The sequence below is a fragment of the Mobula birostris genome, chromosome 14 (assembly GCF_030028105.1).
Source record: "Mobula birostris isolate sMobBir1 chromosome 14, sMobBir1.hap1, whole genome shotgun sequence".
NCBI classification, from domain to species: domain Eukaryota; kingdom Metazoa; phylum Chordata; class Chondrichthyes; order Myliobatiformes; family Myliobatidae; genus Mobula; species Mobula birostris.
In genome coordinates, this window is record NC_092383.1 from 9,755,585 (window position 1) to 9,899,763 (window position 144,179).

General features: G+C 44.0%; 3 protein-coding genes across 14 annotated transcripts in view; 1 reads left to right on the forward strand and 2 right to left on the reverse strand.

Annotated features, from left to right (window-relative positions):
- Window positions 1-13,752: 13,752 nt before the first annotated feature.
- Window positions 13,753-69,439, forward strand: LOC140209694 (kelch-like protein 25). 6 transcript variants are annotated; one of them, XM_072278075.1, is made up of 5 exons: window positions 13,753-13,845; window positions 42,453-44,294; window positions 47,247-47,351; window positions 47,449-47,496; window positions 69,352-69,439. In XM_072278075.1, the coding sequence occupies exon 2, from the start codon at window positions 42,487-42,489 to the stop codon at window positions 44,278-44,280; it is 1,794 nt and encodes a 597-aa protein (XP_072134176.1). In that variant the 5' UTR covers window positions 13,753-13,845; window positions 42,453-42,486; the 3' UTR covers window positions 44,281-44,294; window positions 47,247-47,351; window positions 47,449-47,496; window positions 69,352-69,439. The 6 variants fall into 6 exon arrangements, with proteins under 6 accessions (XP_072134176.1, XP_072134178.1, XP_072134177.1 ...); XM_072278077.1 differs by lacking the exon at window positions 69,352-69,439 and adding an exon at window positions 50,277-50,365; XM_072278078.1 differs by lacking the exon at window positions 13,753-13,845 and adding an exon at window positions 13,980-14,008.
- Window positions 69,440-88,586: 19,147 nt separating this feature from the next.
- On the reverse strand, window positions 88,587-96,391 carry asb8 (ankyrin repeat and SOCS box containing 8). 3 transcript variants are annotated; one of them, XM_072277687.1, is made up of 5 exons: window positions 96,016-96,389; window positions 94,955-95,084; window positions 91,683-91,870; window positions 91,029-91,133; window positions 88,587-90,100 (listed from the first exon to the last, which is right to left on the reverse strand). In XM_072277687.1, the coding sequence occupies exons 3-5, from the start codon at window positions 91,794-91,796 to the stop codon at window positions 89,516-89,518; spliced, it is 804 nt and encodes a 267-aa protein (XP_072133788.1). In that variant the 5' UTR covers window positions 91,797-91,870; window positions 94,955-95,084; window positions 96,016-96,389; the 3' UTR covers window positions 88,587-89,515. The 3 variants fall into 3 exon arrangements, with proteins under 3 accessions (XP_072133788.1, XP_072133787.1, XP_072133790.1); XM_072277686.1 differs by lacking the exon at window positions 94,955-95,084; XM_072277689.1 differs by lacking the exons at window positions 91,683-91,870; window positions 94,955-95,084 and having other exon boundaries at window positions 96,016-96,391.
- A 14,675-nt stretch (window positions 96,392-111,066) lies between these two features.
- The window catches only part of akap13 (A-kinase anchoring protein 13), a 561,754-nt gene continuing 528,641 nt past the window's right edge, over window positions 111,067-144,179 (reverse strand). For all 5 annotated transcript variants that reach the window (XM_072278084.1, XM_072278087.1, XM_072278081.1 and 2 more), the window contains 7 exons: window positions 136,546-136,707; window positions 130,825-130,895; window positions 127,962-128,003; window positions 123,839-123,889; window positions 120,982-121,446; window positions 118,327-118,660; window positions 111,067-116,297 (listed from right to left, as the gene is read on the reverse strand). In XM_072278084.1, the coding sequence (XP_072134185.1) occupies window positions 116,194-116,297; window positions 118,327-118,660; window positions 120,982-121,446; window positions 123,839-123,889; window positions 127,962-128,003; window positions 130,825-130,895; window positions 136,546-136,707 (1,229 nt within the window). In that variant the 3' untranslated portion in view covers window positions 111,067-116,193. The remainder of the gene's footprint in view (window positions 116,298-118,326; window positions 118,661-120,981; window positions 121,447-123,838; window positions 123,890-127,961; window positions 128,004-130,824; window positions 130,896-136,545; window positions 136,708-144,179) is intronic.

The window sequence follows — 144,179 nt, forward strand, 5'->3', positions numbered from 1 at the left end:
TAAGATCAAGGGTTTGATCGTGGACTTCAGAAAGGAGAAGACAAGGGAACCCATACCAGTGCTCATCAGGGGATCAGCTGTGGAATGAGTGAGCAGTTTCAAGTTCATGGGTGTCAACATCTCTTAGGTTCTATCTTGTGTCCATGATATTGATGCAATTACGAAGAAGACACAACAGCAGCTATACTTAATTAGGAGTTTGAGGAGAATTGGTATGTCACTATGGACACTTGCAAACTTCTACTAATGTATCATGGAGAGAATTCTAACTGGTTGCATCACCATCTGGTATGTAGGGGCCATGGCACAGGATTGGAAAAAGCTGCAGAAAGTTGTAAACTCAGCCAGCCCCACCATGAACACTTGCCTCTCTAGCAGCCAGGACATCTTGTAAGGGTGATGCCTTAAGAAGGCAACATCCATTAAGGATCCCCATCACTCAGGACATGCCCTCTTCTCATTGCTACTGTCAAAGAAGTGGTATAGGAACCCAAAGGTACACTCAACATTTCAGGAACAGATATGTTCCAAGTCATTTAACCTGCCTAGTCCCATTGGCGTGCATCCAGACCTTAGCCCTCTATACTGCTATCTGTAAGCAGCCTGTATCTCCCACCCCCGTGTCTGCAGGGTGCCCTCCAGATACTCTGGTTTGCTCCCACAGCCCAAAGATGCACTGGTTGGTAGGTTAACTGCTCTTTGTAAATTGTCCCGTGATTAAATCGAGGGTTGCAGGCAGCGCGGCTCGAATGGTACTACAATGTACAGCAGCCGCAAAACAACAAATCACCTCTCTTCCTCCTTCATTCAAAAGTGAAAAGCCCTAGCTCACTCAGCCTATCCTCATAAGACATGCTGTCCAACCCAATCAGCATGCTGGTCGATCTCCTCTGTACCCCTCTAAAGCCTTCACATCCTTCCTATAATGAGGCAACCAGAACTGACCACAAGAAGAGAACCCTTATTCCCAGAACAATTCAATGACAAGGTAATCCAGTTTATAAGCACTTGGAGGAAACTTGTGGAGTCACAGTGAGAACGTGCAAACTCCAAACAGACAGCAACGGAGAAGAATTGTTTTTATATGTTGTACTTTTTTTCTTTTTTTTAATGCTGCACTGGATCAGAAATAACCATTATTCTGTTCTCCTTTACACATATGTACTGAAGAATGGCAATAAACAATCTTGAACCTTGAATGGGAGGAACAATGCCATTGTTGTGCAGCAGGTGCCAGTATTTGACAAAGAGGCAGTTACGGCGGGAAATTATCTAATCTTGTTCCAGCCTTTCCATTAACGGACACAGACACAAATCAGTACATCTCCTTGTGGTCCCCACATTGCAATTTCTGTAGCTCCTGGCTGCATTGGATCCATTGAACCAGAGCCCTTAATTTAGGCAAAGCTGGAAACCAGGATGTCCACGTGTTTATTGTCATGTGCAAAGTACAGTGAGTTACAGAACCTGGTTTATTATCACTGTCATATGTAATGAAATTTGTTGTTTTCTGTCAGCATTACACAGCAATATAATAATAGAAATACTATAAATTACAATATGAAATGTATGCAAAAATAGCAAAAAGGTGAGATAGTGTTCATGTGTTCATGGATGGTATTGTATCATTTCTTAATGCATGCATTACTAAATGACAATAAAAGGGGACTGCATTTCTTCATAATCATCGTTCAGAAATCTGAAAGTGGAGGGGAAAAACTTCCTAAAACATTGAGTGTGTGCCTTCAGGCTCCTATACCTCCTCCCTGATGTCAGTAATGAGAAGAAGGCATGGACTGGGTGGTGAGGGTTCTTAATGATGGATGCTGCCTTCTTGAGACATCATATTTTGAAGATATCCTTGGTATTGGAAAGGGTAGGGCCCATGATGAAGCTGGCTAAGATTGCAACCTTCTGCAGCTTTTACCGATCCTGTGCGGTGGCCCCTGTTGGTACCTGTTGGTGATGTAAGCAGTCAGAACGCTCTCCACAGTACATCTGTAGAAATCTGCTGGAATCTTTGCTGACATACCAAATCTCCTCAAACTCCCAATAAGGTGTAGCCACTCGCATGCCTTCTTCATAATTCCATCAATCTATTATTCATTCTTTGGGTCTTTATTCTTTGGAACGTAGAAGGTTGAGGGGGGACTTGATAGAGGTATTTAAAATTATGAGGGGGATATATAGAGTTGACGTGGATAGGCTTTTTCCATTGAGAGTGGGGGCGATTCAAACAACAGGACATGAGTTGAGAGTTAAAGGGCAAAAGTTTAGGGGTAACATGAGGGGGAACTTCCTTATTCAGAGAGTGGTAGCTGTGTGGAACGAGCTTCTAGCAGAAGTGGTTGTGGCAGGTTCGATGTTGTCGTTTAAAGTTAAATTGGACCGCTGTATGGACAGGAAAGGAATGGAGGGTTATGGGCTGAGTGCAGATCAGTGGGACCAGGTGAGAGTAAGAGTTCGGCACGGACTAGAAGGGCCGAGATGGCCTGTTTCCGCGCTGTAATTGTTATATGGTTATATGGTTATTGGGCCCAGGATAGATCCTTAGAGGCTTTGATGCCCAGAAAGAAGGTACAATGAAAAATATGCTTACAGCATCATCACAGGCTAGTAGGTCCAAACAACACATGGAAGTTTTAAGATTCAAGATTGTTTACTGTCGTTTCCAGTACACAAACGTAAAGGAGAATGAAGTAATTGTTACTCAGGATCCAATGGAGCACAAAAAAATAAGAAAAGTAAAGCAGTAATAAAAAACAATAAATATATAAGATAGCTTACATACATACATTGATTGTATGCCCATAAAGTGACGCTAGGCACAGGAATGTCTGTACATATGGTGACTCTGACAGGAGCTGATAAAGTGGCAGTGGTGGTTGGGAGTGTGGTGGAGTTAGTAAGTGAGTGGAGGTGTTGATCAGTCTTACTGATTGGGGAAAGTAACCATTTTTGAGTCTGATGCTCCTGGCATGGATGCTACCTAGCCTCCTCCCTGATGGGAGTGGGACAAATAGTTCATGAGCAGGGTTGGTGGAATTCTTTATGATAGTGCTGGTCTTTTTCTGGCACCTTTCTCTATATATGTCCTTGATGGTAGGTAGGCCATTGGCAGTGATACCTTGGGCAGTTTTGACCTCCCTTTTTAGAGCCTTCCTATCCTTCACAGTGCAGTTTCCATACCATACAGTGGTGCAGCATGTTAGGATGCTCTCTACTACACATCGTCTGAAGGTTGTGAGTTTTGAAGTGCATAGTCCAGCTCTCTTTGGCCTCCTCAGAAAGCAGAGGCATTGGTGAGCTTGGCTGATTGTGTAGGACGTGGTCAGGGACCGTGAGAGTTTGTGTGTGATGTGCTCTGGGACTATGGGAAGTTGTGTGCGATGTGCACTCCAAGGAGTTTGAAACTGCTTGCTGTTTCCATTGCCATGCTGCTGACATAAAGAGGAGTGTGAATGCTGCCAGTTCTCCTGAAGTCAATAACCTTTGTTGGTTGATATTGAGGAAGAGTTTATTTTCTTCTTAAGATAAATATACATAAAATGTACCAGGCAATCAAAACAAAACTGTGCAAAACAAGATATTCTTTCAAAAAACTCCAATTAGAGCTGCCCCTTTAAAAAAAACATCAACATCATTAAATGTCCCAAAGTACATCACAGAAAATTTATTAGATAAATCTATGTGTAGAGCTGGGGTTCCCAACTTTTTTTTATGCCAGAGATTCCTATGATTAACTGTGGAGTCCATGGACCCCAGGTTGGGACCTTCTGTTTTCAGTGTCAGTTTTAAGCCTAATCCCTTGACTGCCATGTTTGGTGTTGTTGAGGATAGTGCTACAAAACTGAAGCCATCTAATTATTTGCGGGTATTGGCCTTTACGTCTCTTATGGCCAGGAGGGAGATCTTGCTCAAGTGGAAGGAGGCCGCCCCGCCCCCTCATGTTGAATGGCTATCTGACGTTATGTTATGCCTTGATCTAGAGAAGATTCGTTGTTCAATTTCTGATTCTAAACATAGTTTTCTAATGTTATGGGGAACCTTTCTGAGTTATTTTCATAATCTTTGAACTGTTATTAAAGTATGGATCTGAGCCATTATTATTATAATATTATATGGTAAGGTATTTTTTTTCTTGTCTTTTTTTTACCAACCAGCTCATTTTGGTAGTGGGGGTAGATATTTTTAATAAAATATAATTATTTTATTTTATTTCATTTCATAATTCAATCTTTTTTTTCTACATGATTGATTTGGAATATGGGATACTGTGATTATATTACTGTGATTTAAATGTAATATAATTTGTATTACTTACTTGTATCCCTATGAATTTTGTATTTGTATTCATGCAATTTATATAATATTAATAAAAATATTGAGAGAGAAGAGGGAACACCTGTAAGTACGGAGACAGTAGATCAGAAGGATGAGGCGGAACATGAAAGGAGGAAATAAACGTTACGGGGCAGGAGATAAAGAGAGGGAATTTTTGAGCTATAAGGCTTGGCACAGAGTTGCAGCGAGATAAAGCACAAAAATGGGCCATCTGGACCTTCAGCAGCACGATGTACTATTAATATGATTCAGATTTATTTACTGCATGCAGTGAAAGGAGCATTTGCGCTAACAACCTCTACAACTTAGGGTTGTGCTGGGGGTAGCCTGCAAGTGATGTCACATACTCTGACACCAATATAGCATGGCCACAATGTTCGGCAGCCCAGCACAGAACACAGCAAGCAGCAAAACAACAACAGCAAATCTAGACCTTTTAAAATCATATTAATTACCTTTTTTTATTTTTTACCCCACTCGTATCAAATCCCCTTGATTCACCTGCATATTAATGACAATTTAACTAGCAACTAAACTACCAACCCTCATGCCTTTGTGTATTGGGAGGAAACAGGGTCACTAACAAGGAATCAACACGGTCACGGTTATTTGACACTTTCTCTGCAACATTGGCATCGTCCCACTTCTCCAAAAGAAGTTGCAAACTCTACACAGAGAACACAGTGATATTTACCAATTTGTCTGTCTATTTAGCTATGTGTCTATATCTATCTAACTATCTACCTATCCCTTGCTCAACTTGGAAAGAAGAGGAATAAAAACAGAAAGTATTGTATTAAATATGCACTGCAGATGAATAATCAAGGACATAAGGCTCAATAATGAAAGTATTGTGAGATTGCCTTTGTATTTTCATTGGTTCCACTTGCTGTTCTTTTCTCTAGTGAAGCCACCAAACGAGGGGTTCCAAGTGCACAGGGGTATTCATAACAATTACCCCTATTCTCATTGATGGACTCTTCAACTGAGGAAGGTGGGATAACAGCCAATCACCACTGAGCTGGTTCAGAAGAATGGGTTTCCTCCAGGTGCTCTGGTCTCCTTCATTCCAAAGTCATACGGGATAGTAGGTTAATTCATCACAGGAGTGTATTTGGGGTGGTACAGTCTTGTTGGGCTGCATCTCTAAACAAATAAATAAATAGACAGAAGGATAAGAACTAATTAAGTAAATAAATAAATGGATGCGCATATAGATAGAGGGATAGGTAAATACATAAGTGCGTAGATATGGTACTGTGGTAAAGTTTTAGGCATATATACTGTATATAGCTAGGGCACCTAAGACCTTTGCACAGTAATTTTAAACATTTGACTGTACTACGGTGGCAGAAAAAAAAACAAATTTCATGACATACGTGAGTGATGATAAACCTGATTCTGAATGGGTCCTTATGGTGGACTGAGAGTGGGAAGTGTGCAGGGAGAGGGGAACCATGGTTGGGAAAAGGGAAAGGGAGAGGGGAGGGAGTGGGAAGCACCAGAGAGACATTCTGTCATGATCAATAAACCAATTGTTTGGAGCAAAATGATCTTGCCTGGTGTCTCATGGCTGGGTGTGTCTGCACCTGCGCCACCCTTGGCAATCCTTCTCTGCCACCCGTCCTACACCCCTCCTGTGGCACTCCACCCTCGCCATTCCCAACATCCTTTGCTGCTGCAGGATTTACAAACTCGCACTTTCCTCCTTGTTGACAAATACAGTACCGTGCAAAATCTTATATATATGAGCCTAAGACTTCTGAACAGTACTGTAGATGGGTAAAAAGATTGATGGATAGAATGATAGATGGACATACATACAGACAAACAGATAGATAAAAATAAATATCAGCTTTATTTGTCACACATACATCAAAACATACAGTGAAATGCATTGTTTGCATCAAATCAGTGAGGATTGTGCTGCACCATACTTCCTGCCCAACATATCATACTCACACCTCACTAACGTCAGAAAAACAAAACAATTTCTCAGAACACAAAAAACTGTAAAATACTAGAAATCTGAGTTTGGGGTTTGTTGCATTTGCAGTGTGGGTGAACATTTACAGCTGAAACAAGGCAAACGCAGAAAGCATACACTCCTGGCCTTTTGTATCGAAAAGTTCTTTGTTAACAATTGCCAAAGGCTGCAGACATTTAGTCTTGGTTTTAAGAACATATGTCATTTAGTCTTGAATCTATTCAATCATCTTGCTTTGATGCTTGGTTTCACCAAAGGTTTCTATGAAACTCCAACAGAATAAATCCATGGACTGCTTCTGCGCACTGCACCCTCTGGCTCCAGGTAGGAGTGCTAACGAGGAATGGATTGTATAAACGCTCACTCACTTTTGTTCTTGAAGCTTCTGAGACCCATGAGAGTGCTGCATTGTAATGACTCTACTCTTAATAAATTACTGTGGTTCTAAAGTACTGTCCCTTCCTAGCTGGGCTTAAGTAGACTATTCGGAAATTTATAAAATGTGAAACTAGGAATGGATAGACTTTTATGACTCATTAGTAAATGCTGCCCAGCCCATCTTAGATTGTGTTGGTGGTGGTTAATGCAAATGACACCATCACAATGTTTCAATATATGAGGGGTGATTGTTAAGTTTGTGGCCTAAGGTAGAAGGAGATGAGTTATACGGCTCTCGTTACATGCACATGCAGTTCAACTCCTTGAATGATCATGCAGAAAGCTTGAAGTTAATAACTCATTGGGGTGATTGATGAGTTCGTGGCCTAAGGTAGAAGGAGATGAGTTGAGTTATTAACTTCAAACTTTCTGCATAATCACGCAAAGCGTTGAACTGCATGTGCATGTAACGAGAGCTGTATAACTCATCTCCTTCTACCTTAGGCCAGGAACTTATCAATCACCACTTTCTGGAGGTCCAAGATCCGTATGCTCCACGAACGCTGGACTAAGTGTGTAAATGTAGGAGGGGACTATGTTGAAAAATAAATGTGCTAGGTTTTCTAAAATTGATGCCTTTTACCTTAGGCCATGAACTTATCAATCACCCCTCACATGTGTGGTAAATAAGTGCTTTTGAATCAGAATCTGAATCCTTCAGTTAGTTAGTTTTGATGGCTAATACAAGGAGGGTCATAATTGCTTCGGTGTTTGGAGGAAAGTATATGGCTGATGTCAGAGGTAGGTTTTTTACACAGAGTGGTGGGTGCATGGAACGCGCTGCCAGGAGTGGTGGTAGAGGCAGCTACATTAGGGGCACTTAATAAAATCTTAGATAAGTACATGGATGATAGAAAAATGGAGGGCTATATGGGAGGGAAGGGTTAATGGAGGTTTAAAGGTCAGCACAACATTGTGAGCCAAAGGGCGTGTACAATGCTCTCATGTTTTATGTTCCATGTTCTTTCCCAAAACATACTTTGGAGTTTAATTTAACAAAGGTAATAACAGCTTAATGGGTTAATGTGGCCCTGGGGGTAAACTCCTTGCCTTTGGGAAAACCCAGTATATTCTGGATTCAAATCTCACTCCAGAGACTTGAGCATAGATAATACAGGCTGACACTGGTGCAGTACCGAAAGAGTGGTGCAATGTCAGAGAAATTAAATTAACGGCACACAGACTCCAGAAAAAGAGATCATCAACCTGGAACAGAAGACTCAGACGGAGGACAAAGTTCAAAGTAAATTTATTATTAGCATACATGCACTTCTGTGCAAAATTCTTAGGCACATATATAGGGTGCCCAAGACTTTTACACAGTACGGTGTTTGTCAACACATGGAGCAGAGAGTGAGGTTGTAAATCTGGTGGGAGCAAAGTATGTTGGGAATGGTGAGGGTGGGGTGCTGTGGGAGAGGTGTGGGACAGGTGGCAGAGAAGGAGTGCCAGAGCTGGGGGTGGGGGGAGGGATGCGTGGGTGCAGACACACCCAGCCCTGAGACACCAGGCAAAGTCACTTGATTCCAAACAATTAATTTTTGAATTGAATTGAATTGGCTTTATTTCTTACATCCTTCACATACATGAGGAGTAAAAAATCTTTACGTTACGTCTCCGTCTAAATGTGGAATGTGCAATCATAGTAATTTATAACAAATAGAACCATCAAAGTAACATAGAAATACACTCAAATCAGTGTGAGTTAATCAGTCTGATGGCCCGGTGGAAGAAGCTGTCCCAGAGCACGTTGGCCCTGGCTTTTATGCTGCGGTACTGTTTCCCGGATGGTAGCAGCTGGAATAGATTGTGGTTGGGGTGACTCAGGTCCTCAATGATCCTTCAAGCCCTTTTTTCACACCTGTCTTTGTATATGTCCTGAATCATGGGAAGTTCACAACTACGGATTTATTGATCATTACAGAATGTCTCTCTGATGCTTCTCACTCCCTCCCTTTTTCCCAGTCATGATTCCCCTCTCCCTGCCCCTTTCCCACTCTCAGTCCACAATAGAGACACATATCAGAATCAGGTTTATCATCACTCACATATATCATGAAATCTGTTTTTTTTTGCGGCAGCAGTACAGTGCAATGCATAAAATTACCACGGTACTGTGCAAAAGTCTTAGCCACCCTAGCTATATATATGTGCCTAACACTTTTGCACAGGACTGTATGTATCACCATATACTACCCTGAGATTTCACTTTCTTGTGGGCATTTAGAGTAGGAGAGAGAAATGCAATGGAATCAATGAAAAGACTGACAAACAACCAATGTGCAGAAGACAAACAGTGCAAATACAAAATAAATAAGTAATACCAGGAACATAGGTGTAGAGTCCATGGAAGTGAGTCCATTCTCACTGTCACTCTGCCAGTTATGCCATTGTCAGTTGAAAAAGTCACTCAGTTTAATCCCACCTTCCATTGTTAGATCCATAGCCCTACAAGTCATGATAATTCATCTACTGTACACCTAAAAACTGCTTACATGTGTTGAAGGTTGCTGCCTGTGCCACCCTTTTCGTAAGTTTCAGGTTCAACCTCTGGATGAAAGTTCTTCTCACCTCCACCAGCTCTGCTTTCTCTACCTCCCCCCCCCACCCCCCGCCAATCCTTCTACAATTCCTGTAAGTCTCCGTCTTCTGGATTTTGACCCCTGGGGCCATAGATTTCTGTCACCACAACTAGAACCTGGTTTGCTGATTACATTCTGTTTCATTACAGATTTCCAACAACAAAAAAGTATTTTGCTTTTGGTTCAAGATATAAAGGTTTGATAGAAGCAATCCCAAATCCTGGTGTTTTATTTGGGAGACGCGAGATCCCAACCTTAAATTTAAAAAAAACAGAAAATGTTGTAAAGATACAGAAGTGCGGGCAGTAGCTGTAGGTAGAGAATTAGAATTCAAAATTAATTGTCATTCAGCCATACAACTCTGCGAATACATGGCTCCTCCATAGAGAGAGTTAAGGGCACCAAGTTCCTGGGAGTTCAAATCATAGATGACCATCTGTCTGTCCTTCCATCGGGGACATTTATGAGGAACGCTGCATACGCAGCGATTATCAACGATCCCACTCATCCATCCAGCATCCTCTTCATCAGGCAGAAGACTCAAATCCATCAAAACAAGAATGGTCGGGATGGGAAACAGTTTCTTCCATCAGGCCATCCCTGCCACATCGCATTCAAAGTGTCACTGGTTAATCTGTTCTGTATCTTACAATAGTTAACTTATGTGCTTTAGTTTGTTTATTTATGTGTAATCCATCTGCAGATTTCATCCTTATTTTCATAAGTTATTGTGTGTTATGTGTACTATTGTGCTTTACATCCTGGTTTGGAGAAACGTTTCGTATGACAGTGTACATGTATATAGTTAAATGACAATAAATGATTTGACTTGAAAAACTTCGTTATTCACACTTTTTCTGGTAAATGATCGCTGTGAACAGTGGCCTGTTGCTTCCCCGTCTGAGTTAAGCAGAATTGCCTGTATATCTGACATTTTTGAGGTGTGACTGGAGTCTTGCTAAGGCAGATCGTCTGCAGAATGTCCTGGCTGGAGCTGCTGGAGTGGACGTGGAGACGAGGCGTGGAACAATCTGAGGTTTGATCGATTTAAGAGCCAAGCTGAATTGGAAAGGTCAAGTACCGGCCTTAGCCCAACGGCGAGGAATGACCCAAGTTTTGAATGATTTGAGGGCCAGGCCAGATTGACATGGCCAGGGTGTTGTGGTCAGAGGCAAGAGATGGGCTGGTTCGACTCGCTGCTCCACAGGGCTTTTTGGGATGGATGCGGGTCAGGGAATTTTGTTGATAGGATAAGACTAGGATTGCCATAGTGATCAGCTGTTGATGAAGCTCTCTGACTGATACGTTAATGAGAGTGGTAAATAGATAAAAAAGAGAAAGAGAGAGAGAGAGAGAGAAACAAACCTGGAACATGTAAAAATTATGAAAAATAGAGTTGCAAGAAATGCCCAACAGGTCAGTCTGTGTTAGTGGAATGAGAAACATAAAGTCAAAGCTGCAAACGTATGACCCTAAATCAGACACAAAATGCTGGAAAAGCTCAGCAGGTCAGGCAGCATCTATGGAGAGGAATAAACAGTCGAGGTTTTGAGCCGAGGGCCTGATGAGGGGTCTTGGCCCACGACGTTGACTGTTTATTCCGTATGTTGCCTGGCCTGCTGAATTCTACTGTTCATTTTTAAACATTAAAAACATTAAACTAATTCAGAGAAAGACACGGGAGTTCATAATGTGGGTCTAACTTCGTGTTTACTTAGAGCAAGGCACGCACGTATCACATGGTTGCTGTGGTGACGTACGTAATTCACGCATTTACACATAGAACCAGGAATGAATTATTGAAATGAACAAGGAAGATTAATCAAACAATGTATTTACAAGATTACTCAAATATTACTGAAATATCAAATACACAAGTTCCTCCAGCATTTTGTGTGTGCTACTTAAGCTTTTTAGCACCTACAGAATCTCTTGCATTCGTGATCTTCATCAGAACTGTGTTGTTCTAATTCAAGCAGAGAAAGTGAGTTAACTGAAGTTGTTGAATTCAGTATTGAGTCCAGGAATTGCTGCAATGTGCCCAGGTGAAAGGTGAGACACGCTAGCATATTGGTTAGCCCAATTACTTTACAGAGCCAGCTATCACTGATAGGGGTTCAACGTTCAACGTACAATGCTGCTGTCGGTAAGGAGTTCATGCATTCTACCTGTGACTGTGTGGGCTTCCTCCGGCTGCTCCAGTTTCCTCCCATGTTTCAAAGTTGCACAGGTCTAAATGTTCCAGGGTTGAGTGAAGAGCCATTGACTACAGGTTGGCATTCAATACTATGATTCCTGCAAAGCTAATCAATAAGATTCCAGACCTTAGCTTCAATACCTCCTTATGCAATTGAATTCTCAATTTCCTCACTTCCAGACCCCAATCAGTTTGGATCGACAACATTTCCTCCACAATCACCATTAGCACAGGTGCACCACAGGGCTGTGTGCTTAGCCCCCTGTCTCTACTTGCTTTATACTTATGACTGTGAGACTAAGTACAGCTCCAATACTATTTTTTCATACCACTGTTATAAGCTGAATCAAAGATGGTGACAAATCAGCATATAGGAGGGAGGCTGACTGGTTGCAGAACAACACCAGCCTCTCACTCAATGTCAGCAAGACCAAAGAGCTGATTATTGACTACAGAAGGAGAAAACCAAAGTCCATGAGCCAGTCTTCACCAGGGAATGAGAGGTGAAGAGAATCACCAACTTTAAATTCCTCAGCGTTATCATTTCAGAGGATCTGTCCTGGGTCCAGCACATAACAGCCACTACAAAGAATTTCTTCTCATTTCTTAAAAGTTTGCAAAGATTCAGCATATCATCTAAAGCTTTAACAAACTTCTGTAGGTACACTGTTGCGTATACTGACTAAATGTATTATGGCCTGGTGTGGAAATGCCCTTGAACAGAAAAGCCTACAAAAAGTCATGGATCCACCATTGAACACATCTACAACGCTGCAGGAAAGCAGCGTTCATCGTTAAGGACTCCCACCATCCAGGCCACACTCTTTTATCGCTGATGCCAAGAGGAAGAGGGTATATGAGCCTCAGGTCCCACAACAGCAGGTTCAAGAACAGTTACTGTAATTCCTTTCAGCCATCAGACTCCGGAACCAGAGGGGATAAGTTCATTCAATTTCATCACCCCAGCACTGAACTGAATCTATGGACTTACTTTCGAGGATTCTACAACTCATAGAACCATAGAAACTACAGCACAGAAACAGGCCCTTTGGCCCTTCTTGGCTGTGCCGAACCATTTTCTGCCTAGTCCCACTGACCTGCACACGGACCATATCCCTCCATACACCTCCCATCCATGTATCTGTCCAATTTATTCTTAAATGTTAAAAAAGAACCCACATTTACCACCTCGTCTGGCAGCTCATTCCATACTCCCACCACTCTCTGTGTGAAGAAGCCCCCCCTAATGTTCCCTTTAAACTTTTCCCCCCTCACCCTTAACCCATGTCCTCTGGTTTTTTTCTCCCCTTGCCTCAGTGGAAAAAGCCTGCTTGCATTCATGTTCTCAGTATTTATTGCTTATTTTTTTTTCTTTTTGTTTTTGCACGTTTGTTGTTTCTCTGTATGGATTCTCATAATTCTATTGTATTTCTTTGTATTTACTGTGGATACCTGCAAGAAAATAAATTTCAGCGTAATATATGGTGACATATATGCACTTTGATAATAAATTTACTTTGAACTTGGAGTGTGTGTCTTCAGGCTCCAGTATCTGCTCCCTGATGGTAGCATTGACAAGAGGTCATGTTCCGGATGGTGAGGGTCCTTAACGATGGATGCTGCCTTCTCGAGGCATCGTCTTTTGAAGTTGCCCTCGGAAGTGGGGAGGCTTGTGCCCTTGAAGAAGCTGGTTGAGTCTCTGCAACTTCCAGCAGTTCTGAGCACTGGAGCCTCCACTCCAGGGGGTAATGCAACCAGTCAGAATGTTGCCCACAGTACTGCACATCTGTAAAATTTGCTGGAGTCTTTTGTGACATGCCAAATCTCCTCAAACTCCTAATAAGTACAGCCATGCGCCTTCTTCTCGATTGTATCAATGTGATAGATACCCGAAAGAATTAGGTGCTTGCAACTGTAGATGAAAAGGTATTTAATTGGGTGACCATAATGAAGGGATTGTGTAGCTAATGCACAAATCGTCTCATTATTTCAGCTAAGATTTAAAAACTCGGCGGTTGGGTGTGTTTTCCACGACGCCGCCAAACGCCCGCCCACTCCAACCCTCATTGGACGACGTTCCTTTCTATGTCTGCTGCGACGATTGGTCTATCTTGAAATCAATCAACATTAGGAAGCCATCTCCTCCTGGTTAGAGCCTTTGTTGACAGCTGAATCCCCGCCTCCCTGGCAGTTTCAGAGGACCCCAGATTGTATCCAGTGAATGTTGCAAAGAGTCATTTGATGGGAATCCTCTTTTAAATCTCAACACCTACGAGAAATGACCATCTCACCAAACTGTAAGTTGCACTTCAAAAGCAAAAAGTATGTTTAAAGATGGCGAGTTCTTACAAAAAATTGATTGCAAAACGTTTTTTTTTTCCCCGGCGCTTGCAAGAGTAAAAGCCTTGTCAGTTATTTCTTGCTGGAAACTATATCGCTAGACGCCCCGACATCACAACCGTGAGTTCAGGGTCATTGTTTTTATCCAGGCGATCAGAGAAGCAGGTTCTCCGAACCTATCTGTGGGATTTTGGGGGAACGTTCATCTGGGCTTTTCTATGTGAATGATTGAGTTTGACCCTTCGAGTTTCGCTGGTGTGTGGCACTTTTTCATAATACTGATTATTTTAATTGGTTTCTATATTTTATGTATTTGATATGAAGAAATTGCAGCCGCTGTAGAAAAAGTGTTTGCATTTTTTGAGGAGTAAGGCCCGCGACGTTATAAAGACATTGAGTGTTTATATATATAGAGAAAGCACCATACACAAAATGCTGGTGGAACTCAGCAGGTCAGACAGCATCTGGAAATGAATAAACTGTCGACGTTTCGAGCCGAGATCCTTCGTCAGCACATCTTGTGGTTATTATACAATTGTGCTCCAAGTAATCTACATGTACTGAATTCTTTACCCCCGTCAAAGGAGTACAATCTGTACTCCTGTCGGAGGGGAGAGCGGTGTGTTACTGGAAGGATCGATGCAGTATTGTTCTACACACGCTGTTTGCTATCTCCGCCGTTGAACTCAGCGTTCCTTCGCAGAAAGCGGAAATCATCCAAGGGTCTTGCCCCTGGTCGATGCGGGAACCTGAAGATGGGGTCTTTCAGTTAAGATCTTGAATTAATTGCTGAAAGACTGTGGTAAAATTCCCAAAATGAAGAAAGCGGCGTTTGACTGAGCTGTGGGAAAGGCAGTCTACAATCGTGTCATGTGAGGCAACATTTCCTCACCTTGCTGCCTCTTGTATTAATAGCCGTGGCTTCACGGGGAAAAATATAATGAAAGCATTTTGAGAATGGTGTAATCCCACGAGGATGCAACAATTGATTAGTACAGAAAATTGACTTTTTAAAATTTAATTTAGTCATTACCTTTAAATAATGAAAACTCACAAGCTATAGGGGACAGTTAATGATATATTTAAAAAAAAATCAATGTGACGATTAAGGATTATGGAGATTTGTGGCACAGCAGGAGCCCACTCAATTTACCCTGTGCAAAAAATATATATATAATGAGACTATTTACATCTGTAGCTGTTAAGATCAGGTCCTGATGCTTCCCAAGAGGATGTTTCCTATAGTGGGTGAGTCTAGGACCAGAGGGTACAGCCTCAGAATAGAGAGATGTCCATTTAGAACGGAGATGAGAAATTTCTTTAGCCAGAGGGTAGTGAGTGAATCTGTGGAATTCGTTGCCACAAATGGCTGTGGCGGCCAAGTCATTGGGTGTATTTAAACCAGGGGTTGATAGGTTTTTAGGCATCAAAGGTTACTAGGAGAAGGCAGGAGAATGGGTTTGAGAGCAATAATAAATCAACCATGATGGAATGGTGGAGTAGACTCGATGGGCCAAGTGCCTAATTCTGCTGCTAAGCTCTCATGGGCTTCTTTCAGTGGAATTCAATGGGACCAGGCAGCATGGATCAGATGGACCAAAGAGCCTGCTTCTGTGCTGTAGTCTTCTATGACACCTCATCATCATTATGTACCATGTTCTATGGTGTAGGCAATCGTCGTTTCCCCATGACCGTGATTGTTCTCAGCAAATTTTTCTACAGAACGGTCTGCCATTGCCTTCTCCTGGGCAGGGTCTTTACAAGACAGGTGACCGCAGCCATTCAATACTCTTCAGATATTGTCTGCCTGGGTGTCAACGGTTGCATAACCAGGACTTGTGATATGCACCAGCTGCCCATACGACCATCCACCACCTGCTTACAGGCCTTCACAAGGAAGGGGGGGGGTGCTAAGCATGTGCTACACCTTGCCCAAGGGGGGGTTTTCAAGGGAAGGAGCACCTTACATCTCCTTTGGTAAAGACACATCTCCATGCACCACCCAATGACTTCTAAAGTGACAGCAGTTTCCATCACCATTGGCTTGTCATGAACTTTCTATTCTTTGGATGCAACATTTTCTCTTCTGCTCTTTATTCACATTTACCATGCATCTATGTCCTGTAGTTATAGACCTCTCCTATGGGAAAGAAAATTTTCCAGTGCACCCGGAACTGGTCCTCAATTTTACATATCATGTCTAAACCTCTGCCCACCTCCTTGTACTAGAGTCTGCGAGTCTGCTGGGAAGGTCAAAGCAGACCTCTGTTCTCTGGAGGCCATGCTGGGGTTGTAGGATTGTGTGTGTACACATGGTGGAAGGGAGGAATGGGGCTTGTTTTTGAGGTGGTTGTTTGTTGCTTGTTGTGTTCTGCCGAACATTGTGGACATGCTATATTGGCGCCAGATTGTGTGGCGACACTTGCGGGCTGCCCTCAGCTCACCCTCAGATGTGTTGATTGTTAACACAATTGTACACATGATGAATAAACTTGAATCTTGGATCATAGAGTCATGGAGTCATAGAGCACTACAGCACAGAAACAGGCCCTTTGGCCCATCTATTCCATGACAAACTGTTACTTTGCCTAATTACAATAAACAGTACCTGGACCAAAGCCCTTCATAAACCATGTAGTTATCCAAACTTCTCTTAAATATTGCAGTCCAACCCACATCCACCACTTCCAGTGGCAGCTCCATCAACACTTTCAACACCCTCTGAGTGAATTAGTTTCCCATCAGGTTCTCTTTAAATATCTTACCTTTCACCCTTAACCTATGGCCTTTAGTTCTTGTCTTACCAAAACCTCATTTGGAATATACTGCTTACATTTACCCTATCTATAGTTTTGTGTACCTCTATCAAAGTTGTCCGCATTCTCCTATGTTCCTGGGAATAAAGGTCTAGCCTATTCAACCTTTCCCTATACCCTCAACTAAACAATCTCAGTCGGGCCAATCTCACCTCATAACATTCTCCAAATGCGCAACATACTTGTAAATTTTCTATTCCATCTATAGCGCTGTGATAAGGACTACTCTCAGGATTCTTGATGTAGAATTGATAATGAGTATTCCCTGTAGTTCAAGCATAATGTCCCTGGTCTTATATTTCTGTAACACATTGGGTGTGAGTGTTCATACTTGTGGATTTTATATAAACTAGTCTAACGAGAAGAAACTACCATCCAGGTAATGTTTCAAATGATATCTCTTTTCACTGAAGTTAGTTCTCTTCTGTAAAGTGCCATAGGGGGTGGGGTGCCATTAAAACACCATTGAATTGGTGCCGGCTGGTGGCGCAACAACATCGGCGCCAGACCCAGGAGCAGAGGTTCCCGGGTTCGAAACCAGTCGGGTCTGCTCCCGAGTACACTTTCCATCCGTGCCGGGTTGAGTGTCGAGATCGCAACTTGACCTCGTAAAATAAAGGGAAAATACTGCGAAAATGTCTGTGTGAGGAGTGGCGCGCCACACAGTCTCTCTCTCGCTCCGCGCTTTATAAAAAGCCATGAAAAAGACATCATCACAGACACACGCACGCATACGCAGACACACACGCACAGACATGCACGCACACGCACAGACTTGCACGCACACAGGCACACGCCAAAAAAAAACGATCGAATTGAATTGACTTTATTTCTTACATCCTTCACATACATGGGGAATAAAACTCTTCATGTTACATCTCCATCTAAATGTGTAATGTGCAATCATAGTCATTTATAATAAATAGAACAGTCAACGTTCAGCAGTCAACAATAAATAGAGTACACTTAAATCAGCGTGAGTTCATCAGTCTGATGGCCTGGAAGAAGCTGTCCTGGAGCCCTCACCACGTCACATGTGCTTTTCGTTGTGAACCTTGACTCAATCTTCTCTCTATATTGTTGTTTTGCAGATGTGATAGGTTTGCGCAGATCATAGCTGCTTTTCTTGAGCTCTAGTTGACCACCAGTGATGTGAGCTCTATGTTGAGCGTTAAGTGCTGCTCACATGGAACTATTGATCCAGGGTTTCTGGTTCGGGAAGATGCTGTCTGACTTCTGGGGGACAACTTCGTCGATGCACTTCCAGATGAAGCACGTGACTCCGTCAGTGAACTTGGAGACATCCTCATCAAGGAAGACATTCCAGTTGACGTCATCAAAGCAGTTCTGCAGAATGGAGGTCGATTGGTCGGACCAACAGTTAACTATGGCGGCCTCTTGTTTCGGCTTCTGCTTGTACGTCGGCAGAAGCAGAATCGAAGAGTGATCTGATTTTCCAAAAGCTGGGTGAAGGAGAGCTTTGTAAGCATTGTGGAAGGGAGTGTGGGAGTGGTCAAGTGTGTTATCTCCATGAGCGCTCACCTGGATGTGCTGACAAAACTTCGGAGAGAATTTCATCAGCGACACTCGATTAAAGTCACTGGCGACAATGAAGGCAGCCTCTGGGTGTGCAGCCTCCAGGGTGCTGATGATCTCGTGCAGTTCCTTGAGAGCCAGGTCAGTATCAGCCTGCGGCAGAATGTACACAGCTGTGATGATAACAGCCGTGAACTCCCTAGGCAGCCGGTAGGGTCTGCACAGCAACACCAGAAATTCCAGATCTGGGGGACAAAAGGATTTGAGTGCATGCTCATTCTGGGAGTCACACCAAGCATTGTTGACCATGAAGCATACCCCTCCTCCTTTACTCTTCCCAGTGAGGTTTTTTGATCCGTCTGCCTGGAACAGGGAGAACCCAGAGGGCTCAATGGTGTGATCCAGTATCTCCTCTGTCAGCCAGGTCTCCACAAAGCACAAAACGTTGCGTTCCTTTGTTTCCTGCTGATAGGAGATTCTAGCTCTCAGTTCACAAAGCTTGTTATCCAGGGACTGAATATTAGCCAGGAGTATGCTAGGGAGTGGTGGTTGATTTGTACGCTGTCTCGGCCTCACCAAGACGCCAGCCCTTACCATCTTACCAACTTAAACATTTATTCCCCTAGACTGTTAATCTGATCAGCCATTCCAGTTACATCCCCTGTATCTATTAGCTGTGGGTGGTGGGGTGGAGATACGTCTTTACCAAAGCAGGTGTAAGGAGCTCCTTCCCTCCGCTAGTCAGCAGGTCACCCTTGGGCAAGGTGTAGAACTTGCTTAGCCCCCGCCCCACCCGATCAGGATCATGTGAAACCATGGGAACAGATGGTATGAGCAGCTGGTGCATATCACAAGTCCTGGTTATGCAAGCACTGATGCCAAGCAGACAGACTCTGAAGAGTATTGATAATGGCTGGGATCACCCATCCTGTAAAGACACTGCCCAGAAGAAGGCAATGGCAAACCAGTTCTGTAGATAAATTTGCCAAGAACAATCATGGTCATGACTGTGATTGCCCACGTCATATGACACATGATGATGATGATGATGATGATCTGTTAACCCAGTCACCGGATCGCACTCTAAACACTTTAAACCACACTTTAGAGTGCTTTTCATATTGTAAATACATTTTATTTTATCTAGAGATAGAGCGTGGAGTAGGCCCTTCCACCTCAGCAATGGCGACAACCGCGAATTAACCTAATCACGGGACAATATACAATGACCAATTAACGCACCTGTTACGTTTGGACTGTGGGAGGAAACCGGAACACCTGGAGAAAACTGACGGGGAGGGCGTACAGAGACTCCTTACAGACGGTGCCAGAATTGAGCTCTGAACTCCAAGACACCGAGCTGTAATAGTGTCACGTTAACCACTATGTTACCATGGCACCCATGCTAGAATTTGTGCATGCTCATTTTATTCCATATCTGTACTTTAACCTCCAACATTATTTTATAATTGTTCTTTGTTGCCTGTTGCATCCTGACCAACACCACAGCAAATTTCTAATACATTGAATAAAGTTGATCCTAGATCCTTGAACATCAATTTCTCCAACTTCTGATAATCCCGCCCCACTTCTCTCTTCTTCCATTTCTCTTCACCTGCCTATCACCTCCATCTAGTTCCCCTTCTCCTTCCCCTTCTGCCATGGTCCACTGTCCTCTCCTATCAGATTCCTTCTTCAGCTCTTTACATTTCCCACCTATCACCTCCCAGCTTCCCACTTCATCCCCCTCCTCCACCCACCTACCTTTCGCCTCACCTGGTTTCACCTATCACCTTCTAGCTTGTGCTCCTTTTCCTCCCCCACCTTCTTATTCTGGCTTCTTCCTCCGCCCCCCCCCCCTTTCCAGTCCCGATGAAGGGTCTCAGCCTGAAATGTCAACTGTTTATTCCTTCCCATAGATGTTGCCTGACCTGCTGAGCTCCTCTAGCATTTTGTATGTGTTACTCTGGATTTCCAACACCTGCAGAAACCCTTGTGTATATGATCCTTGATCCTTCAGGAACATTTCCACAATAAGTTTAGAAGAATGAAGGGAGACCTCATGGAAACATTTTGAATGTTGAAAGGCATGGACAGAGTGGATGTGGCAAAGTTGTTTCCCATGATGGGGGAGTCTAGTACGAGAGGGCATGACTTAAGGATTGAAGGACGCCCATTCAGAACAGAAATGCGAAGAAATTTTTTTAGCCAGAGGGTGGTGAATCTATGGAATTTGTTGCCTCGGGCGGCAGTGGAGGCCAAGTCATTGGGTGTATTTAAGGCAGAGGTTGATAGGTATCTGAGTAGCCAGGGCATCAAAGGTTATGGTGAGAAGGCGGGGGGGTGGGACTAAATGGGAGAATGGATCAGCTCATGATAAAATAGCGGAGCAGACTCGATGGGCCGAATAGCCGACTTCTGCTCCTTTGTCTTATGGTCTTATGGTCTAATAGCAAAGGCAACTGACAGTAGGGTTGGACATCTGAGAACGTCACACTTTAAAACAGCCTGTTTAGTTTAGTTGAGTCAGTACAGAAATCCCTGGAATGAATATTAAGCCATAAACCACAAAGGGTTTGGAAATATTTGTGCTGTTCATTCCTTTGCTCAGGAGATATGAACACCACTAGCAAGCCAGCACCATCACTAATTGACCTCCAATGTAAAGTCAATTACATTGGTAGATCTAAAATTCAAAGTAAATTTATTAATCAAAGAGAAGAGGTTTACCTGCTTTAGAGGGCATGTGCTATCATGAGAGGCTGGACAAACTTGGGTTGTTTTCTCTGGAGTGGTGGAGGCCGAGGGGAGATCTGATAGAGGTTTATAAGATTATGAGAGGCTCAGATCGGGATTATCTTTTTCCTAGGAAAAAAATACTTCATGACCTTAGGAGGCCACAGAGAATTACAAATAATTACTTTAAAGTTTCGCTAGTAATGTAGAATATACAACTGTTAATATATTTTTATATGTTAAGGAAATGCTGGAAATAGCCAGCAGTTGAAGCAACTTAACTTTTCAAACTTGATGAGAGGTTATTGATTAAGCATATTTCTCTTTTAGTTTTCCAGCATATTTTTTTATACACAGTAGCTAATTTGCTCAAAGTAAGGTTCCACAGACATTTTATTGAAAAAAATCAGCATCTTTCTTTCCTCATGACCATGGACAACGTTACTGTCTTCACCTACACCAACAAACAGGATAGGCAGTCATTTATGTGAGTGTTGCTCCTTGTTCTACACAGCTTTGATACTGTGTGGTTTAAAATACAAGAACCATCAGAAACTGAATAATGAAGGGCAGAAAATGTGATCTGCTTAACCCTACAGTTTCAAATCAGTTAAGCACTATTGATCACTAGCATTTTAGTCTAATACTAGAGGACACACATTGAAGGTGAGAGGGGATAGGTTCAAGGGGGATATGGGGGTAAGTTTTTTACTCAGAGAGTGGTAGATGCCTGGAATGTGCTGCCTGGTACGGTGGTAGATGCAAATACATTGGAAACTTTTAAGAGACGATTATATAGGCACATGAATGTGAGGAAGATGGAGGGATATGGACATTATGTCGGTAGGAAGGATTAGTTTTTTAGGGTTTTTTTGATTTACTTTTTAGCTGGTTCAACACAACTTTGTGGGCCCAAGGGCCTGTTCTTGTGCTGTACTGTTCTATGTTCTATGTATACGTCACCATACACTAACCTGAGATTTCCTTATAGGAATTAGCTACAAATAAACACAATACAATCAATATAAAGTACAAAAAGTCGGGCAAACACCAATGTACATAAGATCAAGTGTGCAGTTATAAAAATAATAATAATAAATAAGTAATATTGGGTCAATAGAATCCTCGAGAGTGGATCTTTAGGTTGTAGTATCAGTTCAGTTTTGGGGCAAGTGAACTTATGTAAGGTTACCCCCTCTGGTTCAAGACCCTCATGACTGAGGGGAAATAACTGTTCCTGAACCTGGTGCTGTGGGACCTGAGGCTCCTTTGCCCCCTTCCTATGGCAGCAGCAAAAAGAGAGCATGACCCGGATAGTGAGGGTCCTCGATGGTGGATTGTGACAGCGCTGCTCGTAGTTGTTCCTTGTAGAAAGGCACAAATAGCTGAGATGTAGAAAGAATGAGAAACTTCCAGTATTGGAAGACACCTAGTAAGTGGATGCATTTCAAAAGCAATCCAGTAGATTCACTGCTGCCAGAATCGTGACTTGACTTTTTTTCTTACATCTTTCATATACGTGAGGAGTAAAAATCTTTACGTCTCCGTCTAAATGTGCAACTTCTAGTAATTTGTAATAAATAGCATGTACAACAGGATAGTCATTATAACATAGAAATACAGTTATGTCAGCATGAATTAAGCAGTCTGTTGGCCTGGTGGAAGAAGCTGTCCTGGAGCCTGTTGATCTTGGCGTTTATGCTGTGGTACCGTTTTTCCAGATGGTAGCAGCCTGGAACAGTTTGTTGTTGGGGGTGACTCGGGTCCCCAATGATCTTTCGGGCCCTTTTTACATACCTGTCTTTGTAAATGTCCTGAATAGTGGGAAGTTCACATCTACAGATGTGCTGGGCTGTCCACACCACTCTCTGCAGAGTCATACGATTGAAGGAAGTACAGTTCCCATACCAGGCAGTGATGCAGCCAGTCAGGATGCTCACAGTTGTGCCCCTATAGAAAGTTCTTAGGATCTGGGGGCCCACACCAAACTTCTACCATCTAAAGTGAAAGAGGTGCTGTTGTGCTTTTTTCACCACACAGCTGGTACGTACAGACCCTGTGTGATCGTCGATGATGTATATTCCGAGGAACTTAAAGCTGTTCACCCTCTCAACCCCAGATCCATTGATGTCAATAGGGGTTAACCTGTCTCCATTCCTCCTGTAGTCCACAACCAGCTCCTTTGATTTTGTGACATTGAGGGAGAGGTTGTTTTTTAACACCACTGTGTCAGAGAGATGATGTCTTCTCTGTAGGCTGCCTCATTATTATTTGAGATAAATCTGAATCCAGATCTATTTAATTAATTACATTTAAACATCCCCCAGCTGTTGGAGTATGATTCATTGAATAATAAAAATTAACTTTATTTGTCACACGTGCATTGAAACATACAGTGAAATGCTTCATTTTGCATCAACGAACAGCACAGTCCAAGGATTACGCTGGGGCAACCCACAGGTGTTGGCACACTTTCAGTGCATACATAGCATACCCGCAGCTTACTACCCTAACCATATGAATTTGGAATGTGGGAGGAAACCCAAGCAGCCAGACGAAACCCAAGTAGTCCCGGGGAGAACGTTCAAATGCGGCGGAAATCGAACCCTAATCAGCGATCACTGGCACTGTAAAGTGACTGCGCCAACCGCTAGGCTATCACGCTGCCCAAAGCAGTAACTGTGGATCAGTCCAATAGCCTGATACATGTTTGTCCAGTAACCTAACCACAGTGGAGGCTAAAGGCTGATTTATACTTCTGCGTCAAATCGATGCCGTAGGTACGGCGTAGCCGCGAACCCTACGCAGTGCCTACGCGGATCCCTACACCGTAGCCTGACACGCACCTCTCCCAAAATGTAACTACGTGTCGTGGCAACGCACACTGCAACAACTGTGATTGGTCCGCTTGGTAGCATCACATTTCCTCCTACGCTGCAATAGCTTCCCATTGTGCGACTGAAAGGCAGGGAAGGAACTCTGGCTGCAGTGCTTTCCATAAAGCTTTACAGGCCTCCGAAATTATGGAGGACACATTTCGCTTTTACCAAAAAAGATGCTCGCCTTAAACTTGTTTACCCCAAGAAAGACTACCATGACCATGAAGCCTTCCACAGGCAGGTGTGTGCGCATGCGTGATGTGCCCGAATTGCAGAGCGACGCAGACACACCAACGCACAAGTGTAAATGCTCACAACACACGTAGGCCACTTGTGCAGGTTACGGCGTCGAGTTGACGCAGAAGAATAAATCAGCCTTAAGAGGTCACCCTAAGGAGGTTTCTGTGTGGTCTGATTCTATGACAACTGCTAATTGTGGATGCGTTTATCTGAGCTTTAAATAAGTGGGACCTCTGTGACTGAAATCAAAGTTAAGCCACCTGCTACAGACAGGTAGAACTATCCTGGGACAAGAGAAAAGCAGCACCTCATTACACATCTTTTGGCTATATCTATTGGGTCCATGTTGCTCAACTTAACCCTTAATGTGCAAACTCATGTATAACAATCTTGCAGAGATGATATTTTAATTTTATTTCTTTTCACAGCCCAAACCAACCTAAAAAATATATTATTTTTTTGTTTTTGGAGTGGGAGCTTTCTATGAGTAATTGCACCAAACTCAAAATTTGATTGTTGGTTATGTGCCATGTTGTATGACATGGGTGATCATGCTCTTTCCATGACCATGATTGTTCTCGACAATTTTTTCTGCAGAAGTGCTTGGCCATTGCGTTCTTCTGGGCAGAGTCTTTACAAGACAAGTGCCCCCAGCCATTACCAATACTGTTCAGAGATTGCCTGCCTGGCGTCAGTGGTCACATAACCAGGACTAAACAGGGGGCTAAACAGGTGCAACATCTTGCCCAAGGGTGACCTGCAGCCTAGTGGAGGGGGAGGAGCACTTTACAACTCCTTTGGTAGTGATGTATCTGCACCCACCACCCCAAAAATCAAAATAAGTTTATTATTAAAGTACATACTTTGTAGTATATGTCATCATATACTACATCGAGATTCATTTCCTTGCAGGCATTTACAGGAAAATAAAGAAATGGAATAGAATTATAAAATACTAGACAGAAATAAAGATTGACAAGCAACCAATGTGCAAAAGTTAAATTGTGCAAATCAAAAAAGGATGAATAACACTGAGATCATGAGTTGTAGAGCCCTGGTTGTAGAATCAGTTCAGAGTCGAGGTGAGTGAAATTATCCACACCAGTTCAGGAACCTGATGGTCGTAGGGTAATAACTGTTCCTGAACCTGGTGTTGTGGGATCTGTGGCTTCGGCACCTCCTGCCAGATTGGAGTAACGAGAAGAGAGCATGGTGAGGGTCCTTGATGTTGGATGATGCTTTCTTGTGGTAGCTGTTCATGTAGAGGGAGTGGGGAGGGCTTGGTCTGTAATGGACAGGGCTGTATTCACCATTTTCTGTAGACTTTTCCGTTCCTGGGCATTGACGTTTCCATACCAAGCTGTGATGCAACCAGTTAAGATACCCTCCACTGTCTAACTATAGAATCTTCACGAAGTTTTATGTGACATGGCGAATCTATGCAAATTTTTTTAAAACACAGATAAACAGAGAATAGAACGATGACAACATGAGCAAACTGTGAACAGGTTAGAATTGACACTTACCATTAGAATACTGATGCCAGAAACAAGCAATCAGCCTTTGTAACAGTGGTTCGAACTCTCTATGACAGGTAGATTGCAGTGGTCCCCTGTCATAGCTATTATGTCACACATCAAGGCAAATTCTAATCTGCCTAATAAATAGGAACTCCTGATAGCCCGTCATACCTATTGGTTGCCAGAGGTATTTTATATGGATTGCAAAGGTCCATTTGGAAGCCCAAGGTTGGCTGGCAGGTCCTGAGGTCAAGGGGCCCATGGTCAGCAAGTCCTAGGCTTGAAGTGAGTCTGGAGGTCAAAGATCAGAGGTTGGCGAGTCCAGAGATTGAAGCCCGAGGTTGACGAGTCTGGAAGTTAAAGTCAGAAGCCCGATGTCTGCAACCAGTTTTCGGGAAGTTGGAAGCCTGGAGGCAACCTGTCCTGAGATTAGAGACCTATCTGTGTGTGTGGGTTTTGCAGATGTTACTTGTTGTGCTGTGCCTGTGTGATGTTCTGCAGAACATTAGGGTTGGCACTGGAATACGAGGTGACACTTGAGGGCTGCTTGAGCTCATCCTCGGGTTGTATTGGCTGTTAATGCAAACAGTGCATTTTACTGTATGTTTTGATGTACATAAATAAATCTAAAACTAATATCTTTGGAGACTATTCCATTCATTGTAAACTCCAACGAATGTGGCTTCAAGAATTAACTTGGCACTGAAAACTGACTTTTACACGGTGCCTTTCAAGCAATTCAGAGTCAAGTAACTACTCCTTGAAGGGTGGTCAGTGTTATCATAATGTCCAATTTGTGCACAGCAGGCTACCACAAACAATGTTATGAAACTGATCAGATAATCTGTTTTTTTTATTAGAATTATATGTTGGCTAAGCAAGCAGAAGGAACTACGTATCTCCTTCAGAATAGCGCCCTGAAATAATTTACAGTCAACTGAGAGGGTAGATGCTGCCTGGATTTAATGTCTCACCCAAAGGATAGCCCCTCTGTGTGGTATTTCTCTACCATGCTGGAGTGTTTGCAAGTTTGCAAGTGTTCAGCCTTTTGATTTGTCAACTGTGTTGTATTGAACAGATTAGAGTCTCAAATTACTTGCCGAAGGCACCATTAATTTTGGTATCATGAAGACTTGGCAGGGTTTTCATATGGGTGGGAGACGGCGTTTTGTATGCTAGTTCAGGTTAATTGCGCTGAGGTCAGAGTAATCGGCAAGTCTGGAGTCTGAGGTCCCATCATTGACGAGTCCAACGGGTGATACCGAATCTTTGGATTGCTACACTGGGTTATTTCTTACTCCATTTCTCGGTTTTCTCAGTGGTGACTTCAGCATCGATGACAGGTTAGATGTAACAACCTCTGCACTATTTCGCTGCTGTTCAACTACGGCCTCTTCATCACCTCCTGTTTGAATTGCTGCTACATTTAGAACCAGAACTGGAAATCGCCCTCTCTAAACCTCATCCCTTTTAAAGACGTTCTTTAAAACTCAGCTCTTTGACCAAGTATTTGCTTTATATTTTGTTATGTGCTTCATTATCCCATATTAATGCCTTGGTGAAATGATTTGAGTCATCTTACCATGTTAAGTGGAAGTTGTTGTTACTTGGCATGTTCAGCTGGATAAGGATGCCAACTAAGGACCAAGCAGAATGATAGTTTGGCGCAGACTAGATAGGGCGAAGGGCCTGTTTCTGTGCTGTGGAGTCTATTAGCAGCTGAGCCAATGGGGAAGGGGAGTTTTTAGTGCACAATGCAGTAGTTCCCTGCAGGAAGCATCTGGCATTATCATAAATGGCTTTTAAGGCTGTGTTGGATTAGATACAGAGGGTACATTTATTCTCCAGTACCTTGGTAATGTTACCAAGAAAAAGAGTCTGCAAACACAGAGGAGCGTCGTTTTGATGAAATGGTTTAATTCCAACGAGTTCATGCCAACATATTGCACTAAGTATAGCCATAGCCCTAGGCCAACTGTTTCACTGGCCTATATTCAGGGCTGGAGCCGCGCTACAGGACTGGACCAATATAAAAGCCATATCAATGAATAATATCTGATTCATAACTTATAAGGTTTAAAAACATCCCAGAGATCACAGTGGGTTGGTAAGTTTGCAAATCACACCAAGGTTAGTGGTGCTCTGGATTAGCATGTAAGGTTGTTGTAAATTGCAATGGGAATATTGATAGGATGCAGAGCTGGGCCAAGAAGTGGCAGATGGAGTTCAATTCAGATGTATTTTGGAAGGTCGAACTTGAGGGCAGACTACAGTGTTAATGGCAGGATTTTTAGCAATGTGGAGGGACAGAGGGACCTTGTGGCCCAAGTCCATAGATTCTTCAAAGTTGCCAAGTCGACTTGGTAAGAGCGGTCAATTTTTGTTCGGTATGGTGCTGAGTTCTAGAATTGGGCTGACATACATTCAAAGGATGTCCAAAGAGTCCAATCTCAGATAAGCATTACAAGTTCTACTCCAGAGTGTTAGGTGTGGAATAGCACCACCTGAACATGGTCTCTTTGAAACTAGTTTAGTGTCCAGAAATTGGGCACCCTACATACTGTACCCGCTTTTGTCCATGACCACAGTTTGAATTTACTTTAATTGAGATCTGTAACTTTATTTCTTAAATAGTGGTGTGACTCAGACAGGATGGTGGTGATTGTACAATTAGCTTATTGTCCTAGGACAGTAGACAGAGAGAGGGGGATATGCCATCAATCATTTTGTTGCTGAGAGCACTGATATAGGCAAGGACAAACATGAGTCCAGTCACAAGAACTCAACAAGATTGACTAGGTAGTTGTCACCCTTCAGAACTTTACCTCTTCCACCTATCACCTCTCAGCATCTTATTTACTCCTTCCTCTCCGGGTGCTCCTCCTTCTTCCCTTTCTCACATGGTCTACTCTTCTCTCTTATCTCCTCAAGTCCTTTGGCTTTCCCACCCACCTGGCTTTTCATATCACCTTCTAGCTAGTACTCCTTCTCTTGTTATTCTGGTGTCTTGCCCCCTTCATTTCCAGTCCTGATGAAGAGTCTCGGCTCGAAATGTCAACTGTTCATTCATTTCCATGGATGCTGCCTGTCCTGCTGAGTTCCTCTGGCATTTTGTGTGTGTTGCTCTGGATTTCCAGCACCTGCAGAATCTCTTGTGTTTATAGTTGTTCCTTGTTCGGAACTCCATTGTGACACAAATTTAACTTTTTACTCACTTGTGTTATGTTTCTAGGTGCCATGGTAACGTAATGATTAGCGCTACACTATTACAGCCCAGGGCGTTGGGGTTCAGAGTTCAGTCCGAGCGTCATCTGTTAGGAGTCTCTGTACGTACTCCCTGTGGAATGCGTGGGTTTTCCCCAGGTGCTCTGGTTTTCTCCCACAGTCCAAAGATGTACCGGATAGATCAATTGGACATTGCAAGTTGTCCCGTGATGAGGTTAGGGCTAAATTGGGTTTGTCAGGGGTTGCTGGGTGGTGTGGCTCGAAGGGCAGGAAGGGCCTATTCCACAATGTATCGCTAAATAGATATATATATTCTGACACATAAGATTTGTGACCTATAATAGTAGAAGTTCGCCCAGCCCGTATTTACGAACAAGCACAGGGGAGGCCAGTGTATAGATCTGCTGGCTGCTACAGGGCGGCGGCCATTTTCTACCCCGTGGGGACTTAGTTTTGCGGCCACATTTCCAAATTGGAGGATTGTCTGTGTGTGTAAGTGGTTGCGTGGGGAGGGTGGAAGGGGTCTTTGCTTTGTTGTTGTTGTTGTTGCTTGTGTTTTTATGCAGAACATTGTAGATATACTATGTTGGTGCCAGTGTGAGTGGCGACATTTGCTGGCTGCCCCAAGCACGTCGTTGGGTGTGTTGGTGTTAACGCAAACGATGCACTTCACTGTGTGGTTTGATATACATGTGAAAAGTAAATGAGAAGAAGTGGACGATTAGAGGGGATGGGGGAGGGGAGTTTGTCCACCAGAAGGAGAAATCAACATTCATGCCATCAGGTTGGAGGGTACGCAGACGGAATATAAGGTGTTGCTCCTCCACCTTGAGCTTTTAGAGGTTTGAACTTCACTGTGAATAGTGGCTTGACAATGTTGCCAGAGGCAGATATCACAACTGAATCCAATCCTTTTTGTATTTGCTCGTTTGTCCGCTCTCATCATGAAAGAGGCTACGCCAGGCCCACTAGACTCACAGTTACTTCCCCAAAATTTCCACCAGGCTGATCAACACCTCTACCCATTAACCCAACCCACCACCGCTACATCCACATCAGCTGCTCCTCTCCATGGCCCCTCAGCAGCCTTCATCCCTTCCCCCATGCACAGCCACATTACACTTACACTCCACCCCTCATACCTACACTGACACAGTCGCTGTCCTACTGTGTTTTCATCTGCCCTCTGAGAAGAGTTCTTCTGGACAAGTGTCGCTTTATTATTTCCTATCACAGTGGTTCCCAACCTGGGGTCCACAAACCCTCGGTTAATGGTAGGGGTTCATGGCATAAAAAAGGTTGGGAACATCTGCCTGTCAGAGTCAGCTTATGTTCAGATACTCCTGCACCTAGTGTCACTTTACGTACAGACAATCAGTCTATGTGTAAAAGCTAACCTCAGGTACATAAACCACACTCAACAGTTACTTGTACATTGTGTTTTATAGAATTGCTGTATATATTTATATTTATTGTATGTTTTTAAATGTGTGCTTTATGCTTATAGTGTTTTTTAATGCTGTATTGGATCTGGATTAGCACTCATTTCATTCTCCTTTACACTCTGTACCAAAGAACAACATTAAGCAACCTTGCAACACACATAAAAGTTGCTGGTGAACGCAGCAGGCCAGGCAGCATCTCTAGGAAGAGGTGCAGTCGACGTTTCGGGCCAAGACCCTTTGAGCTAGTAAGAGATCTCTTGAGTTAGTCCTGATGAAGGGTCTCGGCCCGAAATGTCAACTGTACCTCTTCCTATAGATGCTGCCTGGCCTGCTGCATTCACCAGCAACTTTGATGTGTGTTACTTGAAATTCCAGCATCTGCAGATTTCCTCATGTTAAGCAACCTTGACTCTCTTTGCACTTTCTGGTAACCCATTGCAACAAATCAGGCCAGTGTGTTTTTTTTACCCTCCTGTGTTCTGGGGCCAAGTCTGGCACATGTGCTGCTGCCCTGATCAAAATCAACTAATCAGCAGGAATAATCAAAAGAAAACTGCAGATACAGGACATTAAAAATGAAAACAGAAAAGACTCGAAATATTCAGCACTGTCAGACCACATCTGTGAGAAGAGAAATAGAGTTAACATTTCAGGTTGCCTGAGCCCAGCAGAGATATTTTATGGCTTATGAAGTACATCAGGCAACACTTTTACATAAGGAACGGGAGTGGGAATCTTGCAGTGTTTTATGACTTCACATTCATTTCTCATTTAGCTTCAGCATTTGCTCTATTTTACAACTTCCACCTTGCACCCTCCAAGAATGATTTCAGCAAAATGGATTTTGAAAAATAAACATAAAGACGAGAAAATCTGCCGATGCTGGGAATCCTAGCAACGCGTGCAAAATGCTGGAGGAACTCAGCAGGCTAGGCAACATCTATGGAAAAAAGTAAACAGTTGACGCTTCGGGCCGAGACCCTTCATCAAGACCCATGAAGAGGACTCATCAGCTGTTTACACTTTTCTGTAGATGCTGCCTGGCCTGCTGAGTTCCTCCAGCATTTTGTGTGTGTTGCTTATAATAAAAAAGTAACCCTGTTTATGATTTATTTTGACCTAAAAGGAATAGAAGTTCAAAGTAAATTTATTATCAAAGTCACCATATACAACCCTGAGATTCATTTTCCTGCAGGCATACTCAATAAATCCATGATAAAATAATTACCATAACAGAATCAATGAAAGACCTCCCAACTTGGGTGTTCAGAGTGCAGAAAACAACAAACTGTCAAAATAATAAAGAAAGAATAATAATAAATAAGCAGTAAATATTGAGATCATAAGATGAAGAGTCCTTGAAAGTGAGTCCATAGGTTGTGGGAACATTTCACTGATGGGGCAAGTGAAGTTATCCTCTTTGGTTCACAAGCCTGATGGTTGACGGGTAGTAACTGTTCCTGAACCTTGTAGTGCGAGTCCTGAGACTCCTGTATCTTTTCTGACGACAGCATCAGGAAACGAGCATGAACTGGGTGGTGGAGGGGATATGTGGAGATATATAAATCTCAAGGCCAGATCCCCGCCATAGTGACTGCCACGTTTACATAAGTGCCTCCAGCATGTCTTGAAATATGAATGTACACTTGATGAAAGTCATTAAAGGGGAGGCACTAATAATAATAATAATAAAATAATTTGACATTATGAGTTGTAGAGTCCTTGAACATGAGTCTATAGGTTGTGGAATCAGTTGAGTGTTGAGGTGAGTGAAGTTATCCACGCCGGTTCAGGAGCCTGATGGTTGAAGGGTAATAACTATTCCTGAACCTGGTGGAGTGAGACCTAAGAGTCAAGTACCTCCCAACACTTTTTCACCCTGTGAGAGGCCAGGTTCCGGAATTCACTGCCCAAGCCAAAAACCCCTCATCACATTGCAAGAGTACCTGCATGAGCAGTTTTTGTAGTTACACGTGAAGTTACTTAATTTCAGGATGTATATTTGTATACACTTCTCTGACATTAAATATATCTTTGAAACTTTGAAACAAGAGACGTGGTGGAATCGTCTGAATTGCACAAGGCGGCCTCAGTGGGCCAGGTGGGTGCACAGCAGCCTCCTATGCCTTAAATTTAAGTAGGATTCCAGAGTTGGCAAATAAATTGTTACTACTGGTTTAACTTGTGCTGATTATACTTGGTTTGCTGTCATAAACTCCACTGTAATTAACATTCTGTGGTGGTACTTGTGTGGCATGGAAATATATTGCATTTACCAGTGTTTTGACTTGTCTCTCTGCCTGCCATCACTTCAGTAACATGTTGATGCTGGAACAAATACCTAAAATCATTTATCTAGATTAAATTCTTGCTGATAGTTATCTAAAGTAGATGGCAGTCAGTAAGCATTTACATTAATATGACTAGAAACTCAAAATGACCAATAAGTGCAGATACAGTTTTGCAAGACTGAGGATAAACTAAATAATTGGCTGCAATGCCTGGTCTGGAATAAAGAGGTCTAGTGGAGTTTTGGGCCAGGAGCTTCCTATGTTTTCCTGGTGTATTTAAAAAATAAGAATTCCTTTGTCTTTAAATTTGACAGTTTTTCTGGGTCAGGCTTGGGTCTGCTGTCTATACGATTTAGTTTATAATGTACAAGTTACAGAAAATTAACTTCTTATTAAACCAGGATGCTGCCTGGTTTAGAGTGCATATGCTATCATGAGAGGCTAGATAAACTTGGGTTGTTTCCTCTGGAGTGCCGAAGGCTGGGGCGAGATCTGACAGAGGTTTAGAAGATTATGAAAGACAGAGATAAAGTAGACAGGGAGTATCTGTTTTCCAGGGCTGAAGTGTCTAATACCAAAGGGCCATGCATTGAAGGTGAGACGGGGTAAGTTCAAAGGGGATGTGAGGGGTAAGTTTTTAACTGAAAGAGTGGTGGTTGCCTGGAATGCGCTGCCTGATATGGTGGTAGAGGCTTTTAAGAGACATTTGGATAGGCAGTTGGATGCATTTGAGGCTTTTATGAGACATTTGGATAGGCAGTTGGATGTAAGGAAGGTGGAGGAAATTAGAGATTGTGTAGGTAGGAGGGTTAGTGTTTGGGTGTTTTTTGAGGTTCAGCACAACATTTTGGGCTGAAGGGCCTCTTCCTGTGCTGTACTGTATTATTATTGTGCAGTAATTGGTGCATCAGTGCATGACAAGCATTTGGCAGTGAAATGTAAATTCCACTGAGCATTAGCTTAGCAATTTGTAACTCAAGGGCTTAATTTCTCAGGTTGTACGCTGTACTGAGCTCAGTGCATCTACTGCCACACTATTGTTCAATCCCTGATGTGGTGTTAAAGTGAATTGATCTTTCTAGATCATTTTGGCAATCCTTGGCCTTGTAGCTGAGAAGGGAGGACAAATTCAGGGAGGATTCTTGCATTTCTTATTGGCATTGAAAAAAGTGAGAGTATTAATCTACGTATTTTGTACAGCTGTGCAGCCAAACCATTACTCTGAGCAGGAAATTTTTACGTGGCCTGAAAATTGCACAGCACTTTAAATGCTTTGTTTGTAATATGCATACTATTAATATTTAGGATGAAAACTGAAAAATTGTATACTTTTGATTTTATTTATGAATTGAAGGGTATAATGAAATACATAACAAAGAAAATCTTTCACTTTTCACAATTTTGTACTAGCTATGTCCATTCCAGCTGTGCAGCAACAAAGGCTATGTGCACGGGAGCATTTCTGTCATTGCATGACCACATATCCGTGCAGCTTAGAGGGAACAGTGATATGAATATCAGGAGTCGCAGAATTCGTCTCTTGTAGCCAAATCTAATTGAAAGGGTGGGCAGTTAAGAATAATCAGAGAAATTCCATTTGTTTTAACAATCCTCCTCAATTTTCTTTGCTACTTTGAACTAATTTGTTTTCTTTCTTTCCCAGTTTTTATGATCTCAGACCAAAACATTAACTCTGTTTATCTTTCTGTGGGTCCCACCTGACCTGCTGAGTATTTCCAGCTTTTTAAGATTCCAGGTGTCTGGTACTTTCAGTTTTTATTTTCCATGATAGCAATGGTTTCAGATAATGAAAAATTGCTGAACTCGATTTATAAACACAAGAGATTCTGCAGATGCTGCAAATCCGGAGATGCTGAAGGAACTCAGCAGGTCAGGCAGCACCTATGGAAAAGAATGAATAGTTGACATTTAATAAGTTGACAGAATAAGCAGCACCTCTACTTCTTTAGAAGTTTAAGAAGATTCAACATGATATCAAAAACTCTGACAAACTTCTATAGATGTGTAATGGAGAGTATATAGGCGGGCTGCATCACAGCCGGTATGGAAACAGGAATGTATTTGAATGGAAAATTCTACAAAAAGTAGTGGACACAGCACAGTCTATCATGGGTAGAGCCCTCCTAACTATTCAGTACATCTACACAGAGCGTTGTCGCAGGGAAGCAGCATCCATCATCAGGGACCCCTACCATCCAGGTCAAGCTCTCCTCACACTGCTGCCATCAGGAAGAAGGTACGACAGCCTGAGGACTCTCACCACCAGGTTCAGGAACAGTTATTGCCCCTCATCCATAAGAGGAAAACTTAACTTGCTTCATAAGTGATCTGTTCCTCCAACCAATGGACTCACTTTCAAGGAGTGTTCGTCTCATGTTCTCAATATTTACTGCTTATTTATCATTATTATTATTTATTTCTTTTTGTATTTGCACAGTGTGATGTCTTTTGCACACTAGTTGAAACCCAAATGGGTGCAGTCTTTCATTGATTCCATTATGGTTATTATTTTACTATTGAGTATGACCACAAGAAAATGAATCTCAGGGTTGTATATGGTGACATATATGCACTTCGATAATAAATTTACTTTGAACTTTGACATTTCGAGCCAAGACCCTTCATCAGGACTCAATGGGTTTAATCAACTAGATTTAAAATGATTTTTAAAAATTACACAGGCAAAACATTCAAGTAAGAAATTAAAACTTCACAAAAAATATATAAATCCTGCGTCGGTAGTTTGTACAAATCATTCACGATAGGTCACCCTAATAGGATGGCCATACACACACCTGCCCTCTCTGGCGCATAGCTGGGGGCAGACGTGAAGGGCATTCAGCACCCAGCTCGGGAGGTTGGGAGGTGAGATATGCATCCATCTGTCTAACCTCCAGGCCATTTCCAACTGAAATGGGCAGGTGTGGAAGCCACGATCAAACTCACTGAAGTGCTGCAGTCGGCTGGCAGTTCTCCACCGTATTGCAGCTTGTCGAACGGTACCATCTGGCTCAGTTTGTGTTATCATCCCGCTCTATCCAGCCGTGTCACAGCTGTGTGCATCAGTTACCCACCTCTGCTCCTTTAATATTTTGGATTTCTTAATGTCTTGTGTTAAGTCCAACACAGCTACTGGGGCATAGGCTGCCGACAGCATCTAACAGAAGTCCTCTGTCCTTGGTCAGTCTTCCAAGTTCCCGCAGGTGTAGTGCGTCTTCTGGGTGAAGATAATAAGAGGAATAGATAGAGTGGACAGCCAGCACCTCTTCCCCAGGGCACCACTGCTCAATACAAGAGGACATGACCTTAAGGTAAGGGGTGGGAAGTTCAAGGGGGATATTAGTGGAAGGTTTTTTACTCAGAGAGTGATTGGTGCGTGGAATGCACTGCCTGAGTCAGTGGTGGAGGCAGATACACTAGTGAAGTTTAAGAGACTGCTAGACAGGTATATGGAGGAATTTAAGGTGGGGGGTTATATGGGAGGCAGGGTTTGAGGGTCAACACAACATTGTGGGCCGAAGGGCCTGTAATGCGCTGTACTGTTCTATGTTCCTCTCCCAGGGATGAGGTGTTCAGAGCATCTATTGACGTTTCTGTAGCTCTGAGCTTTTATCGGATGGGGTTGCTAGCCCCATGCTCAAACCTCTTTTTGCAGCCGGGCTTGGGACTGTCCATGGTGAAGTAATGTCTTTATGTACCATAAATATTTTATTCTTTGTAGTTGAAGGAATGACAGCATTACTTTGTTGCCGGGTCACTTAAACAGAATTGCAGGACGGAAGAGTATAGACTACGACTGTAATCTATCATATTTATCTTTCATAATGGGGAATTTCTCGGTCTTCTTTTATGATTGCTTTGCCATTGCAAACTTTGTCAGATTGCATGTTTTTCCAGCACTTAAAATACATGCTTCCAATAATTGAATTCTGGCTTTTTGCCATTTGCACATTTTTGATGTAACCTAGATTCTGAAATCTGCCTAGCCTTGTCTTGGCAGAAGGCTGCTGGGTGGTGATTATACATTTAAGTACTAAATAAAATAATGCTTACCTTATTATATGACAGATAAAATGAGCACTTACAAAGTGTTTAATATCTTTGGGTTTCAACAAGATATTTATTTTGTTAGAAGCTTAGTTATTCTTGATATTATGGACGTTAAGGCTCAGTACACTGCAGGAATGTGCTTGTAAAGATATGATATTCTTTGAAACTAGTGAAACTACGTCTGTGAGATGCCAATTTTGTGCATTCTGTGCTGCTCCAAAGAGCGCTATATGAGGTCATTCTTACCCTCGGCCATTAGGCTCCATAATGAATCAACCTGTAGCTGGGGAAGTGATGACCTCCTCATGTTAGTCTGTTTGAGGGAATTTTTTTTTATTCTTTCTTACTTCTCTAATAATGTTTGTATATCTGTGTACTTGTAATGCTCCTGTGATACTGTAATTTCTTTTGAGATCAATGAAGTATCTATCTATCTAAGTCTTTTCCTTCTATACAAAAGAAAAGGATGAACTTGTAATTTATCAACATCAGGCAAATTCTTAGCCTAACATTACTGAACCTGTACAACATATAAACAGGCTGCTTGGCCCAACACATGAATGCTGCTGTGCTCAACATGCCTATCTATACATTCCCACTTCAAGAAGCCTTTTCTCAACAAAAATACATTTATGAGTGGTCTTATGAAGAAATTACGGATTTTATGGACATTGACTTGTGGATACCTCTACATATGAATATGCTCCCATAATAGCATTAAGTTTCAAAAACTGGGAACACTTGTTTTTCCTCTCCGCTATTGGTAATTCCTTCAAATCAGAGTCTTCTATGTTTTTATTGCCATTCATTACAATAATGTGGTGATGTGGTTACCTTATCAAACGATTCTTGTTTATTGTCTGACTTATGGATGTTTGTGAAAACAGAACTGGCTTGTTACCTGGGGACAACTTGTCTATATTTATTTATTATTTATTTAGAGATATACTGCCCAGCCACCAACCTATTTAAACCTAGCCTAGCCACAGGACAATTTACAATGACCAATTAACCTACTAACCGGTACATCTTTAGAATGAGGGCGGGAGGGGTGTAACCAGAGGGGGGTGGGGTGGGAGGGAGGCAGAGAGGGAGGGAGAGAGAGAGAGGAAGGGGGAGAGAGGAAAAAGTGGGAGGGAGAGGTAGAGGGGGGAGAAGGAGAGAGATTTGAAAATAGCAAGTTTTATCACTAATAAAAGTAAGTGAGATGTAAGTGGAGTGCCTATTTTTGGAATGGCCATTGTTTGAGTGGGCCAGTGTTAGAGTGGGAGGCTTTGGCTCAACAGACTTCTGCAAGAACAGGCTTGAGCAAGCACAGGTGGAGGTTCTAAGTAGGTAAATAGTAAGTTTTTTCCCTCTTTCTTTGTCTATTAATATATACATAGCTAGTGCAATGAGAATGGGTCCAGAGTTAGTGGAATGTTTTTTGTGTGAGATACGGAAATTCTGGGAGACCTCCAGTCTCCCTGATAACTACACCTACATGAACTGCACTGAGCTTCAACTCCTTAGAGACTATGTTAGGGAACTGGAGTGTGGATCGATGAGCTTCGGGTTATACAGGAGAAAGACGAGGTGATAGATAAAAGCTACAGGGAGGTGGACACCCCTAAGTTGCATGAGGCAGGTACTTAGGTGACTGTCAGGAGAGGGAAGGGGAATAGACAGCCAGTGCAAAGTACCTGTGTTTCCTTTCCCCTCAATAATAAGTGTATCACTCTGGATTCTATTGGGGAGGATGACCTACCAGGGGAAGCTACAGCGACTGGGTCTCTGGCACTGACATTGGATCTGTGGCTCAGGAAGGAAGTGGAGAGAAGAGGGATACAGTAGTGATATGGGATCCCATAGTTAGAGGAGCAGACAGGAGGATCTGTGGATGTGAAATAGACACATGGATGGTATTTTGCCTTCTTGGTGCCAGGGTCAGGGATGTCTCAGATCATGTCCATAGCATTCTACAGGGGGTGGGTGAGCAGCCAGAAGTCATGGTACATATTGTTACCAACAACATAGGTTGGAAAAGTGTGGAGGTCCTGAAGCGAGAATACAGGGAGTTAGATAGAAAGCTGAAAAGCAGAACTTCCAGGGTAGTAATCTGATTGCTGCTTGTGCCATATGCCAGTGAGGATAAAAATGGGATGACCAGGCAGCTAAATACATGGCCGAGAAATTGGTGTAGGTGCCATGGATTCAGATTTAGAAAATAAGACCATAAGATGTAGAAGCAGGATTAGATCAATTGGCCCATTGAGTCTGCTCCGCCATTTTATCATGACTAATCCATCCTCCCTCTCAGCCCCAATCTCCTGCCTTCCCCCGTATCCCTTCATGCCCTGACCAATCAAGAATCTATCAACCACTGTCTTAAATATACATAAAGACCCCTGTACTAGTTCCCCAACCACGCATTCACCTGCCAGATCGTCCTGTTATTACCCTCACTGGCATGTGGCAAAGGCAGAAACCCTGGAGGTCCTGTTTCTCAGCATTCTACCTCCCTCCCTAAAATCACTCTTCGTGACCTCCTCAACTGACCTACCTATGTCATTGGTGCGAACATGCACCAAGACTTCTGGCTGCTCACCCTCACCCTTGAGAATGCTGTGGACATGATCTGAGACATCCCTGATCCTGGCACCAGGGAGGCAACATACCATCCGGGTGCCCGCAGAACCTTGTCTCTGATCCCCTGAGTATGGAATTTCCGATCAACACTCCAGTCTTCTTCACCTCTCTGCTGTTCTGAGCCACAGCACCAGACTCAGTGCCAGAGACCCAGTCACTGTGGCTCCCCCCAGTAGGTCGTCCTCCTCAATAGTATCTGCAGTTATACACTTAGTATTGAGGGAAGTGGCCACAGGTGTACTCTGCACTGGCTGTGCATTTCCCCTCCTTCTCCTGACAGTCATCCGGTTACCCGTCTCCTGCAAGCTAGGGATAACCACCTCCCTGTAGCTCCTGTCCTTCACCAACTGATTCTCCCGTGTGAGTCGAAGGTCATCGAGCTGCAGCTCCACTTCCTTAATATGTTCTCCCTGGAGCTGCAGCTTGGTGCACATGATGCAGATGTGTTTACCTGGGAGACTGGTGGTCTCACATCCCACACACACAACAAAACCCTACCCCTGGAGCCATTCTCATTATTCTATGCACTGATAGTTGAGGAATGAACAAATATGAACAGAGAGAGAGTAACTTACAAGACAATCTACCTCACCCAAGCCTAACGTCACCTTAGCCAGATTTCTGAATTAATAGGATCTCTTCTGGGGAAGGTATGACCTGTAAAAAAAGGAATAGAAAGAGTGCTGTGAAGCTGCACTAGACTGGTTCTAGGGAGTGGGAGTGGAAGAACTGTTGTACAAGAAGAGGTTATGTAGACCAGGGGTTCTCAACCTTTTTTGTATGTAGACTGTGATTGTACTTTTGAAGGAATGAGAGGAGATTGCAAAATTCAAAAAATTCTTAAAGAGTTTGAAAGGTTAGACGGATGGGAGATGTTAGCCCTGATTGCAACGCGCAGAGGTTTATTTTAAAAAGGGCAAGTTGTTTCAGTTTGAGATGTGGAGAACTCTCTTCACTGAGGTGGTGAACTTCTGGATTTCTCTAACCCAGCGTGCTTTGGAGGCTCCTATCATGTGTTCATAAAAAAAATCATGGACATTAAAGAGAACCGAGGGTTATGGAAGGAAGCTGGAAACTGGCACGGAGGTAGAATATCAAAAATGATCATAATGAATTGTGTAGCAATCTCAAAGGACTGGAAGGCTTATTTCTGAGATGGCATTTATATTCATCAATTTAAATATTGTTTAATTAGCTTGCTGGTGCCAGGCGGGGTTACACCTTGCAGCAAGATTTTTCTGTTAAACAAAGAATGTGAGCTCTCCTCATTTGTCAATGTATGCGAAGTTTAGAAGCTATTAGGATAGTGAAAACAACATGACAGAAATCATACAGTGGATTTGTATTCAATTCCTACCAGTCACCACCTTTGACATCACTGACCAGGTAAGAAATGCTGGGGAGTTTAATGCAAATGGAAACCATTGGATATTGAGAAGATGCAAGTTTTGGGAAATTCAGTATACATTTAATGTAATTTATGTAACATAGAACAGTACAGCACAGGAATTGGCCATTCGGCCCACAGTGTTGTGCTGAACCAGCTAAAAAGAAAATCAAAATCACCCAAACACCAATCCCTACCTACACCATGTCCGTATCTTATTAAAGGGTCTTGCCCGAAACATTGGCTGTACTCTTTTCCATAGATGCTGTCTGGCCTGCTGAGTTCCTCCTGCATTTTGTGCGTGTTGCTCGGATTTCCTGCAACTGCAGGACTTCTCGTCTTTGTGTTAACCTCCTTCCATGATAACCAATCAGGAGAGAGAGTTTAAACCCGGTGGCTCAGATTTTATCATGATTTCTCACTGCCTCTGACAAGTTAGCATCTACCTCTGTCTGCCCTGGAGAAGCAACAGTGAGCCACCTTCTTGAAATCCTCAAGGTGTAATGTAGTAAGCACACCCAAAGTGCTGCAGGAGATTAACTTCCAGCCAACTGTCCCAGTGATGGAGATGAATCAGCAATATTTTCAAGCCCACGCATTAGAATCATAGTCATAGTTATACATCATGGAACCAGGCCATTTAACTCAACTCATCCATGCTGACCGAATTATGTAATTGAGGTAGTCTAATTACTGTGGCACGTAGTCAAACCTATCGTATGATACCCATGTATCTAAGTGTCTGCCAATGTTGCGACCACATTCTCTATTGTCACTTTCCGGCATTCCGTACGCTCCATCAATCTGACTTGTCCTTGAATAAGAGCAGAACATTAGCCGCCATCCAGCCTTCCAGCACCCCCGCCCATGGCTAAAGAAAATACAGGCCCCCCCTCCCCCGCGGTTTCTTTCCTAGCTTCTCCCTTGTCTGGAATTTGCAAGTTGTGAACTCAAGTCAGCTCCATCATGGGCACTAACCTCCCCACCCATCCAGGAGATCTTCAAGGAGTGATGCCTTGAAACAGCAGCGTCCTTCAGTGAGGGCCCCCATCACCCAGGACACGCTGTCTTCTCATTGCCGCCATCGGGGAGGAGGCACACACTCTATGGTTCAGGAACAGCTTCTTCCCCTCTGTCAATCAGTGGGCAATGAACCCAGGAACACAACCTCACTACATTTTTTTTTCTCTTTTTGCCCTATTTATTTAACTTTCATATACATACTATAATTTAGAGTTTTTTTATTAATATGTATTGCAATGTGCTGCTGCCACATGACAACAAATTTCATGACATACGCCGGAGATATACCTGATTCTGATTCAATGATTTGCTGTTTAGATGGCAGCATGTTTGGATAGAGGGAAGGGGATTTTTGGATGAAGTGCTATGATCTGAAAGCTAACTATGTGCACTTTGTAGAGCAATCACATACATCAATGTTTCACAATTCTCTGAATAGAGTAAAAGGGTGTGACTTGGATAAGAAACTTTTATTCCAAGACAACTTGATTGAAGTATTAGCTGCGGTTACAAAAAAGAGATTAAACTTTTGACTCCCATCCAAGGACCATGTATAAATGTTGCTAACTCTGACTCAAACTCCTAGGATTAATTTACCCTGGTACCTATTCCTAATATTGATTAAGCTGTTAATGGCATTCCTACATGATTATTTAATAAGATAAATAAGTAAGTGTGTCTCGCATTCTTTCCCGAACACACTGCACTCTTGTTTCTATCAGAGCTAATGGACTCTTAATCTGAAAGCTGTGTTTTTTGTTTTGCAGTGTGATCCTGAGAGCCACTGTGCGAGGACCGAACATGTCGGTGAACGAACATGAGAACCGCAAGTCCCGCAGCCAGGGTCCGATGAACACACTACTGTTCCACAAAGCCTCGCACCCAGACAGCGTCCTCAGCCAGCTGGACAGCCTGCGCAGACAACGCCTCTTCACTGATGTGACCCTGCGGGCGGGCAGCCGCTCCTTCCTCTGCCACCGGGCCGTGCTGGCTGCCTGCAGCCGCTACTTCGAGGCCATGTTCAGCAGCGGCCTGCGGGAGAGCACGGCCGGCGAGGTGGACTTCCGCGACAGCATCCACCCTGAGGTGCTGGAGCTGCTGCTCGACTACGCCTACTCGTCACGGCTGGCCATCAGTGAGGAGAACGCCGAGTCGCTGCTGCAGACCGGCGACATGCTGCAGTTCCACGACGTGCGGGAAGCCGCCTCTGAGTTCCTGGAAAAGAACCTGCGGGCCGCCAACTGCCTACGACTGCTGCTGTTGTCGGACGCGCACCAGTGCCGGGGCCTCTACCAGCAGGCCTGGCGCATGTGCTTGGCCCACTTTGAGGCCTGTGCGGAGGCGGCCGACGGCGAGGACTTCTGCGGCTTGCCTGAGGCCAAGCTAGCCGAACTGCTAGCCTGCGATGAGTTGGAGGTAGATGACGAGCGGGTGGTGCACCGGGCCCTCATGAGGTGGGTGCAGCACGACGCCGAGATCCGCTGCGCCGCCTTGCCCCGGCTACTGCGCCACGTCCGGCTCGCGCTGCTGCCTTCTGGCTATCTCGAGCGGGTGGTGGCCCGCGACCAGCTGGTGGAGGGCGACGAGCAGAGCATGCGGCTGGTCGACCAGGCCCGGCGCTGCCAAAGGCTGCGGCTGCTGCCGGGTGACCAGCAGGCAGCTGCCAGCCCCTGTGCCCGCCCGCGCCGGGCCGGGCATACGCTGCTGATCCTGGGCGGCCGCACCTTCATGTGTGACAAGATCTACCAGCTGGATCAGCGTGCCCGCCGCATCGTGCCCCGGGCCGAGCTGCCCAGCCCGCGCAAGGAGTTCAGCGCCTGCGCGGTGGGGTGCAAAGTCTACGTCAGTGGAGGGCGTGGCTCCGAGAACGGTGTCTCGCGAGATGTCTGGGTCTATGACACGGCGGCCGGTGAATGGAGCAAGGCAGCACCGATGTTGGTGGCGCGCTTTGGCCATGGCTCGGCCGAGCTGCTGGGCTCACTGTACGCGGTTGGCGGTCACACCGCGGTAGTGGGTGTCTTCCCGGCCTCACCATCTGTCTCGCTCAAGCAGGTGGAGCGCTACGAGCCGACCACCAACACCTGGGCCATGGCGGCGCCGCTGCGAGACGGCGTCAGCAACGCTGCCGTGGTGAGCGCGCGGCTGCGCCTTTACGTCATCGGCGGTGCGGGCCCAAGGCGGGAGCGGGCGCCCACCGTCCAGTGCTACGACCCGGCCGACGACCGGTGGGTGGTGGCGGCCGCCTGCCCGCAGGCCTGGCGCTACACGGCCGCCGCCGTGCTCGGCAGCCAGATCTTCATCATGGGCGGTGACACGGAGTTCACGGCGGCCTCGGCCTACCGCTTTGACTGCGACACCAACCAGTGGACCCGGGTGGGCGACATGACTGCCAAGCGTATGAGCTGCCACGCCGTCGCCTCGGGCAACAAACTGTACGTGGTGGGCGGCTACTTCGGCACGCAGCGCTGCAAGAGCCTCGACTGCTATGACCCGGCCTCGGACACCTGGAGCAGTATCACCACGGTGCCGTACTCGCTGATCCCCACGGCCTTCGTCAGCACCTGGAAGCACTGTGACCTGCTGGACGCCGACTAGGAGGAGAGGCAGAGGTGAGGTCCTCCTGCGGGGAGATTGCGGATACAGGGGGTCTAGAGTAGCAGATGTACTGGAGCAACAACCAGTGTGCTGGAGGATCTCAGTGCTTCAAGCAGCATCTGTGGTAGTGGGGGGAGGGATGGAAAGGAACATTTTGGGTCCAAACTCTTCATCAGGACTGAGATGGGAGAAGCTGCCTATAAGCATGATACATGGCTATGACAGAGGGAATTGGTAAGAACTTGGCCCAAGAGTAGTGGAAACCAGATGGTCAGCGATGACAGAGGGTCTCATAGGTCTCTTGTTGAAGAGAGGATGAAAACCTCTTCACGTTTGGCATGGTTTGAAGATACTTTGTAAGTGGAATAAAAACTGGAAAATCAAAGGGTCTGTAAAGAAAGCTTTTGGCACGTATGCCTTCATAAATCAAAATACTGAGTACAGGATTTGGGACACTATGTTGAAGTTGTATAAGATGTTGGTGAAGCCTGATTTGGAGTATTGTGTGCAGTTTTGGTCACCTGCCTACAGGAAGGATGTAAATAAGGTTGAAGGAGTACGGAGAAATTTTACAAGGATGTTGCAGGATCTGGAGGACCTGAGTTATAAGGGAATATGGAAGATTTTATTCCTTAGAACGTAGAAGATTGAGAGGAGATTTGATAGTTGCATACAAAGTTATGAGGGGTATAGATAGGGCAAATGCAAGCTGTTTTTTCCCACTGAGATTAGATTGAGGTCATGGGCTAAGGGTGAAAGGTGAAAAGTTTAAGGGGAACATGAGGGGAAACTTCTTCACTCAGAGGGGTGTGAGAGAGTGGATTGAGCTGCCAGCCACAGGTGGTTATGGAGGGCCATGGCCCAGGTGCAGGTCGATGGGAGTAGGCAGTTTAGATGGTTTGGCATGGACTAGATGGGCTGAAGGGCCTATTTCTGTGCTGTACTATTCTATGACTTTGACTCTAAGCGACCCAGATGCGGATATAGAGTAGCAAACAATCTGGTGGCACGCTGACTTTGAAGAAGTTTCCTTTCTCTCGATGGGACCTGTGTGATAGCCTCCCTCCTCACTCCTCCTCTGTAGTTTGTACGGCTCTTCTGCTGATTGTTCTTACTAAAACTCGTATTAAATCAGGTATCCTTCCTCTTTACCCTCAGTCCTCTTGCAGGGTTTTGACACAAAGAGTTGGTAATATCTCGATTTGATTTGATTCCCCGCCCCTCCCCCCGCCACCCCCAGGCCAGCTCCCAAGCATGCTGCTTGACTTGCCAAGTCCCTCCAGCGGATTGTGAACTGCATGAAGGAGCAGGCAGTCAGTGAACTGCTGCACATGATCACGCCCTTGACACCCAGTGGGTGGCAGTGGAAACCAGACAGCAACATGAAATTGGAGATAATTTTATGGAAAGAAAACGATGTTTTAGTTTATTGAGACACATTAAAAGCCCTTCCAGCCGTTTAAGCCATGCTGCCCAGCAAACCCCTGATTTAACCCTCGTCCAATCACAGGACAATTTGCAATGACCAATTAACCAACCAACCGGTATGTCTTTGGACTGTGGGAGGAAACCGGAGCACCCAGAGAAACCCATGTGGTCATGAGGAGAATGTTCTTTACAGACAGCGGCGGGAATGTGTCCTTGCAAGTTGAACTACCCCCAATCAAATGATGCATTTTAGTATGAGACCTGTTATCAGGTCCCAGTCTGAAGCATTGACATTCAGTTCCCCTTAACAAATGCTGCTCAACCAATTGAGTCCCTCCAGCAGTGTTTTTGTTTGTTCCAGATTCCAGTATCTGCATCTCTTGTGTCTTCATTTAATCTGAGATCTGTACCCCTTTTGATTACAGTCAATTATTTCAATTATTTTTTAAAAATTGTGTGATTTCTGCTTTGCTCAGACTGGATAAAAGTACCTGCTTATTTTCCTTCTAATTATCATACCAATCACTGAATCTCCGTCTCCTAGTTTTAAATCTCCTTGCTGTGAAATGAGTACTTTCTGAATGTTCCACTTAGGTGTGCAATGACCTTATTCCTGAAATAAGTCTACCATCAGAATCCTCTTTCCGAAGAAAACACAAAATGGATGGTTCAACGGTGCAATCTACAACCTGAAATTCTTACTCTTTGCAAGCATCCACAAAACAGAAGAAAGCCCCCAAAAAACATTAGAACCCCAGAACCCCCCTCGCCCTCCCACACACAAGCAGCAGCAAATTATCAGCCCTCCCCCCCCCTCATTCTAACAGAATGCATCAGGGCCCCCACCACCACCCAGCAAGCCCCCAAAGAGACTATGATCCAGCGCCCATCAAAAACCACTGTTTATTCCAACAGTTCGACCTCCCACAGGCTCTGTCTCTCTCTCTCACACTAACTTTCTCTTTCAATAAGTGAATGTCAAAACATTGTAGATGCTGAGAAGACAAAGGTATTGCTGTTTTATGATAGGAAAATTTGTGAGTAATAACGCTGGTGACACTCAGCTGGACAAATGCCCTGTATGGAGCGAAAAACAGAAGTCTCAGGTCTGAGATCCTTGTTCAGAGCTGAGGAAAGAAGGAAAGCAAGTTAATTTTCAGTTGCCAAGAAATTGGGGAGGGATGAGTAGAACAAAAGAACTATCTCTGGCCACGTAAATTCTCAATCCCACTGTTCTTCTGTGATCTGTCTGTCTCTGATCTTGTGCACTATTTCAACAATACATGTTTGAGGAACAATAATCCATCTTTAAAACAACAGCGCATTCTTCTAAGTTAGACTGACAACGTACTGCCCCAAGTTGGAGAAAGATTTTTGTCCATCCCAGGTCTGTACACTTTTCTTAAACTACAAGTATATTTATTGCATGTGTTTAACTTTGCCAAGTCACAGACTTGAACAACATATTAAAGTCTGTGAAAGTTTAACTGGAGGACATCTGCAAATAGAACAGTTATGTTAACATTTCTCATGTGTAGATCACGCTTCAACTATTGGCAGCATGTCTGAGGGCAGGGTCGTTCTTCAACACACACTGAGGAACTTTATCCACTGATCCTTTGGGAAGTTACTGGTTTGACCCTGTAAGCTACTGTTGTTTTGGTCTATTTTGTTTCTAGTCTAAAAGTTTCTTTTAATGAACTATGTTCTCAGCCAAGGTCTGGAATCTTTTTTCCCCAGGTTCCACTCAACACCTCAACAGCTGCTTTGAATGGGCCAAGCTATCATGTGAGTGAGTGTTCCAGTCAAACACTGCAATAGTAAATATATCATTTTCTGATAAGACCTGAATAATGATCTACACAGCACATAACTTGCCAATAAATTTTGAGTTTCAGCAGATTCCCCTCCCTCCCCCTGCCCCCACCCCCTGCCAACCAAGGTTGACAACTGCCTGTTTCTTTTGAATTTCTTCCAGTTCCCAGAGTGAGTGTTTGAAGCACTGCCTAGTATGGCATCTAGCCAAGGAGATATGGAGTTCTGTGATTGATTCTCCAATCTTTTAACTGCTTACTCTCAACCAGGTCTGCATTCGGACAGTATTTATCATAACATTTTCTTGCTGAGGATACCCTAGAGTTGAAGATATTTGAGCTGACTCTTGAATGAACTGTGTATAAGGCATAGGAGCAAAAAGATTGATTGATCTATCTATATATTTAGGTATTTATTTATTTATTGATTGATTGGTTGAGATAGAGTGCTGAATGGGCCTTTCCGGCCCTTCAAACCATGTCTCCCAACAATCCCCTGATTTAACCCCGGGACAATTTACAATGACCAACTAACCAACCAACTGTTACGTCTTTGGATTGCGGGAGGAAACGCACGCGGTCATGGGGAGAACTTACGAACTCCTTACAGGCAGCGGTGGGAATTGAACCCGGGTACTGGTACTGTAAAGCATTTTGCCAACCACTACACTACGGTGCCACCCCAGAACGATGTGCGACTTTTGCCTTGCAGCCAAAGGAACACTTCTGAAATATTGCCTCTGCTGTGGTAGGCGAAATATGGTAGCTGAATTGTACACAACAAGCTCCCCTGTGCAGTGATGTGATCTGCTTTCAGTAATGTGTGCTAAAGGGTAAATACTAAGCAGAACCCTTGGGATAACTATTTACCCTTTTTAAAATGAGGTCTTTAATGTCAGTCTGAAATAGCAGATGTGGCCTTGGTTCCACATTTCAGCCACCTTTAATTGTGCATCACCCCCTCAGCGTCAGCCTTGATCTTGTGCCTCGTTTCTGGAATGGTAATTGAATTTGATTCAGGGTCATGTTCTGTCGTAATTCTCTTCACAGTGAAGAGGTGGGTTGCATTGTTATCTAGCTTGTGAAGCGTGAACATTTGTCTGACCCACTGAAAGACATTAAACCCTGTGGAAATATTACCTAGCAAGAAATTCGTAACTGATGGTGGAGGGGCAGGGGGGGAGGGGGGAAGCACCAAGATGTCAAAATGTCAGAGAGGGATTATGCTCTGCAATAGTTAAATAAAAGTACTTTAGAAATTAGGGAGTGAGCAGAAGATTATAGCACAACTGATTTTTCATTGGACGACCTTGTACAGGAAATTGGCTAAAATCACAAAATTCAAAGGCAGCCAAACTGGAACAGCTATTTTTTAAAGAAATGATATATGCCTTAGATAATCTTTTATAAAGAGGTAAATATTCTGATATCCTGCCTTTTTCAAGTGCAAGCTTAACTCTATGTATGTTTGCAGCTAAACAAAACGCTTCTCTGGGACCGAGATGCAAAACACGGTACATATATCACATAAGCACATAAAATAATATTAACACAATAATATTAATAAATAAAAAAAATACTGTAATGTACAAGTATTACACATGCGACATATACTTAAGTATACAACAGTATACTACTACGGGCGCTGTCTTAAATATTGTGTACTGGGTGGCAGCTGGATGTTCAGCCTGGGGGAAGAAGCTGTTACTGAGCCTCACAGTCCTTGTTCTTGTACTCTGGTACCTTCTGCCTGATGGTTGGAGGTCAAAGAGATTGTGTGACAGAAGGCAGCATTATAATATCCTTAAATTTAACATCTCTGAGGATCTATCCTGGGCCCAACATATTGATGCAGCTACATAGAAGGCACAACAGTGGCTATATTTCATTAGGAGTTTGAGGAAATCACAAATTTCTACATATGTACCATGGAGAGTATTCTGGCTGGCTGCATCACTGTCTGATATGGGGGTGGGCTACTGCACAGAATCAAAATAAGCAACAGGAGGTTGTAAACTCAGTCAGCTCCATCATGGGCACTGGCCTCCATAGTGTTCAAGACATCTTCAAGGAGCCGTGCCTCAAAAAGGCGTCCATCATTAAGGACCCCAGCACCCAGGACATACCTTGTTCTCGTTGCTTCCATCAGGAACGGAGTAATGAAGGCCGAAGGCACACACTCACCAATTCAGCTTTTTCCCCTCTGCCATCCGATTTCTGAATGGACCTTGAATCAATGAACAGTACTTCATTACTATTTTTGCACTACCTATTTAATTTAACTATTTAATATATATATTTACTGAAATTCACATTTTTTCTATTGTATTTCATTCTACTGCTGCCACAAAGACAACAGATTTCATGACATATGCCAGTGATGTTAAACCTGATTCTGTTTTTCATTTTGATATTGTGCACCTAATTGCTTTTTCTTCTGTTTTTGTAAACGTTTCATTTCCTCTTCTCGGGAAGATATGCCCGTCAGTACCACCTCATTATCCGCACTGTGATAATTGATGGTTATTACTCACCATTCACAAGCCTGTGTTTGTGGAAAGGAGTTTCTGAATGACTTTCAGAAATTGGTGCAGTGACCATTGTTTCAACCCCCAACTTGCACCCAACCTGGGGTCATTGAAACCCACTGGAGTGTTAAGAGATGCGCTCAGTAACTTTGGCACGGTGTGATGATTGAATCTGGCTTTTAGTCTGTTTTGAATGACATTGACATTAATTTGCACTCTTTTATAGTGGTGGATGTCTTGTGGATGCAGAGGCAGATGGGGCCAATTTGAAATTTGGCAGACTGGGCTGCAACTGAGATACATTTTCTTAAGGACCTGGCATCAAGCTGTTCCACAACATCCATTTCCTCTGCTTCTCATCATCTAAGGATCTTTTTTTTTAAATGGGTTCTATTGGGTTTCTTTGTTCTGCCTGTAAGGACACAAATCTCAAGGTTGTGTATAGTGTACATACTTTGATAATAAATGTATTTTGAACTTTGGTCTTGAGATCCTGAGGCTCTTGTTTATTGGAAGCCATCTGAGATGATAGTCCTACAGATTAGTGTTGCTGTTGAACTACTTCAGATTCGACTTCAGTGGTTCAAGTCTCAATTTAGAGAATCAGAGAATGTATACAATATACAACCTGAAATTCTTACTCTTTGCAGACATGCGCTAAACAGAGGAAAAACTCCAAAGAATGAATGACAGAAAAAATATTAGAACCCCCAAAGCATACCTCCCCCTCCCACACTCAAGCAGCAGCAAAAGCATAGACCCTCCCTTTTCCCCTCCCTACTTGTTACAGCAAAAGGACCAACACCACCCCTCCCACCACCATGCAAACAATAGGAAAGCCCCCAACGAGACCATGATTTACAGTCCATCCAAAACTCAGCCCAATACTTTGGTATCTCAGACAGGCTCGCTCTCACTAGTGAGGGAGAGAGATCGCTCCTGCAACAACGAGATTGGGAGACCAGCAGCTCGCTTACTTGATGAAGTTTTAACAATGTTCCTGATATAAAAAGAACGGTAGCCAGCAAGAAAGAACAACTCCATCAAACATCAGATGAGAGGCACCCTCTACATGGTCATACACCTACACCCAGCCGCCTAAAGTCAAGGAAGAGCTTCATGAACAGTGTTGTTCCATTACAATCAACCCCATCTGAAGCCCGCATCGCCTTGTGGAAAGACCGGCTCACCAGTCTCAAACAACCACCAACGATGGAAATTCCAGTGGATGAAAACCATCCCCCAGGAGGTCATTGCAACTGGGCAGCCTGGAAGTGCCTTAACAGACTTAGGACTGGTGTAGGTCGTTCAAAGGTGTCACTAAGCAAATGGGGATATACAACCAGCTCGACAACTTGTGAATGTGGAACTGAGCCACAAACTATGCAACATCTCCTGCAATGCCCATCGCTAGAGGAACCCTGTACTATTGCAGATCTTGCCGAATTCAACAACAAAGCGTAAAAATGTGTTCAGTTCTGGCTGGGCCATGTATAGACTGTCCATGGACACGATAAGAAGAAGAAGCAATGCTCTCTCTGTCCTTTTGAATGTGGGACATGATTGATCGTACAGAAAGAGGATTGATGTGGGAGTCTTTAACTTGGCTTCAGAGCAATGTGGCAAGACCCCAGTGAAAATGAGATTAGACTGGTCCTTCGATGTTTTATTTGCTTGAAATACTGGGGATGATTCGTCTGTTTTCACCGTGTATGCAATATCTCGCATCGGGAGCACTGATGAAGATTCTGCAGTGTCTTGTCATTGTCACATTCCTGCTCAACAGAGCAGCAAGGGGATTGCAACAGTAGACCCTGAGCTTGGGTTTCTCGTCACTGATAACTAGACCCAGAGCATACACACGTTTACTGCTCAACCATACTTTATTTTACTTGTGCACAAGGAGAACAGCATGACCCCTGTCATCACACTGTTCTGAAGGCTGACTGGAAAAATGTTATTTTTATACAGAAGTGGTTTATCAGTTATGGATATTGACCTTATGGTAAACTATGTATGCTTGAATTCCTTACTTGCAAGATCAATTGGCATTCAAAATCATCATCATCATTATTTGCCATGCCATATAGATGTGGGCGGTCATGGTCTTATCCATGACCATGATTGTTCTTAGCAAGTTTTTCTTCAGAAGTGGTTTGCCATTGCCGCCTTCTGGGCAGTGTCTTTACAAGATGGGTGACCCCAGCCATTATCAATACTCTCCAGAGATTGTCTGCCTGGTGTCAGAGGTTGCATAACCAGGACTTGTGATATGCACCGGCTGCTCATACGACCATCCACCTCCTGCTCCCATGGCTCCATGTGATCCTGATCGGGGGTGGGGGGGGGGTGCTCTGTGGGTGCTTCACCTTGCCCAAGGGTGACCTGCATGCTAGTGGAGGGTAGGAATGACTTACACCTCCTTTAGTAGATCTGTATCTCCACCCCATCACCTAGCCATTCATAATAGAATTGTTAAAAGTTAATAGAAAGAAGCTGACAACCGATGATACTTCATAGTTAGTAAAGCAATTGTCTCTTTGTTGGTGTGCGTGTGTGTGTTTTGTATCCTTCCGTTAATCTCGAAATGACTCCAATAACCTGTTAGGCAAAGAGAAACTATGCTCTTCAAAGACCTTTCCTCACTGGGCAGTCTACACTCTATCTGCAATCCATGCTTGGCTGAACATTATGTTAACCCTGGCCTTAAAACAGAGGTTCCCAAGCTTTTTGGTGCCATGAACCCCTACTACTGACAAAGGGATCTGTGGACCCCAGGTTAGGAATGCCTACTTTAGAGCAACTTCCACAGATTTGGCTTTGGCATGTATGTAGCCCCATTACCTGTTGTACATTACTATCCATAAGACCATAAGGTATAGGAGCCGGAGTAGGCCATTTGGCCTCTCGAGTCTGCTCCACTTTTCAATCATGGACTGATCCAATTCTTCCAGTCATCGCCACTCTCCTGCCTTCACCCCATACCCCTTGATGCCCTGGCTAAATCAAGAACCTATCTGTCTCTGCCTTAAATACACCCAATGACTTGGCCTCCTCAGCCACTCGTGGCAACAAATTCCACAGATTTACCACTCTCTGACTAAAGTAATTTCTCCGCACCTCAGTTCTAAAAGGACGTCCTTCAATCCTGAAGTCATGCCCTCTTGTCCTAGAATCCCCTACCATGGGAAATAATTTTGCCATATCTAATCTGTTCAGGCCTTTTAATATTCAAATTGTTTCTATGAGATCCCCCCCTCATTCTCTTGAACTCCAGGGAATACAGCCCAAGAATTGCCAGACGTTCCTCATATGGTAACCCTTTCATTCCTGGAATCATTCTCGTGAATCTTCTGTGAACCCTCTCCAAAGTCAGTATATCCTTTCTAAAATAAGGAGCCCAAAACTGCACATAATGCTGAAAGTGTGGTCTTACGAGTGCCTTATAGAACCTCAACATCACATCCCTGCTCTTATATTCTATACCTCTAGAAATGAATGCCAACATTGCATTTGCCTTCTTCACAACTGACTCAACCTGGAGGATAACCTTTAGGGTATCTTGCACAAGGACTCCCAAGTCCATTTGCATCTCTGCATTTTGAATTCTCTCCACATCTGAATAATAGTCTGCCCCTTTATCTCTTCCGCCAAAGTGCATGACCATACACTTTCCAACATTGTATTTCATTTGCCACTTCTTTGCCCCTTCCCCAAAACTATCTAATTCTCTCTGCAGGCTCTCCGTTTCCTCAACACTACCCACTCCTCCATCTATCTTTGTATCATTGGCAAATTTAGCCACAAATCCATTAATACCATAGTCCAAATCATTGACATACATGTAAAAAGCAGCAGTCCCAACATCGACCCCTGTGTTACTCCGCTGGTAACCATCAGCCAGCCAGAATAGGATCCTTTTATTCCCACTCTCTGTTTTCTGCTGGCCAGCCAATGCTCCACCCACACTAGTAACTTCCCTGTAATTCCATGGGCTCTTATCTTGCTAAGCAGCTTCATATGCGGCACCTTGTCAAAGGCCTTTGGAAAATCCAAGTACACCACGTCTGCTGCATCTCCTTTGTCTACCCTGCTTGTAATTTCCTCAAAGAATTGCAGTAGGTTTGTCAGGCAGGATTTTCCTTCCAGGGAACCACACTAGCTTTTGCCTATCTTGTCATGTGCCTCCAGGTACTCTGTAATCTCATCCCTAACAATTGATTCCAACAACTTCCCAACCATTGACGTCAGATTAACAGGTCTCTGGTTTCCTCCCACAGTCCAAAGACATGCTGGTTAGTGGGTTAATTGGCCATTGTAAATTGTTTTGTGAGTTGACTAGGGTTGAATAAGTGGGTTGTTCAGTGGTGCAGCTCTTTGGGCTTGTTCCGTGTTGTTTCTCTAAATTAGGAGTTCCCAACCTGGTGTCCACAGACCCCTCAGTTAATGTAAAGGCTCCATGGGACAAAAAAAGGTTTGGAAATTTCTGCTCTAAATAAATAAATAAACAAACAAACAAACAAAGCATTTGTCCAACCTGCACAAAGGGTTTAAAAGGAAAAAAAATGATGAATTATATTCCCTTTAGAGAATGACCTGCTGCCTGTAGGCTTCCAATAATACGTCATCCCAGTTAAATTGTCCTGTTGCTTCTCCAATTGGACTTCAGGATGGCTTATAGCCACTAGAAGGCTCAGTGAGTCGTCTCCTTCTCCGTTCTCCAGTCAAGTAGGTTCTCATCACCAAGGGGTTGATTGTATGCATTGTGATAGGGGAATAATGCGAGCCTGACAGGTATTGTCAGAGGGGTCACATTAAGCTGAGGAGCTCTGCATGGCTACGCTTACTCAGGCTCATGCAAAAATCCCTTGGGCCATTGAAGCTCGAGCTGGGGGCAGGGCAGGTTCATGAGCTCATCTCACACCCTGGTGGCTCAGCTGGTATTGTATGCTTCCTTTTGTGGAGATCAGCCCACATACTCGGACTGTGCTCTGGTCTGAGTCAGCTACTCTCCACTATAGTGGTAAAAATAAACTTCCTTGAAATTAGTCATGGTTTCTAATCACTGTCTAGTTCCTACTGTGCAGATGTTGTTAGAGGACAGTGCTGGATTTGTTAATAATAATTGTGCAATAGCCAGCAGTGGTCACAACTTAAAATAACGAAGGAAACGTGGAGATGCTCTGTAGGCAAGTGATTCATTCTGGTATTAAGCAGTCCAGAGGGTAATTAATGATGATTTTGACATCAGATACACACCAAACTGTTTGCATTAATCAGCATTGTAAAAGGGAATTGCTTGGGATAACTGTTATACACCGGTGGTCACTTTATTAGGTACCTCCTTCTCCTAATGAAGTGGCCACTGCGTGAATGGTCATGGTCTTCTGCTGCTGTAGCTCATCCTCTTCAATGTTTGATGTGTTGTGCATTCAGAGATGTTTTTCTGCACACCACTGTTGTAACACATAGTTGCTTGAGTGACTGTCACCTTCCTGTCAGCTGGAACCAGTCTGGCCATTCTCTTCTGACGTCACTCATTAACAAGGCATTTTCACCCACAGAACTGTCGCTCAGTGAATGTTTTTTTTAATGTTTCTCACACCATTCTCTGTAAACTCTAGATTGTTGTACGTGAAAATCCCAGGAGATCAGCAGTTTCTGGGATACTCAAACCACCCCATCTGACACCAACAATCACTTCACAGTCAAAATCACTTAAATCATTCTTCTTCCCCATTCTGATGTTGGTCTGAACAACAACTGAACCTCCATGTCTGCATGCTGTTATGCATTGGGTTGCTGCCACATGATTGGCTGATTAGATATTTGCATTATCAAGAAGGTGTACAGGTGTACCTAATAAAGTGGCCACTGAGTGTCTAAGAAGTGGATTGCATGAGATAATCTAAAAGAAACTATACCAGCTCTAAATTATTTTCTATTTTCTTTACTCACTGCAAAAGCAAAATTCTTAAGTATAAACTATAAATGGTTTGTGCATGCAGAACTTATATTTAGAAAGTTGATGTAACAGCGCTTCTTGCCTGCTAAAACTAGAAGGACATTACCCTGTCTATCATAAGAAATGAGAGACAAAATAATCTGGCCTCCTTTGTTTCAGTTCAGAATTTTTAAAAACTCTTTAAAATGTCTCATAACTCAGAAACTTTCCAAAGTCTCTCTCGCTGAGTTGGTTTGCAAGTGACTTTCCGTGTAGGCAAATTCTGCAGACACTGTTGGTAGGAATCAGAATTGGGGTTATGTCATGAAATTTGTTGTTTTGTGGCAACAGCACAGTGCAAAACATAATATTACTGTAAGTTACAGTTAAAACAAGATAGTGCAGAACTGAAATAGTGAGAGCTCAGAAATGGACTGCTCACAAGTCTGATGTGATTCCATAAATAAGAATGAATAACCTGTTTGTGGTTTTAGTTAAACAAACGGTTAGTAAGGCAAGAATGGACTATGATCTTTCATAACAATTTACATTCACCTAGCAACACAGTCATGCTGGAGGAATTCAGCAAGCCAGAGGAATAAGGTTGACATTTCAGACCGAGTTCTTTCATAAACGCTGGAAAGGAAGAGGCACAGAAGCCACAATAAGAAGGTGGTGGGGAAGGGGAGATGAAGCAATAGGTGGACAATGTCTGTCTATGGCTGCCTTTACTACCACAATGAGGCCAAATTCAGGTTGGAGAAACCACACCTCATATTCTAACTGTGTAGCCTCCAACCTGATGGTGTGAACATCAATTTCTCTAACTTCTGGTAATTACGCCCCTTTTCACTCCTTCTCTTTGTCCGCTCACAATTCTGGTTCCCCTTTCACCTGCCCATCACCACCCTGGTTCCCCTCATCCTTCCCTTTATTCCATGGTCCACTGTGCTCTCCTATTCAAATCCTTCTTCTTCAGTCCTTCCTATTCTTGCTTCTCCGCACTTTCTTTCCAGTTCCAATGAAGGGCCTGTTTATTTCTCTCCATAAATGCTGCCTGGCTTGCTGAGTTCCTTCAACATTCTGTGTATGTTGCTCAAGATTTACAGCATCCTATAGAATCTCTTGCATTTACATTTATCTAGCAGCCTCTTTTGTTCAAAATATCAAAAATGTTTAGCCTTTTACAAAAGGAGGAAGGGAAACAAAAACACAATAAATGAGGAAGGAGCTTCCGAAATTAATACCAGATGGAAGGACCAAGCGTCTGTGGTTCTGAACTTGTAAACATGTGAAATAAGGTGGAGAGGACCAGGATCCCAAGGTCAGCAGCCCATTATCTTTGCAATAAGTGGAGGAAGTCTCATTTCATGCCTTACTTGATAGATGACCTCTCAATTAGCAGGCTCTTGAACCAGAGGGGATAACTTCACTCACCCCAACACTGATCTCCTCCCAGAGCCTGTAGACTCACTTTCAAGGACTCTTCATCTCAAGTTCCCGATATTTATTATTTATTTTTTTAATCATTATTTAGTTTTTTTTCTTTTTGCATTTGATAGTTTATTGTCTTTTGTACATTGGTCATTTGCCCATCTTGTTGCGTGTGGTGTTTCATTGATTCTATTTTGTTTCTTTGTATTCACTGTGAACGCTGACAAGAAAATGAATCTCAGGGCAGTATATAGAACCATAGAAACTACAGCACAGAAACAGGTCTTTTGGCCCTTCTTGGCTGTGCCGAACCATTTTCTGCCTAGTCCAACTGGCCTGCACACGGACCATATCCCTCCATACACCTCCCGTCCATGTATCTGTCCAATTTATTCTTAAATGTTAAAAAAGAACCCGCATTTACCACCTCATCTGGCAGCTCATGCCATACTCCCACCACTCTCTGTGTGAAGAAGCCCCCCCCAATGTTCCCTTTAAACTTTTCCTCCCTCACCCTTAACCCATGTCCTCTGGGTTTTTTTCTCCCCTTTGGTGACATATTTTATTTTATAGAGATACAGCACGGAATAGGCCCTTCCGGCCTTTTGAGCTGCACTGTCCAGCAATGCCCGATTTAACCCCTAGCCTAACTGTGGGACAATTTACCAATTAAACTACCCTTCAGTAGGCCTTTGAACTGTGGGAGGAAACCAGAGCATCTGGAGGAAACCCAAGAGGAGAACATATAAGCTCCTTACAGACAGCGGTGGGACTTGAACCCAGGTCACTGGTACCGTAAAGCATTGTACTAACCACTACACTATTGTGATGCCCCAAAGTGTGTACACTTTGATAATAAATTTACTTTGAACTTTGCCTGCCCTCCCCTCACCTCCCACGAAACATAGCACCAGACTGTCAGATGTTGGTTAGGCTGCTTTTTAATCCCATTGTGACTGTTGCCATGTTACTCTAACAAGTAAACCAATTTATCACCTAGTTCCACAGAGCTTCTATTGATCTGAACTTGCACAATCCTTACACTGTCTATGTTTGTGTTGTTAAGCCGGGAAAGTTTACTGTGGTTCTATTAACAATGACATTCAGGTAGCCTTCCATTTGGTCAAAAGGCTCCTTTGTGTCTTTTAGTTACCTGTTGACTTGCTTTCCTGAAAGAACCGGAAAGGGCAGTGTTTTGAATTCTAAGCAAAGTGAAAATTAATATCCTTGAAAGGTGCAATTAGAACACCTAAGCACCTCTTAAAGAATAACTTACCTGTACTGGAAAGGAGGATTATTGGCACTTCCTCAATTCATTAATAGGGAAAGTATTTATCAAAATCTTAAAACTACAGTACTGTGCAAAAGTCTTAGGCACATACATTTACTGTAGCTGGGGTGCCTAAGACTTTTGCACAGTACTGTAGTAATTTTATGTATTGCATTGCACCACGGCCACAAAAAAAATTCATGACACGTGAGTGATGATAAACCTGATTCTGATATGGGTCTCTATTGTGGACTGAGAGTGGGAATCAGAGTTAGGTGTGATATCACCATCATATGTCGTGAGATTTGTTGACTTTGCAGCAGCAGTACATAATAATAGAAAAATACAGTGCATTACTGTGGAAAAAAAATGTGTGTATATATATATATATATATATATATGTGTATGTATGTATATATACCTAAGACTTCTGCACAGTACCATATGTACACAAGAGAAATTTCTTAATTTCTTCTATATTGCTTGTCGGTTTTATATTGATTCCCTCCATATAACATTTTTATTTAAATTATATGAAATTTCTCTGTAAAATCACTGATTTGGACTGTTGTAAGATCAAGGCACTGCACATAACCAGTAAGTAGCAAACTTGTAAGTGGTTCTCCTATGTTCCAGGCAATATTCTCTAATGACATTAAAACATTATTGATATCCTCTAACAACAGGAATTCTGCAGATACTGGAAATTCAAGCAACACACATCAAAGTTGCTGGTGAACGCAGCAGGCCAGGCAGCATCTCTCGGAAGAGGTACAGTTGACGTCTCAGGCCGAGACCCTTCGTCAGGACTAACTGAAGGAAGAGTTAGTAAGAGATTTGAAAGTGGGAGGGGGAGGGGGGATCCAGAATGATAGGAGAAGACAGGAGGGGGAGGGATGGAGCCAAGAGCTGGACAGGTGATTGGCAAAGGGGATATGAGAGGATCATGGGACAGGAGGTCCAGGGAGAAAGAAAAGGTGGGGGGGAACCCAGAGGATGGGCAAGGGGTATAGTCAGAGGGAGCCTTCTATATATTGGCGAGACACGACGCAGACTGGGAGACCGCTTTGCTGAACACCTACGCTCTGTCCGCCAGAGAAAGCAGGATCTCCCAGTGGCCACACATTTTAATTCCACATCCCATTCCCATTCTGATATGTCTATCCACAGCCTGCTCTACTGTAAAGATGAAGCCACACTCAGGTTGGAGGAACAACACCTTATATTCTGTCTGGGTAGCCTCCAACCTGATGGCATGAACACTGACTTCTCTAACTTCCGCTAATGCCCCACCTCCCCCTCGTACCCCATCCATTATTTATTTATATACACACATTCTTTCTCTCTCTCTCTCTCTCTCCTTTTTCTCCCTCTGTCCCTCTGACTATACCCCTTGCCCATCCCCTGGGTTCCCCCCCACCTTTTCTTTCTCCCCGGACCTCCTGTCCCATGATCCTCTCATATCCCCTTTGCCAATCACCTGTCCAGCTCTTGGCTCCATCCCTCCCCCTCCTGTCTTCTCCTATCATTTTGGATCTCCCCCTCCCCCTCCCACTTTCAAATCTCTTACTAACTCTTCCTTCAGTTAGTCCTGACGAAGGGTCTCGGCCTGAAACGTCGACTGTACCTCTTCCTAGAGATGCTGCCTGGCCTGCTGCATTCACCAGCAACTTTGATGTGTGTTGATATCCTCTTGCAGTATTAGGTTCAGTTGTGTGCAGGAAGTTGCTGCATTAGCCTACACTGTTTTGAATTAATTCTTTTCGTGGGAAGTGTTTTGTGCTTTTTTTTTGTCTCTAGAATTCTTGTCATACTTGGTCACAGTGAAGTTCTCAGAATTTAAAAATGACTACAGGAGGTTCATTATTAGCTTCTGTATGAGTCTAGTGCCCTTACTCTAGGGAAAAAATATGGACTCCTAATCAGACAACTAGACTCTAATTGGCAAGTTCCTCAGTTGTTTTCTCATTTGGTAAAATGAAACTTGTTAGCTTCAGCTACCCAAAATTGCTTGCACACAGCACTAAGCCTGAGAGGCTCTTAGAAGTTGAAGTGATAATGATTCTAAATCTGTCAATACACTTCCGAGATGATTCTAGGAGCTGGATGACACTGGACAACAAAGTTGTTGCTTCCTAAACACATTTGGGTGTATCTTGTGGATTTTGGGCTGCTGATCATGAAAATCGCCATGAAATTTCCCTATCACATAACATTTTTTTGAAATCACCTATATTTGTTATTTCAATTCATAATTCAGTCAGAATAACTGATGCCAAGATTAAGGAAGGCAATTTTGTTGGTCCACAAAACAAACAGGTCATCAATAACAGGCAATTTGAAGAACTTTAGGTAGGACCTGAGAAAAGCACATGGAACACATTCAAGAATATTGTTGAAAATCTTCTTGGCAACTGCAGCACACCAGACTACATATAGCTGGTAGACAACATGCATCAAGCATACAAAGCCATGAAGTGCAACATGTCACTAAAGATTAATTTTCTGCATTCCCATTTTGACTTCTTCCCTGCAAATCTTGACGTTGTCATTGATGGGTATGGTGAAACTTCTCACCAAGACATTGTGGTCATGAAGAAATTATATCAGGGCAAATGGAACCAATCAATCAATCAAACAATAATTATTGTTGGACACTTAAGTGAAAAGCATCAGCAAAACATTTTTAGCTTATTTGAACAATTACAAAGCATCAGCACTGTTACACAATGAAACACATTATATTCAATATAATTTCTTGTTTCTCCAAATTCCTACGTGATACAAGTAGTCTGAAATCATATTTGTATTTAACTTCAAGCCGTCTATCATAGACAAAACAAAATTCTGAGGAAGCAACACTTTGAAAAAAAATTGTTGTCCAGTGAAATCTGACAGTTAGGAAGATTTTAAAGTTCAAAGTGAATTAATTATCAATATATGTATATGCCTTGGGATTCACTGAACTCAAGGAATTTGCTCAAAGCAGTTGTTTCCAGACTGTAAGGAAGAAAGTTATATTTTCTGAAGAAAAAAATTAGCAGTAATAGGCAATTCAGTTTTTGATTCTGTTCTTTGATTCCACTTTCCTGCCCTTTCCCATATCTCTAAGCATCCAAAATGTATTTAATTGATGTGATATTTGCTAAAAAGTAGCCCTGAAATGTATACCTTATTGACATGTGTTGGAGGACAGAACATTTAGCGTCTAGCTTTTGAGGCAAGCAGCTTGCAAGTGGAAGCAATGGAGAGACTAGCACTCCTTAACACTTTGGGAATGCTAATAGACCATACAGGTTTCAGGATTGTTTAATCTCATTTCTAGTGCACAAGTGTAAAGAAGAACAAAATAATTGTTACTCCAGATCCAATGCAGCACAAAATAAACACAATATGATAAAGAACATAATAATAAAAACAATAAATATAATATAGCCTATATACATAGATTGATTGTATGTCCATAAAGTGATGCTAGGTACAGGAAGGTCTGTACATAAGGTGACTCTGACAGGAAATGATAAAGCGGTGCTGGTAGGGGATGTAGAAGGGTAGGTTGATGGGTGGAGGTGTTGATCAGTTTTACAGCTTGTGGAAAGAAACGTTTTTGGGTCTGGTGTTCCTGGCGTGGCTGCGACATAGCCTCCTCCCTGATGGAAGTGGGACTGACAGTCCATGAGCTGGGTGGGCGGGATCCTTCATGATATTGTTGGCTGTTTTCTGTATATATATCGTTGACGGTGAGTAAGCTGGTGCTGGTTATAATGTATAAAAAGTGATGATGCTATTGTAGTTGATTATGAGACAGCTTCAACAATCAGACATACCAAAGAATGCCAGAAGAATTCATCACAATCTCTGCAGGGAAAATTGCAGTAATTAGTGAGAGCACGTATTTGACTAAACCTGTAAATCCAAGGATGTGTGGACTTGTTAGTCTGTGACAAGGTAGAATGTGAAATTCCAGATTCAGATTGAGGGAGTCTCTTTTGAGAGAAATGGTCTTAGATCTGGCAGAGAATGTCACAGCCCCTGTCATCCAAGCCCCAGTTGGACAGTAAAATTTCATTCATGCAGCTTAGGTTGAGGCAGTGAGTGAAAGAGCAGTGACAGTTTAAACTTTGCATGATGCTATTACAGCTTGGGCTGTCAGAGTTTCAGAGATCAATCCTCGTGCCGTCTGTAAGAAGTTTGTTAGAGATGCAGTATGGACCAGGTTCTTCCGGCCCAATGAGCCACAACACCCAGCAACCCAGCAACCCACCTCTTTAACTCTAGCCTAAGCACGTGACAATTTACAATAACCAATGAGCCTATTAACCAGTGTACCTTTGGACTGTGGGAGGAAACTGGAGCACCTGGAGGAAACCCACGCACTCACAGGAAGAACATATAAACTTCCTTACAGAGGACACCAGAACTGAACTCTGAACTTGACGCCCCAAGCTGTAAGAGCATCGCACTAACCGCTATGCTAGTGTGGAAATATTGAACTTTATCCAAGAGAATACGAAACAGTTGAACACAATGGAGAGGACCAAAAACCCTTACAGAAGTAGTAAGATGAGCAGAACAGTTTCTGGTTGACAGTACTGTGATGGCAAATTTAATATCCACCTTAAAATTTTTGTAAGGAAATTTAGAAAGATTACAGATTAACAAAATACAACCTGGTTCCATGGTCAAAAAAAAAGTCAAAGTCTGTCCCATTGTGGCTCATCAGGCCGGTGCTTTTGCTGGTTTCTGTGGCGTGAAGCGACTGAGAGTATGAGACTCCCTCCTGGATAGGACGCCAGTCTATCACTAGGTTAACCCCCAGCATTTGCCGGTACCCATTTTCAGCTGGGTGGACTGGAGCAGTGTGTGGTCAAGTGCCTTGCTCAAAGACACAACACACGCTGCCTTGGTTGAGACTCGAGCCCACGACCTTCAGATCGTGAGCCCAAAGCCCTAACCACTTAGCCACGCGCCACACATGGGTTCCATGGTAGCATGACGCTATTGCAACTAGGGGCATCAGAGTTCAGAGTTCAATTCCAGCATCCTCTGTAAGCAAGTTTATATGTTCCTTCCCATGTGCGTGTGAGTTTCCTCTGGGTGCTCTGGTTTCCTCCCACAGTTCAAAGATGTACCGGTTAGGGGTTAATTGGTCATTGTAAACTGTACCGTGATTAGGTTAGGGTTAAATCGGTGTGTTACTAGGCACCGCGGGGCTTATTGGGCCAGAAGGTCCTGTTCTACGCTGCACCTATAAAATTAAGAGAAGTATGAAAAACCCTCACCACTGTAATACCATTGAGCTACGTTAGTGTAGGTACGAGGTGTGGAATGTTAGCATAAAGTGGCAGTGCATGGGGGAGGATGAAGGGGGCTGTGGAGAGAAGTGGCTAATATTGATATAGTGGTGGTGCGGGAGTGAAATCCTGGATGAGTGCAAATAAGGAAATGAACTGAGAAGGTACAAAAATCAGGAAAGACTTAACCCAGACTCAAAATTCTATGATTTTTGATGGTTCGCTCATCTTGAACTCTGTCTGCTCTTCCTTTTTCTCCTCCCGAATTATATTCAGAGTGTGAACGGAGAAAATCTCCCACTAAGAAGTCGGGTTTACTCCCCACTTCCATGACAAACATCATTACCACCTTCCGTGCCTTGCTTTCACGGGCAAATACGTGAAATCAGACGAAATATAAGTATGAGCACGAGAAAGTCTGCAGATGCTGGAAATGCAAAGCAACGCACAAAATGCTGGTGGAACTCAGCAGCTCAGGCAGCATCTATGGAAATGAATAAACAGTCAATGTTTCAGTCCAAGACCCTTCAACGGGAGCACAGCACTTTAAACTTTGGTTTTAAATTTTAAACTTATGGTTTTGTTCATTTACACTTCCTGGCAGTTGATTAATGTTGGCAGGCATTGGAACTGAACCTGACCTACCTGTCATGAACACACAGAGGGAGAGGTTATTGGATAGTGATCAAAAGAAGGAAGATGGACAACAAAGCTGCTATGTCCTTTGGCAAGCTTTTTTTAAACTGAATTTCTATATGGCATAATTAGGTAGCCCTTGTATGTGGAAACATAAAAAGGCTTTGATAAAATTTTTGAAACCTCTCAGGTAAAATGCTTTTGTTTTTTTTAAGGTGGCATGGTAGCATAGTGGTTAGCACAACACTTTACAGTACAGGCAACCTGCCGCTGCCTGTAAGGAATTTGTACGTTCTCCCCATGACTGCATGAGCTTCCTCCGGGTGTCCAAGAATGTACCACTTGGTAGGTTAATTGGTCATTGTAAATTATCCTGTGGTTTGGCTAGGATTAAATCGGGGGATTGCTGTGTGACGTGGCGTGAAGGGGAAGGGCCTACTATAAGCTGTAAATAAATAAATAGATGGATAAATCAATCAGTCAGCTGGTTCCAACAAAGATCTCTCAATTGCACTTGGATACATGAGGAATGGTTTAGTTACTTCCCTGTGACTCGTTACTGTAATGCTCTGTTTCAATTCCACCTTTGCCTTTCTGGAGTCGATTCCATTTCAGTGGTCAGTGTAAGTTTGATTAACAGGAACTCATTTTGTGACTGGTCACATTGCAGCCTTCTGAATTTTTGGTTCAGTGATTTCAGATACCAGGCACTTCCTGCAGTCCCATTATTCCTTCAATCATTCTACATCATCATTCAGCCCACAGAATCGCCACTTGTTGTTATCTGCATCCACTGCACTTCTCAATAGCACATTACTTTTCCAGGTTTTAAATGTCTGCACCCTAATGACAATAGCAAAATACATTCAGTTGCCACTTTATTAGGTACCCACTAGACCTAATAGAGTAGCCACTAAGTGTACGTACTTACTGCCTGTTACATCACTGGCAGATAGGGCAGCAATGAAGGTCCTCCATCTTCATTGCTGTTTCCATAACAATTTTTTTTGACCAGCCTGGGTAGCTAGTCCTGAGCTGAACTCCCAAATCTGCAGGACCAGTGGACCACTCTTATTCTGGCCTCTAGCCTTTGACCTGTTTGGCATGGATGACCCTACCAGGAACCAAAGCACAATGCCCTGACCTATAGCTCTCCAGATCATTGGGGCACACAAGCAAGCCTCCACACCCCACGACAAGGTTGTGGTCCTCTTGGAGGACTGAGTATACAGTACTGTGCCAAAGTAGGCACCCTAGATTTTTATATGGTTTCAGATGGCATGGCATTCACAGTACCCTGATTTCAATATCACCTGGAGAGACAGAAGCATGCCAGACAGCCAAAGTCTGCAGAAGAGCTGTGGCAAGTTCTCCAAACTCCTTGGAACAACTTACCAGTAATCTTACAAACTATATGAGAATTGATGCAGTTGTCACACCAAGTATTGATTTGATTTAGATTTACTTTTTACTGCTTTTTATAGTAATTTTTTTGATATTTAGAAACTTTTCATTATATTTCAAAGCATCTTCACTTTACAGAATGTTTAACATGTACCTATGAGTTTTGCATAGTACTGTAGTTCATAGTCTTCTGCTGTCGTAGCCCCTCCATTTCGACATGTTGTGCATTGAGAGATGCTCTTTTGTAACCACCATTGAAGCATGTGGTTATTCGAGTTACTGCAACCTTCCTGTCAGCTTGGATCAGACTGGCCATTCTCCTCTGACTTCCCTCATTAACCCGGCATTTTTGCCAACAGAACTACCACTCACTGGATTTTTTGTTTTGTTTTTCACACGATTCCCTGTAAGCTCTAAAGGCTGTTGTGTGTGAAAATCCCTGGAGATCAGAAGTTTTTGAGATACCCAAGTGATCCCATCTGACACCAACAATCATTTCATGGTCATACTCACTTAGATCACATTTCTCCCCCATTCTGATGTTTAGCCTGAATTACAACTGAACCTCTTGGCCATGTCTGCATGCTTTTATGCTGCCATGTGATTGGCTGATTAGATATTTGCATTAATGAGCATTAACAGGTGTTCCTAATGAAGTGGCCACTTAGTGTAGATATCCGAATCATAACCACACTCTAAATTTCTTTTAAACTCCCATTATCTTTCCTATTCCCAGTGAGTGCGATCCCTGTCTGGTTCACGGATCAGGTACCTGGGTCATGCAGGTTCAGGTTTCGTTCAGCATGCTCAAGCCAACTGTTCTGCAGTTCCAGTTAGCCTTGAGCTAAAGGAAGGGAGAGAATGGGTATATTTCACAAGAATACACAATAGTAGTAGGACATCGGACCCTCTCAAGTATGGAAAAGTATTTAATTGGAGAAGGGTAAATTGTGATGCTGTTAGGCAGGATCTTGGGAGTGTAAATTGGGGACAGATGTACCCACGGAAACGCACAATGGTAAGGAAGATGTTATTGATTGAGCACCACTTTGGATTCTGGGTAAGTTTGTCCCATTGACGCAGGGAAAAGATGGTAGGGTGAATGAACAATAGTTGAAAAGGGATGTGAAACTTCTAGTCAAGAGGAAGAGAGATACATACTTAAGGTTTAGGAAGCAAGGATAAGTCAGGGCTCTTCAGAGTTATGAGGTAGCCACTAATTAGCTTAAGAAGGGACTAATGAGCTGGAATGGCCACGATACGGCCCTAGTGAGTGGAATTAATGCAAAACTCAAACCTTCTACACACTTGTGAAGAACAGGAGGATGATCTGAGTGAGGATATGATCAGGGATAAAAGAGAAAATGTGCTTGTGCTTGGAGCCAAAGGAGGTAGTCGAGGTCCTTGATGAATACTTTGCTTCAGTACTTACCAGTGAGAGGGACTGACAAATGTGAGGACAGCATAGAACAGGATAATGCGCTGCATCATGTCAACATTAAGAAAGAGGACATGCTGGAACTTTTCAAAAACATTGGGATAGATAAGCCCCGGGGCCAGACAGGATATGCCCCAACTTACTATGGGAAGAGGTTGTTACTGCTTTAGCAACGATCTTTGCGTCCCCATTAACAACAGGCATAGTACCGGAAGATCGGAGGGTGGGAAAAGTTATTCCTTTATCCAGGAAAGGTAATAGGGATAATCCTGGGAATTATAGATCTTACATCAGTGGTGGGCAAACTATTGGGGAGGGTTCTTAGAGACTGGATTTATGAGCATTTGGAGAAGCGTAGCCTGATTAGGGATAGTCAGCATGGTTGTGCGAGGGGCAGTTTGAGCTTTACAAGCCTGCTTGATTTCTTCGAGGAAGTAGTAAAACATATTGATGAAGGTAGAGCAGTGGATGTGGTGTGTATAGATTTTAGTAAGGTGCTTGACAAGGTTCCCATGTTAAGCTTATTCAGAGGCTCAGAGGAATGGGAGCCAGGGAAACTTGGCTGCGTGGATTCAGAGTTGGTTTGCCTATAGAAGGCAGAGGGTGGTTGTTGATGGAGTGTATTCTGCCTGGAAGTTGGTGACCAGTGGTGTTCCGCAGGGATCCATTCTGGGACTCCTGCTCTTCAGGATTTTTATAAATGACTTGGATGAGCAAGTGGAAGGGTGGGTTAGTAAGTCTGCAGATGACACAAAAGGTTGGTGGTGTTGTGGACAGTGTCATAAGTTACAACAGGACACCAGTAAGACACAGAGCTGGGCTGAGAAGTGGCAGATGGAATTCAATCCAGGAAACTGTTAAGTGATACACTTTGGAAAGGTAAACTTGAAGGCAGAATACAGGGTGGATATCAGGATTCTTAGCAGTGTGGGTGAACAGAAGGATCTTGAGGTCCACATCATTAGATCCCCTTAAAGATTCCACACAAGTTAACAGGGGTGGTCAAGAAGGCATATGCTGTGTAGGCCTGCATTGATTGGTTCAAAGCCTGCCAGGTAATGCGGCATCTTTATAAACCTCTGGGAATACCATACTTGGAGTATTGTCTTCAGTTCTGGTCACCTCATTATAGGATAGATGCTGAAACTTTGGAGAGGGTGCAGAGGAGATTTACCAGGATGCTACCTGGATTAGAGAGCATGTCTTATGAGGACTGGTTGAGCAAGCTAAGGCTTTTCTCTTTGGAGTGAAGGGGGCTAAGAATTGACTTGATAGAGGTGTATATGTTGACAGAGGCAGAGGCAGAGTGGACAGCCGTTGCCTTTCTCTTGGGCAGAAGTGGCTAATACAACACGCCATAATTTTAAGATGATGGGAAGAAAATGTAGGGGAGATGTCAGAGGTAGCTTTTTTTTTTACATAGAAGACAGGTGGGGCGTGGGGCACTCCTCCAGATGTGATGGTAGAGGCAGATACATTAGGGGCATTTAAGAGACTGTTGGAGAGCCCCATGGATGAAAGAAAAGAGCTACGGGGGAAAGGAAGGGCTAGATTGATCTTGGAATAATTTAAAGGCTTGCATAACATCGTAGAACGAAGAACCTATATCGGGCTGTACTGTTCTATGCTCTATGTTCCACTTGCCCCATCTGACACTAGGCATTAAAATAAAGACATCTGTTCCTAATTACTGCCCGTGAATCCTTAGATGATATCTCATTAGCAATGGTTTTGAAATGTTTTGTACACATTGGTACTTTACACAATTCTGAACTTTTGTCTTTTTATAACAAGCCTTTTTTTGTTTCACTCTTGTCACAAATCAAGAAATACTATGTTTGTAATCAGTCTTTACAAAGTGGTCTTCTACTTTATCTACAGGAATCTTCACCTCGAGCTTTTGGCAGCTACTCCTCCTAAGATCTTGGACAAAGACTTCTCTTGGCCCGTGAGTCTCGCAGAGCGGAAAGCTGCCAAATCTGTGTTTCGGGCTTCTGATGAATATCAGTGTCATTGCAGCTGGGAGTTTGACAGATGTGACAGTTTGAAACATATAGGAACAGATGATGAAGATGAAAGAATCAAGTGAAGGGTGATGATTGGCATGAAATCAAGGAACCTGGCATGGCACTGGCAACTAGAGTTTGTGTACGGTTGTTCTGAAAAACTAGTTACAGAGAAAAACAGAACAGTTTCTTCATGAAACTACTCTTCATTTGCACTGAGCCACTTTTGAACGGGGCTACTAAAATTTTTTGCATTGTTTTTTTAAATTAGGAAAAGACAAGTCGATCTCCAACAGAGAGCATGGGAAGTTTTTTTTGAATATTTCAGGAAGAGAATTGTGCACAATTTTTATGAAACACTTAGTTAATATGTTGGAAATAGATTAACTGTTGAACTTCTTTTAAATAAAAATGTTTAGAATTTCATTTTCTGTGATTGCATTATTACCTTCTTACTAATCTGAAAAGTTTAAATGAGGTATCTAAGCTTTGAGCCCTCTTATTGTATGATATGAAAGAGAAGATTGGTAGCTTGGGTTGGCTACTTGTTTGTAGTGCTGACTTCTTACTTTCATGGGTCAAAGAACAACTTTTCCAGCAGCATTTTCACAAAACTAAGTACAGTACTATGCAGATGTTTAAGCACATACCCATATGTATAGCTAGGATGCTTAGACTTTTGCACGGCACTGTAGTAATTTTATGTATTGCACTGTACTGCTGCCACAAAACAAACACATTTCATGACATGCTATATATGAGTGATGATAAACATGATTCTGATATGGGTCTCTATTGTGGACTGGGAGTGGGAAGGGAGTAGGGAGAGGGGAATCATGTTTGGGAAAAGTGGGAGGAAGTGGGAAACACCAGAAACATTCTGAAATGATCAATTAACCAACTGAGTGGAATCATATCACCTTGCCTGCTGTCTTAGAACCGGGTATGTCTGCACCTGCGCCATTCTCCCGCCCCGGTACTCCTTCTCTGCCACCTGTCCCTCACCCCTTCCGCGGTGCTCCAGTCTCATCATTTCCAGTATCCTTTGTTCCCACTAGATTTGGAAACTCACTTTCCGCTTCACGTTGACAAATACAGTACTTTGCAAACGTTTTGGGCATTCTAGCTCTATATACACACATGCATAAGACTTTTGCATAGGACTGTATATTTACAGAAAACCAGCTTACCCTTCACCATCACGACTTCTACCTACCTATGACATCCCCCCTCTACCTTCCTCCAAACCTTTTACCACTTCATACACTTCTATCAAGTCACCTCTCATCCTCCTTCGCTCCAAAGAGAAAAGCCCTATCTTGCTCAACCATTCCTCATAAGGCATGTTCTCTCATCCAGACAGTATCCTGGTAAACCTCCTCCGCATTGTCTCTAAAGCTTCCACATCCTTGCTATAATGAGGTGACCAAAACTGAACACAATACTCCAAGTGTGTTCTAAGCAGTGTTTCAAAGTTCAAAGTAAATTTATTATTGAAGTACTGTATGTATATATTACCATATACTCTCCTGAGATTTGTTTTCTTGCAGGCATTCACGGCAAAACAAAGAAGTACAATATTGTCAGCAAGAATCTACACAGTTTTTGTCAGTATGTTGTTCTGGGTAACTATTCTCAACATGGTGTTCAAATTCTGTTTAAGTCACTGAGAAAGTGTAGCAGAAAAGTGCACTATTTTGCTTCCTGACATTGCTAACTTATTACCAAGGATTCAATTGCAGCCAAATAGTTTACCTTAACGATCAGGAATTCTGCTAGCTTTGAAAGAAAGAACAGACACTTTTGTTATAATTGCAGTTCATTTTCTTTCAGAACGAGAAATCACAAACATTTTTTCAGAGGACTAAGGTGCCTCATTTAATTAATGTCAATGGAGTAATTTTAACAGATTGCTTCAGAAACACTGGAAAGTAGTCAAGGCTTTTGTTATGATGAAGTAGAGATTAAAGCTGTTGCCAATCATGATTACCAAGATGTTGAGTAGGCTCTGTCTTGGCTCTCTCTTTCACTCTGCATAATGTCTTGGCTGAAACTAAGAAATTGATGTCAGCCTACCAAAAACTGCATTCATTAAGCACTGATACACACTGAGATCTTATCCATTTTCCCATGAATAAGCAGCCAACCAATGCCCTCAAAAGTTCACAAATGGCAACTGATGAAGGCTTTGAGCTGAACTACTGTTTTACCTCGATAAGAATGCATAATCTATGGATGAGCATGATTATTTCTTGGGAACCTTGTAAACTTTACTAGGAAGATAATATGGAGATCTTTAGTCAAAGTTTCTAATCGTACGTGTGCAATCTCAGCATCGGATGAGCAATCGCAAGTGGTGTCTAATAACTGACCAGTTGCGTGCTAACATTGCAGTGTCAGGTCAAGTTCTTGGGGGTGTTAATGTCTCTGGGGATCTATCCTGGGCCCAGCCATTGAAGTATGCATATCAGCGGTTATATTTCATTAGGTGTTTGAGGAGATTTGGTATATCACGGAAGACTCTAACAAACTTCTATAGATATACTGTGGAGAGCATTCTAACTGGTTGCGTCACCGTCTGTTATGGAGGGGCCATTGCACAGGTTCAGAAAAAGTTGCAAATTCATCATGGACACTAGCCTTTGCCCTCTTCTCATTGCCAATAAATATAATTGTAACTTGTAATGTTTCTTATTATTTATTGCACTGCACTGCTGCTATACAACAAAAAACTTCATGCCATACAGTGTGCCGGTGATATTAAACCTGATTCTGATTCAGATTCAGATTCTGAAGTGGTAGACCTGTGGTTTGTTTCAAAGCTTCTCGGACCTTAATAACTGAAGACTTGAGATAATTTATGGGAGGTCCTAGAGATAGTGTTAAGTATTTGAAAAGCCATTTGTTGCCAAAAATGCATTCTTGCATTCTCAAAAGCAGCTACACTACAACCTACAAACACATCAAGTATCTTTCAACTTTATGCAAGATGCTTCAATGAACTTGGACTTTGGATAAATAATTCCTTGGAGTTTTCTTATCTAACTTGTTCATTTTTGATCGGAATCCAGCCAGAATGGTTTCGTCCAATTACAGTAATTATTTCTTGGAAGTCAGAAGCTACATCATCTGCTCAATAATTATGCAGGAGCAAACTCATGCTTTCATTGAATTAAGAAGCAAAGTAAGTCGTTCAGTATTTATAATTACCCAACACGTTGTTCAGAAAAGCAAAATGACTCTCTACTTTTGATTCCTCCACTAACCCCGCCTGTGGACGATGAATTGTAAACACAAGAGATTCTGCAGATACAGAGGAACACACAGAATATGCCGGCGGAACTCATCAGGGAAAGCGGCATCTATGGTAAGGAATGAACAGTTGTTATTTCAGCTGTACACCCTTCATCAGGGCTAGAAATGAAGAGGGAAGAAGCCAGAATAAGGTGTGGGGAGGGGAAGGAGTACAAGCTAGAAGGTGATAGGTGAAGCCAGGTGAGGGACAAATGGGTGGGTGGAAGTGGGGAGGGGATGACGCAAGAATCTGGGAGATGATAGGTGGAAACTGTAAACGACTAGAAAAGAACTCTGGTAGGAGAGGAGAATGGACCTTGGAAGAAAGCAGAGGAGGGGACACAAGATGGAGGTGTGAGGCACATGAGGAGAAGAGAAGAGGTAAGAGGGGAGCCAGATTGGGGAATGGAAAAAGAGAAAAGGGGGAGGGGGGGAGAAATTGCCGAACATCAGAGATATGGATGTTCATGTCGTCAGGTTGGAGGCCACCCAGACTGACAATGAATTTCAGTTGAGTGTAGTAGTGCGATCACTCGAATGGAGTATGACATTCTCAGGAACTGTCTGTTGGTGGGTCCTCAGGTTGCTGTAGAGGCTGACTTGGGATCAATATAACCAGGACGTTAGGATGGATTCTCGTAATGGGGAATACCAATGCGCGACTTTGTTTAACGTGGAGAGGCTGCTGCGTATGCTGCCACCACACAGTCCTTGACAGATCAGGGCTAGGGTCCAGAGACATGGAGTTCAAAATGTCTGGGAACCCTTCACTGCTGCGCTCTTCCTCCCATTGTGATGTGTGATCATCTTCCACCACCACCACCACTGAGGATCTCTCTTATTGTAACATCTCCTTTGACCTTACTGCCATGGGTGACCTTCCAGGAGCTAAGCTCCAGACAACATCTCTCTTGGGATCTCTGGAACTCACTAGCCTCTCCGCCATGAGAAGGTTGCAATCTTCAGAGATTATATCTCCTCACCAAAAAAAAACAAATGTGAGAAAAGATGCAATGCTCTGTTTTTGGTCTTTGACGTCAAAACCCCACATAGTTGTGTTATTTAAACCTGAGAACTCTACATACCGTTCCACTACCAGATGGAACTAGAAACTGTGGCAGAAAGTTTGCCTTAAGGAGTTTGTATGTTCTCTTTGTGACCACGTTCATTTCCTCTGACATTACAAAGATGCACAGGTTAGTAAGTTAAAGTTAAAAGTTTGATGTAAATTTATTTTCAAAGTACATATATGTCACCCATATATAACCCTAGGATTCACTTTCTTGTGGGAAAACTCAATGAATCCATAGAATAATAACCACAATAGAATCAACGAAGGACTTCATCATTTTGGATCTCCCCCTCCCTCTCCAACTTTCAAATCCCTTACTCACTCTTCCTTCAGTTAGTCCTGACAAAGGGTCTCGGCCTGAAACGTCGACTGCACCTCTTCCTAGAGATGCTGCCCGGCCTGCTGCGTTCACCAGCAACTTTTATGTGTGTGCTTGAAATTCCAGCATCTGCAGAATTCCTGTTGTTTAAGGACTACACCAACTTGGGTGTTCAACTACCGAACAAAAGTCAAGAAACTGTGCAAATGAAAAAATAAAGAAAAATAATAATAAATAAGGAAGGAATAAATATCGAGAACATGAGGTGAAGAGTCTTTGAAAGTGAGTCCATAAGTTATGGGAACACTTTAATGATGAGGCAAATGAAGTTGAGTGAAGTAATCCCCTTTGGTTCAAGAATCTGATGGTTGAGGAGAAGTAACTGTTCCTGAAACTGGTAGTGTGAGTCCTGAGGCTCATGTTGCCTTCTTTCTGATGGCAGAAGTGAGAAGAGCACAGTAGCATAGTGGTTAGCACAATGCTTTGCAGTACCAATGACCCGGGTTCAATTCCCACCGCTGCCTGAGAGGAGTTTGTACGTTCTCCCTGTGAACACGAGTTTTCTCTTGGTTATCCACATTCCAAAGATGTTCCAGTTGGTAGGTTAATGATTAGGCTAGGATTAAATCGAGGGATCACTGGGCAGTGCGGCTCGAAGGGCCTAATCTGCACTGTACCTCAATAAAAAATAAATAAAAGACAGTATATCCAAGGTGGTGGGGTCCCTGATAATGGATGCTGCTTTCCTGTGACAGTGTTTCATGTAGACGTCCCCAATAGTGGAGAGGGCTTTACCCATGATGGTTACATAGGTGAAGTTGGGTGTTATGATCTCATTGGGCCAGAAGGGCCTGTTACCATGCTGAATCTCTAAATAAATAAAAAGGACGACTAAAATACCTGAGTGAGCTGCGATGCATTATCAGATCAGACGTAAGCAGAATTGTGGAATTGGCTCTTGCCTGAAAGCTGGATCTATTCTCCAATATCATTAAAAGAGAATTAATGGATAGCATTGCTCCTTTTCGCTCACGCTGGCCAACAACTCATATTTGAGAGGTGCATTTACAGTGTTTGGTTCCAATGAGCAGACAGAACTCCATGTTGCAAGGCCACACTCCATCAACATTCATTAACATTATCTGCTTCACGGCTCGTCCCTGGTTTAGTCTCAGTGCAGCCAAATTAACATTGTCCAGATTCAGGTCTTACCATGCAATAGCCTGTTGATTTGTGAGCCTGCAGCTGCCTGCTGTAAATATAAAATCACGCAAGTGCACTTTGAGCAAAATGACGGCAAGCCCATCTGTCCTGCAGAATTCTCATCCCATTTCATAATCCACACAGCAGGAATCTCTTTCGCTTGTGTTATATTGATTCCTGCCTTGTCCACCACAGTCACCAGTTCTCAAACACCAGGATGAAGGGTCTCGACCCGAAACATCAACTGTTTACTCTTTTCCATAGATGCTTCCTGGCATGCTGAGTTCCTCCAGCATTTTGTGTGAGTCACTAATTCTGTCAGTTTTAAGGCATTCAGACATTGTGTAGTATGAGTCATCCTTAGCAAAATAATAAATCATCTTTGGACTAGATATTCTCACCCACCCTCAGGTGTTAGAGATTACTTCCATGCCTCTGAGCCATTATTAAGGAGCTCTACGACGGATCTAGAGAACTCCCGCAGAAAGTGCACTATATGCATTGAAATCACTGAAAGGATCACTGGGATCTCCCTCTCCCTATTTGGGAGTGCTGTATACAAAGGGCCCAAAGCATATTGAGGATTCCTACCACCCATCCTACAATCTCTTTGACCCACTACCATCAGGAGCACCTCAAGTCTAGGAATGCCAGACTGGTAACATGTAGTGAGACAAATGAATACCCTGCCCTCACCAAGATCTCATCACTAGGACAGTGAGCTGTTTACTGTTTACTGTACTGTTGAGTGTTTACTGTTCACCTGTGCTGTGCACTGCATACATTTTGAATTATTTTTTTTAGATTAGATTATGAGGACATGCAATCCTCTTTTATTGTCATTTAGTAATGCATGCATTAAGAAATGATACAGTATTCCACCAGTGTGATATCACAGAAACACAGGACAGATCAAGACTGAAAAACTGACAAAAACCACATAATTATAACATATAATTACAACAGTGCAAGCAATATCATAACAAGATGAAGAACAGGCCATGAGCACGGTAAAAACTTCAAAGTCTTTCGAAAGTCCCACATCTCACGCAAACGGGAGAAGGAAGAAAACTCTCCCTGCCATACCCGACCACAGTCCGACTCTGAGTCGTCCAAAAACTTCGAGCTCCGACCAACCCTCCGACACCAAGCACCAAGCACCATCTCTGTGGAACGCTTCGACCCCAGCCCCGGTCGCCAGCAGCAGGCAAAGCTGAAGATTTTGAGGCTTTCCCTCCAGAGATTCTTGATCACACAGTAGCAGCGGCAGTGAACCAGGCATTTCAGAACGCAAACAACAGGAATTCTGCAGATGCTGGAAATTCAAGCAACACACATCAAAGTTGCTGGTGAACGCAGCAGGCCAGGCAGCATTTCTAGGAAGAGGTACAGTCAACGTCTCAGGCCGAGACCCTTCGTCAGGACTAACTGAAGGAAGAGTTAGTAAGAGATTTGCACTAACTGTTCCTTCAGTTAGTCCTGACGAAGGGTCTCGGCCTGAAACGTCGACCATTATTCTTCCTAGAGATGCTGCCTGGCCTGCTGCGTTCACCAGAAACTTTGATATGTGTTGTGGGCATTTCAGAAGTTACTCCAGATGTTCCTCTGTGCTCTCACATCTGTCTCCAACAAATCAGAATTGTGCACGGCCCCTATTTAACAAATGCAATATCATTTCACCGGAGAGGCTACACGCATAGTAATGACTTACTTTTGCTTTATGTGTTGGTGTGATATACGTCTTGTGGTTGCACATGGTCCGGAGCAAGGTGGTTTCATTTGGTTGTACATATGTGCAGTCAGATGACAATAAACTTGAATGTGAATTTGAATTTAAGTTCAGCTGACTAAACCCTGATATAAGGGATCACAACAACATTGGCTACCACGTCTATCTTCCACTGGAGCTAAGTTGCAGGAATGAGTACTAGAGGCATGACTCCTTGCCAAATGTTGAAGGTTATTTTAGCAAACATCGGTGGAATTTTTAGAATCCTTGCAGCTCTCGTGTGCTATGATGACCTTAATTACCCTTGTCAGGTAGCATTTAACCTCTAGGGCTCAGTAGTTGGTTAGAGCTTTATTGCCATTGCTGAAGACAACTAGATTGCAGTGCTGCTTCATTCAGTGCAAAACAGCACACTTGCATTTCACTTAACAAAAGTATAATGACCACATTTAAGATGATGTCTGAGTTATTTAGAATGACATCTAAGTTACAACTAAATTAAAAATAAATGACTCTAAAATTAAAAGAAACAGTGGCTGCCCCATTCAAGCGTTGCATAAGCCCATGTTATAAAATACGATGATTAAATCAAAAATAGTATCAAGAATTATGCCTGTGTATTGCACTTAGAGATTGTCCATAGTGCCTATGGACTAGGGTTGGGTGGGTGGGGGCATCGTTCAGTTGCACAACAGCCCCTGGGGAAAAGAATGTTTTTCAGTCTGGACATCCGTACAGAGATCTCCTGCTGGATGGGAGAAGATTGAAAAGGTGATTACTGGGGAGGGATGAGTCTATCCCTCTATAGACATCATGAATTCTAGATGGCTTCCATATCTGGTAGTTGTGTCCCAATGCAGTTCCGTGCAGACCTAATCACTCTCTGAAGTGCTTCTTGGTCAATCTTTACGATCGTTACCCATACTGTCATGCAGTAGGTCAGTATGCTCTCAAGTACACGTCAATAAAATTTACCAGCAGCTTTTGAAGCAGATTCTTTAAACTCCAAAGATAGTATAGGCACTGATGAAGCTTCCCTACTATCTAGGAGGTGTTGGTGGTATAGAAGTCGTTGATCACGTTAACAGTTCAAAGCCTTTTCTGGTTTTGACAGCTAATTTGTGTCTTCTGACGGCCATGCCATCTTCTTGCCGGTACCATTGGGAAGGAGGTACCCGATCGGGCTTGAAGTTCCTCACCACCAGGTTCAGCTAGTTCCCTTCACAACTAGGTCTTGAAACCACTAAGCTTCCTCGGTATAGCAACACTGACCACTTTGCATTACAATGGACTTCGTTTTCTTCTAAATACAAAGTTCAAAACTGAAAGTAAATTTGTTATCAAAGTATGTACTGTATATGTCACCATATACAACCCTGAGATTCATTTTTTGAGGCCATAATCAATAAATCCAATAACCCTAATAGGTATATGGACAGGAAAGGAATGGAGGGTTATGGGCTGAGTGCAGGTCAGTGGGACTAGGTGAGAGTAGCGTTTGGCACGGACTAGAAGGGCAGAGATGGCCTGTTTCTGTGCTGTAATTGTTATATGGTTATATAAGTCACTTATAAGTCAAGAGCATCATAACATTTTAAGTAACGTTTGGATATTAAACACACAGCACATATTTTCCTCGTATGAACGTATAAAATCATTGCAACGCACCGATATTGCTGAATCAGTGGGAGCACTGGGCTTGTTTTCCTGCAACAACACGGTCCTATTGAGGGGTGATGAGAGACAGCGATACTCAAAGGGTGGTTGGTTCCTTATGTCCATTCTATTCCGCAATTTAGTCTTCATTGCATTCATTGCAGAGATAAGTTGGAAATGGAAGCAACGTTTTCAGTGCTTCCATGGCTATCTCAGGATATTTAGCCTTGACTTTGAACCGGAATGCTGGCAGAGACGTTATGTCAAACATACTTTTCAGCCCGCCGTCATTTGCAAGCTCAAGGAGTTGATCTCCTTCTCACGCTGACATGGATGACGCGCGGGTAATGACCTCGCATGCGTTCAAGCTCAACAGTGGGCGTGACTGGAGTGAGGAAAGGTGCAGTCTTATCGCCAAATCATATCGTTTCCTCGCGGCCCGGTAGCACATGCTTTGCGGCCCGGTGATTGGGGACTGCTGGGTTATGGAGCAAGTGAAAATTGAATGAAGTTATCCGCTCAGAAACAGTTATTACCCCTCTGATGCTGCTTTCCTGTGCCAACGCCCCCTGTAGATCTGTTCAGTGGTGGGGAGGGCTTTACCCGCGACGGACTGGGCCATATCCACTACTTTTTGTAGGATTTTCCTTTCGAGGGCATTGGTGTTTTCATACCATGCTGGAAGTCTTGAGCAACAATCACAAAATGTTGGAAGAACTTAATAAGTCAGGCAGTATCAATGGAGGGGAATAAACAGTTGATATTTTGGACTGAGGCTCTTCATTAGGGCTGAAAAGAAAAGGCAGAGAACCAGAATAAGAAAGTTGGGGAGCGAATGGAGTACAAGCTGGTAGGTGATAGGTGAGACCAGGTGAGGGCAAAGGTGGGTGTGTGGGGGAGGGGGATGAAATGAAAAGCTGAGAGGTGATAGATGGAAGAGGTAAAGGGCTGAAAATTGAAGGAATCTAATAAGAGAGAGCAGTGGACCATGGAAGAAAGGGAAGGTGGGATACCAGGCGTTGGACAGGTGAGAAGAAAAGAGGTGAGAAGGTAACCAGAATGGGGAATGGAAAAAGACAGAAGAGGACAGGGGTTCTAATTTTGTTCTAATTGTGTTTTCTCTTATAAAAATTGTGTAAGTTTATGTTTTTCTTGTGATCTGATGCTACAACACTGTGCAAAAGTCTTTGGCACAATATACATAGTTAGGGTACTTCAGACTTTTGACCAATACTGTAGTAATTTTATGTATTGCACTGTACTGCTGCTGTTATAAAATAAAAACTAATTTCATGATATACGTGAGTGATGATAAACCTGATTCCGATATTTGTCTCTATTGTGAACTGGGAGAGGGAAGGGTGCAGGGAGAAGGGAATCATGGTGGGAAAAGGGAAAAGAAATACAATTCCCTGCCTGTCCTGGTGGAGTTTGATCTTGAGACTCTTTTTCACATCCAGTTCAGGGAAACTAACCACAATATTAACATGCCAGTGAGTAAGAAATTTATTTATTTATGAGATACAGTCTGGAATAGGCCCTTCTGGCCCTTCGAGCCACGTCGTCCTGCAATCCCTGATTTAATCCTTGCCTAATCACAGGATAATTTACAATGACCAATTAATCTACCAACTATGGCAGGAAACTGGAGCACCCCGGAGGAAATCCATGCAACCCTGGGGAGAAGGTACAAACTCCATACAGGCAGAGGCTGGAATTGAACCTGGGTCGCGGGTACAGTAAAGCATTGTGCTAACCACCTCGCTACCATGCTGTTTTATAGACGTTATTATGACATTCTTGTTCCTTAAGACTTCATGAATTTCAGCCTTTGTTTCCTGGTGTATATTAATCTGAAATTTAACAGAGATAGGTGCTTTGTGCCAAATGGGAAATCGCATCTACTCCCATCAGTGTACACTGTGTGCATCGACAGCAATGTACACCATTGCCACAAACTGCCATCGCTTTTCTGAAAGAACTACCAAACTGGTAATCTTCACCAACCTGGAAGACTAAGAGCAGCCGGTGCATGAGAACCATCAGGATTCTCTTCAAGTTAGTCAACCATCCTTGCCAGGATATTTTTTAGCTCCTTCATCACCTCTGGTTCAATGTTCTGGTGTTCCCAACTTATCATGCATTGTGGAAGTATTCCCAAAACGTGAATTGCAACAGTTCAAATAACAACCATTAAATAGCAAAATAGCATTTAAAATACACCCTGTCAAAGAACAACAAAGAAGAATGCACTAATAACCATTTTATTAGACGCAACTGTACACCGCTTGTTAATGCAAATATCTGATGAGCCAATCATGCGGCAGCAACTCAGTGCATAAGAGCATGCAGACATGGTCAAGAGGCTCGGTTGTAGTTCAGACCAAACATCAGAATGGAGAAGAAATGTGATCTAAGTGACTTTGACCATGGAATGATTGTAAGTGCCGGATGGGGTGTTTTGAGTATTTCAGAAAAATGCTGATCTCCTGGTATTTTCACCCACCACAATCTCCAGAGTTTACTGAGAATGGTGCAAAAAATGAAAAAAAAAACACCCAGTGAATGGCAGTTCTATGGGTGTAAGCGCCTTGCTAAAGAGAATGGCCAGATTGGTTCAAGCTGACAGGAAGCGACAGTAACTCAAGTAACAATGTATACAACAGGGACATGCAGAAGAGCATCTCTGAATGCACAACACGTCGAACCTTGAAATGGATGGGCTTCAGAAGCAGAAGACCACAAACATACACTCAGTGGCCACTTTATTAGGTACAGGAGATGACCAATAAAGTGGCCATTGAGTGTAGATGCTTTTTTTAGAGATACAGAATGGTAATGGAATCTTCCAGTCCAACAAGCCCATGCAGCCCAGTTACACCAATGTGACCAATTAACCTTCTAACCCCGTGCAATGTACGGATGAGCGTGTGCCTTCAAGAACATAATGTTCATACCCAAACCAAGAGCCATGGATGAACCAGAAGATTCATAGTCTGCTGAGGGCTATATCTGTGGCATTCAAGACCAATGATTCAGAACTATACAAAAAGTCCGGGTATGAATTATGGAAGGCTATCTTAAGACTGAGAAAACAACTCCGATTGAGGTTAGAGATGGAATCAGATGTCCGTCAGCTCTAGCAGGGTTTGCAGGCTAATACTGACTACAAAGCAAAACCTAACATCATGAATGGTTGTGATGCTTTACTCCCAGAGGAACTCAACGCGTTCTATTCATGTTTTGGAAGGGGGAACAAAACTACACCTATGCGAGTCCCTGAGGCACCTGGTGACCCTGTGACCTCTGTCTTGGAGAATGACATCAGAACATCTTTCAGAAGGATGATCTCTCAAAAGGAGTCAGGCCCCAGTGGTGAATCTGCTAGGGGAATGAAAACCTGTGCCAACCAACTGGCAGACGTGTCGAAGGGCATCTGTAGTCTCTCGCCACTATAGTCAAGGGTTCCCATCAACTTCAAAAGGGCAACAACCTGGCACCCCATCCTCATCGAGGGATCAGAAGTGGAAAGGATGAGCAGTTTCAAGTTCTTGGTTGTCAGCATCTCAGAAGATCTATCCTGGACCCAACATATTGATCCAATTACAAAGAAGGTACTACTGCAGATATGTTCCATTAGGAGTTTGATAAGGCTTGACATGTCCTCAAAGGCTCTCACAAATTTCTACAGATCTACAGTGAAGAACACTCTAACTGGTTGCATCACTGTCTGGTACGAAGTGGCCACTGCATAGGTTTGGAAAAAGCAGAAGAATGTTGCAAGTTTACCCATCTCCATCACAGGCATTCACCTCCCCAGCACCGAGGACACCTTCAAAAGGCAATGCCTCAAAAATGTGACATCAATTATTAAGGATCCCTATCATAGGACCATAAGACGTAGGAGTAGAATTAGACAATCTGGCCCGTTGAGTCCGCTCCGCCATTCAGTCATGGCTGATCCTTTTTTTCTATCACCCCCTCAACCCCATTTCCCAGCCATCTCTCCATAACCTTTGATGCCATGTCCAATCAAGAACCTATCAACCTCTTCCTTAGATGCACCCAACAACCTGACCTCCACAGCAACAAATTCCACAAATTCACCACCCTTTGGCTAAAGAAATTTCTCCCATCTCTGTTTTGAAAGGGAGCCCCTCTATTCTGAGTCTGTGCCCTCTTGTCCTAGACTCTCCCACCATGGGAAACATCCTTTCCACATCAACTCTGACTCTGCCCTCCAACATTCGAAAGGTTTCAATGAGAACCCCCCCCCCCCATCCTTCTGAATTCCAGTGAGTACAGACCCAGAGCCATCAAACATTCCTCATATGATAACTCTTTCATTCCTGGAATCATCCCTGTGAACCTCCTCTGGACCCTCTCCAATGCCAGCACATCTTTTCTAAGATGAGGGTCCCAAACCTGTTCATGATACTCAAAGCGAGGCCTTGCCAGTGCCTTATAAAGCCTCAGCAATACATCTTTGCTCTGAATCTAGATCTCCTGAAATGAATGTTAACATGGTATTTGCCTTCCTTACCACCGACTCAACCCGCAAGTTATCATCCAGGACATGCTATCTTCTCATTGCTACCAACAGGGAGGAGGGTACTCAACATTTCAGGAACAGCTTCCTCCCCTCCACTACCAGAGTTCTGAATGGATAATGAACCCATCAACACTATCTCATCTTTTTGCACTACGTATTTGCCTTAAATGTAATCTTCTTATTGTAAATTATATATTTTTTCTTATTTCTGTGTATTGCAATGTACTGCTGCTCAAACCATCCAATTTCATGACATATGCCAATGATATTAAACCTGATCCCAATTCTGTGGGAGGAAACCAGAGTACCCGGAGGAAATGCACACCGTCTCTGGGAGAATGTGGTGGGATTATATCACTATTGAGTTTGTTACATTAAACAAAGTAATTCAGAGAAATTTGAATTTATAACACAAAGACTTAGATTAGTTTTTTGTTAACCTCATAGATTTTATTTGAATCCAATATGATTCATAGTTGAACTAAATAGCACCTTTAACTGGCTACACTTGTTTCCTTTACTTCAAAGAGCCTTGAGGTGTTTGCTGCCCTGGTTATAAGAAAACATATTTAATGGGTCAAAAACTTGTTACGGCAATATCAGTCGTATACCAAAATAAATTATTTTGCAAGTCTAAAATACAGTGTACTCAGAAACCAGTCTTGCTTTATAAATGATTAATGCAGCCTGGCTTGCCAGTAATTTGCAGTGCCATCTTTTTCTTCATGTCTGTCTTGATCAAAGTAATGCCATCAGCTGAGGATAATTTATACTTTCTTATTTCATCCAATTTTCGTTCTCTTCCCATGTACTTGGGGAAGCTGGTGTAATCACTGTGGGAGTCTTCGCTTACAACAACAATGTGACCTTTGAACCGGATCACTGAAATGCCTTCAGGTTTCTTGGCACCTTTATATATCTCTCTCTCTGATGCTATAATTGTGATTAGAGTCATAGAGCACTACAGCACAGAAACAGGCACTTTGACCCCTCTAGTCCATTTCAAACTATTCATCCATCTAGCACCATCAATCTGCACCTGGACCATATCCCCCCATATCCCCCCCATCCATGTACCTATCCAAACTTCTCTTAAAAGTTGAAATCAAAGCTGCATCCACCACTTCTGCTAGCAACAGGTCACTTACTTTCACCACCATCTGAGTGAAGAATTTCCCCATGTCCCCCTTAAATATTGCACCTTTCACCCATAACCTGTGACCGTTAGTTATAGTCCACCCAACCGCAGTGGAAAAAGTCTGCTTGCATTTACCCTGGTTATACCCTCAAACCGAGTTTACAACCAATTGGTGACCAAATCCCAACATAGCCACTCCCCTCTCCCACCCTGTGTCCTTTAATACTTCATTAATCAAACATATATCAAATTTAGATTTAAATTTATTGATTGATCCAGCATCATTTACAATTTGTAGAAGAGAGTTCCATATTTCTACCACTACCTGCGTGTGAAAGTGCTGCAAAATAACTTTGTAATTTTGTCTTCCTTATCTTGTATATTTGATTGGGGATGCAGTGAGAGGAGACAGTGGCTACAAACTCCTGATGGGATGTTGCTGAATCATTCCATGTAAACTTATCTTAACATCACTTCGTATCTAGACAAAGAATACATGTTCGGCACAGCATTGAGGGCCGAAGGGCCTGTATTGTGCTGTAGGCTTTCTATGTTTCTAATACAAGTCACGGAGTCATCACAGTATGGATGTAGGCCCTTCGGCCCAACCAGTCTGTGCTGACTATGGTGCCTACCCAGCTAGTCTCAGTTTCCTGTGTTTGGCTCATATCAGTCTAAGCCTCAACCTTCTGTGTACCTATCCAAGTGATTCTTAAAGGATGCTATTGTACCTGCCTCAACCACTTCCTCTAGCAGCTCGTTCCATACACTCACCACACTCTGCATGAAAGTAACCCCTCAGATCCCTTTTAAATCTTTCTCCTCTCATTCTATGCCCACTATTTTTGGACTCCACTCCCCTACGAGTTGCAGGTGGAGATACGTCTGTATCGAAGGATGTGTAAGGTGCTCCTTCCCTCCACTAGCCTGCAGCTCACCCTTGGACAAGGCATAGCACCAGCTTAGCCCTCCCGATCAGGGTCAGTGAAGTCATGGGAGCAGGTGGTGGGTGGTCGTATGAGCAGCTGGTGCATGTCACAAATCCTGGTTATGTGACCACTAACGCCAAGCAGACAATCTCTGAGGAGTATTGATAGTGGCTGGGATCACCTGTCTTGTAAAGGCACTGCCCAGAAGGCAATGGCAGACCACTTCTGTAGAAAAATTTGCCAGGAACACTCACAGTCATGGAAAGACCATGATTACCCACATCATACAAGGCACATAACGAGCGAATGAACCCTGGGGAAAGGACTTTACCACTTTATCTGTAAGTTCTCCCCGTGACCACATGAATTTCCTCCAGGTACTCCGGTTTCCAGCCACATTTCAAAGACGCATGAGTTAGAGTTAGTATTTATTTATTGAGGTACAGCACGGGATAGGCCCTTCCAGCCCTTTCAACTGTGCCACCCAGCAACCCCCGATTTAACCCTCGCTTAAACATGGACCAATTTACAACGGCCAATTAACCAACCAACTGGTGCGCCTTTGGACTGGGGGAGGAAACCAGAACACTGAGAGGAAACCCATGTAGTGAGTTGTGGGCATGCTAAGCTGGCACCAGAGTGATGGCAGCACTTGAAGTCTTTCCCCAGCACATCCTCTGAATATGTTGTCAGTTCACTGTATGTTTCAATGTACGTGTGATAAATAAAGCTGATCTTTAAGCTTAAGCCCACCTTTGATTCTCCTGTGTTCCAAGGAAAAGAGACCTAGCCTGCCCAGTGTTTGGATTGCTTCCTTACCAGAATTAACTAAAGAAACCAGCAGTTTCCTGGATACTGATCAAGGACCATTCACTTTGCTTTTGATGACTTCCCCTTAATAGTTAATTATGGGTTGGGGAACTAGACTGATGGATTGGATGGGGAATTGGGGACAAGGTATATGTCTTAGCTCATAAGATATAGAAACAGAATTAGGTCACTCAGCCATCACGTCTGCCCTACTTTTCCATCACGGCAGGCCTACTTTTCCTCCCCACCTCATTCTCCTGCCTTCTCCCCGTAATATTTAATGCATTTACTAATCCAGAATCTATCAACCTCCACTTTATGTATACCCAATGATTTGAATTGCAGAGGCTTACTGCTCTCTGGCAAAAGAAATTCCTCTGTTGTAAAGGGATCTCCTTCTATTCTGAGGCTTTGCTCTCCGGTCCTAGACTCCCCCACTATTGGGAACATCCTCTGCATATCCACTCTATCTAAGCCTTTCAGTATTTGGTAGGTTTCATTGAGATCTCCCCTCATTCTTCTAAACTTCACTGCATACAGGCCCAAAACCATCAAACACTCCTCAAATGTCAACCCTTTCATTCCTGGGATCATTCTCATGAACCTCCTCTGGACCCTCTCCAATGCCAGCACAGCCTTCCTTAGAGACGCGGCCCAAAACTGTAAATGTGGTCTGACCACTGCCTTAGAAAGCCTCAGTTTGTGTCGAGGTGAGACTTTCAGAAATAGACCTGACATGTATTGGTAACTGTACTAAAAACCAAATTCCACTGATTACTTACTGCTTGGTCCTCCACCTTTGTCCGTCCTTGGCCAATACCACCGCACACAGATGTTGAGGGATTCTTCATTGCTGTTTCCATTACCGTTTTATTTGACTAGTCAGGGTCGTTAGCCCTGAGCTGAATCCCTTGAACCTGGAGGACTGGTGGCCAACTCTGGGTTTGGCCTCTACCCTTCGACCTGTTTGGCAGGGGTGACCCTACCAAGAGCCAAAGCATAAAGCCCTGACTCCAGCCAGCATTGCTCTTCGGGTCATTGAGGGACGCAAACCTCCAAAGCCGGATTAGGTTGTGGTCCTCTTGAAGGAGATTCCAGTGATACTTGTGTCAATACGGAATAGTTTAATATCACGCCTTTATGTCCAGTATCCTGAAGATCCAGTGATTTAGTGAATGGAAATGATTGCCCAAGGAACAATACATTAACAAGAAGCTCAAGGATATCAGAGAAACAAGTCTTACAATGATATAGCATTCTGGAAAACAAACTGGCCAGCTGTTGGTTATTGGCTTACCCATGAAAATTTAATTATTTTGCTGACAATTTCCATTACTTGGTCAATTTAAATGCTTCTAGGCATCTTGTGGGGGAAATGATCAAACAAAATTTGAAGTTCAGCAACATAAAACGATAATAAGGCTGCTGGTCAAGAGCTCGGTCAAAATGTGGAGAGGATGTCTCCTTTGGTGGGAGAGCCTAGGACCAGAGGACACAGCCTCAGAATAGGGGGTCGTCCTTTTAGAATGGAGATGAGGAGGAATTTCTTCAGCCAGAGAGTGGGGATCTGTGGAATTCTTTGTCGCAGGCAGCTGTGGAGGCCAAGTCTTTACACACTGTATATTTAAGGCAGAGGCTGGTAGATTCTTGATTGGCAGGGCATGAAGGAATACGGGGGGGGGGAGGGGAAGTGAGGAAATTGGGGTTGAGAGGGAAGATGGAATGGTGGAGCAGACTCGATGGCCTAATTCTGCTCCTATACCTTATGGTCTAAACCTATAGCACAAACCTTTGCACCACAACGGTAATTGTTTTAAAAGCATACATCTCTTCGAACAAGACAACTGGACATGTAATCTGTTGTTATAGATTTTTAAAAATTACATATATATAATTGTCTTTATTTGAAGAGGGAAAGAAGGACAGAAAGGCAGAGATTTAGAGAGAAAATTCTACAGCTTAGGGCTTCGACAGTTGAAGGCAAATGTTGAAACAATTAAAAATGGAGCTGAGTTAAAGACCAGATATAGAGTTGTACAGCACAGAAAAGGCATTTTGGTTCCCCTTGTCCATGAGGATTGTTTTGCCAGTTGACACTAATTCGATCTGCCTGGATGAGCATCAGAGATGACTCCAAGTGATAAGACAGTGTGGCAAAAACTGCACTCTGTATCAGATACAAGGAGTGTAACGGGGCGGTGTGGAGGGAGCTTCACTCTGTATCTGATCCCGGGAGAGTGTTATTGGACAGTGTAGAGGGAGCTGCACTGCATATTTGACCCCAAAGAGAGAGTGATGGGCCAGTGTGGAGGGAGCTTCGTTCTGTGTCTGACCACGGGAGTGTGTAACGGGCAGCGAGGAGGGAACGCCAAGTGTGAGGCTTGAAAATGACCACAGTCAGGAACTCTGCAAATGTTTATTGGCTCCAGAATTTGTGAACACGTAGAGTACATTGCAGATAATAAGCTCTTCAGTGCGGACATACTCAAGCCTACGTCCCAATGTCACACACACACATACACACACACACACACACACACACACACACACACACACACACACACACACACACACACACAGACTCTCATTCAAAACATGTACACATTACAGAGTAGGCAGTGTTGGCAGGAGAGAGACAGAGGAGCCAATTGTCTTCCTATCCCCGTCTAGTTCCCAGCAGAAGGACTAAAACCCTTCCCTCTTCCCGTCTAGTAAGCAAGAGGGGCTGGACAGATTCCTAGGCATATCTTGAGTACAGGAGAGGGGCCAAAAGGCCTTCTACCCCAAGCTGCTACCTGGGACAGGGGAAAAGGCCTCATATACTTGTTTAGAATACCAGAGAGTGGGCCATCGCCCTCCTAATCTCATCTAGTACCTGGGAGAGGGGGCGAAGGGCATCCGACGACAATCTACAGAAGAGGGACTGAATGGTATCCTACCCTCAACTAATGCCTGTGAGAAAGGCTGAAAGGCCTCATATCCTTGTCTGTAGCACCGTAGAGGAGCCAACTGCCTTCCTACCCTCACCCCCTAATACACAGGAGAGAAGGGCCTCCTACCCCCTTCTAAAAGATCGAAGAGGGACCCATCACCTTCCTATACCCAAACCCTCTGGTAACCGGGAGTGGGGAGAAGGATCTTCTGGTGTTCTTCCATTACACCTGAGGGGGCCAACCTTCTTCCAAACCACCCTCCGGCCCGGTCAAGTACCCAGGAGAGGGGCCACAGGGCCTCCTCATCTCTTCTAAAACACTAGATAGAGACTCTTCACCCTCCTAGCCCTCTTCTAGTACACGGGAGAAAGGCCGAAGAGTGCTCCTCCCACCAACTCACCCCATCAGCCCAGCAGTAGCAGGTCCCGCTGGAGGGGCAGCGGCAGCGGGAGGGCGCTGACAGCGGGCGGCAGGTGGCGGGCACCAAGCGAGCGGCGGACAGCGTGGCGGCTGAGGGTCCGGAGGGTATCGGGTCCTGGTCCTCTTGGTCCTCCCCCTGCCCTCAGTAGCAGCTCGAGGCAGGCCTGACTCCTCTCTCCCCTGGCCTCCTCGCCTTCCCTCCGCAGCAGCCCCTGCAGCCGGCACACAGGGCTCTGCCCGCCTCGGTTGAGGGCCCGTGGTTCGGCACCGTACTCGAGCAGGAGGCGGGCGCAGGCCAGGTTAGCCCGGCAGGCGGCCCAGTGGAGCGGGGTATCCCCCGCCCGATCCCGGGCATTCACCAAGCCCTGGGACCCCTTTCCGGCCCCCTCAAGCAGGGCCCGGGCGCAGGCCGGCCGCTCGCGGAACGCGGCCCAGTGGAGCGGGGTGTGGCCACCACCGTCACCCGCTGCTGCCTCTGCCCCCTGCGCTAGCAGCAGCCGCACGCAAGCAGCATCCCGCTCCGCCGCATAGTGCAGGGGAGTCCGCTGGTAGCCATCCTGGGCGTTCACCTGGGGAAAGAGAGTGGCGGGGAGGGTGAGAGTTGGGGAGAGGGGCAAGGGAAGGGGAGATGAAGAGAAGGTGGGAGGGAACAGAGAGGAATGGGGAAATAGCGGGTAAGAGGGCATAATGTGAGGGGGCGTGGGAAAGAGGGATAGGGAAAGGGGAAAGATGGAAGGGAGAGAGGGGAAGAGGGAGGAGTGAAGGGATACAGATCAGGAGGGGAGGGGAGAGGGCGGGAGGGTGAGAGTGTGGAGAGGGTAAAGGTGAAAAGGGGAATGGGGGAGTGCAGGAGGAGAGGAGGAGAAAGGGAGGAGAGGGGGATAGGATAGAAGGAGGATGGGGACAGTAGAAGGGATGCAGAGAGAAGAGGGGAGGGAGAGTGGAGGGGAAGATGAAAGGAGGGTAGGGAGAGAGGGAAAGAGGAGGATAGGGAGAGAGAGGTGCAAGGGATGAAGGGAAGTGAGGGAAAGAAATGGGGGAGAGTCAGAAGAGGCAAGCATTTGATTCAATGGCAGATACATGTGCAGAATCCACGTTGCCCTTGTCTCGTTCCCCCTCACCTCCCTACCCTGTCAGCCTCCCTCCCACTTAACTTCCACCGCTTCCTTCTCTGTTACCTTCCGCCTCATTCCCCATTATCCATCTCCCCTTCCGCTCCCCTTGTTACCCCCATAATGCTCCATTACCCCATTGTTATCCTCTTGTAAACTCCATATACACCTCTACCTCATTATACCACCTTCCTCGTGTTATCCGTTACCATCCAATACCCAACCCCTTGCTTCCTTCCTGTTATCCCCTCATTCTCCCTCTCCGCACTGCCCCTTCTCCCAAACACCCTCCCCCCACTCCCTACTTACGTCTGCTAACCCCTCACTCCCCCCCACTCTTCTCTTCAATATCCTCTCCGTCCCTCCTCCCCACCATCCCCCTCACCTCTGCTCCATTCTCCAGCAACAGCTCCACACACTCGGGATCGGCCATCATACAGGCGCAGTGCAGAGGTTTCAGCGTGCCGTGGGTACAGTTCACATCCGCGCCCTGGGGGTCCGGGGATTGGGGGAGGCATAGAGGGAGCAGATCACCCTCACACTCATCTTCTATCTCCCTCCTTCCTTCTTCCTCTCACACAGTCCTCGACCTTCTCCCTCACACTACCGCTCCCTCTCTCCCACACTCCCCTCCCTCCCTCTCACACTCCCCCTCTCCCACACTCCTCCCCGCTCTCCCACACTCCCTTCCCTCCCTCCCCTCCCTCCCTCTCACACTCCCCCTCCCTCTCTCCCACACTTCCCCTCCCACTCTCACACTCCCCCTCCCTTTCACACTCGCCCCTCTCCTTCTCCCACACTCTTCCTCCCTCCCTCTCTCACACACACTCCCCTCCCTCCTCACTTTCTCACAATTCCTCTCCCTCCCTCTCTTTCACACACCCCTCCCTCCATCACTTCCACATTTCCCCTCTCCCACACCCCCCACCCTTCTCACACTCTCCCTCCTTCCCTTTCCCTCACTCCCTCTCCCTCCCTCTCTCCCACACTCCCCCTCCCTCTCTCTCCCTCACTCCCACCCTCTCTCCCTCGCACTCACCCTCTGGATCAGGCCGTGCACTGTGTCGTGAGGAAGACCGCGGAGGGTGATGGCCCTGATCAGTCTCTCCGACAGTGAGTACTTGCTCTGGATGCTTTCCATCACGGCCCACATGGTCTCACCCTTCAGTGTTGCCAGGACCCCGGTCTCAGGGTGAGGGGCTCTGGTCCTGTGAGGGAATGGGGTGCCTGAGGAGGGGAGAGAGCAGGGTGAGAGGGGTCCCGAGATTTGGGGGGGGGGTGTGGGTTCACTCCACCCTCTTGTCCTTCCTTCTCTGACCTCCCTCCCTCACCCCGTCTCTCCCTCCCTCCATCCACCTTCAAGCCTTGCTTTCAGTTCCCTACTTCCCCCTCCAACTTCCCTCACCTCTATTCTCCCTTCTCCCTCCCCACCATTGTCCCGTTTCCTCCCACCATCTCTTTCCTCAACTCTTACCTCTCCCACTCCTTCCCTTCCTGATCTTTCCCAGCATAATCTTCCCCCTCACTTGCCTCTCTCCCCCTCACCCTCATTCCATCCCCTCCCCTCCTTCCCTCTTCCTTATGTGAGGCACAGATAGACAGCCAGTATCTTTTTTCCTAGGACTCAAGTGTCTAATACCAGTTAAAATTTCAAAGTAAATTTATTATCAAAAATATACATCACCATATACTACACTGAGATTCATTTTATTGCGGGCATTCACAGTAGACCAGAAACATACAAAAGAATCAATGAAAGATTACACTCAACCAAGGATTGACCAACATTTAATGCCTGGCCTGCACCTAAGGTGAGAAACCCATTGTAACCAATTTTCACAGGGGCTCCACCGAGAGTGTCCTGACCAGATGCATCATTGTCTGGTACAGAAATTGCAAGGCATCTGACCATAAGACCCAACAAAGAATTGCGAGGACTGCTGAGAGAATCACTGGGGATCACTCAAATTGTTTAATGTCATTTCCAATACAAAAGTGTAAAAGAGGATGAAATACAGTAATTGTTACTCCAGATCTGATGCAGCACGAAAAACACAATGAGATAAAGAAAATAATCATTAAAATAAAACGTCCATAAAGTGACACTAGACACTATACAAAAGGTGGCTGGCAGGAAATGATAAAGTAGTGATGGGGGGCATGTTGTGGGTTTGTTTAGTGGGTGAAGGTGTTGATCAGCCTTACTGCTTGGGGAAAGTAATGGTTTTTGAGTCTGGTGGTCCTGGCGTGGATGCTACATAGCCTCCTCCTGATGAGAGTGGGACAATAGTCCATGAGCTGGGTGGGTGAGGTCCGTCATGATGTTATTGGCCCTTTTCCGGTGCCTTTCTGTATATGCAGTATTTATTTGGTGGTGGGCATGCAGTGGCAGTGACGTGTTGGCCAGTCTTGACTACCCGTTGTAGAGCCCTGCTGTTTCCGTACCAAATAGTGATGCAGCTTGTTGGGAAGCTCTCTACCGTGCCTCTGTGGAATGACGTGAGTATACTGTAGATGTGCATAGTCCAGCTCTCTTCAGCCTCCTCAGAAAGCAGAGGCAGTGAGTCAGAAAGCTCTTTCACCAACCAACATACCTACCAACAGCACTGCTAATGCCTTAGCCTTGTCCTTCTCGTCCTACCATCAGGCAGGAGATGCCGTACCATTACAACAAGGTTAGAACAAGGGCTTTTAAGGTGGGAAACTGCTTCTTCCCCCAGGTCATCACGTATGAAGTGCTTGTAGCGTACTCTTTACCTTTTGACTGGTGTCGTAAATGCACCTTATTATTTGTTAATTTATTTATGCTAGTATTACTTTGTGCTGTGTGTGAGTTACTGTACATGTACTGTGTTGTGGACCTTGGTCTGAAGGAACATTGCTTTGTTTGTAATATATATGTATATGGTTGAATGACAATACCCTTGAACTTGACTTCAATATGAACTTGAGTTACTTGTTCTATGTACCCCGTTAAAGGCAAAAACCTTAATAGCGTTAGAGGGATGTTAGAGTCAAATCCAAAGCTTCCTGAAAGGGGCTACACAAGTTGATAAGGTGGTAAACAAGTCATGCTCAGGGAACTGAGTTCAAGAGTCAAAGTTATGTTTCAGCTGTATAATCTGCCATGGACGGTCCCAAGCCCAGCTGCAAAAGAAAGAGGGTTGGGCGTGGGGCCAGTAACTCCATTCCACAAAAACACAGTGCTACAGAAACACCAACAGAAGCTCCAGAGACCTCATCTCTGGGAGAGGAAGGATCCATCAAGGAGATGGGCTAAGCCTGGAGACAACATGAAAGACTGACCCAGGACAGGGGACTCTGGTGAGCTATTGTCAGCGGCCTATGTTCCAGAAAGGGCGATGGGGCTTAAGTTTATAAAATTCTGGTCAGGCCAAATCTGGCCATTACAATCAGTTCCGATTGCCTCGTTATAGGAAAGGTGTGGAGGCATTGGGTTAACTGCAGAACAACTTCACCAGCACGCTGCCTGGACTAGAGGGCATGAGCTATACAGAGAGGTTGAACAAACTTGGTTTGTTTTTTTCTGGAGTGCCAGAGGCTGAGGGGAGACCGGATAGAAGTTTATAAGATTATGAGAGGCACACAATAGATGGCCAAAGTGCAAGACCCTGTTGGACATTGTCAATGTCGAATGCTGCAGGTCCTATTAACTGATTTATTGGCAGATGGCAGGGGGGAGCTGTGTGGCCTCAGACGTAGCGAGGACTTGGCCCCAAGCCGTACTGTCACCTGTTTACAGCTGCCCAGGGGAGAGGTGTCGGAGTCAGAGCGCTCCACCAGAAGCAGCGTGGCGTGGTGTATAAACTGGAGCCAGTGCTGCCCCCAGTGTTTGCTCAGCAGAAGACAAGCTGTATTGTGTCCAACTGCAGATTTCTGCAACATTCATGGACCTCAGGGTCTTGCTGGACTATTTTTTTTGTGTGACTGCATTTCACTGACATGTTGAATGTGCTTGCTATCTTATCTGTGCCTTGTGCTGAGTGTGACTGTTGGTTACACCTTGGCCTTGGAATAACACTGTTTCATTTAGATGTAGTCATGTATAGTTGAACGACAATTAAACTTGAAGTTGAACTTTTACCCCAGGGTTGAAACTAGAAAGCATGCATTTAAGGTGGGAGGCGGGGGGGTAAATCTAAAGGTGCTGTGGGGGCAAGTTTTTACTTTACACAGAGTGGTGGGTGCCAGCAAGCCAAACGCAAACGAGGCACTTAAGCAGCTCACAGATGGGCACATGACTGTACAAGGAATGGAGGGACATGGACATTCACGTAGGCATTTAATTACCAGTTTTGTTAATTCAGAACTGGCACTGTGTTCCTGTACTGTACTGTTCCATATGTTTCACGTAACATGGTTAGGAGTCCTCCATCTCGGGTCCTGACACTTATGGTACACCTCCCAAGTTGTCCTAGGCCTGGCAGAGGAGGGGATCCTGGGGTTAGAGTACGTTGACAGTCTGGGGTCGGTAGGAAAAGACTAAGCAGACTGGATTTGAGACCCTAGGGAGTTGAAGGGAAGATGGGGGGGGAGCAAAATGTGGAGAAATGTCAGGTATGGAGGTGGGGGGAGGTGTGAAAAGAAAGAAAGAACGAGGGAGAGAAGGGAGAGAGAGGGAAAGTGAGAGCGAGGTTGATAGTGAAACAGACAGAGGGAGGGGAACTAAGGAAGGGAGAGAGTGATGGATAAAGAGATGTGGATCCAGAGAGATTAACAAATAGTGAGGGGGAAGAGGTACTAAGAATGGAAGCAGACAGAAAGTGAGAGAGAGAGACAGACAGACAGAAGGACAGAAACTGATGGTGATAGAGAGAAATGTGGAAAGTGTGAGCAAAATAGGGACTGAAAGAGAGATACAGAGTAAGAGGGAAATGACAGTGACAAAAATGGAACCAGAGGGGGAAGACTTAGAAAGAGTGAAAGAGAGAATAAGTGGTTGAAAGAGAGATAGAGACAGAGGGAGAGAGAGTGATAAGGGGAGGAGGGAAATGGGATGGGGAGAGAGACAGAAAACTGACCGAGTGAGATGGGGGAGACAGTCAGAGACAGATAGTCAGAGAGAGAAACGAAAGAGAGCTGAGAGAAAGGAGAGAGAGGAGCGAGAGAGAGACATAGAAAGAGGGGGTTTGAGGAAGGGGTGAGAGAGGGGTCAGACTAACCGTTCCCTGCGATGGAGGAGCAGAGAGGTTTTAAAAAGGCTGCAGAAAACAGGCAGAGGCCCAGGGCTCTGCAAACACACACAGTTCCGGTGATCTGTATACACACACACACACACACACACACACACACAGTTCCTCGGGGTCTGCACACAAGCACACATACACAGACCCCAGACACACAGTACAGACCTCAAGAGCTGGATTCCTCTCCGGCCTGTGAATGTGTGCCTGCCGGACTGGGAAGGGGCGGTTCCATCTGTCACTGGTTTATTGCCTAACATGGGCCGCCAGAAGGAGACAGATACTCGATGTAGGTCGGGGCGGGGAGGGTGCAGGAGGTGGGGAAATGGAGAGAGAGAGAGAGAGGGAAGGAGGGAGGGAGGGTGAGAGAAAGGGAAAGAGAGAGAGAGAGGGAGGGAAAGGGGAGGGGAGAGAGGGAAGGGGAGGGGAGAGAGGGAAGGGGAGGGAGAGAGGTGAGGGTGGGGAGAGAGCAGGGAAGGTGAGGGAGGGAGGAGGAGGGGAGAGGGAGGGAGGAAGAGGGGAGAGGGAGGGAGGAGGAGGGGTGGAGGAGGGGCGAGGGAGGGAGGAGGAGGAGGAGAGGAGGGATGAGGAGAGGGAAGGAGGAGGAGGGAGGGGAGAGGAAAGACTGAAAAAAGGGAGGGGAGGGAGAGAAAGAGAGGAAGGAAGTGAGATTCACTCTGCGTCTGATTCTGGGAGTGTGTGACGGGCCAGTGTATAGGGAGACTTGTGTACGATGTTCGAGAATGTATGCAACAGTCAGCAATTCCTGCAAGTGTTTATTCATTGCAAAATTCAAGTCAGTGAACAGTGCAAAACTATCTCTAACACACACACACACACACACACACACACACACACACACCAGGTTCTCTCCCATCCACACCCCACACCCCGTCCTCCATTATGTATGGAGGAGATGTGCCATAAAGCCTCATCCCCCTACTAAAACTCTGATAAGAAACCAAACTTTTACCTTCATCTAGTAGAGGGAGGTGGGCCAAAGAGTCACCTTGTAAAATGCTGGAGTGGGGGCCAACACACTCCTACCCCAGTCCAATAGCTGTTAGATGGGCTGAAGGGTCACCTAACTCCTCCTTAACCCCCATCTAGTACCCGAGAGAGGTCGGAAGGCCTCTTGCCTCCTGAAACACCAGAGAGGGGCCAACCTTCTTTCTAACCCCCGTATGGTACCTGGGAGATCAGCCAAAGGAATTCACCCCCCCCCACACACACACACACACACACACACACACACACACACACACACACACACACTTCCACACTCACAGTAGCTCCAAAGAGGCCTGAACCCTCTCCCCACACAGGATGGATGAAGGGAGGAGGAAGAATCGCAATTCTGTGGGACCTTATCAAAAACCTCACTATAGTTCATACAAGCAACATTTATTGCACTGCCCTTCATCTTTGGTTACCTCCTCAAGGTGCACCATCAGATTTGTGAGACATGATCTCCCCTGCACAAAAATGCTCTCAAAGTTCAAAGTAAGCTAATCATCAAAGTACATTTATGTCACCATATACAGCTTTGAGATTCGTTTTCTTGCGGACATACTTAATAAATCCATAACAATAATAACCGTAATAGTGAAGGACTGCACCAGCTTGGGCATTCAAAAGTGTGCAAAAGACAACAAATTGCAAATATGAAAGAAAGAAATAAGGTAAAAGGAGATGAGTTATACAGCTGTCGTTACAAGCAACTGGTTGCATGCAACGTTACGTTCAACTCTTTGAGTGAAATTGCAGAAAGTTTGAAGTTAATAACTCATCTCCTTTTACCTTAGGCCACGAACTTATCAAACACCCCTGCTGTGGACCACTTCTGGAGGTCCCAAGACGCCGACTTCTATAAAGAAGGGATCCGTATGCTCCACGAGCGCTGGACTAAGTGTGTAAGTGTAGGAAAAATAAATGCATTAGGTTTCTAAAATTGACTCCTTCTACCTTAGGCCATGAACTTATCAATCACCCCTCGTAACTGTTCCTTGACCTGGTGGTGTGAGTCCTGAGGCTCCTGTACCTTCTTCAAAGTTTCAAGTTTCAAAGTTAATTTAATGTCAGAGAACCTTGAGATTTGTTTGCTTACATGCAGCCACAAAGCAAGGAACCCAAAAGAACCCAATTAAAAAAATAAAGAGCAACACCCAGTGATAATTTACCACAATTTACTTCAGAAAAGATGTTAATGGTAATGTTTTTAGACAAATTTCTTGCCCTTTGAACTAGAAGTGAGCTGTCGCACACACCATCTTAACAGGGAGAAGAGAGCACGGCCTGGGTAGTGGGAGTCCCTGATGGTAGATGTTGCTTTCCTGCGACAAAGCTTCCTAAAGATATGCTCAAAGGTGGGGAGGGCTTTACCTATGAAACTATTTCCATTACTATTTGTAGGATTTTCCATTCAAGGTCACTGATGTGATGCAGTCAGTCAATACACTCTCCACTACAAACCTACAGAAGTTGGTCAAAGTTTTAGATGTCATGCTGAATCAACACAAACTCCTAAGGAAGTTGAAGCGCTGCACTTACGTGCCAGGCCGAGGACAGGTCCTCTGAAATATTAATACTGAGGAATTTAAATTTGCTGACCCTCTCCACCTCTGATCCTCTGATGAAGACTGGCTCATGCACCTCTGGTTTCCTTCTCCTGAAGTCAATAATCAGCTCCTTGGTCTTGCTGACATTGAGTAAGAGGTTGTGTTATGGCACCACTCTGCCAGAATTTCAATCTCCCTCCTATATGCTGATTTGTCTCCACCTTTGACTCGGCCTTCATTGAGTTGAGTTCCTCTCTGTGCCTTGTGGCGCATCAGGTGGCAACTTTGCCATTTCTTTAGCATTTGTCTGCTTTTTACAGGGCCAAGTTGCTATCTAAATGCTCAACACAGCATGGATGGTAAGTGTGCAAGGAGCTGGCCAGATTTGAACCTGGGACCACTCACCTTGAAGTCCGGTATGGATGCCACTACACCACTGGCTGGCTGCTCTTTATTGGACCACAATTCCCTTGCCTTGCTGAGGTCCAGGTCACCTTATCCTGTATATGGTTTACTTGCTCCAAGTTTGATTTAAGAGCCCTCAAACTCTGACACTGTATCTCCCAAAATTAGACTTGATTTTCTAAGCTCTGATACTTAAATCTATGAATGTCCAAAACCAAACTCTGCTTTTCATCACTTGATCAAAAGTGATCATTAAAGCTTCAGTCTCCCACTTTTCCGTGAACTGTGTCCTTTGAAGCCGGTAATAGCAACTTGGCCACATCTTTCTGCAAGTGGTTTGAAGGTCTTCCAATCGTGGCAGGACATCTGTCTTCAGAAACAAAACTAGAGAAGCCAGCACTCTTCAAAGTAGGAAATTTGCCAATAGAATGTGTGCCAATAAAAGTCACTTATAAAGCAATTAAAGATGCTGGAAATGAATAATACAAAGCTAAGCGCTTTGATATACTCATGGTGGGTTTAAGGCTTGACCTGTGCTGTGCAAGAGTTTTGACTTTACTCTTGAGAGTATGATGCAAAAGATCATAAAAGAGAGAAAAAAAAAAGAGACTTCTTAATCCTGCAGGGTGACAGTTCTCATTGTTAGGTAGGTAATTAGGTATGTCGCATCCGGAGTTTCTCCGGTTAGCGGACGATTTCCCTCCACGCCTCTCTGACGTAGTGGGGAACCGCGTACGAGGCAAGTTACAGCAGTGGTTTCCCATTGCCTTCTGCCGGGTGAATTTCCAAAGAGATCACCAGCTCATAACCCAGCACAGAGGGCAAGCGTGCAGGGGAGCCGGCTGGATTCGAACTCTGGACCTTTCGTATTACCAAGAGGACAATGCTTAAGAGTTATGACTGAGGGAGCATGAACTAGCTGGAGTTGCATCCACTAGATAACCAGGAATATACACTCAATGGCCACTTTATTAGGTATACCTGCTAGTTAATGTAAATATCAAATCAGCCAATCATGTGGCAGAAACTTAATACACAAAATCATGCGGATATGATCAAGCGGTCCAGTTGTTGTTCAGACCAAACATCAGAATGGGGAAGAAATGTGATCAAAGTGACTTTGACCATGGAATGATTGTTAGTGCCAAACTGGCTGGTTTGAGTAAGACCATAAGACCAGGGTCGCGGTCCGGTGGTGTAGTGGCATCCGCACCAGACTTGGAGGCAAGTGGCCCTAGGTTTGAATCCAGCCAGCTCCTTGCATGCTTCCCATCCACGCTGGGTTGATTGATGAGCTAGTAACTGGGCCTCGTATGAAAACGGACAAAAATACTAAAGATATGGTAAGCTTGATCCCTGGTGCAGCACAGGGAAAAGAAAGGAACAGCAATCGGACCATAAGACATAGGAGAAGAACCAGGTCATTGTGTTGTGGTGTATTTAATTTTGTAAAAATATTTGATGAAAGTCTAAACAGTTCCAGGTGACACTTTAACTGTCTGTGAGCTCGTAGCATGTAAGGTGTCTATACAAGTTAAACACTATTGTAGGTTTGCTAAATGTTTGTTAATAGCGACCGAATTCTTTCTGGCCTCAGGCACAGAGGCATGTGAACAGAAGATCAAATAGCTTGTCTGTCTCCGTGTGTCTCGCTACGCTTGAGGATTGAACCACTATTTATTCGGGCACCTTTCGCTCAGTTCTTAATGACTTCACCTAGACCGAGGAATCACAATCATTGGTGCATAGGATGGACCAGGGTGATTTCATGAGCTGGAATTCAGAGATCCCCCGGTGACAGCAGCAGTCAAGTGGAGATTACTAATCGTGAGCCCTGAAATCTTTGTAACATACTACGTAGTATTTATGGTGAACGCGTCAGATGAAGGGTCCCAGCCCGAAACGTCGACTGTACCTCTTCCTATAGATGCTGCCTGGCCTGCTGCGTTCACCAGCAACTTTGATGTGTGTTGCTTGAATTTACAGCATCTGCAGATTTCCTTATGTCTACGTAGTATTTATTGTGGTTTATTTGTACTTTCTGCTTTATGATAATAAATTAGGCTTAAGTCACTTTGTTGTGCTTGTAAGCTTATTACCACATTTGCTGGACACTCAAATTGCTTGGATGTTTTGGGTCCGATCAACCCAGCCCATTAGATATCATTCCTCTCTTTATGTCTGCTCTGCCCTTCCATCGTGGCTGATTTATTATCCCTGTCAACCCCACTCTCAAGCCTTCTCCCCATAACCTTCAAGAACCTATCAACCTCTGCTCTAAATGTACTCAATTACTTGGCTCCACGACTATCCGTGGCAATGAATTCCACAGATTCATCACTGTCTGGCTAAAGAAATTCCTCTTCATCTCTGCTCTAAATGGACGCCCTCTATTCTGAGGCTGTGCCTTGTGGTCAGAGAAACCACTGGAGACAACACCCTCTCCACGTCTACTCTATCTAGGCCTTTCAATATTTGACAGGTTTCAATGAGATAACCCCTCATTTTTCTAAATTCCAGTGAGTACAGGCACAGAACCATCAAACACTCCTCATATGTTAACCCTTTCTTTCCCAGAAACATTGTCATGAACATCCTCTGTACCATCTCCAATGCCAGCACATCTTTTATAGATAAGAGCCCAAAACTGCTCATAATACTCCAAATGCAGTCTGACCAATGTCTCATAAAGCCTCAGCATTACATCGTTGCTCTTATATTCTAGTCCTCTTGAAATGAATGCTAACATTGCATTTGCCTTCCCACCATTGACTACACCTGCAAGTTAATCTTTCGGGAATTCTGCACAAGGACTCCCATGTCCCATTGCACCTTTGATTTTTGAATTTTCTTCCTATTTAGAAAATATTCTGCTTGTTATTTCCTCCAAGAATTCCAACAGATTTATTAGACAAGATAACGTGGCCTATTTTATCATGTGCCTCCAAGTACCCCGAAACCTCATTCTTAATAATGGACTCCAACATCTTCCCAACTACTGAAGTCAGATTAACTGGCCTTTCTTTTGCCTCTCTCCCTTTTTAGTGTGGAGTGACATTTGCAAAGTTCCAGTCCTCTGGAACCATTCCAGGACCGGGTAATTCTTGAAAGATCATTACTAAGGCCGCTGCAATCTCTTCAGCTGTCTCCTTCAGAACGCTGGAGTGTAATCCACCTGGTCCAGGTGACTTATCTACCTTCAGACCTTTCAGCTTCCCAAGCATCTTCTCCCCAGCAACTACACTCACTTCTGCCCCCTGAATTTCTGGCATACCTCTAGAGCAGGGGTTGCCAGTGTGTTTTATGCCATGGACATCTACTGTTAACCGAGGGGTCCATGTATAAACCCAGGTTGTAACCTCAGATCCATCATCTTCCACAGTGAAGACTGGCACAAAATACATATTAAGTTTGTCTGCCATATCTTAGAAACTATTCACCTCCTCGGATTTCTATGCACAAGGGTCTCTGGAGTTGAAAGAGAATGGTGCAAAAGAACCAACAAAAAAAAAACATCCAGGGAGTGGCAGTTCTGTGGGTGAAAATGCCTTGTTAATGAGAGGTCAGGGGAGCATGGCCTGACTAGTTCAAGCAGGCAGGAAGGTGACAGCAACCACATGCTACAACAGTGGTGTGCAGAAGAGCATCTCCGAATGCACAGCATGTTGACCTTGAAGTGGATGGGCTACAGCAACGTACACTCAATGGCCACTCTATTATGTAAGGAGATATCCAATAATATGTCCATTGAGTGTATTTGTCTCTTCAAACAATGACTACTTGACTGGATTCAAACAATAGGCTTGGGTAATCACAGGACCTGGTGGTTACTGATTAAAACTTATCAATCTAAGTCATTAGGAGCAAAGGTCCGCTGAGCGAAGGTTTGTTTTGGTGACATTTAGTAGGAATTCCGACCAATTAGTCATGAGGATGAAACTTATTTCAAGAAGCCATAGCTGGAAGGAGGCATATTTCTAAGCATAGAGTTTGGCATATCTGTATCAGAGCAGAAAAGACGTCTCCACTCTGTAAATAGCCTGAAAGTCTGTGAAGTAGAACTAGATTTGTCACATGCAGATTGAAACATAGAGTGAAGTTCACTGTTTGTGTCAACAACCAACACAGCCCAAGGATGTGCTGGGGGTAGCCACTCTTCCAGCACCAATATGGCATTCCCACAACTTACTTACTAATCCTAGCGTGTACGTCTTTGGAACATGTGTAGAAACCAGACTGCCACATGGTCAGGGGGAGGAAGTATAGACTTCTTAAAGACGGTGGTGGGAATTGAAACCCAATCACAATAGCTGGCGTTGTAAAGTGTAACGTTAACCACTATACGACCTTGCCACCCGACAATAGCCCATGCCTACCCAACATTGAAAATAGGTCTCTGAAATAGAAAATAATATTAAAATATTATAATAATATAATGCAAGCATGAAAATATTAGATGAAAAGGAAATATTTGCCAGGAGGCTTTTTTATTAAGGATTTTGCTGATGCCAAGTGTTTTTACTTTCTGATGTTAAAAAGGGCTGTACGATGGTGAGATATAGCTTAAGGCTTGAAAGAATAGAGGAGTAATTACTGGAGAAATAACTGGGATCTAAGGACATATTTGAACATGAAAGAGTTGGCACAATTTTACAATCACTCTGTATATGGAATGAAAGCTATTCTTTACAACCCAGCTCCGAGTCGGTTTCATTTATGCAGGGCCCCAAATGCAGGGGCACTCCAAGGCCTAAGGGTTTTGGCAGCCATTGGGAATCTTTAAGGACCGACGATCAAAAGCTTGGTCTAAACGGCCAGTAGGAAATTGTGTCTGAGAGGGGTGGAGAGGAGGAGAGGTTCATGGAAGCAATTCTGAGCCATGGTAGAGAAGGCAAAGTCAAATCAGCTTTATTATCATGCACAGAGTCACAAGAGACTGCAGTTATTGGAAATCTGGAGCATCCGCTAAAGGAGCTGGAGGAACTCTGCAGGTCAGGCAGCATCTATGGAGGGAAATGAACAGTCAACTTCTCCAGACAGGCCTCGAATCCATAGCATTGACTCCATTTTCCTCTCTAAATGTTGCCTGATCCGATGAGTTCTTCCAGCTTCTTTGAGTTTTGTGCAAAAACATCTGCGTCCAGGTGCAATGAAACCTTACCCTCAGCAGCATCACAGGCACATAGCATCAACTACGCAATGTTCACTAGAAATATATAAATAAAAAATGAGTTTACAAGAAAGAACACAATTAAAGGAGAGAAAGACCCTCCCACCCTACCAAAAAAACAACAAAGGCCATTGTAATGCAAAGTGGGCAGTATTTCTACACTGAAGCAACACACTATGTTTCTGTACTGAAGTACTGATTAAGGATGTGCAGGTTGGTTAAGAAATGAATGGCTGAAGGGAAGTAGCTATTCTTGACTTCAGTCTTCTGTCCATCCTGCCCAATGGTAGCGGTGAGAAAATGACATGGTCTTGATGGTGGACGTTGCCTATGGCTTGCCTACTAACGGAGGAGTGACTAACATAAGGAATGCCTTTGAAGAGAAAATTAGAAGGCCATAGTTACCTTGGAAGCAGTGGGTTGTAAACAGCAGAAGGAGTGGACTATCTCAAATTACCTGCTCACCTGCCACTTCAACAACCCCCTGTCCCAGCTGTATAACAGATATAGACACTTGAGAGCATGAACCACCAAACTCTAGGACAACTTCTATTCCACAGTTAGCAGATACTTGGATGGATCTCTAATGAGATCGAAGAGGGACTCTTGATTTTCAAATCTACCTCTGTGCTTTTGCATTGCATAGAGATGAAAGATTAGCCTTATTTGTCACATGTACAGTGAAACATCGAAACTTACAGTAAAATGCGTTCTTTCACGCCAATGACCATCACGGTCTGAGAATGTGCTGGGGGCAGCCCACAAGTGTTGCCATGCTTCCAGCTCCAACGTAGCATGCCTGCAACTTACTAACCCCAATCTTTGGAACGTTGGAGGAAACAGGAGCACCCGGAGGAAACCCACTCGGTCACGGCAAGAATGTATAAACTCCTTATAGACACAAGAGGGATTAAACCCTGATCAGGTGTTCATAGTGCTGTAAAGTGTTATGCTAACCATGTTGCCCAGGTATCTGCCTACCTACAGTTCACTTTCTCTAAAGCTGCATCACCACGTACTGTACATTCTGCATTCTATTTTCTTCTCACTACCTTGATCCTCGGTGTAATTGTACAGTACTGTGCAGCAGTCTTAGGCACATACAATATGGCATGATCTGTCTTGATAACATGCAAAGTCAAAGCTTTGCACTGTAAGTTAGTACACGCGACAATAACAAACCGGAGTCAGTACTGCAGAGATGAAGACGGGTGCAAAATCTGGAGCGAAAACTAAACTTCAGGAGGAACTCTAGAATCGTCAATGTTTCAGGCTCAAACCTTGAATCAAGACACAATTGTGGTCTCAACCAAAAACTTTGACTATTCCTTTCTTTGGACGGATGCCTCTCGGCCTAGTGAACTCTTCTAGTAGTGATTTTTAATCAGAGATATGATAAACATTTGTAGAATAGACTGAGCATCACACACAAAATGATGAATGTACTCAGTGGATCAGGCAGCATCTATGGAGGGAAATTAAGAGTCAATATTATGGGCTGGGACCCTTCATCAGTACTGGCAAGGAAGCCTTGACTGTCGACTGTCAATGAGCCCATGCTGTCCAATTACACCAATGTGATTAATTTACCTAATAACCCGTACGTATTTGGAATATGGGAGGGTGCCCACACAGTCGCAGGGAGAACATATATATTCTTTACAGACAGCAGAGGGGATTGAACCAGCCGCTGGCTCTGTAAGGCGTTACACTGGCTGCACTGCTACTAGGGGATCATGTGCTCAATTCAGCCTGATTGGATGAAAGTCCCCACTGCCTGCTGAAAGTGAAGCGATTGTAAGATTACTCTCTCATTCAGTTACCAAATAACAACATCATCAAGGAGCAGGAGCGGTGGATAATCATAAACACCCAAGGTTATACAGATGCTGGAAATCCTGAGCAAACCACATGAAATGAGTTTGATGGTTGTAGGGGTGGAGGGTCATGTTGGAACCAACGGTTTGTTATTTTCTTTGCAGCTTAGCAATTAATTGTTTGTGTTTTATATAATTACTTATATACAAGTAACTACTTAGTATGCTTCCTAGTGGTCACAGTATGTATTTGCAGTTGTTCAGTATGTCTGCAAATGGTTACATTTGGATGGTTCTGGAAAGCTCTAGAACAGGGGTTCCCAACCTGGTGTCCACAAACCCCCTTGGTTAATCATACGGGCCCATAGCATAACAAAGGCAGGGAACCCTGTTCTAGAAGCTTCTGCAGTGCTGCATTTCTTGAATAAGGGTTTTCTGATTGGCTGACTCTTACCTGTGAATTTGAATGGATAAGGGGATAGTGTTCGATGTAGGGGGTGTTCTTTATTGAGGGGCACCAGAGTAGCATCACTGGCAGGACCACCCCCTCAAAGTTCCTCCTGCACTTTCTCATATTGTTTCAAAGCTCCATACCACACACTTAAGAATTTTTTCCCCAACTTGTTTGGTCAATGCAAATATTTATTTTTAAACTTTTTATTATCTCTATTTTACTGATTTTGTAGCTTATTGCAAATTTAATGTTTTTTTTTCCCCAAATTGATCAGTAAAAGTCTTTACTTGCCCAGTTAACTTTTTCATTCAATCGAACCAACCACATGGTCAAATCTCTAAATCCTACATTTCAGGGTTTTCCTTTCCCTTGGGCATTTTCTGGATCTTAATAAACTTAACATTTTTACTATATTTTGGCTGCATTTTTCCATTAATCTTATCAAATTGAAACGTTTTATTCAGGTAGGAGCTCGTAGGAGGTTTCAGGATTTTAAGTCATTGTCTTGATTTGATATTAATTTGTGTGTACTTTTTATTACTTTGACTGTGATCTTTGAATAGATTGCAACTGAAGGATCATACTGCAACCAAGTTATTATAGATTGCAACCGATAGATTGCACAACTTAAGTTTTACTAGGTACCAAAATTAATGGACTCCCTTGTAACTAAAATTTTAATGGATCGTCCTGCAACCAAAATGCATTGCAACTTATATTTTTATAGATCTATTTTTTAAAAAATAGCAACGTCACAGTTTCCTCACTCTTAGATTCATTCAGATGAAGTATTGAAGCCAGAAGACATTTTGGAATTAAGAAGGAAGCTCTTACTTCCTGTTTAGTTTAGGCGCCGAAATTTTTCTACTTTTTCTGCGTTTCTTCCAAGTCTTTAAGTCTTCGTAATCATCCTCGCCGACTATGCCAATTGCTAGATTCTGATCTTTTAACCCAAGGTTCTTTTGGAAGTCGGGAAAGGGGCATAAATCTTGTTGCTTGCTTCACGGTGGTTTTAGTAAGCGGATAGAACAAAGACAGTTGAAATTGACAGTGGTAGAGGTCTACTAAATGAAGGGAGATAGAAGGTAAAAGATAGAGAAAAGGATGGTGCCATCACACGGTAAGCTGTTTTATACCACATAGAAAAGAAAAACTCTAATCGAATTTGCAGAGAAGAGTTAGCCAATCAAAACACCCTTATTTGATCAATACAGCACTGGAGAAGCTTAGATTATGAGAACACTCAGTCCTCTTTTATTGTCATTTAGAAATGCATACATGCATTAAGAAATGATACAATGTTTCTCTGGAGTGATATCACAGAAAACAGGACAAACCAAAGACTAACACTGACAGAACCACATAATTATAACATATAGTTACAGCAGTGCAAAGCAATACCATAATTTGATGAAGAACAAACCATGGGCATGGTAAAAAAAAAAAGTCTCAAAGTTCCCGAGTCCCCAATAGCAGGTGGCAAAAGGGAGAAACTCCCTGCCATAAACCTCCAGGCACCGTCAACTTGCCGATGCCTTGGAAGCAGCCGACCACAGCTGACACTGAGTCCGTCCATCCGAAAACTTTGAGCCTCTGACCAGCCCCTCCAATACAGCCTCCCAAGCGCCATCCTCTGCTGAGAGTCTTCAGCCCCGGCCGCTGAAACAAGCAAAGCCGAGGATTCGGGCCTTCTGCTCCGGAGATTCCGGTTACCACACAGTAGCAGCGGCAGCGAAGCGGGCATTTCAGAAGTTTCTCCAGATGTTCCTCCGCACTCTCATGTCTGTCTCCATCAAATCAGAATTGTGCATGGTCCCCTACTTGACAGATTACAGATATCATTCACCAGAGAGGCCGCACACGCTGCCATCTTCTCCTGCTCTCTCCTCAAAGCTTCTTGAGCTTTCCATAATCATCCAAATGCAACCGTTTGGGAGCACAGTGAACAGTTACATAAACATACTGTGACCACTATGAAACATACTAAGCTGTTACATGTACACAAGTATAACTTTATAAAGCACTGGTGAGGCCTCACTTGGAGCACTATCATCAGTTTTGGTCCCCTTAGAAAGGATGTGCTGAAAATGGAGAGGGGTTGAAGAAAGTTCACAAAATGATTCCTGGATTGAATGGCTTGTCATATGAAGAATGTTTGATGGCTGAGCCTGTATCCACTAGAATTCAGAGGAATGAGGGGTGACCTCAATGAAACCTACCGAATGCTGAAAGGCCTTGATAGAGTGGGTGGGGAGAGAATTTTTCCTATGGTGAGGGGAGTCTAAGACCAGAGGACACAGACTCAGAATAGAGGGGCATCCTTTTAGAACAGAGATGCGGAGGAATTTCTTTAGCCAGAGAGTGGTGAATCTGTGGAATTCTACACCACAGGCAGCTGTGGAGGTCAAGTCTTCATGTATATTTCAGGCAGAATTTGATAGATTCTAGATGGGATGAAGGGATACAAGGATAAGGCAGAATTGGGGATGAGAAGAAAATTGAATCGGCCATGATCAAATGGCAGAGCAGACTCAATGGGCCAAATGACCTAATTCTGTTCCTATGTCTTATAATCTTATAAGTAATTATATAAAATACAAACAGACAACTAATTGCTAAGCTGCAAAGAAATTAAAAAATAAACAGCTGGTTCCAATAGTGGGGGAAAGTGGGGGGAGGGGAGGGAGGGTGGGGTAAGAGGGGAGAGGCTGGGAAAAGGGGAGGATGGAACAGAGAAATAGGGGTCGGACAGGAAGCTTTGCACAAATCTTTAATTCATGTTTTGCTCCTCGTTTGACTGGGATCAAAGATTCTTCAAAGATTTCCAAATAAATTTTCAAAGTTCAAAGTAAATTTATTATCAAGGTTACCATATACTCCCTTGCAATTCATTTTCTTGCTGGAATTTACAGGAAAATAAAGAAATACGATATCATTTGTGAAAGGTTTGCACCTTTCTTGTACCGATTTTAGTCATTAACGACAGGCTGTGTGTCATGCATCTCCGTAACATAATCATCACAGCAGCCTGTGGAACTGACAACGGCGGTGAGAGGAATATTGTCTGAAATCATGTGGTTTGGATGGAATGGAACCAGTGACCACTATTGCATTAACAAAGACACACACAATTCAATATTTGTGAAGCTTTTACTGATTTAATAACAGGTCACAAGTGGGACTAAGCTTCAGGCAATAATTCCGAACTGTGCAGTGCTTGGACTCAATGGAAGAGCGTGAGTCAGTAACTTTATATTCCTTGGCGTTATCACTACAGAGGGTCTGTTCTGGGTCCAGTATGTTAGTGCCAATACAAGAAACGCATTGCTGTGCCTCGGCTTTCTTTGAAGTTCGCACAGATTCAGCATGTCATTTAAAACTTGGACAAACTTCTACAGGTGCACTTTAGGAAGTATTTTTACCGATTGCATCACAGCCTGGTACTGCAATGTCAATACCCAAGAGCAGAAAACCTACAAAGAATGATGGATACGGTCCAATCTATCACAAGCAAATCCTTCTTCACCACCGAGCATATCTACGGGGAGCGCTGCAACAAGAAAGCAGCATCCAGCAAGGACTGCCACCATCGAAGCCACACTCTCTTCTTGCTGCTGCCATTGGGCACCAGGTACAGGAGCCTTAGGTCCCATACGAACACGTTCAACTATTAGGCTCTTGAACCAATGTGAATAACTTCACTCACCTCAACCGATTCCACAACCTGTGGCTTTGCATTCAAATACTTTACAACTCATGTTCTCAGTGTTTATTTACTTTTAAGTTATTTGCCTTCCTTTGCACATTGATTATTTGTCACTCTTAGTGTGTAGTTTTTTCATTGACTCGATAGTATTTCCTTGCTCTGCTGTGAATGCTTGCAAAGTAGTAAATTGTGACATATACGTTCTTTAATAATCTACTCTGAACTTTAATGGATGAGACACGATAGTTCAGAAAGTTTGAACTAGAAGTTGGAATTGAAGTGAGCGTGATAGTTTTAAGGCATGGACATTGCGGGAAGAGCCTGCTAACATTATGTGTCCTGAAATAAAACTGCATTTATATAGCGCAGTTCTCATCACTTTCCAATGTCCCAAGGGATGTCTGCCCAATTAAGCTCTCCTGAAAAATAGACACTCTTGGAAATTAAATTCTTGTCATGGTTTATCAACAATATAAAAACAGAAAATGTTCAAAATATCCAAAAGGGGAAGCAACACCCGTGGAGACAGATACAGAGTTAAAGAACTTCATTCAGAATTGATCATCTAATGACAGATTACTTACCCAAAATTGAAGACTCGAGAGAGCTTATTGCTATCCTTCAGTACATGAGTGTAAGGGACAACATGCTTGTTTGAGATTCAAGATTGTTTAATGCAAAAAAAAAGATAAAGAAAATAATAATTTAAAAACACGATAAATATCGATATGTAAGATAGCTTACATGCATAGACCGATGTTAGGCACAGGAGTTTCTGTACATGTTCCACTCTCTTCAATCATTGCGCGACCTACATAGTGCAGTTGCTCCAGACTGCTTCAAGTGGCTGCCTGTAACATATTTTTGTTAAACACCTCGGGCACGTGCACACGATGCAGGTCTGTTGCAGGTACTCATGGCTCCTGGCTGCCACCTGGTGGCCAAATGTTGGCTCTGGTCCCAGGGACAGGCGGAAGAAAAAGGTTCAAAAGCTCATTTTATTCTCAAAGTATGCATGTACAATCCAACTCTGCTATGTGTCTTCTCCAGATAGCCACGAAATACAGAAAGACCATGGGAACAAATCACAAATAAAGAGATTGAAGCAATTCTGTGGTGTAAATGTTTATTGTAGGGCAAATTAGATGTTGCCTTATAATCTAAAACAAGAAAACAAGTGATAAATAAAAGTATAATTACAAAAAAAAATTTCAGAATGTGTCTGTTTACAGTTTTCATTTTTACATTACATCATAGATAAAATAATTAGGTTTTCACTTTTATATTTTTTACACACAGAATCAAGAAAAAATACACTGTGTACCTCAGTAGAAGTTATTCCTCAGGAACCTTTTTTTCTTGTAAGCAGAGAGGTATATAAAATTGCTTGAGAGAGATCCTGAGCACTCCACAATTCAGTTAGTGCATTTACATTTTCAGTACAAGGCAGCTGTATCTGAATCAAGCCGTTTCAATAGTACAGAACATGGGGACAAAGATGGTGGGGAGGGGGCTTCGGCATGCTGGAATCAAGGCAATTTGTGAAGATTTCTGTGACTCCAGGCCTTTATTAGGGTGGACAGCCCAGGTTGTTTGAGGGAGCTCCCATGGAATGTTTATATTTAGTAGCCCTTTAGAAATTGGGTTATAGTCAAAGAATACAGTGAAGGTGGGGAGAAGGGAGAGGCACGTATGCATTTACCAAGTTCACAGTACATCGAGAGAGGCTTTAAACACTTAATATAAAACCAAATCACTTATAGTTAAGTGAAATGCTTTGCTCAATCCACAGAGGCAAAGGTACTCGCAAAAAATTTCCAAACTAATAAAAATTATGTATATCAAGTCTAAAAACTTCTTTTTAAAAAGAGCATCCCATCACTAATGTGCTGATTAAAGTGTTGCTGCCTGTGCCATTTTATGCACACAAATGCAAAGCAGATTAATCTCATTAAATTAAAAAAATGGACTAACCCGTCCATGGCAACAATATTAAGATGTTAGTGCTCTGATCTATTCTTCCCCGCCCCACCCCACTCATTCCCAGCAACTCTCTCTAGATTCTATCGCTTACCTCTGCACCAGGGCAATTCACAGTGGCTAACTAACTCCCACATCCTGGAAGGAATACTGACAAGAGTCAAAAACAGCCAGCTTCACTCTGATAACCAAGTGGTTCAAAATATGAGGTTTACAGTGGAATATCAACCCCTGTTGTGGTTCAGTGTTCAGTGGGAGGAAAAGGCAGCCTGCATCCAGGTAACAGTTCCCAAACAAAATTATTGCCCGTTAACTAAACCTACCGATCCTGAAAGGAATCAATTATTTTGTTCACTGGATTATTTCAAAGATGGTTTAAGAAGAACCATTCAGAAGCTAAAACAGAGAGAAGTGTAGAAGAGTCTTGGTCAGAAACTCCCAGGAAAGTACTGGCTGCAATTTTCTGGTGATCACCAATAGCTCCCCAATCCAATACATCTCTAAGTATTACTACCCACCCCCCCATTTGAAAAATCTTTTGGTCGATGTGTTTAAGCAAAAGCCGGCACCATTTCCTCCACATGCCCCTTTCCCCTCTATCAGGTAGTCCACCTCAGGCCTGAGTGGTTTTACTTGTCTATAATGGGGGTAACCTGTGCAAACAGTGTTTATGCCAGTAGCAATTGGATGCACTGTGCACGACTTTGCTGGGTAAAAATCAGTTGCAACTGTTCCCCATTTCCTACTAAACTTTCATTTGGCTGAATAAAAATATACAAAGTGCAATATTTACATTCATTTTTTTTAATCACACCTGTTCCTCCCCCCACCATTTATTGCCCCTGTAATCAACTCCCACCTCCCCATCAATTCCCTCCAGATTTGCCGTTCAGTCTGCACACGGGGTGAGGGGGGGGGGGGGAGCAATTCACAGCAGTCAACTTACTTTCTGACCCGAATATCTTTAGGACCGGAGGAAACTCGAGCAAACTAGGTCGCAGGTTGAACATGCCAATGGCAGACTGTGCCGAGATTGAACCCTGGGTCGCTGGAGCCATGAGACACTGTGCCACTGTGCAGTCCCAGTCCACCTCCCTCCCCCCCGCCCATGCATCCAGTTGAGTAGATAGGACCAGGCGTTGATTAACTCAGACTTTTGTATATCTCAAAGTTCAAAGTTACTCTGAACTTTTAAAGAATTAGATCTTGGAAAAATGAAAACATTTTTATCTGCGCTGACTGACTGGAGGTAGAAAGGCCTCAGCAGGCTAGGCTGAAAAATTAGGCAGGAGAAGGCAGGATTCCTGCTGCCTGCAAATGATTCGCTCCTTGGATGGATGCTCCCACACTAATCCAGGCTTGGGGAAGGAAGAATCCATGGAAACTGTACCCCAGTGTAAATTGTTACTACAGGATATGAAATGGGAGCAAGGGTTATCAGAAGTGACACACTGGAATCCTATCTGGAGGTGGAACACAACACTGATTTGATCGGAATGGATTCATGAGCAACTTTGCCACATTGAAATTTCCGGAGCAGTCTGGGAGATGGGAGTTCACCCAATTTTTTTCATCCTGAAGGCAGGATCAATTTGTGAGTTGGATCTCTCCCTCCAAAAACACTGACTTGAATAATTCAAATCAAAACAGACAAAAAAAATACTATACGTCTAAAAAAAATTTCTGAAACCTTTAGCAGCACCTCTCAAGATTCTAAACTGGAAATTTGACCACAGGATCTGGTAAAACCATTAATTTGTGTTCAGTGGTTGTACTCTCTCAATGTACAGATTGTGTGCCTGGTAAAACGCATTCCCTTTCCCATTCAGATCAGAGACAAAACCAAAACTGAAATTTTAATGCATTGCACATTAAGAAACTCAACTGAAATATATCCCTGACATTTGCATTTGGAAATCACAATAATTAACAAAGGAAAAAAAAAATCATGGCATTGGAATTGTTTCTGGTTAAAGCAATAAAAAAGCTTCCCACAGTGTATGCATATTTTTTTTTAAATAAATTTCTTTAAAGTGCTTCTTGGCATCAAACCATATTAAGGAGATGATATCCCTTCAAACTGGTCCTGTGGTGAGGGATGACCACATGGTGACGGCAACCCATTGATGGTCCTTGGTTCTAAGGGTTAAGGAGCCAAGGCTGCGAATTGGTGTCAAGAAACAAATTTATCAAGATTTCACTGAGGGGCTGAAAGGTCTATTCTTCTCCCTTTTGACAAAATCTCAGAAGGTACATCCAATTCTTAAACAATCCACGTGAGAAGTTATTCGGGGCTTTTCAGGAACCCCTCTTGGCTTTTACTCTGCTGCAATTTTGGATCTGGCCATGTCCTTCCCTTTTTCCGTTGCTGAGATTCCTTCCAGTAAGGCAGAGGTATGAGGCCAAATGCAAAATTGGGTGATTCTGGTCCCTCTACAACTAAGCAGTGCAAATTCTCCTCTCCCGTTGCCCTCCCCCCTCCTTTGTTCGAATTAACCCCCACACAAGCACAACAGAAATGGTCCAGTGCCCCTTAATGAGGTGCCTTGGAAAACGTGACCGTGATCAGTGGTTACAGTGAGTTGTCCTACGTGCACAGAGAACGCAGTTCCACATAACTAATACTAACAAGTGTCCGCACAAGCCCATGTGGGTGCACAGGTATTACTACGCAATGAGCAAGGCTTTCTGGCTAAGCTTCCCAAGTGGCACCCCTTTCATCGCTCCAAATAAGTTGCCAATAGTGTCCATGAGTAAGATTCCCAAATTAGTGCTGAGTTCCGGGCAGTATTATACTCTGCATTAGATGGAGCACACTGCCCATACAGAACCCCAAAAAGTGGACCGATATTTTGACCCCTATCAGCCCAGTTTAGATTCAAACTCGGGCGCCAGAGAAAACTAATACCCAACAGACTGTACAATATGTCTACCCACCCCCCAAATTATAAGCAGTCCAGACAAAAACTGATGCTGTGCATTTTCAGAATTGAGATGATGCAAACGAAGGTAATTAAAATATCCCAATCAGCATTCTAATAAAATGGATTAAAAAAAACATATAGGAAGTCAAGTATAAACCTTTATGGACATTTCTCACCCTTGCAACTGTACAATTTTTGCTTTTTTAAAAACATTATACATTCAGGATTTAATTTTACATTAATTGAAGTTGATTCTTCCCCTTAAAAATTTAAATATTAACATTTTGGAAGGGGAAGAATACTAACCTCTGAATCATTTTCTCCCTCATAAGGAGGGAATTTTTTTCCATCTTATTTACATTTATAATCTGATGGTGCATTTAAGGTTATTCTACAAGCAAGCCATTTAGCTGGTACATCTCTCTCTCTCTCTAGTCTTGAAGTTTGTCCTATTTTGCCTGATCATGTTCAGGTAACTTTGGTGGGGTAGGTTTAAAAGCACCAGATACCCTCTGCCAATGCTGAAGGGCCACCGAGTAGGGAAGTAGGTCTCTGGATGATCAATCGTTTAATTGGCATCGAGCAATTCCAAACTAATTCTGGAACTGTTCCAGACAAAGGCATTGCCATTCCTTGCAGGTTGCGACAGGAAAGGGTATCAGAGAATGTGGTGGTGAAACATCTTTCACAAGGGGGTGAACGATCATAGCTGGTGTTGCTCACGCAGGCTCTTTGAATTAATCTTCTGCAAGCTTTACTGTGAGAGAGCATCATACTTAAATCAGTGCTCACTTGGGTGTCATAGTCTAAAATTTAGATTCAGATTTAAATTCCTAGGATTTGTGCTATAAGCTCTTAAACCTAGTGACTGAAGTACTTTGGACAGAAGAAGTTGGCCCTTGACATAGCAATGCCTTAGTTTGTAACAGTTGTGATATTCTGTATTCGAACTCAACAAAATGGAAACAGGAATGAACAGTTAACTTTCCTGCTGATTTCATCTCCAGCAGCGGTTGGAATATTAAATCTTTGCCCAACGCCTTCCAATCAAGCTTTCTGATGCCCCAGGTCAGCCTTTTCCCAATCGGTTCTTTTTGTTAAGGAAACAGAGAGATCGATGCCCCAACTAAACATAGTTACTGGTTCTGCCTGCACTTTCTGCGATACCTTCAGCCACTGGAAGCGGAAGGGTGGGGCAACCAGGACACAGACCATCCTTGTACCAGCTGAAGATACCCGCACAGGAGTTGTTCCGGGGTACTGCACCCCCGGTTCTTCCCACTGTCTCCCCCACCCCGACCAGTCTCCAGCACATCTCCACTGCAGAGAAGCTCAACAGTAGAAGACCTCCTCGTTCCCCTGCAGCTCGGCTGCTGGGCGCTTTGGATCCGAGCTTGCCTCGTGGAACTTCGGATTGCCTGTTGCTGGAAGGACATCTGAGGGAAAACAGAAAAACATGGAGGAGACTCTTTAATACTCCCAAACTTCTACAGCTGTGCAGTAGAGAGCATCCTAAAACGCTGCATCACTGTGTGGTATGAAAGCTGCGGACAGAATGGTTCTATAACGGGCAGTTAAAACTTCCCAATAAATCACTGGCACCAGCCTACCCACCATCAACTGCATTTATACAGAAAGGTGCTGGGAAGAGGCCAGCAATATCATGACAGACTCCACCACCCTCTTGTGGACTATGTCCCACTCCCATCAGGGAGGAGGCTACGTAGCATCCCCACCAGGGCCACTAGACTCAAAAACATTTCCTTCCTCCCCAAGCTGTCGGGCTGATCAACACCTCCACTCACTAACTCACCCCAGCACCACGACTTTATCATTTCCTGCCAGTTTCACCTTATGTACAGACACTCCTGTGCCTTATGTCACTTTATGGATACACAATCAATGTATATACAGCTAATCTTATGTATTTATATTTATTATGTTTCTTTTATTGTGTCATTCATACCTATTGTGTGTTTTTATGCTGCTTTACATCCGGAGTCAAACCTGGCTCAGTAATATTATGTCAAGCTCCTGAATTATCAACATACACTCAGTGGTCACTTTATCAGGTACATCTATACAGTTGCTCATTAATACAAATACCTAATCAGCCAATCACATGGCAGCAACTCAATGCATGACAGCACGCAGGCACGGTCAAAAGGTTCAGTTGTTGCTCAGACCGAACATCAGAATGGGGGAAGAAATGTGACCCAAGTGACTTTGACTGTGGAATGTTGGTTGGTGCCAGATGGAGTGGTTTGAGTATCTCAGAAAAAAAAAAGAGCGTCTCTGAATGTACAATACATTGAACCTTGAAGTGCATGGGCTACAGCAGCAGAAAACTACGAACTTTATTAGGTACAGGAGGTAGCAAATGAGATGGCCACTGAATGTATACAGTGTAAGTATACTGTGTGTGTGGGGGGGGATGTCCAAGGTAGGTTTTATTTGCACAGAGAGTGGTGAGTATCTGAAGCACCCTGCCAGGGATGGTGGTAGAGGCAGATACATTTCGTTCATTCTTTACGCGCTGTGTCTTAAGATGTGGGTGATCATGTTCTTTCCATGACTATGATTGCTGTTGGCAGTTTTTCCTACAGAAGTGGTTTGCCATTGTCTTCTTCTGGGCGGTGTCTTTACTAGATGGGTGACCCCAGCCACTACCAAAACTCTTCAGAGATTGCCAGTCTGCAGTCAGTGGTCACATAACCAGGACTTGTGATGTGCACCAGCTGCTCATACGACCATCCACCATCTGCTCCCATGGGTCCACATGACCCTGATTGGGGGGACTAAGCAGATGCTACACCTTACTCAAGGGTGACCTGCAGACTAGTGGAGGGAAGGAGCACCGTATACCTCCTTTGGTAGAGATATTTCTCCACCCTGTAGTTACATTAGGGACATTTAAGAAACTCTTAAACAGGCAACTGAGTGATAGCTAAATAGAGGGGTACGTGATAGAGAAGGGTGAGAATGATTCGCTGTATGTTTCAATGTACATGTAATTAATAAATCTAAAAAGACAATAAGACCATAAGATGGAGGAGCAGGATAAGGCCATTTGGCCCATCGAGTCTGATATGCCATTCCATCATGGCTGATCCAATTTTCCTCTCAACCACTGTCTCCTGCCTCTCCCCATATCCCTTCATGCCCTGACCAATCAAGAATCTATCAATTTCTACCGTAAATATATATATATATAGACTTGGTCTCTACAGCTGCCTGTGGCAAAGAATTCCACATATCCACCACTCCCTGGCTAAAGAAATTCCTCCTCATCTCCGTTCTATTCTGAGGCTGTGCCCTCTGGTCTTAGACGCCCTAACCTAAGACCATAAAACATTAGAGCAGAATGAGGCCAATGAATCTAACCTAAGGGACTACAACCCAACAGAGCTGTTCAAGATCGACCCTAGCGTCATCAATGTGAAAGTCAGTCTGGGTGTGACATACCTGGGTTGTACACTGACGGCAGGTTCCCTGACCTCTCCCCTTTGTTCTTACGGTGTTTAGACTTCTTCTCCTTCGACTTGGCCAGCTTCAGTAACCGGGGAGGGATGGGGTTGTTCACCTGGTTGGTACCGCTTGGTTGATTTGACGGCTTCTTGGTGGAGCCCTGCGTGGAGTCCGTCCAGGGGGTGGCGGGGTTGTTCTCTGACGATCCCTTCTTTGTAAGGTGCACGTCCGCAGCTTCCTGCTTTACTGAATTGCAGCTATCGTGTTTCATTGAACTCGGTGAATTCTCGGCCGCAGAGTCGGTGTGTGAAGCAGACTCTCGATCCGAAGCCTGTAAGCAGAAGACGAGAATCAGTGAGTTATGGAGTTATGCACCCAGTGGCCACTTTGGTCATTAATACACCTGCTCATTAATACAAATATTTAAATCAGCCAATCACGCGACAGCCACACAATGCATAAAAGCATTCAGACATGGTTAGGGAGTTCAGTTGTTGTTCAGACCAAAGATCAGAATGGGGAAGAACCATGATCTAAGTGACTTTGACTATGGAATGATTGTTGGTGCCAGATGGAGAAGTTTGAGTATCTCAGGAACTGCTGATCTCCCCAGATTTCCACTCACAACAGTCTCTGGAGTTTACGGAGAATGGTGTGGAAAAACAAAAAGCATCTAAGTGCCTGGCAGTTCTGTGGGTGAAAACAACTTGTTAACGAGAGAGGTCAGTGGACAATGGCCAGACTGGTTCAAACTGACAGGAAGGAGAGATTGCAACGGTGGAGCGCGGAAGAGCATCGAACCTTGAAGTGGATGAGCCACAGCACAGAAGACTACAAACAAACACTCAGAGTCCAATTACGAGGTACAGGAGATAACTAGTAACTAATAAAGTGGCCACCGAGTGTACAGCATCGGGCAAAACAGCATCTCTTTTCCCAGCTCCATTACGGCAAGACATTATCAAGAGGGCAGGGAAATGCTTCAAGGATGCTCTCAAAGCCTCTTTGAAAATACTGCAGCAACCTCACTGACTGGTGAGAATCTGGATCACAACCACTCAAGATGGAGGAAGACCAGGGAAGCCGCTGGAAAAATTTAGTCACTACAACAAGAGGCCAAGTGCATCCAGGAGGAGGAGCACACAGCATTCCAAACCCATCCAGCTGTCTCAGTGATACAACACAGAGTCAAGCCCTTCGGCCATCAGGTCCATGTTGACTAAGGTACCATCTAAACTGGACCCATTTGCTCAAATTTGGCCCACATCCCTCTAAACCTTTCCTATTGGGTGCCACAATGCTATTACAGCTTGAGGTTTCGGTGTTCAATGCCGCCGTGCTCTGTACGTCCTCGCTGTGGGATGCCCGGGTGTACCCTGGGCGCTCCAGTTTCCTCCCACACTCCAAGGACCTACTGGTCATTGTAAATTGCTCCGTGACTAGGTGAGGGTTAAATCGGGGTTGTCGTGGGTTGCCAGGCGGTTTGCAGACCCTATTCCACACTGTAGCTCAAAGCAAGTTTTAAAAATCCATGCACCTATCCAAGTGGCTTTTAAATGTTGCCATTGTATCTTCCTCAACCACTTCCTCCAGCAGCTTGTTGCAAACACCTGCATAAAGTTGTTTCCCCCTAGATCTTTTTAATTCCTTCCGCTCCAAACCTATGCTCTTTAGTTTTTGGTTCCCTTTCCCTGAGAAAAGGACTGTATGCATTTTGCTCTCTCTGTACCCCTTATGAATTTTTGCACCTCCAATAAGACTACCCCTCAGTCTCCTCTGCACCAAGGAATAAAGACATAGCCTGCCAGCCAACCTCTCTGACCCTCACGTTCTGTCAACATCTAAGGTCAGGTCCTTTCCCCGTCGATGGCGTCTGGATCACAGTTCCTTGGAGGTGTGGACATTCAGGAGTACAGCACAGAAACAGGCCCTTTGGCCCACAATACCGTGATGCCTGATGAAACTAGTCCCAGCTGGATGGGACGAGCTGCCTGTGGAAGCGGTGCATGCAGGTTCGATTTCAACAGTTAAGAGAAGTTTGGATACCTACATGGATGGTAGGAGCATGGAGGGCTATGGTCCAGGTCTGGGTCAATGGGATTAGGCAGAATAACGATTTGGCACAGACTAGGTGAACTGAAGGTACTGTCTCTGTGCTGAAACGCTCCATGACTCCAAGAAGCAGGCAGCTGAATTAGAGTCACAGAGTCAAATACAGCACAGAAACAGGCCCTTTGGCCCCACTCTTCCATACTGACCGAGGTGCCCGTCGCAGTCAGTCCCGTTTGCCCACCTCTCCTGTCTGTGTACCAGTGCAACCGTATTTCAAAAGGAGGTACAATTGGGCAGTTCACAGACAGGAAAGGCTTAGAGCAGGGGTTCCCAACCCAGGGTCCACGGATCCCATGCTTAGTGATAGGGGTCCATGGCTGAGGAATGGATGAGTTGGGCAAAAGAGCCTGCTTTCTTTCTGCAGAACTCTATGACATCCTCTGACAATTATCTTTTACCCTGCCTTAGCAAATCTCAGGACAAAGTTGAGCCATATCAAAGTGGCCACTGCCAATTAACTTCATGGGAGAAAAAGCAAGTGGGGAAGGGGGGGCAATTGCCTCACTGCTTATAAACAGACCCCTGAACCCTGACCAGTACCTGGGAGCTGAGGGAGTCTGAGTGCAGAAGGTCACCGTGTCTTTGGTGGCTCAATTGCTCCTCTTTCTTCCTGAGCTGCTCCCGCTCCTTGTCCAGCTGCCTCTGGGCAGCCCTCAGCCTCTCCAGGTCCTGCTGGTACTCCTCCTTCTTCAGCCGCAGCTCCAGCTGCTGCTGCTCCATCTCTTCCCGCAACCTCGTCGACTCGTCGTCCCGCCGGGAGAGACAGGCCTCCCGCTCCGTCAAGTCCCTCTCCCGGCCCTCCCACTCCTTCTCCCGCCTGCGCCTCTCCTCCTGGAACTGGGCCTGCTGCCGCTTCAGGTCGGCCATCTCCTGCCGGTGCTTCTCCAGGCTCCGCTGCTTCTCCTGCTCTAGCAGGCCGCTGAGGCGGGTGTGTGGCCGCGAGAGGCGCTCGCTCAGGGCCTGCTTCTGGTCCTCGATGAACGAGTCCTGCTGCACCACGACTGCCTGCCAAGAGGGAGAGGGAGAGAGAGAGCCATCAAACGCTGTGAAACTTGGGCTGAGGTATGTACGGAAATGAGTGTGTTAAACCTAAGTTGTCTGGGACTCTCAGGAATTCAAAGGGGTATTTTATAGAAACATTGAAATTATCAAAGGAATTTGGACCCGGCATTGAAGAGAAGGTTCATGAGAATCACCCCGGAAGTGACAGGGTTAACTTATGAGCATTTGATGGCTCTGGGCCTGTACTCGCTGTGGAATTAAGAAGAATGAAGACAGGAATGGCATTGAAACCTACTGAATATTGAAAGGACTAGGCACAGTGGACGTGGAGAGTATATTTCAAATGGTGGGAGAGCCTAGCACCAGAGGGCACGGTGTCAGACTAGAAGGATGACCTTTAGGACGGTGATGAGGAGGAATTTCTTTTACCAGAGGCTGGTGGATTTCATTGCCACAGGTAGGTGTAGAGCCGAAGTTACTCGGTATATTTAAAGCGAGGTTGATAGATTCCTGGTCAGCAAAGGTGTCAAAGCAGAGAAGGCAGGAGAATGGGGTTGAGAGGGCAAATGAACCAGCCATGAGCGAATGGTGGAGCAGGCGCAATGGGCCGAATGGCCTAATTCTGCTTCTATGTCCTTTTGGATAGACAAGATAGAGGCAGACAGTTGTTTCCATTGGTAGGTGATACCAGGACTATGGTACATAGCCTCAAGATTTGGCAGAGCAGATTTGGGATGGAAACGAGGAAAACTACTTTTTCCAGAGTGCGGTGAACCCGTGGCATTCTCTGTGGAAGTGACCTCAGCAAATATACTTAAGACACAGTTAGGTAGGTTTTTGCATAGCAGGGAAATTATGGGGAAACAGTAGGTAGATAGACCTCAAGTCCACAGCCAAATCAGCTATGATCTTATTGACTGGCAGAGTGGGCTTGATGGGCCAGATGGCCTACAGCTCCTACTCCTTGTGCCCTCCAGTGGATATTATACCAAGTGCTGCCCGTTTGCAGCAATGGTCTGCTGGAGGAACTCAGCCGACCGAGCAGCGTTGGTGGGAAGAAGTGATTGCTCGAACCACCGAGTTCCTCCTGCAGATTGTTGGTCGCCCCCAGATTCCGGCATCTGCAGCCTCTTGTGTCTCCGCTGCCCACTCGGACTTGAGCTGGGTTCACTAACACGGTCCGGGGGGGGGGGGGGGGGGTGATTGCAGTTAATAGAGTGGCCACCTCACGGCAGCGGAGGCGAGGATTCAATCGCGATCTCCCGAGGAGTTTGCATGCTCTTTCTGTAGCTGCGTGTGCTTCCTCCAGGTGCTCCAACTTCCTCCCAGGGCCGGGCAGTTTGGTAGGTTCACTGACCACTGACAATTGGCCCTAAAGTGGCAGAATCCAGGGGTGTTGGGGGGGGGGGGGGTGTGTGAGTTTGATGGGAACGTGGGGAGAATAAAAACTTGGAATGATATCCCAAGTAGCAGGTGGCCCGGTAGCGTACTGGTTAGTGTAGCACTACTACGTCACTGGTGATCTGGATTGAATCCCGCCACTGTCTGTAAGAAGATTGTACACTCCTCCCGTAACTGTGTGGGTTTCCTCCGGACTCTCTGGTTTCCTCCCTCATTCCGCAAGGCATATGGGTTTGTACGTTAATTGGTCACCGGTATAATTAGCACGTTGAGTCAGAAGGCCATTAATGTGCTGCATCTCTAAATAAACAATATACACGGGGTGTATATATATATATATATATATATTCCACGGTCAAGGTCGTGGAATTGTCTAATGTGTTTTGCCTCTGAAAAGACAGCAAGTGGATGAGGAGACTGCAGGTGCTGGAATCTGGAGTAACACACAAAATGGTGATAAAACAACACAAAAAAACTGGGCACACAAAATGCTGGAGGAACTCAGCAGGCCAGGCAGCATCTATGGAAAAGAGTAAACAGTCGACGTTTCGGGCCGAGACCCTTCTTCAGGACTCATATGAAGTGTCTCAGCCTGAAACTTCAACTCTTTTATTCCTTTCCATAAGCGTTCCATGATCTGATGGGGGTGGGGTGTGTGTGTGTGTGCGTGTGTGTGTGTGTATGTTACTCTATTTACAGAACTCCTACCCTGGGGTCCATGGACCATTTGGTTAGTGGTAGGGGTCCATGGCATCAGTAAGGTTGGGAACCCCCAATTTAAATAAATATGGATTTAGGTTGATTGGGTTGTTGACAAAGCGCAGCCTCAGTGGGCAGTGGAGACAAAGACTGCAGACATTTCTGTTCTGAATCCCTCTATGATTTAGGCTATATAATTGTTGGTGTCCTAGGGTAGTGTGGAACCCCTCCCTTGTGACTGTTCACTTCGGCAGCTTCAATAATTGTCACTGTGGGCAAAATGCTATAAACTCACCTGTAACCCGAGTAACAGCTGCTGTAGATTTAGAACCTTCTGAAGCACTTGCTGAAAAACAAAACAATGAGCCTAAGATGAGATTAAAACTAAACTCTTGAGAGATTCAAATATCACTCCAAACCAATGTTATTAAATTCACTGTGCCACACTGATATCCCAAGAAGTGGGTACAGCTATTAGCATAATGACACCACAGAACCAGCAATCCGGGTTTAATCCTGCCAGCGTCTTGAAGATGGTATGTACCCTTGTCCCGTGAACACATGGGTTTCCTCCGGGTGCTCCAGTTTCCTCCCACAGTCCAAAGATGTGAGTTTGTAGATTAACTGGTCACATGGGTGTAATTGAGCCACAAGAGTTCATTGGACTGGAATGGCTTGTTACCATGCTGTCTCTCTTTTAAAAAAAAACTACCCTTCCCACTACACATAGGCAGTGAATTCCAATGTTATTCCTGTATCCTAGTTTCTAAACCCCAAACTGTAATAAACATTGAGTATTTGTCTCTGTTGAGCACTAAATTGCCTTTCTTGTTTTTGCATCATTCAGCAAGTTATGAGTTCACCCAAAATAAACTAGTCCTGCCCTTCCAGATAATTAAAGAGCAACGTAAAAGCGCGGACGATTGTAGTATGGGAACAGCAAGGTGCTGGTCTCTGCTCTCGTAGTAGGAGCAGCCTCTCTCTCCTTTGCTGGAGAGAGAGAGGGGCTGTCTGAGATACTGGAGTGCTGGGTTATGGACTGTAGTTTTGATGGAGTCTGGATCAAGGTCTCTTTGGGGGATTTTGCTATTGCTTCCATGGTGGTTGGGGGCGATGTTTGATGCTTTTGCTGCTGCAAAGGGTGGTTGGGGGGGGGCGGTTTCGGGGCTTCGTTGTTCTTTCATTTATTCTATGGGGTCTCCTGTTTCGTGGATGTCTGTGAAGAGTACGAACTTCAAGTTTTATACTGTACACATTCTCTGACATTAATGGAAGCTAAAAATCTAAAGAATATTTTACAGATGCACCATTGAAGGAATCCTATCCTGATGCATCACAGCTTGGTACGGCAACTACTAGTGCCAAGACTGCAAGAGCTGTGATCACAACCCCGTCTCTCACGCAGACCAACCTCCCTTCAATGACTCGGTCTACATTCCTGTAGACAACTCAATCAAGCACTCCTCCTGCCCTGTTCTCCCTTCTCCCTCCCTTAAGTTAGGCAGAAGACAGAAAAGCTTGAGAGTATGTACCACCAGGCACTAGCCTCCATAGCATCCAGGTCACGTTCAAGGAGCGATGCCGCAAAAAGGCGGCATCCATCATCAAGGACCCCCATCACCCAAGGCTTGCCCTCTTCTCATTGCTACCATCAGGAACGAGGCACAGGAGCCTGAAGTCACACACACAATGATTCAGGAACAACTTTTTCCCCCTTGACCATCAGATTTCTGAATGGTCATTGAACCCGTGAACACTACTTATTTAGTTTAACTATTTTATTTTTTTTATAGTTAATTCAGTTTTTATTACTATGTATTGCACTGTACTGCTGCTGCACAACAACAAATTTCATGATTTATGTCGGTGATATTAAACCTGATTCCGATTGTGAAGAACTTTATGTCCCACTGTTGTCCAACTCTTGAACTGACCTCTGAGACACTAAAAATGAACCCTCCATCTCTCAATCTACCCCAATGTTGCCCTCGCACTTTTTTCGTCGACTGCATTTTCCCTGTAAACGTAACACTATATTTTGCCGGCTGTTTTCACTTTTACTACCTCAACGTACTTATTGGGTGGTGGGTGGAGATACGTCTCTACCAAAGGGAGTGTAAGGTGCTCCTTCCCTCCGCTAGACTGCAGGTCCCCCTTGGGCAAGGTGTAGCACCTGCTCAGCCCCCCCAGTCAGGGTCAGGTGAAGCTGCAGGAGCAGGTAGTGTGTGGTGTTATGAGCAGCAGGTGCAGATCACAAGTCCTGGTTATGCGACCACTGATGCCAGGCAGACAATCTCTGAAGAGTATTGGTAATGGCTGGGGTACGCCTGCCTTGTAAAGGCACTGCCCAGAAAGTGGCAGTGGCAAACCGCTTCTGCTGAAAAATTTGCCACAAAAATCATGATCATGAGCCCATATCTACTGACACGGCACGTAATGACGATGACGACGGATGTACTAATGCAGGGAGTAATCCGTCTGGATGAAAGCAAACAAAAGCTTTTCACTGAATCATGTGACCATCATAAACCACGTGACAATAATATGGGGTGGCACGGTAACATAGTGGTTAGCACAATGCTTTACAGTGCAGGTGACCTGGGTTCAATTCCCGCCACTGCCTGTAAGGAGTTTGTACATTCTCCCCGTGACCTCTGGGTGCTCTAGTATCCTTCAACAGTCCAAAGACACACCAGTTGGTCATTGTAAATTGTTCTATGATTAGGCCAAGATTAAATCAGGGGTTGCTAGGTGACGTGGCTGGAAGGGCCTATTCCGTGCTGTACCTCAATAAAAGAAATAAACCAGATGTAAAACACATGTTTTGGTCCTGTTCTATACTGGAACAGTTCTGGAAGTCAGTTTTTTTGACAATTTCTAAAGCACTTAAAATTAATTTACAAACTAAGAAATTAACTGTGCTTTTTGGAATAATTCCTCAAAAATATCCATGGTATCTCTCTGTCTGACCAACACGTTATTGCATTTGTTACATTGATAACTAGGAGGGCCATTTTGTTGAAGTGGAAGGATACATCAGCTCCCACTTTGTCACAACGGTTCTCTCAAGTGATGCTATGTCTTAGTTTGGAGAAAATTAGAAGTTGAACCTTTGAACCTATGTTTGATCTTGAGAAAAGATGGGGTTCATTTGCTCATTATTATCATTTGAGTTAATTGATAGATTTCCTCCACAATCTAATTGTAAATTTTTGGTACTTTTTTTTTTTGCTGGCAGTTTGATGTTCTGGGGTTGAACACCTAATGGGGTTTTTTTTCTCACTTTTTTCTTGCTTAGTAGGGTTTTTTAATCACAAAATTTTTTTCAATCTTTATAATAGTACTTTTTTTTGAGACATTGTAAGTGTTGCTTACTTCGATGTACTCTTGTAAATTTTGGATAATAATAATAATAAAAAGATTTGAAAAGAAAGGAAGAAAAAATAAACCAATGATATTTGACTCGCTGTATCATGTGACAATAATAACCAATTGCAAAACCAAAATAAAATGGCCTTGAATCATTTCTCCTCAATTTGGCTGTTCACCCATAGATCACTTGCTGGCAACCCGTTACAGAAACATCCCGATCTATCTGGATGCTGATTTTAAAAAAAGGAGTTTTTCCCCGAGACTGGCTATAGGATTACCCTGGCTGGGAGTGCAGGAATGTGGTGATAATGCTAGGGCTGCCACAACCAAACTATGCTGTGAGATTTATTTTGTGAATGGACTTCACCCAAGTCAGCTGCAATATAGGAAATGTCTGCTCTTTGGGATGACATGGATAATCAGAACTGGGGAACCCAGCACAGATTTTTTTCAGTCACAGAGGGGAGGGGAGGGGAGGGAACGTCGACTCAGACCATGAGAGGCCTGAGTCGGGCATTTTCATGCCTTACAAGGCGCAGATTGGAAGTCTGTGTGGGGCGCCATTCAGTCGCAGAAATGGTGAGTTATTGCTTGGCTTTTAGTTCAGAGGATTTAAAAACCTCTTACTTTGCAATACATAATACACAGTAATTTATAACAAACCCAGTTCATACCAGGACCACCAAACACAAAAAGAGTTACCTCCTCCAAGCCATCAGGCTGATCAACACCTCCAGTCATTAACCCACCCCTACATACACATCAACGAACGTCACATTATGTACATACACTCGGTCAATGTATAAAACAGTATTTCGTAGGATTGCTTCCATATTTATATTCTTATTGTTTTTTCTTGTGTTCTTTATGCTTAGCATTTTTTAAATGTTGCATCAGATCCAGAGTAACAATTATTTAGTTCTCCCTTGCACTCGTTTACTGAAAAATGACCATAAACAATCTTGAATCTTCTGTTGACCATAAACAGCCTAAAGGTTCAGTTTTTAATGCATTTTATGTACACATCAACATAAAATTAGCCTTACCTCGTTTTTTCTGATAGGCAGCAGCAAATTGGCCATCAGCCCCTTTGAAAGGAAAGGCAAAATATTGAGTTGAGACCTTGTAACAGTTTTGGTAAACTTCTGAATAAAAGTAATTTGCATTCTGCTAAAAATTGCACATCCAAAATCAATGATGGAGTGTCATTAATCTCCAGTATTCTACAGGGAGGCCCTCTAAATAAGGATAGGAGGTACATTGTGCAGTTTCTAATTCGTGGTTGCATCACTATCTGGTATAGAGGGCCACAGCACAGGATTGGAAAAAGCTGCCGAGGTTTACACACTTAGCCAGCTCCACCCTGGGTACAAGCCTCCCCCTAGCATCGAGGGCACCTTCAAAAGGCGATGCCTCAAAATGGTGGCACCCATTCATTGTTATGGATCTCCATCCCTCAGGACATGCCCTCTTCTCCTTATAAATGCCATCTCACTATTTTTTGCTGTCCTTTTAGACTACTTAAGTTAATATATACTGTATATCTTACTGTAATTTATTAATGTATTGCACTGTACTGCTGCCGCAAAACAACAAGCTTCACGATATACAGCAGTGTGCTAAAGCCTTAGGCACATATGTATAGTTCGGGTGTCGAAGACTTTTGCATAGTACTGTAGTAACTTTATGTACCTCTGCTGCTAATGCAAAACAAAAACAAATTTCATGACATATTTGAGTGATGATAAACCTGATTCTGATATGGGTCTCTATTGTGGACTGAGAGTGGGAAGGGGCAGGGAGAGGGGAATCATGGTTGGGAAAAGAGGAAGGGAGAGGGAGAGGGGAGGGAGCAGGGAGCAACACAGAGACATTCAATAATGGTCAATAAACCAAATGTTTGGAATCGAATGAGCTTGCCTGCTGTCTCAGGTCTACAGCGGTGCCACCCCCTGCCACTCATGCTTCCACCGAGATGCAGCACAGAGCATCATCGGAAGTCATTCCTGCCTGTGGCCATCAAACTTTACAACTCCTCCCTTGGAGGGTCAGACACCCTGAGCCAACAGGCTGGTCCTGGACTTATTTCCTGGCATAATTTACATATTACTATTTAACTATTTATGGTTTATTACTATTTATTATTTATGGTGCAACTGTAACGAAAACCAATTTCCCCCGGGATCAATAAAGCATCACTATGACTGTAACTATTCTTCTCTGCCACCTGCCCCACACCCTTCCCGCGGCACTCCACCCTCACCACTCCCAACATTCCGTGCTCCCGTCAGATCCTCAAACTCAGTCTCTGTTCCAAGTTGACAAATATGTCAATGATAAACCCTGATTCTGATGTGATTCTAGATTTTTAAAAAACTGTAATTTTTATTTTAATGGCAGTCTGATTCCTGAAGCAGTGAGAACACAGGATTCAGGAGCACGCGCTTCAAGCCTCCCTCCACCATTCTGGATCATGACGTCTCTCCATCAACCTGCATTACATAAATATAGCTACACTTCTGGGCTTTTAGACCTTGTTTGAATTTATCTCCCTCCAGCTATCCTCCTTAATCTATAACAAACTTAAAACCGTAACAGCCCTAAACTCAACCAATTAGATGTCTCCTTTCAATTTACCTTGAACCAGAGGATTTTGGCCTCTTCCAAAGGATCTCCCTCACAGTAAACTCTTATTATCCAAAGAAGCAATCCATCTTACACAAAACATGCTTGTAATAAGCACATCAAGATACAAGTCAAGGTATTAATCATTTTAAATAAATGCAGCAAGGATGATGTTTAGGAATTTGCAAGTATCTTTCATCACACATGGAGCTTCACGAACTTTAGCTGCAGAGCTCACGTCTGAACACCAGCGGGCAGATTAAGCCAGAAGTTAAAATTGCACAGGGGAGGGAGGGAGGGGAAGCATAAGATCCCATTAACAGCAAGTTTGCCAGTTCTCCAGGAATACTGTACAGTCTCCAGGATTTGCAGATTCATCTCTAGCATGAAGCTAAAAACCACCTAGATTTATTTTTCTTTTAACATTTCAAATAAATTGATTATAAACATATTAATACTCAGGCACATAAGCAAACACGAGGAAATCTGCAGATGCTGGAAATTCAAGCAACACACACAAAAAATGCTGGTGGAACGCAGCAGGCCAGGCAGCATCTATAGGAAGAGGTACAAGAGTCTCGGCCCGAAACATCGACTACACCTCTTCCTATAGATGCTGCCTGACCTGCTGCGTTCCACCAGCATTTTTTGTGTGCGTGGCACATATATATAGCTAGGGTGCCTGAGACTTCTGCACAGTACTGTATTCGTCAACGTGGAGCGAGTTTGTAAATGTGGCGGGCAAAAAGGATGTTGGGAATGGCGACACTGGGAGTGCCACGGGAGGGGTGTGGGACAGGTGGCAGAGCAGGAGTGCCACAAGTGAGGGGGTCGGGGGTGTTGGGTGTGGTGTGGGTGCAGACACACCCAGCCCTGAGACACCAGGCAAAGCTGTTTGATTCCGAACAATTTCTTTATCCATCATTACAGAATGTCTCTCTGGTGCTTCCCGCTCCCTGCCCTCTCCCTTCCCCTTTTCCCAACCATGATTCCCCTCTCCCTGCCCCCTTCCCACTCTCAGTCCACAATACAGACCCATATCAGAATCAGGTTTATCATCACTTACATATGTCATGAATTTTGGTTTTGATTGAAGCAGTATAGTGCAATACATATTAAATACTACAGTATTATGTAAAAGCCTTAGGCACTATATACGTGTATACACACACACACACATTGCCCAAGGGTGTAAATAGAACACTATATTTTTGCTGATGTGCAGCTGAAAAAGAGGCTTTCACTGGAGGCAAGGAAGGGTTTCTACAGTGACGGATGACTCACCTTCTTCAAAACACTGTCGGACTCTGTCCTGCGAAGGTCTTGCCCATCTTCCATTTCATCTCTCTCTCCACCTTTAAGAGATGGCACATTACCAATTATTCAACAGAGTGAGACACCACAGGGAGCTTTCCAGAGAGGTACACTCCTGAAAATAAAATAATTAATAACAGCAGAACTACCTAGTCTTAGTGGTAGCTCACTGGGTAGCACTCTGCTCTCTGAGTAAGCAGGTCTTGGGTTCAAGACCCACCAAACAGATTTGACCACAGGAATGTCATGCCGAGTGCTACAATGTTGGAACTGTGACTCTTTTGGGTAAAAATTTAAATTAAGCCTATCTTTCTTTTATTTGGGGTGTTTTCCCCACCCATTGGTTGTTGGATTAGAACATAGAATACAGAACAGTACAGCCGAGAAACGGGCCCTCTGTGCCAAACCAATTAAATTAGAAATCAAATGGCAACTAATCTCTTCTGCCTACACAATGTCCATCTCCTTATATTTTCCTCACATTCACATTCTCTTAAAAATCCCTAATCTATCTGCCTCTACCACCACCTGAGGCATCCACGTTCCACCATTCTCTGGGGGAAAAAAAATCCCCTCACATCTCCTCTGAAGTTATCCTCTCTCACCATAAATGCATGCCCCCTGGTATTAGACCTTCCAGCCGTCGGAAAATGATACTTTCTGTTTCTCTCTGTGCCTCTCATAACCTTATAAACCTCTGTCAGATATCCCCTCGGCCTCCGCCACTCCAGACAAAACAGCCCAGGTTCTTCCAAACTCTCATTATAGCACATGCCCTCTAAGCCAGGTAGCATCCCGGTAAACCTCCAGATCAGAATCAGGTTTAGTATCACTGGTATATGTCATGAAATTAGTTGTTCTGCGGCAGCAGTACATTGCAATACATAATAATAAAAACACGGAGAGAGTGTTGGTAGGTTCATTGTCTCTGCTCATCATCACTGTAAAGAGTGTACTGGCTCTCACCTTCACATTTGGCCGAGTTAGACTCTATCTGCTATTTCTCCACCCACATATACAAACGTTTGTATATTCTGCTGCGTTCCTTGCTAGTCTTCTATGCTATCCACACCATCACCAATCTATTGTCTGCAAACTTACTAACCTCTATATCCTGGTGATTTATATACAACACAGACAGCAGACATCCCATTACAATTCCCTGTGGAGCACCACTAATCACGGACCTCCAGCTAGAACAAGTCCCAGATTTCCAGGATTATCCCTCGTTCCCTTCTTGAACAATGGAACAACATTAGCGAATTGCCCGTCCTCTGGGACCTTGCCTGTGGCTAGACACCAAGGCCCCAGCAATCTCATCTCTTGCCTCCCTCAGTAACCTGGGGGTATCTCCCATTTGACCCTGGGGAATTATCCACTTAATGTTCCTTAAGAGAACCAACACTACCTCCTCCCTTATCTCAAAATACCTTAGCATATCAACATGCTCAGGTGTAGAATTGTTATATTTTGAGTATTTTTCTTGTAGTTAAACTTTCAAGGATCAGTGATTAACTTTATTCACCAATAAATTTACATGCATTAGGTATTTGCTGTGCTGTGTTGGCACCACATGCAACCAGAACAACATTCAACAATGATAAGAATAAATTATATAACAAATGAACTGAATGGTTAAATACAGATAGGGAATAAAATGTGCATTAATAACAACATGTATTTACAATGTAAACAGAATCATAAAAAGAGGCTTAAAGTGTTTGCAATGCAGACTTCTTATGCTTGCGTGTAATTTTTATATAATCACATATATACGTGTAATAAAATTAGTCAGCTCCATCTTGGGTACTAGCCTCTGTTGTATCCAAGACATCGTCAAGGAGCAGTGTCTCAAAAAGGTGGCATCCATTATTAAGGATCCCCACCACCCAGGACATGCCCTCTTCTCATTACTACCATCAGGAAGGAGGTACAGAAGCCTGAAGGCACACATTCAATGATTCAGGAACAGCTTAGACCATAAGACAAAGGAGCAGAAGTTGGCCATTTGGCCTATCGAGTCTGCTCCGTCATCCTGTTATGAGCTGATCCATTCTCCCATTTAGTCCCTCTCCCCGGCCTTCTCACCATAACCTTTGATGCCCTGGCTACTCAGATACCTATCAATCTCTGCCTTAAATACACCCAATGACTTGGCCTCCACTGCTGCCCGTGGCAACAAATTCCATAGATTCACCACCCTCTGGCTGAAAAAATTTATTCGCATCTCTGTTCTGAATGGGCACCCTTCAATCCTTAAGTCATGCCGTCTCGTACTAGACTCCCCCACCATGGGAAACAACTTTGCCACATCCACTATGTCCATGCCTATCAATATTTGAAATGTTTCTATGAGGTCCCCCCCATTCTTCTAAACTCCAAGGAGTACAGTCCAAGAGCGGACAAACATTCCTCATATGTTAACCCTCTCATTCCCGGAATCATACTAGTGAATCTTCTCTGAACCCTCTCCAACATCAGCACATCCTTTCTTAATTAAGGAGCCCAAAGCTGCACACAGTACCCCGTGGTCTTACCAGTGCCTTATAGAGCCTCAACATCACATCCCTGCTCCTATACTGTATTCCTCTAGAAATGAATGCCAACATTGCATTCGCCTTCTTCACCACCGACTCAACCTGGTGGTTAACCTTAAGGGTATCCTGCACGAGGACTCCCAAGTCCCATTGCATCTCAGAACTTTGAATTCTCTCCCTACTTAAATAATAGTCTGCCTGTTTATTTCTTCTACCAAAGTGCATAACCATACACTTTCCAACATTGTATTTCATTTGTCAATTCTTTGCCCATTCTCCCAATCTATCCAAGTCTCTCTGCAGACTCTCTGTTTCCTCAGCACTACCGGCCCCTCCACCTACTTTGTATCATCAGCAAACTTAGCCACAAAGCCATCTATTCCATAATCCAAATCGTTGATGTACAATGTAAAAAGAAGCGGCCCCAACACGGACCCCTGTGGAACACCACTGGTAATCGGCAGCCAACCAGAATAGGATCCCTCTATTCCCACTCTCTGATTCCTGCCAATCAGCCAGCGCTCTATCCACGTATGTAACTTTCCCGTAATTCCATGGGCTCTTATCTTGTTTAGCAGCCTCATGTGTGACACCTTGTCAAAGGCCTTCTGAAAATCCAAATACACAACATCCACTCCATCTCCCTTGTCTAGCCTACTGGTAATTTCCTCAAAAAATTGCAATAGGTTTGTCAGGCAGGATTTTCCTTTAAGGAAACCATGCTGAGTTCTGCCTATCTTGTCATATGTCTCCAGGTACTCTGTAACCTCATCCTTGACAATCGACTCCAACAACTTCCCAACCACCGATGCCAAGCTAACAGGTCTATAATTTCCTTTTTCCCCTCTGCCGTCCGGTTTCTGAATGGACATTGAGCCCATGAACTCTCCCTCACTTTTTTTTTATTATTTCTGTTTTTGTACTATTTTAAATTTAACTATTTAATATATGATTCCTGTAATTCAGTTTTCTTTCTATATTTATCCTGTGTTGCATTGTACTGCTGTCACTAAGTTAACATATGACATATGCTGGTGATAGTAAACCTGATTCTGATTTATTCAGTTAATTTTACAGTAATTATAGTATAACTCATTCTATATTTTCTTGAAACCTCTCTGCTTTTCTGCAGCAGGTGCCACACCACTTGAATGTGCTTACTTCATAAGCTAGATGTTATCACTAGATTGTGCTTTATCTCTGGTCTGAGTACGAGACAGCTACGTCTTTGTTCTTTGCTCTTGTATCACAATTGAATAGCCGTAACCACCCAAGTTTTATGTCTCATTCTTGACTTCTAAGGAACGTTTGGATAAAGAACAGCCGGTCCGACAGCACCAGCAACACCTCCACCCTTCAGTCTCTGCAACGTAAAACGTGTTTGCTGTCTAACCTTTTCTAATGGCAATGAAGGGCCACTGGCCTTGAAACCGCAGTTTCTTTCCCCGCAAACACTTGCCAGAATTTTATATTTTTGTTTTACTTATCCCCGCTGTCCTGCACAATACAGTGGGGAGAGTGAGCACAGTGGAATCTGAACAACCCACAGCAGGGGGTCCCAATCTGGGGTCTATGGAGCCCCTACAATTAACCGAGGGGGTCCACGGTATAAAAATGGTTGGGAACCCCTGACCCACAGACTCACTCTGAAGGACCTTCTTAGTATTACCCATGCCTGTAAATTTCACCATTTGTTTTCTTTTGCTCATTGGTTGTTTAACAGTCATTGTTTATGTATCATTCTTCCTAAATTCTACTGTATTTTATTTTCCTGTAAAGGACTGCAAGAAAAAGAAGCACAAGGTGGTATATAGTGACAGTACTGTAGAAAGGTCTCGGCCCAAAACGTCGACTGCTTATTCATTTCCATAGTTGTCGCCTGACCTGCTGAGTTCCACCACTATTTTTGTGTGTTGCAAATGGCGACATATACTGCATGTACTTTTGACAATAAATTTACTTTGAATAGTCACCAAAACACTGAATTGTACAGACCAGGGAACAATATGGGAATTCTCCTCAGATGTAATCTCTTCCTAAAGGAATGACTTTTGTTGTATGTGCTTCTTTGATGTTTGCATGGGTTCAACACGTCATCTAAAACTTCGACAAACTTTTATAAATGCACAGTGGAGAGTGCCCTGACTGGTTGCATCACAGCCTAGCACAGAAACACCAACACCCAAGAATGGACAGGCCTACAAAAAGTAGTAGATGCAGCCCAGTCCATCACAGGAAAAGCCCTCCTCACCATTAAGCACGTTTACAGGGAGTGCTGGCATAAGAAAGAAGCATCAAGAATCCTCATCACTTGAGCTCTCTTCTTGCTCCAGCTATCAGAATTGAACTAAATTAAATTGAATTGACTTTATTACTTACATCCTTCATATACATAGGGAGAAAAAATCTTCACATTACATCTCTGAGCAAATGTGTAATGTGCAATTTATAATAAATAGTATGTACAACAGGACAGTCAATATAACAGAAATACAGCTGTGTCAGTGTGAGTTAATCAGTCTGATGGCCTGGTGGAAGAAGCTGTCCCGGAGCCTGCTGGTCCTGGCTTTTATGCTGCGGTACCGCTTCCCAGATGGTTGCAGCTGGAAGCAGTTTGTGGTTGGGTTAACTCGGGTCCCCAATGACCCTTCGGGGCCCTTTGACACACCTGTCTTCGTAAATCAGGAAGTGGTACAGGAGCCTTAGGTCCCACACCACCAGTTTCAGGAACAATTATTACCTTTCAACCATCAGGGTCCTGAATCAGCGTGGGTAACTTCACTCACCTCAACAATGAACTGATTCCTCAACCTATGGGCTCACTTTCAAGGATTCATTACAACTTGTGTTATCGGTATTATTTACTTTTAACTTTGTGCAGCTTGTCTTCTTTAGCACATTGTTTGTCAGTCTTTGTGTGTAGTTTCTCATTGACTCTACTCTATTTCTTTGATCTACTGTGAATGCCAGCAAAAAAAATTAATCTCAAAGTTATATATGGTGACATAATTTGATAATAAATTTACTTTGAATTTTGATCAGGACCAATGTGGTTGGTACAACTACAAGGCTCTGAACAGAAGATTTCTATTTAACAATCCTCTGTTAGACAACACAAGGATAACCTCTCAAAGCTCGGTCGACACGAACGTACCTTTCACCACACTCATCTGATGGCTGTCGAAGCCTCCGAATGTCTCTGCCCTCCTAGGCAGGGAGACGTGGCCCAGGGCTCCCTCTTGCTCTGGGATACTGGCTGCCGGCTGCCCCAGGGCACCTCCGAAGCTCAGAGACAGGAGGCTCTGTAGACTCTCCACTAGGTCAAGGAAGAGTTTGATTAGTACACAGATGGAAATGACACCAAGACATAAAGAACAATCCAATGCTGTTAACACGCATCTACTGGACATTACAATCCAAATCACTGACGTTTATTATAACTTGTTACAATTCACTAACATAATTAATGCCCTCAAATTATTCCCACTCCCACCAATAATACCACAAGATACAGGGCCACTGTTAGGCCATTCATTATTCAATCATGAGCCATTTTTTCCAACTTCATTCTCCTGCCTTCTCCCTGTAACCCTTACCAATCAAGAATCTATCAGTCTCTGCCTTAAGTATATCCAGTAAAACATGGATTCCACCTACAACATCACTGTGGTCTCTTTCACTCGACCTACTTCAGTGCTGCAATCTGGACTCACATCCAAAATCTCTGGATTACTATTCCAGTAACTTAACCATTCCACAACTTGTCTGTAAGGAGTTTCTACGTTCTCCCCATGACCACGAGGGTTTCGTCTGGGTGCTCCGATTTCCTCCCACAGCCCAAAGACCTACCGATTGGTAGGTCCACTGGTCGTTGTAAGTTGTCCCAGGATTAAGTTAAGGGGATTAAGGGGATTGCTAGGTGGTGTGGCTCGAAGGGCCGATTTCGCGCAGTATCTCAATAAATAATTACATAACACTGTGTTATAGGAAGGATGTGGAAGCTTTAGAGGGTGCAGAGGAGATTTACCAGGATGCTGCTTGGATTAGAGAGCATGCCCTATTGCGAAAGGGTGAGTAAGCTAGGGATTTCCGCTTTGAAGTGGAGGAGGATACGAAACGATTTGATAGAGGTGTGTAAAATAAGAAGCAAAGATGGACAACCAGCACCTTTTTCCCAGGGCAGAAATGCTTAGTACGAGAGGACATGATATAGGGTGATTGGAGAAAAGTGCAGTGGGCGGTGTCAGACTTAGATTTGATTTGTTGTTGTTTTTTTGTTTATAAACACAGAGTATAGTAGGTGCAGAATCCGAATCAGGTTTAATATCACTGGCATATGCTGTGAAATTTGTTGTCTTTGCAGCAGCAGTACAGTGCAAAACATGATAATATAGAAAAAATCTGAATTACAGTGTGTATGATGTACATACAGTGTGATGACACAGGTGCCAAACTGTATCAGTGTTTGCCCTTCCCTTGGACTACACCAGTGACGTGGAGAGGGGGAACCCACTGCATGGGCAACAGCCGGTTCTTCAAACCTTCCCTCCCAGGCTTGCGCCCTGGAGACAACACAGTCCACCAGAGGCGCAAACCCATGATCCCCTGGGATTGGCAGCTGCCTACTGATATATATAAATAGTTAAGTAGTGCAAAAATAGAAATTAAAACAAAGAAGTGAGGTAGTGTTCACGGGTTCAATGTCCATTCAGGAATCAGTGGCAGATACATTCAGGACATTTAAGAGACTCTTAGATAGTCTCACAGATGATAGGAAAATGGAGGGCTACGTGGGAGAGAAGGATTAGATTGATTGTGGGGTTGGTTAAAAGGTCAGCACAACATTGTGGGCCAAAGGGCCTGTACTGTGCTGTACCATTTTATGTTTGATATTCATAGCCACTGCGCTATGCTATGGCTTTCCAGTGAGAGAGACAGAGTTGCATAGTTCTCCACCACTGCATCTAATGTCTGATTTAGCTGTGCTCAGTGGGGATATTATAGCCTCCGTCACAAAACATACTTTCTTCAGTGAACCCAAACAATTCACCGAAATCATGGCCGGCTATGGCAGCACCAATGCCCAGGAACAGAGAAGCTACAAACAGTGGTGGATACAGACCAGTCCATCACCGGGAAAGCCCTCTCCACCATCAAGCATGTCTACAAAGAGCGCTGAGCAGAAGAAAGCAGCATCCTTCATCAAGGATCCCGCCATACACGCCATGCTTTCTTCTTGCAACTAAGAGCCTTAGGTCCCACACCATCAAGTTTAGGAGCATTTCAACCACCAGGCTCTTGAACTTCTATATTTGTGGCCTTCTATATATTGGCGAGACCCGACGCAGACTGGGAGATCGTTTCGCTGAACACCTATGCTCTGTCCGACAGAGAAAGCAGGATCTCCCAGAGGCCACACATTTTAATTCCACATCCCATTCCCATTCTGACATGTCTATCCACGGCCTCCTCTACTGTAAAGATGATGCCACACTCAGGTTGGAGGAACAACACCTTATATTCCTTCTGGGTAGCCTCCAACCTGATGGCATGAACATCGACTTCTCTAACTTCTGCTAATGCCCCACCTCCCCCTCGTACCCCATCCGTTGTTTATCTACATACACACATTCTTTCTCTCTCTCTCTCTCCTTTTTCTCCCTCTGTCCCCCTCACTATACCCCTTGCCCATCCTCTGGTTTTTTTCCCCCCTCCCCCTTTTCCTTCTCCCTGGGCCTCCCGTCCCATGATCCTCTCATATCCCCTTTGCCAATCACCTGTCCAGCTCTTGGCTCCATCCCTCTCCCTCCTGTCTTCTCCTATCATTTTGGATCTCCCCCCTCCCTTTCAAATCTCTTACTAGCTCTTCCTTCAGTAAGTCCTGACGAAGGGTCTCGGCCTGAAACATCGACTGTACCTCTTCCTAGAGATGCTGCCTGGCCTGCTGCATTCACCAGCAACTTTGATGTGTGAGGCTCTTGAACTAGCAGGGATAAGTTCACTAAACACAACCAAAAGGCTCACTTTCAAGAACACTACGACTCATGACCTCAGTAACATTTATTTATTGTTTGTGTTTTTTTTTCATGTATTTGCACAGTTTGTCTTCTTTGGCACATTGGTTGTTTGTCAGTCTTTGTACTTTTTCATAGATTCTATTGCATTTCTTTGTTCTACTGTGAACGCCTGCAAGAAAATAAATCTCAAGGTAGTATATGGGGACATGGACAGTACCTTGAAAGAAAAATGACTGTCAGCTTTGAAGAATTTGCGGTGAGAACAGAGAAGGACATTGATCTTACAGACGTGAATGAACAAAGCATTCTGAGATTTGCTGTCGCTGCTTGTCCACAGTGTTTCAGCACAAATCCATCCTCACAGATTGATCTGTTTTCATAGAAATAACACCCCCCCTCCCCCCAAGCGGTATTTCCAGGACGCAGCCAACAGTTTGTGTACCTGGAACGATCATACTTTCTAGCCAGATAACGTTATCAATGGACAACAAGACAAAAGCAGAGAGACGTCAGCCTCCTATCTCTCCAGACAGGCTGCCCTACATCTGAAAATTAGAAGAAGGGATGTCAGCTTCTGTCTCCCTGTTCCTTCTATTGAAAGCATGGGTTTGTGTTTAAATCAGTCTTTAATGACTGAATAAATTAAACTGGCTTTTAATGGTTGCTTAAGGTTGTTATGGCTGAGGGTGATGGTGGGGATAAGCTCTCATTAGCTATTAAATGTTCCCAATGGTGTGCACCTCAAATAGCCTCTGACAACCAAGTCCAGCTCCTGGCCTCAGAATAGAAGGACATCCCTTTAGAATAAACATAAGGAGGAATTTCTTTAGCCAGACGGTGTGGATCTGTGGAATTCATTGCCACAGATGGCTATGGAGGCCAAGTTATTGAGTATATTTAAAATGGAGGTTGACAGGTCCTTGAATAGTAAGGGTTACAGGGAGAAGGCAGGAGAATGGGGGTGAGAGGGAAAAGAAATCGGCCATGATTGAATGCTGGCCTGTACTGAATGGGCCAAATGGCCTATTTCTGCTTCTATCTCTTATGAGATCGTATGAAGAATCTTCACTCAGATGGACGTGAACTTTAGCCAAGGGGCTCCGAGGTTGTTGCTGAGTGTCAATGAGGCTGAGATCAATAGGTTTCTGGTATTAAGGGATTCAAGGGAGATGGGGTTGGTGCCAAGGTGAAACAGTAACAGGGACTTTATTCAACCACAGACATTAGGAGTTCAACAGTTTAACTCTTTTTTTTCCAGAGAGAGTGGCTTGAACCAGGGTCCAGGTTGTTGAAGGGGCTCCTGAAGAATGGGAACCCCACATTCAAATGGAAACAGCCTCCCCTCTATGGACTCTGTCTATACTTGTCACCGCCTTAGTTACACATCCAGCATCATCAAAAACCTCTCCCACCTAGGACATTCTCTCTTCTCCCCTCTCCCACTGGACAGAAGATACAAAAGTCTGAAAGCATACACCACCAGGCTCAAGGACAGTTTCCATGCCACTGTTATCAGACTCTGGAATGGTCCCCTTGTCAGATAGAATGGACTCTTGCCCTCACAACCTACTTGTTGTGATTTTGCACTTGGTTTATCTCCACTGCATTTTTTGTGCAGCTTTTACACTTTAATCTGCATTGTTACTGTTTTACATTATTTTCGCTCAATGCACTGTGCAATGATTTGATCTGTACAAACAGTTTGCAAGACAAGACTTTCACTTGTTTCACTGAGTCCTGATGAAGGGTTTCGGCCCCAAATGTCGACTCTTTATTCCTCTCCGTAGATGCTGCCTGACCTGCTGAGTTCCTCCTGCGTTTTGTGTGTGTTACTCTTCACTGTATCTTGGCACGTGTAACAATAATAAACAAATTCACAATACATTAGTGGGCTGCTTTACAGATCGAACACCTGCACTTCCCATAGCTGACCACCAAGGGGCAACCAAGAGCAGAAATACTGACTGCCCAAGAACCTGACTACAGCTGTACAACCCAACAAGCTCAGGCTGAATCCTTTCAAGTTTGCCAACCTCTCCATCTGCACCATCCAGATGAAGCTCCAGGATCTCTTCCACAGTTGTTCCCTTGGATACTCCTGAAACTAATCATTAAACTCCAAGACTTAAGCATCAGTACCTCCCTGTGCAAATGGATCCTGGATTTCCTCACTTGCAGACCCTTGTCAGTATGGATTGGCAACATTTCCTCCATAATTACTAAGAGCATAGGCACATCTCAGGCTTTGTGCTGAGCTCCCTGCTCTGCTTGCCTTATTGAAAGGCCTAGATGCAGTGGACATAGAGAGGATGTTTCCTATATTGAAGGAGTCTACGGCCAGAGGGCACAGCCTCAGAATAGAAGGACTTCACTTTAGAACAGAGATAAGGAGAAATGTCTTTATCCAGATAGTAGTGAATCTGCAGACTTTATTACTACAGATAGCTGTGGAGGCCAAATCATTAGGTATATTTAAAGTGGAGTTTGACAGATTCTTGGATAGTAAGATGTCAACGGTTATGGGGGAAAGGTAGGAGAACGGGGCCGCGAGGGATAATATATCTGCCATGGCGGAATGGCAGAGCAGACTCAATGGGCCAAATGGCCCAATTCTGTTCCTGTGTCTCATACCTATGACTGTGAGGCTAAATACAGCTCCAATACCATACTTGAGTTTGCTGATGATACCACTGTCGTTAACTGTATCAAAGGTGTGCCAGATTAGCATATGGGAAGGACAGTGAAAATATAGTTGAATGGAACCACAGCAATAACCCCTCACTTGACGTCAACAAAACCGATTATCAACTACAGGAGAAAGAAGCTGGAGGTCCATGAGGCCGTCCTCATTAGGGGATTGGAAGTGGAGTGGGTTGCTAATTTTAAATTGCAGGGTGTTATCATATCAGAGGATCTGTCCTGGGACTAGCAGCCAAGTGCCTTTACGAAAAAGGCACGCTAGTGCCTCCAGTTTTTATTTAGCAGTTTCCAAATATTTGGCACATCATCTAAAACTTTAACAAACTTCTATAGATGCACATTGCAGAATATCCTAACTGAATGCGTCACGGCCTGCTACGGAAAAACCAATGTCCATGCACGGAAAAGCCTACAAAAAGCAGTGGATACAGCCTAGTCCACCACAAGCAAAGTCCATCGTTGAACACATCTGCAAGGAGCTCTGACACCGGAAAGCAGAATCGTTCAGCAAGGAGCCCCACCATCCGGGCTATGTTCTCTTCTTGCTGCTGCCATCAGCAGCCTTAGGTCCCATACCAACTGGTTCAGGAACAGTTATTACCCTTCAAGCATCAGGCTCCTGAACCAGTGTGGATAACTTCACTCCCCTCAACTCTCACTGAGTCTACAAACTATAGACTCACTTTCAAGGACTCTACAACTCATGTTCTCAGTATTATTTATTTATTTGTATTTGCACAGTGTGTCTTTTGCACACTGGTTGTCAGTCTTTGTGTGTAGTTTTTCACTGGTTCTATTTTATTTCTTTGTTCTACTGTGAATGCCTGCAAGAAAATGTATCTCAAAGCTAGTATATGGTAATTCTTATTTGATAACAAATTTACTTTGAACTTAAATCGTCCCACCGGTGATGCCAAGGCCACAAGCTCTGGAAATTCTCCAATACATTTTCAGCTCTTCCTCTCTTCAAAACTTCTTCGACTAAACTTTTGGTCACCCGCCTTAATATCTCATTGCAGACCCTTCAGCCAACCACCAGGAACCTGGTGATTGTGTTATGGTTATTATTCTATAGATTTATTGAGTATGCCCAGAGGCAATTGAATCTCAGGGTTGTATATGGTGTCATATACAAATTTACTTTGAACTTAGAACTCACACTGATTGCAATTTTTTTTTTGCCTCCATGTTCCCATCAGTTCCCCTGAGATTCTACTGCCTGTCTACACGCTAGCAGCAAATCACAGAGACCAATACACCTACCAAGCCGCAGGTCTTTGGGACCTGGGAGGAAACCCAGAGAGTAAACATGCAAATGCCACACAGGAAGTGCTGAAGGCAGCAACTCTGTTGGCTCTACATGAACGTTTCACGGTCAAACCACCAAAGGATGCCGGGGGTGGGGGGGTGGCGTTGTATGGTGTTATAGATGGCAAATAAATACAGGTGGACAATTGTTGCTGGGACCTTTGAGATCAGCTTTGAACCCAGTAAAATAATAGTTTTGTTTGTCACATGTGCGTCGAAACATAGCGAAATGCATTGTTCCCACCAACGACCGACAGGCTGAGGATTGTGCTGGGCAAGTGCCGTCATGTTTTTAGCACCTCCACAGCATGGCCACAACTCAGTAACCTAACCCTTACATCTTTGGAATGTCGGAGGAAACCTAAGCACCTTACGGTCACAGGGAGAATGTACAAACTCTTTAAAGCCAGCAGTGGGAAATTGGTGGCACTGCAAAGCTTTGCACTAACAGCTACCCTACAATGCCACCCGAATAAACTCAGGATTATAATTGTTAATCAGGTGTAGGAGCAGAATTAGGCCATTCAGCCCATCAATTCTGCTCCACCATTTCATCATGGCTAATCTATTTTCTCTCTCAGCCCCAATCTCCTCCCTCCTCCCTGTATCCTTTCACGCCCTGACTAATCAAGAACTTATCAGCCTCTGCCTTAAATGTATCCAATGACTTGGCCTCCACAGCTGCCTACGGCAGAGGATTCCACGGATTCTCCACTGTGGCTAAAGAAATTCCTCCTCATTTACGTTTTAAATGGACGTCCCT

Excerpts from the sequence above, each read along its gene's own strand:
- LOC140209694 (XM_072278075.1), top strand. The coding sequence starts at position 42,487 with ATGTCGGTGAACGAACATGAGAACCGCAAGTCCCGCAGCCAGGGTCCG.
- asb8 (XM_072277686.1), bottom strand. The coding sequence starts at position 91,796 with ATGTGGGCCGTGATGGAAAGCATCCAGAGCAAGTACTCACTGTCGGAG. Across the intron at positions 91,134-91,682 it reads TGCACGGCCTGATCCAGAGG|GGCGCGGATGTGAACTGTAC; the intron begins GTGAGTGCGAGG and ends CCGGACCCCCAG. Across the intron at positions 90,101-91,028 it reads TGCTGGAGAATGGAGCAGAG|GTGAACGCCCAGGATGGCTA; the intron begins GTGAGGGGGATG and ends CTCTTTCCCCAG.